The sequence below is a fragment of the Liolophura sinensis genome, chromosome 9 (assembly GCF_032854445.1).
Source record: "Liolophura sinensis isolate JHLJ2023 chromosome 9, CUHK_Ljap_v2, whole genome shotgun sequence".
Lineage (NCBI taxonomy): Eukaryota > Metazoa > Mollusca > Polyplacophora > Chitonida > Chitonidae > Liolophura > Liolophura sinensis.
In genome coordinates, this window is record NC_088303.1 from 26,442,295 (window position 1) to 26,586,473 (window position 144,179).

General features: G+C 39.8%; 1 pseudogene; it reads right to left on the reverse strand.

Moving 5' to 3' along the window:
• Window positions 1-4,236: 4,236 nt before the first annotated feature.
• LOC135475291 (cholecystokinin receptor type A-like) lies at window positions 4,237-87,953 on the reverse strand (annotated as a pseudogene).
• Between the last annotated feature and the right edge of the window lie 56,226 nt (window positions 87,954-144,179).

Here is a 144,179-nt window from a genome sequence, read left to right on the forward strand (position 1 = left end):
GTTCGCCACTCAAGAGTAGGCCCACATATTGCGTTTCAGACTGAAGAAGACATATGGCTTTACACTGTTGGATGGAGAGTGAGGGTTGAATACTTTACATTTTCACACAATTTGTGACAGAAGTTCAGCATTCTCTGACATTTAGGTCACACTTCTAATCTGTCCTGCCTATTATCCGATGCCTTGTGGAAATCACATTTCTGTGTAGACGTTCATAAATCTTCAATTTTCCTCACCTAATTATCCACAAGTCTGATACAGGAGGATACCTGCCGAACCGCAAACACCAAGGCCTGTACTGAGCTACTGGGACGTCACAAGCACGCTTACACTAAACCAGTCATTAGTAAGACTCCAGGGCCCCGTTTCACAAAGATGTTGTACATGTACGATATTGCACATATAGGACAATGGTACGGTAATAGTGACGTACAAAATATCGTACGACAAACTTCTGAATGGTGAAGTTCGTTGGCTCGGCCATCCCCGGATGACAACATCAACACCTTTCAAGCGCCAGCTCGTCACTACTTTCATCCATGACGTAAGTTTACATGTAGATCAGTTTTCCACAGAACATCGACGTTTAACCAGCGTCTTGTGTTCGGTCGTCTGAATGTCCATACTTGGTTAACGTTACTGAAACTCATCACAATCTGCAACAGCAACCATGTCAGATTTCTATCAAAGCAGTGGTCAGTCTGGCCCTCTCGTTGACAGAGGAAATCTGCACGGAAATGTGTTTTTTTTCCTGTTTCCTCCAAGTGTTAACCCTATATATTCCGAATCCATCCCGGTATGCATGTACATCTATACACGCCATTCTTCTACAAACAATCCTGTCCGTAAACAAAACCAGAAAACCATATGCAAAAATCTTCATGACATTCTTTTGCTTCTTACCTCTAGAAGTCCTAAGGGTTCAGAGCATGTCTCCGCCGATGTCGTGGTATTTTGATCCTAAAAGTAGGCCTTTTCTTTTCTCTAAGCATTCTTTCTTCGGAGCTTTCCTGTTTGTGAAGACACCACCCTTTATCATTCAGATCTTGGTGAAACTGAACATCTCACTGGAGACGTAATGCATAGTGAGGTTTCTGTCTCACTAACAATGTGTCTAATCTCTCGATATGATGGGCAGTTGTGAAGATTAAGATATCCCAGTCCCCAAGCTTTCTGTCTCGCGGGCGATTATGATGTCTTATAATGTATTACCATCAATTATAATCACCGGCAAGGCAAAAAGCAGATCTGGGAGAGTTTCATGCTCCGGGAAGCAGCATTCGTCAATCCAAAGTGGAAGTTGTTCATTCACTGTGTCCCAGAACATAGTTCCTATAAAAATGACCTTCTTCCCATTTGACTGTTCCTGTGCCATATGCATATTCATAGCCCATCTGTGCGCTTTAACTGTCCCGTGTAACATGAATCGTCATCATCTTGTTTGAGATCAAAGACAATACAAAAAAGAAAATGCCAAACAATAATTGTTGTACTGGCCCTGTGTTCTTGCAACGTCCGCGTATGAAAATGGATATAACGACATTTGTATGGAAATAGTTGTAACAATTGTATTGAAATGGATGTAACAATTGTATTGAAATAGATGTAACTATTGTATGGAAATAGATGTAACAATTGTATTGAAATAGATGTAACCAGTTATATGGAAATAGATGTAACCAGCTATATGGAAATAGATGTAATAATGTACGGATATATACAATTAGGATGCCCAAGGAGGTGACAACAATCATACTATCACTGCGTTCATGTACTTCTGGAAAAACAAATGTAAATAATAAAGATATGTACAGTGAAACTTGCTAACACCGACACACCGAAAACCCGAAATATTTTCAATACCGACCATGCCGCTTGTCAGCTTTTATCTCTGTTAGCAAACCGTGTTATTAAATCAACAATGTGTCACAGACCGAAGTGTAAGAAACGCTGTGTGGAAAAATCTTACTCATTAAGTTCTACTCATTCAGTCGTAATAGGCTTTCCCGGAACCGACACAGAGCTGGTCAATATAAGTTAAATGACGGACGATCTACAGTCAGCGATGTCAGCAGACGATGGCAGTTTTATCCTGCTAAGTATGAAACAAATTTCCCAGTTTGAAAAAAATTCCCCGGTGATAAAGAACACTGCGGAAATGACATTTCATGCATGTGTGTGCATATCTGTTACATGTGCTGCTACATGTTTATTCGCCTGTTGTTTTTCACGTGGTAGACTGCGTATTTGAAGGAATAAAATTTGAGAGACATGACACTTAATTCACCTTACTTAGTCATTAGTAACATCTGTTCATCCTATACGTGGAAGTCATGACACTCCAGTTTCCTCCACAAATAAACTTGCCAGGACATATAACCAGTGAAAGATTCCTGCTAAATAAATTAAATTATCAACAGTTATCAACATCAAGATATTCAGGACTACATATGCGGTTTTAAGTCAACATCCTACCTCATTTAAAAAATGAGTGATGAGCAAGGTCTTAAGCTTCGCTGCTTGAGTGCTAATACTGACATTGCCCACAACTTCTGATGTTGTACTTCTGATATATGACGATTTAAGATATGTCCTTCCAAAAGCACTGCTTCGTAAGTAAAGTCGCCCAAAAGACCTATTCACGCTGCCCTAGCTATATAGACTTCAAGTTATTCGTGTAAACTCATTAGTACAGCCAATTATATTCTGTATTCAACTCCATCATACCGAAATGCTGTTGATTTTCGCCCTCTCTCTGCCTTTCTAGACGCGTGAAGAGACACCTGTTTCCGGTCACTGTCAGCAGCTAAGGCCGTTAATATTTCCGCTATGACGGCAGGTGTCTTCACGTTCGTCGGGGTAGGCCGGAGTCGCTACTCGCCATGATCTCACTTCTGCCCTTTCCGCTTCTCGTCTAGCACAGTTAGCGGCCAGCATATCTTTTATCGCACCTCCACTGGCCCGAACGTTATGTAGCAAAGACTACTTAACCTGAACTGTTCGTCTCTGAAGTCGCTGATGTCAGATTGGTCATTAGGAAATAACCTTTACTGCCGATGGTAATTGTACAATACCGGTTTCTCAAGATTCTGTAAGATTTTCATGTTACAGTTGCGTGATACATAGTTTTTTTTTTTTTACATTTCGGTTGTCACTCATTGATTTAGCGCAATATTAGCCGTCGAATTAATGTCGTTTGCCGTATAGTTATGACAGGCCTATACTGTCGTTCAAGCATAGTCATTCATATGCCGAAGACACGTGAGACATCATATACCGTTAATCTCATCCTTGGCGACCAAAATGGCGCTGTCCAAAAATATATCCCACAGGCGTTTCACAAAAATATGCACTGAACAAAAAACGGCATATATTATATAACGTGTGATTTCTGCTGTACTTAAGAAAATTTCAATAAAAATTTAACTATAATAAAAGTCGGGCATATCGCGGGATGAGACTACAGTGCACGGTAAATGTAGGTACATGAATCTGAAAAACTTTGTCGCTTGTATAGCCACATGGCCACCTCAGAGCTCACTGACTTTATAACAACACAGAGCCATCGGAAAAAGGATGATCTGGTGATCTAAACTATGTCCAAAGCTTTCGAGATCGTTCCTCGAGGTAAGTTACGAGAGATCGCATTAACCAGCATTTTTATCATCAGAGTAGACGCTAATCCTGGTGAATTGAAAACCTGACGGCTTTGTCCTGTGTACAATAAGTTGGAGATCTGATCTATTGTCGATTTGATCGATTTGGATCAGCTGCTTAAGTTAGGCCGGGTATCGCGGTTGGCCATGTTTCCAGACTGGTTTCCATCGCTTCATCGCATTTACCAGGACCTCCGATCTTCTGGTTGTGCTGCCCCCAATGCACGCGTTAATGTTGTGCGCCACAGAAACAGGTTAATTTTTACTCCTGGAATAATTCTGACTTCTGATAATTCTGATAATGGCAGATGGTAACACCACAAATAACACAAACTGAAGGTACATTGATTCAGACAGAAACGTCGAAACCCGCCATTTTAAATCACGTGACCGTGTTGTCAGGCTTTTCCCTGCTGCTCTGCCCGAAGTAAAAACATTTACCTTTTTAAAGTAGTTGTTATTTGTTGTGTAAGACTTAACTGTATACATCCTTTTGGTTTCACTCAAGCATTCCGAGTCATTTCAAAGTACTTAGCAGTATAAATAACATAGCTTTATCTTAGATTACAATATCGTTTATTTGGATGTGTTAGTGACAATGGTACAGAAATATACTTTTTGTAGAATTCTTATAGCTTTTAACATATATACGTTGCAAATCAATTTTGTGACTTTTTACAGGCTTGTGTGAGTTTGTGCACGACCTGTATGAATTTGAACATTTGAACATATAAACCATTAATTGTGATTTTGTACAGCACACGTATTTTATACAGGGCAATGATGCATATATACAGGGCAATGACGCATTTATACAGGGCAATAACGTGACAATATTTGGATGTATTCCCAGTCAACACGTCGTTTGGCTCATACCGGCTATTACAACGGAAGGCCCTCTTGACGGTGAACATGCAAATAACTTCCTAACCACCCGCCGAAACGTCTCGTTCATGAAAGCATAGATGAATGGATTGATGACATTGTGGAGAAGGTGAAGGTAAAAGAGGAAGAGGTTGAAAGGGACAAGGCGCAGTGCCATCAGCCAGCCAGGCAGAAATACAATGATGAAGGCCAAGGTAACAATAAACAGGGTCAAGGCCGTTCTAAGATTGGCCACGAACGCTCTCTCGGAACGCCGAGAGTTCCGTTTTGTGCTCTCTTGTGTCGATGAGCGTCGTTTCCGTTGCGTTAGTTGCATAAACACAGACTCCCTGCGATTTGACGAATTTCCGTTACAATTGTACACAACGGAATTCGTCGAGCGAATTTTCTGTGTCTTTTTCCTTCGCTTTGTGACGGCTATGAAAATACAACCATATAGAATTCCTACAATAATGACAGCGATGACAAACAAAGAGGAATGGAAATACTGCAGAACGCTCTGAAAGCTTAAAGCAAATATAAGATCGTTACGGTCACAGAAATCCCTGTATATAATTTGAGACCCCTCCACCATCACTGTGTAATTTTCTACGAAAGTCGTCTCGTTGGAATCCGCAAGGAGGAGCTTGAAGTTCGCGTCGACCTCCGTCACGTTAAGGGCACTAGAAATGGCCTCGGGTTTACGCTCATACACTCCGTAAAACAGGGAAATAACTAAACCCAACAGAACAGCCCATAGCGCTAACACAATCACAACAATCTTGGCTCGTCGTAAATTCATGAAGTGCAGGAAAGGACGGCATATACACAAGTAACGATCCACAGCAATGGCCACCATCATGAAAATGGAATACGGAACAGTGCCCGTGATCAGAAAGTGATAGGCTTTGCACACGGCGTCCGGCATACCTTTGAACTCCACAAGTTCCATGTAGACCGTGAACGGAATGATCACCATTGTCGTCAGCAAATCTGTGCCCGCCAAAGTTAGGATAAACACAGTAGACGTCAAGTTCTGGCGGAGCATTTTGAGAAACCGTACAAGACAAAAATATTTCCAAAGGTTCCCACTACAGAGAAGATAATCAGCATGGCCATCAGCAAGTACAAGTGCGTGTTTCCGTCTTTCGCAGGCTCGTCTGTTGAAGGCGGGCTTCCATTCACTGTTGTTACCTCCATGGCAGAAGAGGTAGAATTCAAAAACCATGGTTCCATGTTGACGTCGGACGCCATGTCATTTACTTGCTACAACATTCAGCATTCAGTGATCTGAAACAAAGGAAAATAATTTAAATATAGATCATTATAATTCAAAAGTATTGTTGGTGTTAATGATATGAAACGACACACGTAGCGCACATATCGATATAAATTACAATCGTATACACTAACCTAGGGCTATCCACAAAAGAGGTTATAGCGCCTCCAAAACTGCTGAGTATCCGGCCTTTATTAAGATTGTTTTTGAGTCAGTACTGAGTAAGTATACATTGTTACTGGGTCGAAACCAATATCCACCCTGAATACAAAGGACTACTGCCCACTAACAAACACCGTTACAATGTGGACCGTTTGACCGTGTATGCATTCCAGTCGTTTCACAATTTACACGCACGCCAGCAATTTAATGGGTCATTTAAATCCACAGGCAAATCATTGGCTTAGTGGCCCTTGGTATTGTACATCCTTCCAGGGGGAATTGCCATCAACACCTGAGGTTATTATTTGGTCGTGCACGCGAGGACACCGTTACGCTGGTCGCCACGACCTAAACCGCTTTACCATTAAGAGCGCTGTAGGCTATGTAACATGGAAACCGGAAACGTTCACAACAGGCAGATATTATAGCCACTAAAATTTATGCACGACAGATCACAGAATTATGTTCTACACGATGAAATCTACCGTCTAAAGTGGTTTTCATAAAACTCATTTTTGCTGTAAATTTTTAAAAAATTCATATGTGCTTATCATCCTAACTCACCCCTTAGCTTCCAAGAATGCATTTCCGACACTAAAATGCACAACGTACAAAGAATTGAGTAAAATGTTAAAAAAAAACAAAAACACGTATTGTTGGAAATGTAATTAAATTGTTGTGATAGTATCGCGTGCAAAAATTCGAATGATTCAAGTTTGTAATTATTTGAGAAATCCTCCACGACTTCCCCATCAATTCCCAACACGCAGTGTGGTAATCTACATGCCACTGTGTTCTCAAACAGGAGAGATGAGGTTGTGGGTAGCTCGGGGAAGGGGGGGGGGGCTGTTGTTGTTGGGGAATTGGGTGGGGGTAGGGGGCTGTATAACACCTCTGTCAGGCTGAGATCGGGCAAAGTCATCCAACTTCGATTTGACTTTAAAACCGGGAAAAGTCGCCACGAAGACAAATTATTCTGACACGGCATCACTCTAATTTCATCATTCTGACACCGCGCACACTTTACTGTAAGATAATAGCCTGTTACGCACAGTACTTCACCAAAACGCATCGTTCTGACACTTCTCTATTAAGAGCAAGAAGAGCATCATACCCATCAAGAACAACACCAACAACGCTATCTTCCTATAGCGCTAATAGCCGCAGCTAAAAACAGGATTTTGCGAAACACACATTTGATTTAGTAGTTCAACCTGGGCGTTGTTGACACCGCAATATCAGGGCCTGTAACGCTGTGCCTGGAAGACTCATGTTGCTTTTTCATTCCTTGTTTTTTGCTTGCATGTTGACTGTGTTACAATTTGGCTAATCTGGGCAAACACAGCTTTTCATAGCATCAAAGAAACTTTGATGATTAATTTTTGCCTGAACTCTTCTGGGAAGCAAACATGGAGATAAAAGGCTTGCGGATATGCCACTAACAATCTTCAAGACAATCTTCTTTAAATATTCGTGCACAGAAATGAGCCCTAAAAGCACACCACGGGAAGAAAGTTTGTATCTTTAAGATTTCAAACGTGCATAATCAAAGACAAAAATGGATAAATATGACCACTCACTGCTGAAAATATCTAGCAACAAAATCCACGATGCATGCCGTTTGGTTGGCAAAAAATTCCGCGGTTGTGGTGTATTCCATTAATATTATAATACTCCACTGACATTAATGCCATGACTTTATAATAATCTCCCAATGATATCATGACCGGCCCGGATAGCACAGTTGGTAGAGCGTCCGCTTCGGGACCGGTAAATCCAGGATCAATTCTTGATCGAGTCACACCTAAGACATTAAAAGAGGAAGTTGTAACTTCCTCGCTTGGCGTTCGGCATGAAGGGGATAGTGCAACGACTGGTTGACCCGTATCAGTATAATGGCTCGGGCGGGGCGGCTTACTTACCTTCGGTAAGTCGTCTCAGTAATGCAGCACTATATAAAAGAGCGGTGGAAATCCGTCCTGCAACAAGGAGGCACATTTCATGTACATGCACCCTAAGGATTCCTTCGTCGTCATATGACTGAAAAATTGTTGAGTACGACATTAAACCCCAAGCACTCACTCACTCCTAATGATATAACACTGCAATTCTGTGGCAGTATTGAAATATAAAATGCTGCTAAGGTGTCGCAACACTGTACTGGTTCTGTAATACTACAGTACAGATGTTACAACACCGTAATGTTGTTATAATACTGCATTGGTGTTATATTGCTGCACGAATTATATTCTGAAGTTGTTATAGTACTTTAAAGTTGCTATAATACTCTGAAGTTGTTATGATACTCTGAAGTTGTTATAATACTCTGAAGTTGTTATAATACTCTGAAGTTGTTATAATACTCTGAAATTGTTATAATACTCTAAAGTTGTTATAATACTACGGTTATTCTGTAATATTGCAATAATGTTGTAACATTGCTCTGATTTTTACAAAGAGAATGAAATGAGTTTTGTTTGTGGAAAGCAATATGTGTACGACAGAATTTTCTATGTCACTGAACAGATTAGGTGACTAAAGGACTAAAAATAATTTACTAGAGCTACAGTTGGCTAATTAAGTAACCGATTGGTCAGTAGATTGATTGACCGAATGACTGATTAATTGATTACCATTATTGGATGGATTACAACATGCAGCTGTTTCCAGGCTGTACGTTTGTTTTAGCGTTTCTGTTAGACAAGAGAGTAGCAACCTCATGATTCAGTGCCACTGTTTGTACGATAACGATTGTTCAGCAGCCTTTATAAATGACACCCAAACCGGCCCTTAAATCTTAACGACATTGTGACATAATCGGCCTTATTCGCTCCGACATTTGAGCAAATTGCGACAGCTTGTCAAGTTAAAATCACACGGCGGACATTTTGGCAACAGAAACACTGGCTGTTTACGGTCTTTATTTACTGAGCGTGACAATCCATTACTTAAGTGTATCAGAAAGTGTCCGTCTTGTTTTCTGTGTGTATCGGTTTATTGCTGTTTGTGTGTGGCAAAAAGTGCTCTCGGCAATCGTTGGCTGACAGATGCAGCTTGTACGGATACCGCCAAGTGGTCTGTTTGCGCGTACGAAACAACAGATGGTGATTTGACCCCGAGGTATTTGTTCGTCGCGAAAGCTTGTTATTTGTACCTGTTCATCTGTGACTGCAGAACGATATCAATGACTAGAAACCATACGAACATGTGTCAATCACCGGCCAAACACATGTTCTGTAAGGTTAGACAAAAAAAAAACCCTCACAAAACGTGGCAAAACAATATTCTCTGGCACTGTAGCACCTTCACGTTAAGGATTCTAGCCGGCTACAGTGTTATAACACAATCGACCCATCTGACCCATCTCTTCTTCAATGAAAATCAAAAGGGTCCCTTTTGATCATTTTAAAACCTTTACTATACCTATGCTAAGATAATAAATCGAATGTATGCTTTTATTTTGAGCGAGATAATATAGTTCTCAACCATTATGATGCAAGATATATAGGGTTACACCACCTGACTGTGCGTAACAATGTAGGCCCATACAAAGCAGCTAAATTTCACGCACATATTATGTACTGAATGGTGCGGTTATAAAAATAATACTGACACCCGAATACAAAGGTAATGAGAAAACAATGGGCTTATACTTCCCTTTTTTGGAATGGTGGATCTCGCCCAAATCTGCGCCTACAGAACCCAGCTTAAATGTGCTTAAAAGAGCATGTTTTTCACAATGACGTCAGCGGTTAATATTTCGGAAATAAACATCACTGGTAAACAGACAGATCCAGTGATTGTTAAATTTGGTTTTGTGCTCAGTTGTGTGAGGCAAATACTAGTAACATTCCTCTTGGGTCTAGCTTCACACAAGTGCGTCAGCTTAACCTAACGACGGATTCATTTCTTATTTTCATACTTTTTATTGAAGAAGAGAGGAAATGGATTTTGAAACTATTATACTTCTATAGCGTAACTTCGCCTAATTATGTCTGGGAATGTTTCTAAGAAAGTTTCAATAAAATGACAGGTGGAATTTAAAAAAAAAACAACTATCAATTGTTTGCTGAGCAGTTGGGGTACGGGAGATTACGCCTAAATAAAGCTTGATACTGTCACAGAAGTGATTACGACAAATATTTATGTAGCCTTGTTTTTGAGAAACTTCACCACATTAGATACGAATACCACTGATTTCAGCTGACTCCCCGTAATTTACGAATCATACTCTCGGTAAGTGGAATCGAACTGCCGCCAATAGGATTGAGATACCGGCAAGTATCATTTTCATGTTCCTTTTGAAAGCAACGCCCAATTGGATTTCCAGGTTTTAATGCACAATGAGGTGCCACGTAGAAGTAATTTTTGTATATCTGTCTTTTTGCATTTGAGCATTTGCTAAAAGTAAGACAGTATCATTTTTGTTTTCGTTGGGAAGAAGAAGATAGTGCTGGTACACGAACAGTCTCATTGTTTGCTGAAACGAAGAAAACACCATTTCGAGTCTGCTAATGGAAGAGAGGGCCATTTTGGTATTTTCTGGGAAAAAGAGTGAGTCAGTTCGTGATTGCTATCTCTAGTAGGCCTACCATCTGGGTGTTTGTTGGGTGGAAGATTTTTTTGTATATATATATATATATATATATATATATATATATATATATATATATATATATATATATATATATATATATATATATAGGCAAACGAATTTGTCAGAAATATGGTGTGTGGTTGTGAGGAGAGGGGTTGGGTGGAAGGTGTTGGAAGCTTTTAAACACAACAACCCTGATAAGAGTAACTCAGTATAATAAGTAGGGGGGTAATTATTGCCTACAGTGGGTAAAATCCACGAGTTAGGAAGTTGGCAACAGGCTTGAATACCTTATTATGATGTTTTATGGGGCTCAACACGAGAGTCTGGGGATCGCTGATATTCCTTATCCTCCACCCATTTTACTCCTAGTCTTGGTTACTCATGGCCACCATTCCGTGCTTCTCCGCAACAATAACCGAATCTGCGCGGAAAATCGCTGATGACCTTTAAAATAATTTTTCTAGACTGGCTAGAAACCTATCCATTACTTCTTATCAGATAAAACATATTCATCAATGTATAAAGGAACGGGGGCTACGAGACACCAATAAGTTTAATTGTCTACAATATGTCAATTTACGACGCTAGTCTACAAAATAATTAACGATCTTTGTGAAATGTGTCCGACTGAACAATTTTGGGATTGATTGATTGCTAAACTCATATGTGAAAAAACACAAAGACATAACATTTAACGTACTGAACAAAGGAATGGCTGGTTTAGTTACTAAGTAATGAATTTACTGACTGACACACATTTTTTGTCTGACGTCTGGCTTAAATATACATTTAGAATATATTTAGAAAAATATGCACGTATTTTACACAATTTTATTCTGATATTAACATGTCTGTCATACACTCAGTGTTCTCCCATCGAAACAAATAAGATCATAAAAGCTCAAAAATTAAATTCAAAATGCAAAGTATTAACTCACACTCCCAAATGTACACATGGACGGTCGTTTTTGCTTGTACCACATGTGAATTTGTGAAATATATGAATACAAACACCATCAATTTGGTTTACGCATCATGATAACAGAAAAAAAAGTGGTTACACAGTTAAAGAATACCGTCACTACATGTGTTACGTATCATGCTAACAGAACAGAGGGTAGTCACACGGTCTGAGTACACCGTCACTGCATGGGTTGGGTATCACGAAAACAAAGCAGAAGGTAGTTATACGGCCTGAGTATACCGCCACTGCCTGGGTTGAGTATCACGATAACAGAACAGAGGGTACTCACACAGTCTGAGCACACCGTCGCTGCATGGGTTGGGTATCACGATAACAAAGCAGAAGGTAGTTATACGGCCTGAGTATACCGCCACTGAATGGGTTGGGTATCACGATAACAGAGCAGAGGGTAGTTAGCATCATGATAATAGAACAGAGGGATTGAGTATACTATGATGGTATAGGCATATTTGATGAATGAATGAATGAATCAGTCCTTTGGGGTAAACGTGGTACTTAACAGTTTTTGAGTCATATGACGACGAGGAGTCATTGGGTGTATGTACATTTACTTCTTCTGGCCGCTAACCTGCTACCGCCACAGAAATATCATGCCGATGATCAGTCGGGTTTGATCCCGGGTCTCCCGACTTCGAGGTGGACGTTCTAACCGTTAGGCCTCCTAAGCAGTCTTATTTGATGAATGAGACAAAATATATTACATGTGTATATGTCCTTGGTCCTGCCATAGGGAGACAGAGTCATCATAAAAATTCGAACAGAATTGAAATAAGAACGAATTAAGCTGTACACTGACGCTTGCTACTGTTTCATTGACTTTCCTTACCAACTAGAAGTTGAGATGTACGATCAAATCGGCTTTGTTTTTCTCTAATATCTTCAAGACAGTTTTATCGTATAGCAGATGAAAAGCCAATACACTATATAATGCTTGCTTTTGTGTCTTGGGCTGCAATTTTAGAAAGGATTAGACGTACTCACCTTGTATTCGCCAGTCAGTTTTGACCGTTAGTCACAGGTATTCCCTCGCTATAGTTCTATCAGGTATTCGGGGTCCCCCAAACTGAACGGCTCCACAAGCGTACTCTTCTTCTGCCATACGTGTATCTCAGGACCGTATCTACAAGAAGCCAAACAAGTCACATCATAACCTGAAACTAGGCTTCATTCGCCTCGTCGTCCGTTTGCGCATGACCTCAGTGTGTATAGAGTTCGAACTGTATTTGCCAGTTAATACGAATCCGGAAGGTTGACTTCCTGTCCACGAGTCTCTCTAAAGAATTGTAGCGAATCGACACGCCCGCTGAAGCGGTGCATGTTGACGACCTCCCTGCCAGTCAAGCGGGGAATTAAAGAGCCTACATCACTTCCTGAATCCCCTGCCGCGTCCACGGGCAGGCAGTCCCCTCCTTGGACCACGGACCAGAACTGACAGACTAGCTTACACGGTGTGCATCCCGCCGGCTATACCTGTACTAGTTACAGTGACGAACTGCTTGTCAGGCAACCTGCTTTATACAGCCAATGGTATCCTTGTACGACACACGTAACAGTTAGACTAATGATTTGCTGGACATTAGCCTATAGGTTTACTCTTCACGGCTGTGAAAATGACGCAAATAGATGTGTGGAGAAGTTTACATGCCAAGGGAGGTAAGATTTGTGCAAATGAGCTCATTTCAATTTTCGAACCTTCGCATTAATGATTTCAAGAAACAGCCATGAAAGTCATCATGTAAAGATACCATCAAACTGGTAGTGGTAGGTTTGCGCCCACGTGGAGATATTAATGTAGACACTATTAAACCAATCGTAGTACAGCGGCGCAATGATCCAGGAGCCTCCTGCCAAGTCCAGATCGTGCAGACTTCCTCTTTGGCCGTACGTGGGATGGTCTTCCAACAACGTGCTGATGGTCGTGGGTTTCTCGCTCTACCCGTTTTTTTTCTGTCTATAATTCTGACCCCGTCATATAAGTGAAATATTCTTGAGCACGGCATAAAACACCACTCAAATAGATATATAAATGGTAAAAATTGCCAAATAGGTAAGAAATTACACAAGTATAAATGGGTTATGCTGGGTATAACAAGGCTCTGAGTGCTTTTTCTATTTTGCCGTCTTTACTTCCATATGGATTATAGGCATTGTACATCGTAGTCCACAAAAATACTGTGTGGGCTAATCCATTTACGACGTTATTAAGGCTATGGTGTTCACAATGTTGTGTGGATTATGGTCTTCACAACGCTACACAGACAATAGTGTCCGCATTGTTGTGTGGAGTATGGTCTCCACAACGCTATTTGGACAATAGGGTGCTTATCGTTATGTGGATTATGGTCTCCACAACGCTACATGGACAATAGTGTCCACATTGTTATGCAGATTATGATCTCAACAACACTTAATTGACAACAGTGTCCGCATTGTTGTGTGGATTATGGTCTCCACAACGCTTTATGGACAATAGGGTGCTCGTTGTTATGCGGATTATGGTCTCCACAACGCTACATTGACAATAGTGTCCGCATTGTTATGTGGAATATGGTCTCCACACCGCTATATGGACAATAGTCTCCGCATTGTTGTGTGTATTATGGTATCTGTCACTTTATATCGACTACAGTGTTCACGATGTTGTGTGGATTATGGTCCAAAGTGGACCTTGCTTGTCGAGTCGTTATTTGGGATGTCCCGAAACCATGTCTAACCATTTGGCTTTTAAAAGAGAGGTTTGTCAGACTCATGTATGAAGAGAAGTCTGATGGCGTCCCCCGTTCTCAGACTGGTTATAGCTCTACTTATAAACCTCACTGCCCTCATATCGATAGAGTATATTTCTGAATACACTGATTCAAATAAAAAAACAAACATAAAAAACGATATTGTTATCCAGGTCTGAATTTAAATAGTTACACCAGTACCAAACATTTAAAAGAATGGTTAAATGGCCAGAGTCGATATATTCTGGGCGGCTTACCTAACAAATTTTAACAAATTTGTAGTGTTTTAAATCTGTTTTACATTTCCACTTTTGTCTGGTGTGACGCCAAGCCAGAACACATAACGTCATATCTTCTTAACGTATAGAGCCACATATGTGTTATGCTTTCGAACGGTTTTGACGTCATTCAAGCATAGATTATTTATTCGACATCATATCTGTATGCTCCAACGTCACATAAGGAATATCAACATGTTACATCAGGCAAATTTAAAAGAAAGTGCCAAAGTTTTGTTTTTTTCGGGACACTTCTGCTGGTTACATGAGCCCGTTGATATTCTTTACTATCTATGTATTCCAGCCTCAAAACTATGTCCCAAACCTTCAGCAACCTGCGGATGGTCGTGGGTTTCCCCCGGGCTCTGCCCGGTTTCCACCCACCATAATGCTGGCCGCCGTCGTATAAGTGAAATATTCTTGAGTAGGGCGTAAAACACCAATCAAAAAAAAATCTGAAGGTTTTGTCTCAAGCAGACAAGCAGATTTATTCTAACATATTTAAACCATGTGCAAAATAACAGAAATAAGAAAAATTTAAGTACATAATCTATAGTGTCTGCATGGTAGTATTATCCAATCAATGCCTCAGCACTCTTCATTTTCACTCTACAAGCACTCACTCACTCACTCTTGGCAACGAAATAGCTCTAAAGCGGGTTGTGTAACATCATTATAACAAGCGCCTATTACCTGTAGATGCAACAAATGCCACATCACTTAACCAACCCATTATTGTCATCGGACGTTATTTGGTCCAACTCCCTCAGGTTCACTTACGGTTTTTTTCTAGCACGGTAATGACAAGCAAACTGATCCCTTTATCTTGAGCACGTGTCACGCGACAGCGTCAGTACCCCAGGTAACGATGTCACTAGTGTATCAAATAATTATTTACCTGGTACATTGATTTGACCTATTAATCGCAATGCTAAAAGGGAATGGTCCTTAATTATCTTAAGTTACAAATTGCAATTTTCTCAGCCAAATGAATGAATGCAGTGTACTGATGTGCTATAAATACGACAGTGTATGGGCAGTTTGATGTAGCGAATAGCACCAGCTACAGCAGAGTGCCACGAATATCAGAGAATACATCACGGTTGAAAAGTACTAAAGCACCAAAGAGAAAAATTTTAAGAACTTCAGGCAGAAAATGATCAAATACCAGAAGATATGTCAGCTCGATAAATCAAACTGCAGAATATGTAGTCAGACTGATATATCAAACAGCAGAATGTGTAGTCAGATCGATATATCAGACAGCAGAATCTGTAGTCACACTGATATATCAAACAGCAGAATATGAAGTCACACTGATATATCAAACAGCAGGATCTGTAGCCAGACTGATATGTCAAACAGCAGAATATGGAGTCACACTGATATAGCTAATAGCAGGATCTGTAGTCAGACTGATATAGCAAATAACATGATCTGTAGTCAAACTGATTTAGGAAATAGCATGATCTGTAGTCAAACTGACATAGCAGATAACAGAACATACCACAGTATTGGAACATGAAAGCCAATCGACAGGTTCAGAACATCTGGAACATTTCGTCTCTTAATGTGGGAATTCAAAAAAGTTGTCGGAAGTGTGTCACACAAAATAAAAGAAATATCTAAATATCTAGAAATATCTACATGCCAAATACAATATTGACATGGAACCAAAGCTGATTGCAATCAAACATCAAGTCAGCCGCCTTTGTCCCAGGAGTAGCTTCCACTATCACGTGTTTTCGCATGTACGGGCCTTGTGCCTACATATACCGCTGGTGTAATGTGGAAATAACGTTTATCATTGTTCTCTTATTAGTGAATGTCATTTGATAAAACAGATGGTCAGTTCTACTGCCAGGTGTGTGCCAGGTGTACATTACGTTAAACTCACCTTCAACAGGTGTTTAAAGGTTTCACCGCAGATATTTCCTCTACATAGATCTGTTCCACTTCGTCTGAATAATATTACAACAAACTTTTGGTTCTGCTTTAGGTTGTTGACAACAGGCCGGAAATACATCTGCTAAAAATCATCATCATAAATCATAATAATAATAACTCCATGTATTTGTGCGAGAACTTTATGAAAGCGACAAAGTCGCCATCATTGTATCTTGGACAATTTACAATGCCCAGGTTTTCAATGTTGTGCAAGATATTTCACGACGACTGTATCCAGTTTTGGGTATATGGTTACAACGCATGTTATTCCTGGAGCTTCAGAACTGTTTCAAACCATCGACTATAATTCACTTACACACTGTCTGTTTCCATCTTTTTCCATGATCCGGAATTTGATAACGTTCATCACGTTGATATATCGCGCTGCCGAATTTCACGCAGATATTACCCATCAGAAATTCGAGTAATTCTATAAACCATTCAACAGCCTAAGAATGGTAACCTGAATAGGGTTTCGTACTAAAAATGCCTTGGCTGACATTTATGAAAAGACGGCCTGTCTTTTGAAACACCAAAACAATCACCTTACTCAGGCGTTGAAGTAAATCTTGATAAGGGATTGTGGTGTAGAAAGTTGAGAAGTCCAAGAAAGATTCCATCAATCTAAAGGCATTTGATGGAATAATCCTTACCCTTTAGCATGTTGCTACCCAGGTAAGAGTAATTTACAGTGTAAAAATTTAAGCTATCCTGTAAGCTATGTTGAAACTATAATTTTTAAGAATGTACATCCAGCTGAAGCCTGATTGTTTCACTGTCGCACAACAGTTCTTTATCTAATCCATTAGATACAAGTTTGGTTGTATAGTTTCATTACCCCACAATACATCGAGCATTTACTTGAGGATGTATGCACTTTTGGATTCCAGTAAAGTTGTGGTATATTGGTGTGAAGGGCAGGTACAGATGATCTCCCGGCTCCAGAATTTAGGTCGTTTTAGCAGACTTTGACTTAGCGGTAGTTGCATAACAATATAATATTGTTAGGAACGTTGTCCGCAGGAACAACGACGTATTTTCTCTGACGGTCATCAAGTGCCTTTTTGCACGGTAGGGTCCTTCAGGACTTGTATGCCCGTCACAAGAGCATTAGTATTGGTATGGTGGATTGTACACACAACCGTTTTCTTTACTATCGCTCAAGCCAAGTGTCAAGAGCTGAATGTAATTCTACATTGTACCTTGTCCCGTATTTGTCATCTGTCTATAAGTCGAACCCCTCATAAGCAGATTTCGAAGACTTGTTTACAAGGACAATAGAAGTCTGACGGCATCTCAAAATCTTCCGCTGCTCTCTTGTAATTAAATATTTCAAAAAACAACTGGCTTAGTATATTGACAGGAAATTCACGGCCGCTCTCCATGCTGAAATAATTCAGCGCTACATTGCAAACCTCTGCATCAACTGGTATTCGTGGTATCTTGACTAAGCCAAGACCACTGTCAAGGTATTTTAATTTTAAGAGCAGTCTGGAATTTGGACTGTTCTGACTGATTAATCAGATCGAAAACATACATCTTGACATACACGGACCACATGGGGAGCTACAGAAAGTGTAGAAGTGAATGTGACTTCTGTAACCACTTTACTTCATGTTTGAATGGAAAATGCGCAGAGTGTGCATGATATAAGTTGTTTTAGACAAACCTATACCATGTTAGAGATGCATATTATATTGCCAATGCCAATAACAATGTATTTTAAGCCATAAGGAAATAATGAAGCAAGCCCCTACACCTAAAGAAGTTCATGGTTCCAATGTTTATTATTTGAATACTGAATTGTTCTCAACTATTGGTCCGAGGCTGAAAAAATTAGCAGTTGTTTTTACGTGATTGATTTTCTATGGCTATTTACCCTTACATGTAATTTTTCGGGTTGCCTTTCCAACATACTGTTGATCATATTTTTTCCCATGAAATCAAATAAATGAAATTTGATGACGTACAACTAAGATTAACATAAGACTGAACACAGTATGAGTTACCTGTCAGAGACGAATAAAATAAAATTATTAGCGGTCAAACAGTTCTTTTGTGCACACTTCTTTATAGTAAATTTGGAACATTGGGAAGTATGTGTTAAACAGTCGCTTAGTTGGATTTGTAAGGTTTTGATTTGAATCCCTTGGTTTGACGTATGTTGTAAAGCAGGAATTTTAATGGAAATTGGTCTTAGTTGTGGAATCTTTTAGTGCCTCCCCCTGTGAATCAGCACCACAATTCAAAGCAGATCATCGGTTTGCGTCATTAGAACAGAACCGATATATCTGTGAAGGCCTAGTGTATAGGGGCCAAAGGATCAGACACCGACGCACTGGGTATGACATAAGGAGCATTGAACGTGTTGAACATTAAAATAAAATATGAAATATATATGTATATACATGTGCGTGCTTTTGTGTCTATCCCACACACAGGTTAAAAAATAGACCTTGAGATATCGCAGTTCAAAGTATACCTTAATGGCGCCAACCCTATTTTGCCTTTAAATCACATACATGTAGCCACTTCATGTTTCCGATTTCTTCAACATGGTGTATAACATGGTCTAGTAAGAATCCCAGATTAAAAGTATATTTGTTGAGTTACTTAACTCATGAGAAAACATAGCTGTGGCCGTTTCCACACCTCATTCCGAGCACATGAGAAAAGATGGATGTGGCCGTTTCCACACCTCATTCCGAGCACATGAGAAAACATGGCTGTGGCCGTTTCCACACCTCATCCCGAAATATCCAACGTTATATTATTGTCTTTTCTTTCAAGTAACATGTATGCAAGCATCTTGTGGGCATCATTGTGTACACGACATGAACGAGAACTCACCCCACTCCGCAGTCGTGCTAATAAAGAAACAAAGAACGTGTTGAACTGTAAGTAACTTTTGACGTCATTGTGCAGAAGACGTTTAACGGCTTTCTGTTCAAGCCAACAACAGGTGGGACGAGAAAGCGTGTGATGGGAGCAGAAAACTCGTCCTGCTCCAGTTCCATTGCCGTTAATGATAAAAGCGATGTAAAGTGCGGCATAAGACATCGAACAAATAAGTCAATATTTATGAGGTCTCAATATAGTATGTGATCCATTTGACCAAGAGAAGAGGTACAGATCTGAGATCTACTGTCACACATACATATGTATATATATAATTTTTCTTAAAGGATCAGACAGAAAGATACTTCAAGAGAAAGTAGGATGCTCAAATCTTCCAAAAACTGTCATACTGCACTTGTCTCTTGTGATTTCACCAAATAAGATGTAAAATAAAATGTAGTGAGTATATGGCTTGTGTGAATCGAGGCAGCCATCTTGAGAATTTTATGCAATCTAACACTTTGTTACATAATTGCGATGCCTAGGGTGCTTCGTAGCCTTTACCTATTCACTCTACGGATTTATTTATTTATTTATTTACTTATTTGATTGGTGTTTTACGCCGTACTCAAGAATGTTTCACCCATACGACGGTGGCCAGAATTATGGTGGGAGGAAATTGGACAGAGCCTGGAAGGAACCCATGACCATCGACATGATGCGGCGGGAGAGGAAGTCAAAGCGACTGCATTGGTGAGAGGCTCCTGGATCTTTGCGCCTTGCTTGCACGCTAACCACCTCGACCACGTTTGCTATTTACAAACGCCTCACTAAGCGCTAAAATGAACGACGTACGTATTTGTGTATTTTGAACGGCTTGGCTAAGTAGGTGAGATAAATACGGTGTGGGCCGAGACAATGTGCTGCTGTCCAACATAATTTTTGATGATGCCTTTACATATTTCACGAGCTGGTTTCACGTCTGTGGTGGTCAGTAAATGACACGAACCTGCACCAGAGTACTCTATTAGAAATAGCCCTTCGGTTGCACGCGAGTAAGTCTCAAAATGATATCTTATGCAATAGCTTAGTGTTATCAGCTGTCACTTCATGGAGTATTCCTCTCCGGCCGCACGTGGCAAGATCTGTTAGCAGATGGTGGGTTTCCCTCGGGCTATAAGCGGTTTCCTCCCACCATAATTCTGGCCGTGTTCATGTAAGTGAAATATTCGTGAGTACGGCTTGAAACACCAATCAAATAAATAAATAAATAAATAAATAAATAAATAAAAAAATAAATATCACGGTCAGTGAAAAATTCCTTAGGGATGCCGAAGATTTATGTCCGCACTAACGAGGTCAGCAAGAAGGTTGATGTTAGAAGCCACCACTTTGGATGAAATGGGAAGAGTTAATTGGTACAGTTCTTGCCCCATAAGAACTAACTGTATGAAAGTTGACCAGCAGGTAGAATCCTTCCAGAGTGGCGGTGCATTCTATCGTACATTACCGAATCTCGCGGCGAACTCTCGCGGCGAATCCTCAGATACTCAGCGGGTGACCCTGTAACCTGTGACCCTGTAACCTGTGACCCTGTAATCTTGGAGAAAATTTCTATCATTTGACGCCGGCGTACTGAAAGATTTCTTCACGATGATAAATGTATACTGATTTACAAGTCACAACTTTCATTGTTTCAGGAAATTAATTCTTTTGGATGTCCTACTTAACTGAATTGTAAAAAAATAACTAAGCTGAGTCAATAGTGTAGTTTGACTTTCTTTCGAAAAACCTTCAAAAGCAATGAACACAAATGTAACAACGGCATCCACTCGGATTGCATTCGAACTTTGCAAACCGCCATTTTTAGATCACGTGAGTCCGTTTCTAGAGTAAATTTAGCTGCTCTTCCCGAAATGAGGATAATCCTTTTTTTCAAAATATAGTGATGTACATGTACATCTTCTTGGTTTCATTTCATATGTGTCACAATATTCAAGACGATGCCCTACGGCCGAACAGAATCGCTCAGTAAAGTTTGGCTTGCTGTCGTTGCGCCAGGTACATTTGTGTTAAGTGTGACGTTATGGTCTTCATTATTCACGAATACCACGTTGATCTTAATTATTCACGAGTACCACGTTATGGACTTCATTATTTACCAGTACCACGTTATGGTCCTCATTATTCACGAGTACCACGTTATGATCTTCATTATTCACGAGTACCACGTTTTGGTCTTCATTATTCACGAGTAGCAAGGTGGTATGGAATCAGAATTATTAGAATATGGTAGCGCTCAGTTTTGTCAGGTTGAGGACTGCACAATCGAAAAGACTCGAGTACCAGGGCAGTGAATGACAGAATTCAGAGCCCTGTTTTACACAGCGGTGTACGACGATTTTTTTTTATCGTACATTTGTCGCACGATATTTTGCACGTGATTATTAACGTACCATTGTTCTATATGGTCGATTATATCGTAAAAGTACGACATCTTTGTAAAACACGGCCCTGATCTGCGGTTCTGAAAGCTAAGCTTGGACGAATGAAAGCAATCTCAGATCTATCTTCAGCCCTGTATAGACACCGTGCACCCTTCGATAAGAATCTGAACAAAGCGTAAAGGATTTCCTTTGAATAGGTCCAGAGATATGACTATTACAACAAATACGCAAGTTGAGCAGATTATTGTGCAAACGGATGTAAGTGTAGATCTGAAAAGACCGAAGGGTTCATGTTACAATAAAACTGTCTGCGAATTCTTCATGGGTTTCCTTTGAATAGTTTCAGAGATACACGGTCACAAAATAACAGGCACGGAGTTACGCAAGTGAAGCTAGCTATTATGCAAATTAATGGAGTCATAGACATAAAGAGCCCAAAAGTCTCATGTGGAAATCAAAATTTGATGATATCAGGGAAAAGTGCATGAATTTCCTTTGAACAAAAGATATGTCCGTGACGAAGATGATGATGGACAGACGGAAACGGCCATGACGAAATCGTTTGGAATTTCTGAAACATTTAATATCGTCCTGAAAATTCTGTTTTGTAAGATCTTCATCGGCACGAACGTTTATAATAATCATAGACGTCTTCCTCTTAGAATCTATACAGAAAAACCCAGAGGTTCAACAGCGATCTGAACTTTGGATAATCTTCACTTGGAATTTAATTGTCACATTTAGAGGCCAGATGCGGCTCAGAGTGAGAAAGATTTGTTTGGTATCAGGCAAAAGGCGGTTGTTTAGGTCACTCCAGGTACAGTTTGGAGTACCTGAAGTACTTCAATAAAAAATCAAGTAAATGATCATTCAGGGGTAAAAAGTGACTTCATTCTGGGTTCAAACGGATTTAAATCGGTGTTCCAAACTGGGGAGAAGACAAGTGCCGGTTGTTAACCGCCCAACACTTTAGACAAAGATATTGTAGCCTACCGCGCTTTTTATCAATAGTTCTATGGATATTATACAACTGAACATTCACGGAATCTGATTCATGAACTACAACGTTGCGTATAACAATGTTATAACGCGGAATGCTCAACACGAAACTACTCCCCTCCAATAATACAGACTGATGTACACTTCCTCGAGGTCCGTCAGCTAAGTTAATTGAGATTGTGATCTCATCAGAGTAAAGAACTGAACTTTACGGCACTTCGTAATTCCAGTTGAAGTAGCGCAATACCCGAACAGGACATGTTACCTGAAAAAATCCTCTGTCATCCAGAGGGAACTTAGGGGCGATTTATCTAATCAATTACGGTCGGAGCCAGAAAATGATTTTACGGCCTCAGGAAATTGTCTTTTAAGAGCCTTATTTAATTAAATAGATTGTTTCAGAAACCACGAGATAAAACATGCCATAAAGTGCATTTCATCTGGACCAAATATGTTTTTCAGTGAAAGAGCAAGAGCAAGTAAAGAGTGGAAACTTTAAAATGTGACTATATGGAAGCGGTCTATAAAAATATTTCATTTTAACCAAAGATCGAATAAAACACCATTCTGGTCTAAATTAATGTACATTATTCATGAATATCCCTTATGTGTCGGTTCTTTAGAGAGATACGTTTCAAAAAAACCCACAGACCAAACAACGGATCTTTTACGGGGTTTTGCAGTTGTTTTCGTTAATGGAAAAGTTCTTTCAAACTTCGCAACTGCATCCAATATGTGCTAAATTGTCTTGGACAAAAATAGGCTTGAACGGAACCAGGATCGACGTTGTTTGACAGAGGAGGAGGAGGATAGTCTAACTTGATGAAATTTTACTCTGTAATAACATTTTATATGTGTTATATGTTATATTATAATATAATATTTTTCTGTATAGATAAACAGTTCCTTTTTGACGGCAAATTTTCAGTCTATTACGTAGTAAAAGTACATCACCTTACATTTTTTTGCAAGCAAAGGACACTGCATGTAGACAAGGGGAACGAACATCAGCATGATGGAATGAATGATCGAATGCTTGGGGTTTAACCATGTACTCATCATGATGGAAAGTTACAGTTTATGCGTAATTTCAGTATACTGTAATTCTAAAGCAGTTACTTGATTTTGGACTGCAATTTTTGTAGATTTACTCTATGTACTTTTTTGGCGGGGGGAGCGGGGTGGCAGAGGGGGAGTATTTACTGTACTTTTATTTGTCGTAAAATACTTTACTTACAAAAACTGGTTTAGGGAGTATAAGACGTATTTTCATGGTGAGTGTGGAAGTTGATAGCGGGCGAGCCGGCAGATTGAGTCCGACTCAATCAACCATGACAACGAATCTATTATGCAGAGCTTTAAAGTTTTATGGAATTTTTGAGGAAACGAGCGGTTGTTTGTGTTTTCTTCTAAACCGCTTCAATGCCTTACACAGCCCCGATACTAATTACGCCTATTTTTAGCTCACCGTGAGCTGCCACGTCACGCTATGACCCTCATTTGATAATAGATCGCTTGCTTCCAGGCGGGCGTGTGTCAGATATTGAAAGAATATGGTGCAAAAAAAAAAAAACTGTGATTAAAGTTCATTGGCAGTTACTATTGCGAAAGCAAGTGGTAAGTAGCAGCTGAGAGGAAATATTTTACTAAGAACAAGCTGAGAGTTTGTCTGGGTTGATTTCCCAAATTGATTGAGATGTGAGTTGTATGGAATCCCGATATGGTCATCTTGGTGCTATAGCTTCGTGCCAACGAAGGGCGATGGAAAGATGGTACGATGGTACGATGATGGTCATATCCGGCTTCCATGCAATTGTGATTTCTCCTTTATAGCCATATTAGCGAAGTTTATTTTACAACTACAAAGTCAACGTTGATGTGAACCGGTCCTAACAGCACAGTTGGAAGACGGCCTGCCCTGGTATATCCAGGTTCAATCCTGGTTCGAGTCACACCTAAGGCCTTAAAAGAAGAAGTTGTAACTTTTGCTTGGCGTTCAGCATGAAGGGGATAGTGCAACGACTGTTTGACTCGCATCAGTATAATGGCTTGGGCGGGTCCGCTTACTTGCCTTCGGTGAGGCGTCTCGGTGGAGCAGTACAAGATAAAAGTGCGGTGGAAATCCATCCTGCAACAAGGAGGCACATTACATACTTTCTTAAGATTCCTTCGTCCTCATATGACTGAAAAATTGTTACATACGACATTAAACCCCAAGCACTCACTCAACGTTGATGTGTAGTTAAATGTTATTGCGCAGTTTCCTCCAGTGGCGCCCCACCCACTCCCTTACCATACCACACCCTTTGATTATTATTTAACACCATGCCGTACTGTAGAATTTTTTGATTATGATAGCGGTAAGTTTTACGGGATGAGAAAACAGGAGTGCCCGGGTTATACTAAACCTTCGGCAAGTCAGTGACAAACTTTTCCACCTATTATGTATGGACTCGCATGTTATAATGGTGGAAAACAAATGCCCTTCTTGGGTTTTTATTGAACTCTGTCCGGTTTCTTAACGCTTGCCGCCGTCTTATAAGTGAAATATTCTTGCGTACAGCGTAAAACTCCAATCAAATAAATAAATTCAACAAATTAACAAAAGTCCCTCAACAAACTTCAGGGGACGCAGATTGCGTAAGCGTCCCCATGGGCGGTGTCGATCACTTACTGTCATCAAGGCCAAACGAACAATGAGAGCGACGGAAGTTCGAAATTTAGTGTCAAAGGTAGGCTTAAGACCCGTACCCCGTGCGCCCTAGCGATTGAAAGGTATTGTTCTGTAGTGAGAGGACCGCTTCCATATCGGTGGCCTAAAGATAAGATTAAAGCGTCTGTCTTGTAGTCGGGAGATCCACAATCAATTCCGGGTTGGGTCTTATCAAGACTTTAAAAAGTGTACTTTTTGCTGCCTCGCTTGGCGTTCAGCACTGAGAGGTCCGACCAAGCAGACTGGTCGGCACGGTGTCAGTATAATATGACTGGGTGGGGTGTCATGTCTGGTGTCTTCGGTGTGATACTTGAGTGGCGGCATGGACTCACCTGCCACAATTAGACAGAGTATATGTGCACACACTTAATTACTCCTCCTCGTCATTTGACGGGAAAATTGTGAAGCACAACGTTAAACCTCAAGCATTCATTCATTCATTCATTCATTCATTCTATTGTGAGATTAAACTTCTGCTATGACAATATGCATATTAATGACCTATGATAGGGTGTTCAACCCGGAAATATATCCTTCTTTGTATAAAAAGGATGAATATCCACTTTGGAACATTTCTGGCTTTTAGCTTTGTACATGTGCAAGTGCTTAGGACTATACAATATGACTTCCCTGTAAAATTAATAGCAAGTTTTGAACCACATGGATATAACCACCCGTTTGGGGCATATGAGGGTATTCAAAATAAGAACACATGCTGGAAAAACATGCATAGCACCAGAAGTCCATTACCTAGAAGCATGCAACTTCCCTATACTAGTCACCACACGGCACAGTACAGTTCGCGCCACCTGGTGGAGAAATGTGCCAGCCTCTTGGGAGGAAATTGTGAACTGAATCATGTGAAATCTAATTGTATATGGCTGCTACAAGAACTGGCCACACCTTGAAACCAAAACTCCGCATTTAGAAACTACGATTTCGCTGATAATTGTTGCTATGCAGCTAAGAACCCAATGACTATTTTTATATTTCCAAGCAACTATAAAACAATTACTATTAAAGACATTGTTGTCCTTTTACCAAACACTCCGTTGTAGTAATTTTTAATGTCTATTTCAACACAACCGCGTTTGAAACCCATCATGCATCAGCCGTTTCTCAAACGTTTGCTGAACAATAGAGAGAAAGAAAAATACATGGCTGTGCAGATACGTCAATTAATGTGTTCGAGATCGAAGGAAAGTGTAGACGAGCTATAGGGAAGTTGCATACTTCTAGGTAATGGATTTCTGATAGCACCAATGTATGAAACAGAGGGGCAGTATATATAAGAAAGTCCGACGAATTTAACCATTATACAGGCGTTTTATGAAACGCACAAGGGGTGTTCTTGATTGATGTGTAAGTTAACATTATCGGCATAAATAAGAGCTATATGTCTAATACTAAAACACCCGTTCTCACCCACCACATCTCATCCCTTCACGTTCCGCGAATGGAAAAATGTTGGTGTCACTTTTCACAAAATGACTGGCCGAAAACAGTTTTGTGTCAAATTTGGTATAATGCCATCAAATACTGTATTACAGAGCCCTCGCGTCCAATGATCTTGGGCTAGTTTGTTCATCAAATATAGCGCAAACATCAGCATGTAACTCTTTCGAGCGTTAGCTGACTGGTGAGGGTTTTACTTCCAGGAACTATTATTTAGCAAGATAATTTGTTGACGCAAGCCATGGGTTACTTGGACCAACGTCAGCATTAAATGGTGCATTTTAAGGAATGGCCTCATAAGAGGTATCAAAATATCTATCCGCCTGGACGCTTCCCTTTTGCGCAAAGAAAACTCACACCCATACATCTACAGTGTCCCCCGATTGTATCCCAATATTAAGCCCACAAGTAAGCCTTAATGCATGCTTATTTATATACAGACAACGACCAGCCACTAGTCTGACATTGGTATCGAGAGACAGGGCGACCAGTAATCACGTATATTTCACGTAAACAAGGAAGGAGTAGGGTCAAACGTAGCGGATATATCTGTGGTCGGTTGTACATATAGGTTAGTAGAACTTAACAAGTGCTGTATACCAGTGGCTGCTACATGAAGGTACATGGAATGCTAAGCTGAGAGCGGAGTCCTGGGAGAATATCCTGTTAGAAGACCACTGTGAACCATTAACGTTCGTTAGGGGGTAGCCAGCGACAGCCCATCGGCATAAGACTGGGCCAGGTCGCCTGTCAGTGTCGGAGGTCCCATCCAGGAGACAGCCTCACGCTGCTTGAGAGAGGCCAACACCTCTCCCATGAGACTCCTTCGGCACATTCCGTCAAAAGACATCACTGAGAATGATAAGAGCGCGGGGTTAACTGCCGCTCTCCGGACACATGCCAATTACTGGAGAATCGATAGAGAGGCCTGTTGACTTGATGACATGTAACATGTTAACAAACAGGGACAGCGATGAAATTTCTTCGCTGGACAATAGCCGCGGTCAAGCATATTTGTAATATATAATTTTCACGCAAAAAATCTTTCCAATGTTACTTCTGCGTTTTACATTTTGTGAAGGCGCATGTGAATAACGGTAGCTTTACAGACACATCTTCAGGAAGGGGAACATATGTATCTTCAACATGACTTTCTGAAAATGACTGACATGCACGAGTAGGCCTATGACTATATCACAACAACAACAACTCTGGAGAACAGGCCATACTGTGAAAAGCAAACGGTGGATGCCGAAGACATTTGCGCTTTATAATCTGGACCACAGGCGTTTTCTGTGTATATCTCTGGTTAGTTAATTTAATTTCTCCCCTGTTCCACTGTCACCATTTTGTATTGTAAGACGCCAGCTTTCAACCGCTGGCTGGCATGTCTTTTCTTTCCTCCGTGAACGGAGAGCGTTCCCCTGACGTTTCTGACAAGGCAGTGTCAGCCATTCTAAGACGAAGAATAACCAGACTCCGGAAACGACGGCAACCACAAACAGCAATGTTACATTTCTGTATTAACGGGCCTAAGAAATCGAAAGATAATTATGAGCCATTAAACTATAGCCTTTTAAGCCCCCTATTCCCCGAGGTAGTAATCGATAATGTTTTTGACAAAATGTTTTAATGTTTGCCGTAATTGAACCGAAGATGGCTTGTCTTGGGAACATGGAAGAAATTGTCCAAATTCATACCGTAGTGAACGTTTATTTTGCAATAATCGCATAGGCGTTTGAAGTTTGACCAGATTAGAACAGTAATTCTTGGGAAAAGGCGATAGAAAAAAACAAACGTCAACTATCGTCAAAACTAAAGAAGACACGCTCGATATTCAGATCCATTCATTTTTGAGACACAATACTTGTTACTCTGTCCCCAATGGCAGAATACACAATACATGTAGCTCAGTCCCCACTGACCGAATACAAAATATATGTAGCCCAGTCAGCAGTGACCAAATATGCTTACACAATACGTGTAGCCCAGTCGCCTACGGCCGAATACACAATACATGTAACCCAGTCCCCAAATGGCCGAATACACGATGCATGCAGCTCAGTCCCCAATGGCCGAATACACGATACATGCAGCTCAGTCCCAAATGGCCGAATACACGATACACGTATGTCAGTTCTCATTCATCGAATACGTAGTACATGTACACTTGTGTCCAGCGGTGGAATACAACATGCATGTAGCTCTATCTCCAAAAACAAAAACACAAAAAACAACAACAACAACAAAAAAAATGTCGGCACGCTTAGTTAAATACGTCATCATGCCTATTAATATGAGCAAGGAGTGTACAAACACCACACTCACCTGTTTTTTTTTTAATTTCTTATGTAATAAAAGAGTCGTTGCCTTCTTCATACCGTACTTACTTTTTATGAAATTCGCAAAGCAGTGTTGATAGAGTATGACTTGGCTATTCAAAGCCTGCTGTTATATTAGCAGGGCCCAAACTGCATATGAGATATGATTTGGCGAAACACATTGTAATGCCCCTAACTGTAAACACAATATGTTGATCATGAGCTAAAACTAACCAAGTGAACATGACGTCAAACAGAATATGTCGTCTGCATCACGCCTCCACTGACGCAAAGCAGGTGAATCCCAGGATCAGACGTTCAAGATATGAACATTCTCATGCAGTTTAATCATATATGTTCATTTCATTCTGTTTCCGCATAGATGCATTATGAACCAGTTATTGAATTTAGATTAGTTCCAAACATTGTTCTGTAAACATTAACCTTAAAGAAGAACATGTTAGAGGTTCTTCTATCTGGTAATTTACCTCGAAAATAGAAATCAAATACACGACTATTGGTAATTTCATCGAGTGATCACAGATCTTCTGCCTCTACCATGGGTTGGTGAAACAAGAAACAGAGATGTTCTGTGTCTCTTTCATCAGGTCTAGAAGAGATCCTTACCACTGGATTGGGGATTTGATAAATTTCTTTTTCAGCTTTTAATTTAGAAAGTTTGCTGCAAATCAAGAAAAAAGTATCAATACTCGACCTGTTTAATGAAAAGAATCGAACTTTGAAAATATCTCTCCGTTGATAACTTCTAAAAATATTCTTATTTGTAAAAGTAGCAAATTTATGTGTGACAAGAGGAGTCGATTTTTGAAGAAATTGAGTGCTTTTTTTCTCTGTTCACGTTTAGTATCACCATATACATTTACATATCATTAGATAGTACAAGAATTGAAGAAATAAAGGAAATATTATGAATCAAATATTCGCCGTTCTATGCTCGTTTGTTCGTCTGGTCGAATTGTAATCTTAGGACTTTTCATACAACCCCTGCCATATTGATTCGTTTGTTTGTGGTTTGATTGTGGTTTAACGATGCTTTCAACATCATTTCGGTCATATCGCGACGGTGACTCCTTCTAGCAGACCGGATCCAATGTCGACATCCAATAGATCCAATGTTCTATGGTTGTAAACTATTGTAGCGCCTGACCGCGGCGTACCGCTTCCCTATACTTTATTTTAATGTTATTGTATGTTAGATGTGATGACAGCACAGCATTTTGTGTATTTCTACGCCAGTAACGTCTAATAAATTGCAATTAACATCACTACATTTTTTACCTGATTCTGCTTTAGCCATGGTGCTAGGAGGCGTGCAAACTATACTACTGAATAATGCCAATAGTGCTACTATTTAAGTACATAAATACTTCAGAATAAAACCCTGACTGAGGTAAATTGACAAGAGGCTTTATCTCACCGGTTACATGTGGCCATTTGCCAGATATCACACAGTCGTCGCTGCTCTGCTTTGACTCTCTGTGCTATACTTAATAATTATATTAAAGTTCGAACACATTAAACTTGGAACAAAACTCTTAATATATGGCCTAGGGCCACCTTGGCAAAAATTGCAGCCATGTCGTGATATAGTTCACAGGCTATTATAGCACAACCTCCAGGAACTGCTGGCTAAATCTGACACTGGTGTACAGGTCTACTTGAATGTTTGCGGCTGAGGAAGACATGGCGCCTGACATAATCCTCTCATTATTTGCAGGACGGGGTAAACACCGGGTGGGGAGGGCAAACCGCCACGCTACTTACATCTGTATTTGCAGCATTCTTTCACTGAAGTATGTCAAGTGATCACTTGAGCTTCAGCAGGGATGCAATGTGGCTAATGATCCCATGCATTCGGCCTGGTGGATATCGTCATTTGCCGCGAGTGAGAAGCCGTTGATATCTCACATGGCGTACTAACCAAACTTGACAGAGCACAGAGAACAGCCAATTCTCGGCGAGAAATGCCGAGTGCTTATTCGGCAGCCGTCTTTTTTTTCTCGAGTGCCAATCCATCATACAATAAAATCGTCAATTGGCTGTAAGAGCCTTCTCCTGAACGCTTGTTTGGACAGTGCTTACAGATCAGACTGACACTTGCCAGAGCTCAGACAATAACTGTGGCAGCCCCGGACTCCTGGCAATGCCGGTGGCATGCACAGCTCCCGTTTAAAGAGATCCCGTGGTGTCTAGCTAAAGCTCCATCCAGGAATTAATACATTAATGTTAAGATAGGGCCCTAGGTAGGGCCTACATGGGAGTAATGGCAGGATTTTTCGGAGAATTTCAAGGTGGGACGTATTACGTCATTTCATTGACGCCGGACATCCCACTGCAGCATCAACACTGCCACGTCACAGAGGGTTGACCAAACCAACATGATCGCGTTGCGCAGCGAAAGATTTGTTACGTATAAGCCTTATGTCACACTAGCGCCACTTTGTGTGAGAGGAAAAATCTGCATTCTGCAAATACCTCGTTCCTCTGCGCACGTTTTGTAATTCGTTTGTTATATCTATTTTGTGAGGACGTGTGAAAGCCAGATTGGAATGTAAACTCTCGTACACCAGCCATCCACCAACACGGAGGTTCCGGGTCACTAATTTCAAGGCCAAATCCCAAAACGACGTCTAACACAAACCACCAAAGTAAGTACATGAGGTACCAAAATAGGATGGAATAATGCAAAGAGAAGTCGTCAACAGTTATCAGTGATGTGGACTGCTTATGTTTGAATCCATTCTCATTTCGTACTCTGTATAAACTTGTTTTTTTAGTTCTTGGGTGGTTTTTGTTGAACGTTGTTTTGGAAATTGGTCTGGCAATTATTGACATGGAACGTCCATTTTAGGTCCCTTTTCTACACCAGACATGGTTACTATTGTGGTTGACCAGATATGCCGCTTCGCCTCTTCATAATGAGGCACACGTATTCCATAAACAAAATACTCACGTTGTTTTGAGAAAATGCACACAGAATAGCCAATAACGGTTTTTAACAGAGTGGTTGGATTTCCACGAAACAAAGTTGATAAGACTAGGTACTAATTCTCATACTGGCATTTAAGAAATATTGACAAATGCTATATGTATTCCACCGTCGAACTGAACACTGTGACAGCGACGTCAGAGTCCAGGGCTAACAATCCCCGAAGAGCTGTCTGCTAATGGAGTGTTCCATGCGTTACTTGATGAAGTGTTCGATGTGTTATCAGCAGTAAACGAGATACACAAATGTCAAAGAGGCAAGGTTTTCAAAATTCATGCCCGAAAACTCTCTTATCAAAATTTTATATTAATTGTATTTTTCAGTCAAGAGTGAGTGGCCTGAAGGCAAATATTAGATTGCTGATAATGAACTGCTTGGAGTTTAATATTTTTGTTTTTGCGTTTTTAGTTCTGTCAAAATATATAATGAATTTTGTGCAGTGAAGTTCTTAAATTTTCGCGTCCACACACGAGGCTTTGTCATCATCAAACCACTGAACTGAAAAATATGATTACACGCAATTAAAATATCTATATAAATAAAATATGATACTGTGAAAGAAATATCTCGATGTCAATAATAGCGTGATGAATAATTTTATAAAACTTAAAACATTGCATCAAAATTTGTGGATTTCAAAATCCTATGAGATTTAGCTTGTGAAAAGCCTATCTAATCCGTATTTTCTCTTCAGGGTTTTTTCACTTGAACCTTTTAAATAAGCGTGATTTCAAATATACATGGTGCCCACGAGAATACCGAGGCGTTACTTCATGCTTCATGTGGAGCGAGAGCTGTCGCTGCTATCCTGTGCTACATTACAAATCTAAATAGGCTCAGGGATTGAGGCTTCCACAAAATACGATATAGTTTTGTTCAAAACAGTAACATGTGGGAGCTAATGATATAAATGCAGTACATTGGTTATTTATGAAACTTCTTTCAGATTGTTTTTTTACCATCCTGACTAACCCACACCTGATGAAGAACCAATCTCAGTCTAACTTAGTGCACCCAATCCAATCTGGATTGATGTCTTGCTGTGGGTATTCTGGATTGCTAGACCGCTTTTGCCTCCAATGGCAACGCAGTGATTTATCAACCGTATCGAGCGTGAATAAAGCCTAGGCTTTGGCAGCGTGTTTACGACGAAATGTAACTGCATGAGAACTGATTTATGATGCTATTTACCTGTCAAATAGACAACCAGATCTTATGACAATTTGCCAGTTTTACAGAACTCCAAAGTTTTTGAAGAACTTCAGTGCAGTAGGCCTAAGGCTTTTGCTTCCTTCGCACATGACCCACACAATTGATGTAATTATAGGCCAGCTAATGTTTGATGGCTGTTAACTGTCAGAACAATCAGACAACATGCAAACGTCAGACATTAATTTGGCTTAAAACAGGACCACACATTTTCAAAGCGGTCAAGACGCGCCATTTCTATAAATGTAGAGGTAGGACTATAGTTTTGAATAAATTTATCGCACCATAGCTTTCCGTACTCGAAATTCAAAGTCGGAGGTACATTTTTCTATGTATAGAAACTTTTGAACTTGCGACTATTTATACCTTGACTATGGGAGCAATTTCCTTAACATTGTAATTTCTACTACCCATAAACGCAATAACACAAAAAGGCACTGTAACACTAGCAAACCCATGTGTCAAAATGGAATGGTGGTCGATTCAGTGAAGGCTCTATATGACAGAATGGACAGCCAATCTGAAGGTTACAACACTATCTTGAAAATCACCAAAATTTACTCTGTTCCACATTTTGTTAGAAAAAAAAAAACAAATTAATCCGGCCAATTAAATAAAAATGTTGATATAATAAGATAAACATGTGATCAAAACGATTACACATGTATCTTCTGAAGCCACCTGGAATTACATGTATAATGGGGCTCTTGTCGTTATCGTATTGATAAGACATCAGGATTCTATTCCTAGACAGGTAATTTTCTTTTTATTAATAAGACCAGATTCACCAATTTTTCTTGTAATAGGCTGTCGAATGAGCGATAGTCACCATTCATTTTAGAAAAGTATTGCGCTTTGTCAGTTGAACAATTATATGCGGAATAAGGCGATCTCGGTTTGAAAGCCTGAGGACTTTTGATTACACGCTTAACGCGGACTACTTGTTGAGACAAAATGGTTCTTTAGTAGTGTAATATCACCGTTCACACAAAGGTGTTAACATGCATAGTATTTTAGAGTGCTGGTCATAAGGTCTCCGGGATGTTCTTTTAATATAACACTAAGTTTAGGGAACGATCCACTCTGGTAAAATAAAATATCGATGTGAAATGTATTTATGTCATCCAGTGGCGATATTGAACCTTAGCTGGTGTTTTGACACACCAAGCTCTTCGCTACACAAGGGGTTTCTTTATAAGGCTTCATGTCTCTTTTCTACTGAAGCAACATAAAAGACCAGCCAAGTCAGTGAATAGACCTAACACCTCAGGGGAATGATTCTGCGCTTCCCCTCTTAATAATAAAATATAGTCCTGAGGCCACTTCCACAAAGATGTCGCACTTGTACGATAGCGCACATATAGGGCAATGGTACGTTTATAGTGATGTATAAGATATGGTACGACAAATGTACGATAAATAAATGTTGTACGCCGCTTTGTGAACCTTTATGTATCTGATACATGGAGTTTCAGTCGCACACCAGATGGTCATTGTGTGTAGGGATGGTTGTTAGTGCTATGTTATCTCAAACCACGGTGTTCTGCAAACACAGAGCTCCCTCAGGGAACGAAGACAGCAAACAGCTTCCAAAGCCTAGAGCGTACCATTAACGACAAAACAACGATGTCTAAAACTCGTTGTTCTCAATGGAAGAAACCCGAACATTTTGCCAGTGGGAGACATACTACTGATGGGCACAGACATCGAAGACTTTGTTTAACCTTTGTAACCCCAGGTGGTTTTAGCTTTTGTCTTGAAATCTTTGAGATCTAAGACCTCCAAGACCAAAGTGAGATAAACAAAGGAAAGTTTTGCAAGTTAATTTGAAAAGGGCAGCTTTAAGCTGCCTAAAGGATGAATATCGTAAGGCAACAGACACGAGCATAACATTTAAACAGCAGTCTTCGTGTTTTGATTGCATTGACAAAATCATATGCACAAAATATTCACAGACGAACAACCTGCTCACTGATTTCTGAAATAGTGGACAAACATCAACTAATAAATCAGTGTACTACGATGTACCTTACCTGCTCATCATGATTTAACGCCAGTGGGAATAAATCACATTTTTCTGCCAAAAACAAGACAAAAAAGACAAAAAAGTGTTATGGACCTAATAATTTCAGAAAATAGTATCACTGCATATCTAAAGATATGTATTTACTTATTTGATTGGTTCATGGACACTGTTAGATAGCTTCAAGATATCGAGTGGCACTCCCTGCTTTCTCGTCAAACAATTAACCCCGTTAAAACAGGTTTTATCGAAAAGTTTCATGCACTATTAGAGCTACCCTGCATTTCTCCCATATTGCTGTTTCTGACTCAACGAGCTATCCAGTGGGTAAAAGAGTTCTGATTCCAGATTAAAGATTGGTTTAGTTACATTTTTAGTTACTAAGGATTGGTGTGGAAGTTCAGTTCAGCATCAGTTGTTCTGAAACCGGTAAATTAGTACGAGTCACCGAACGTACAGTCTTCAAAAACACTGTCTCTGAAGACATCAAAGGTATCTGGACAGTATTTCAAACTGATACCATTCCAAGATACCCCGGTATCAGTGGTATTGCCTTATCAGTTATAATCAACTCAGCCAACTTTTGTGCGTGCCTGTCGAGTTTGACATGAAAACTCACTATATTTCAGTGCCTGACTATATCAGTAACCTCATATAACTGAGGCCAAATATCGTCTCATGCCATTAAAATTGCTTTGATTATAAAGGTTGGCCCCGTATGCCTTTCTTCCTTTCGGGTAGATTTAATGAGGATGCCAAGGAATATTTCAATAAAAACTGTAGAGGTGAAAAGGCATCTGTCATTTCGTCATAAATTTCTAAACTAAAAATAATCCGCCGTTTCTGTTGTACATGTCCCGCATCAAGGTTTCTGTGAAAAAACGTCGCAAAGAGTTGAGACAGTAGAGAATACTTCTGCATTTTTGCTGAAGCATCCATAAAATCCCTCACATCAGAGCTGTCAGTAAAGTCCGTGGTATTCAAACCGCAAGTATATTTCATTGCACATCAGTGTCTTTCTTAACATGGAGCAGTAAAACAACGAAAGTGTGTTGAAAAGTATCGACGTATGTGGCATCACGTTGGCTCAAAAGCCTACCACAGAATTCAAACATTTTATTCAGCCATAGCAAAATCTAAATGAACAAAACATTAAAGATATTTTTGGGTGTATTTTTTAACGACGTTTCCAGTGTGGCTTACTTATTTTGGCGGTATACTTTCACTTTAAGAAATTTTACATAACGATTTAATTTCAGTTTCAGCCCAACAGCTTGCTCTTGATGACGTGGACAGTCTTTAACCCTAGACCAGCCAAAACACACACAATGCTGAATGGCACTGGCTTGCTTCAATGAGAATGCATAGTCAGAAGCTGAATCCGGATTACACCTTCCACTGGGCATTTATACACTAAAAAAAATAATCTGTTAATTTTTACAGAAAGTCTGTTGCTTGAGTGATGCTAGAATGTGTTGTGCTATTATAATATAATATGTCATATTCAACATAATATCCTGTTGGTCTAATAGACATGATAGAACCTTTGTGTTTAATTAATAGAATATGTGTGTTATACTGAACAGAGCAATCTGCTGCAGCAGTGGAATAGATTCTAGCATCACTCAGACAACAGACATTCTGTTAAAATTAACAGGTTAATTTTTTGAGTGTGTAGAGCCCCAACCAACAGCTAGTGGCACACCCTGGTTGTATTAGTCAAAATTGCTTTTTGTCGTGATGAATTTTTGACAGCATTGCCGAAGGTAACGAAGTGAGCTAAATACACTCTAAGCCGCTCCGTTGGCTATCACCCTGTGCATCATGAAAAAAAAAACACAAAACAAAAAAAAAACAAAAAAAAAAAAAACAACAAAAGAACAAAACGAAAAAAAAAACGTAACAACAATCTGTTCGTTAGGGTGATGTTCTGGTCATCTTCTACCACGTTAACCTCTCGTCACTATCTGACGTAATTCTCAAAGGCCTTCCAGGACAGCGCCTCGGTATGAAGTCGCTTTGCCCGAGGCTAGCAAAAATCACACTTGTGAAATTAAGCTGACTCCGGGGCAATTGCTTAATTAACTGCAGAAGAGCACAGGTGGTACAGTGGGACAACTGGGTTCTCTGTGGAAACTACGGGCCGGATTTCACCATGAGATAAAGCCTTTAAATTGTTTGTGACGATACTAGCCGCAAGCCGATTGCAGATTAGAATCTCTCTCTTTCTCTCTCTGCATATATATCTACGCGCTTGTGGTGTATGACCTTTTGAGTCTGTTACTAATTAGGCCTTAGTAATTATATTACGGCAATGAAGGTTGCATTACTAGCTAGATCGTGTAGATAGCTTTTAATGTGTGTTTTATTGTCAAAATCCATTTTTCCTTTCACAAACCAATGTTTCTGGATGTGTTTTGCTGAGGACTTCCAGCACTAAGTCTGAGAATACAAGCGTACGAGTCCGGACACCTGACACGAGACCCTCGCCGATACATAATATCAGAAAACCTGACATGACCATCGGTGTAATCATTATATCCAGACACTTCACATGGCACCCTAGCCCAACAATAATATCCGGATACCTGGGATAACACCCTAGCTCAACAATAATATCCAGACACCTTACATGGCACCCTAGCTCAACGATAATTCCCAGATACCTTACATGCCACTCTACCTCAACGACAATATCCGTACACCTGGCATGACACCTAGTCCAACAATAATAACCGAACACCAGACATAACAACCTAATTCAACGACAATATCCGGACACTAGGCATGACACCCTAACTCAAAGATAATATCCGAACACGTGGCATGACACCCTAGCTCAGCAATAATATCTGGACACCCTGCGTGACATCCTAACTCAACGCTAATATACGAACACCTGGTATGACACCCTAACTGAACGATAATGTCTTGGTACGTGGATCAGCCATAATAGCTTATATAATAAACTGGACACCTGACATAATATATTTTGAAGCTCGGTAATGATGGTCAGAAATTCTTACAATATTCCAATTCAAGCGTTAAATACCACATTACTATACCAGTAGTTATACAGAAACGGAACATTCGGAGGCGAATTCAGTCACAAATGAAAATCTGTATGAATATCTGTATTGAAAAAAGGTAGTAACTTGAAAAGAGAAGCAGCATTCAGTTTCTCTGATGTTATGGGAAACTGGTAAGTCCAAGTTCTAAATAACGCAGTAGCGTCCTTTGGTATTATCGCTGGCTCGACACGTTTCCTTTATCTACTTTATCACAGTCTTGTCATCTTCGTCCATTGTCTCTACGCTCAATGATTTATTGAGAGCTCTTGTTAATCGACCTTGTGCATTTTTAATGCTGATATCACCCCAAAAGTCTGGGCATTTTATGCCCGGGTGTGAACTAAACAGGATCCTCCTACAGCTCCGTGTTTGTGCTTAGTCTGGAGACAGATTGTGGTCTATGGCAACCAGAGTCTGATCCCAGAAAGCGTGGGATCTTTTGAACATCGACGTGAGCGGAAATCAAGTGTCTTTAGACATTCAAATAGGCTACAAGTGTTCGACAGCCCAAAACAGTGATCAGTAAATCTCTACACGTTTTCTTCCCGGTAAATTCACCTTGCGTTGTGCATTTATCAAGTTCGTTTCTTCATAACTAGGCGTCATGGAATTTTTAAAAGCAGCTGTGAATAAATAACAAAAGATAGCTTATATAGAAATAGAACTGTTTGGAAAAATGTTGCTAATATAAAAGTAAAATGAAATTGAACGGAACATTAACTTCACTGACAGTCTCAGGTATGACACGGATACTGCAGTATGCCGTGCTCACCAAAGCCTGTCATGTCACCCTACAAACAGAGGTGAGTAAAGAGGAAGGGGGCATGGCAACTTCACTGACAGTCTCAGGTATGACACGGATATGCCGTGCTCACCAAAGCTTGTCATATCGCCCTATAAACAGAGGTGAGTAAAGAGGAAGGGGGCATGGCAACTTCACTGATAGTCATAGGTATGACACGGCTCTGCCGTGCTCACCACAGCTTGTCATGTCTTCTTATACAGAGAATTGAGTAAAGAGGAAGGAGGCATGACAACTTCGCTGACAGTCTCAGTTATGACATGGATATGCCGTGCTCACCAAAGCTTGTCATGTCGCCCTATAAGCAGAGGTGAGTAAAGAGGCAGGGGGCATGGCAACTTCACTGATAGTCACAGGTATGACACGGATCTGCCGAGCTCACCACAGCTTGTCTTGTCTCCTAATACATACAGTTAAGTAAACAAGAAGAAAGCATTGCAACTTCACTGCGTTTTAGGCAAGACAGGGATCTGGATGGAGCATTGTAACAGACCGACGTCTTCACCACTCGGCCATTACATTGCCTTTCTCTAAAGCGGAAAGATATGAGAAGTTTCGTTTGTTAGACTTTCGATAGGGTACCTGACAACCGTACGGAGACTATGACGTTTAACGGATGGCTAGCATTGTCATTAGATGATAAGTATCCCTTGGTCAGACAGAGACACTCACATTCGGTTGTCTCTACACCCGACAGGTATTCGTCAGGGTGATAACAATTAACTACATCTTCTCTTCGCCCAGTTGTTTCCAAGACATAGATTCATAGATTGAAGACCGAAAGTTGTCAGAACGGATGGCAATGCTATAATATGGGTGAGTACCATAACCAACTTGATCTACTCCATCTACATATATATAATACAATCTCTCAGGGATAAGAAGTATACCATCTTTCTTAAGATGTGGGCGTGGCCCAACAGAAAACAGATGCATACTTGTCGATAAGATTACCCACAGAAGTGAGCTAATTACAGAAAATACTCAGACAGATTCATAGGTTACCGTCCCCTGAGGTCGCCATGGTTAATGGAGAAGGGGAATCGTCATCTACAGACTGTGCAGACAATGCTTAAATACAAAGGACGCTCTGAGCCAGCATTAACAACAGTCCACCAGTTATATGGCAAGTGTCTCTTGGGTAAGTGTTTCCGGCATAATTTTGCCAACTGCTTTCTCGTTTGTTGAATATTGTCGTTTTCTAGCCAGTGGGGACTTGGTTTAAGACTATGGTTTGTATGCGGAAACTAGACTCGTCCTTTGTTTATGGAAATCAAACTCTTTCCTTTCCCAGGCCCATGGTGTGATTGTATGAATCGATAGTCAATGTACTGTTTTTTTTTCTTTTTACAGACTCCATTTGTGTGAAATCCATCGGGTTATGTTTATAGATGAACCGATGTAACGTACTGCTCTTAAATTATCCACAGATCGTGAATGTTTTATTTATGGTAGAAAATAAAAAAAATCTTGCAAATGGACTTATGACAGAACTACGGACGCGATCTAAGTGCTTCAGCAAATCTAATTTTTATTTTCACGCAAAAGTTATCTTTTTGTCTCTATTAACAAGGCTAGTACCAACCAATATTTGATAACAAATTTCTGCAACAGCAATTAATATTTAAAGGCTAAATTGTTTTGAAATGTCAAGCTTTCAACCAGTTTTAACTGACCCTATACAGGCGTAATTATGTTATGCCATTCATACTTTATCAGATCATGGCAGTAGACATGGATTACAACACCACAACTGAGGTGAAACTGGTACAAATATAAACTGAAGTTATTTGTCTCGAAAAAAATGTTGAGATAGTTCGCAGGTATAAAATTGTCGCGTGGGCTGAGCGTTTGGTTCGCATGTATGTATATAATGGTGGTGTGGGTTCAGTGATTTGGTCGTGGGCGTGTATAAAAAATGTCAGGCGAATTCAGCGGTTAGTTACTGAACATGTACACAAATGTCACGTGGAATCAGGAATTAGCCAGTCAGCATGTACACAAATGTCATGCGGATTCAGCGATTAGCCAGTCAACATGTACACAAGTGTCATGCGGATTTAGGAATTAACCAGTCAGCATGTACACAAATGTCATGCGGAGTCAGGAATTAGCCAGTCAGCATGTACACAAATGTCATGCGGATTCAGCGATTAGCCAGTCAGCATGTACACAAGTGTCATGCGGAATCAGGAATTAACCAGTGAGCATGTACACAAATGTCATGCGAAATCAGGAATTAGCCAGTGAGCATGTACACAAATGTCATGCGGATTCAGCGATTAGCCAGTCAGCATGTACACAAGTGTCATGCGAAATCAGGAATTAGCCAGTGAGCATGTACACAAATGTCATGCGGATTCAGCGATTAGCTAATGAGCATGTACACAAATGTCATGCGGATTCAGTGATTAGTTAGTGAGCATGCAGACAAATGTCATACGGATTCAGCGATTAGCTAGAGAGCATTTACACAAATGGGATGCGGGTTCAGTGATTAGTTAGTGAGCATTTACACAAATGTCATGCGGATTCAGTGATCAGCTAGTGAGCCTGTACACAAATGTCAGGCGGATCCAGCGATTAGCTAGTGAGTATGTACACAAATATCATGCGGATTCAGTGATAAGTTAGTGTGCATGTAAACAAATATCATGCGGATTGAGCAATTAGTCACTGAGCTTGTACACAAATGTCACGCGGATTCATCAATTATCTAGTGCGCACGTATATAAATGTCATGAGGATTCAGCAAGTAGTTCGAGAGCATGTACACTTGTCATGCGGATTCAGGGAGTAGTTAATGAGCATGTACACAAATGTCATGCGGATTCAGGGTTGAAATAGTGCACATCTACAAGGGGGTCTTGCAGGTCTGACGATTAGGTTGTGTGCATGTAGACAAATGTCGGTCTTGGTCAGCGTTTAGTTAGCGCGCATGCACACAGTTGTCGTGTGGATTCATCCGAAAAATAGTGCGCATGTACACCATTGTCACGCGGGTTGGTGATTAGGTAGTAGGCATGTACGCAAGTGACATGCGGGTCTAACGATAGGCAATGTCCATGTAGACAAATGCCGTACTGGTTCAGTGCGCATGTACACTAATTTCATGCTGGTTAAGCGATTAGTTAGAGCGCAAATGTTGCGCTTGCAGACAGGAGCTCCCTACTTGTCGAATCCTTATTTGTGGAACGAATTTCATCCTTTCAGGAAAAATTCCCATAAATATCATCAACCTTACCATATTTTGCGTTCATGAAAACAGCATAGGTGATTTGTCACAGAGGTGGTTAGCGTCAATTCAAAACCATTTTAGAGACCGTTAATCTAAGTTCAAAAAGACGATTTCTTTTTAAACAAATTAGAATAGCTGTCTATTTTTTGACATACACCCTACATACCAGCATAGCTAAAATTCATTTCCAGATTATTTCAAACAGGAAACAGCTCATAAAAATGCCTGTAATGTAGTAAATTCACATCACTGATATCACTTTTAAATTCTCTAGAGCGCTGGAAAACGTTGATTTATTTTAAATATTATTTCAAGTTTTTATGAGACATTTAATTATTATCACAGGTAATAAAAATTCTAAACTACTGAAAAAAATGAGAATCTTTTCTTGTTCAATAAAATGAAACCAGATAAAGTAGTTTTTACATACAAACAATTATCCAAACATACGAGGCATGATATTCATTCGTGTTCATGTCTATGACACACTGACTGCACAGTGTAAGACAGCGGTAGAACGGTATCCAAAGACTACCAATCTATGTAAAATGTCTGTACAGTGTAAGACAGTCGTAAAAAGGTATCCAAAGACAACCAATCTGTATAGAATGTGTGTACAATGTCAGACAGCCGTAAAAGGTATCCAAAGTTAACCAGTCTATGTAAAAAGTCTGTGCAATGCCAGACAGTTCTTGAGAAACGTACTCCAATAAGGTTTTGTGAAATGTCTATTCAGGGTCAGGTATTTCATGAAAGTGTCAACCAGTTCATCTACATACAGAGCCAGTCATTTGATGAGAAACTTGTTCAACATCATTCGGTTTACGTGAAAAGTCTACAAACAGTGAGGCAGCTTATGAGAAATGTCATAAGGTTATGAATGGTGTCAGGAAGAATCGGTCGAAATCCTGGGCACAAGCTACTGATGAGTTCTCTAATCTAATAGAAAATAGACACTAATGCTTTAATTCATATCTGTTCCATGTAGGTTTGAGGGTAAACATGCTTATGTGTCCACCAGACTGTAATGATGCTCAAGCTGTATGAAAGAGAAAGCTAAATCTGAATGGTTGAGTTAATGCAGCTAGGGCATTCTCCGCACCTGCGCTACAGGCATTGTCTGTAGGTAGGGCATGTACATTGTGGCCTGCTATGAGGGCATGCAACCTACTGTGCGATGTCAACAAGCACAGAGGTAATCGCATCGCAGACATAGCTTTACAGGTGAAATTATCAACTGGATCGATTAATCCAACGTTTCGTCGATATACGCATATTACTTAAAATTCAAAGCATGTCCTCACCCTTGAAAGCGCTACACTTCTCCTTATTCTGTGTGGTGAACGACCCGGGCTGTACGTTACTGTGTTGAACTATTTTTTTAGAAATGTTAATAATTAATGAATTTATGTGGCAATGTTTCATTCCAGACAGTCGCTGAAACAATGGTTCAAAGAGAACTTAACAAATGCGTAACCAAGATCGCTCTCAATGGCCCTACACACAGTTGACTATACCTCGATACTCTCTTCATTGGCGAAATTGCTTGAATGTTTATGTGGCTTACACAAAAAGCTCACCAAACCCATAAATTCTTTTATGATATGAAATGAATAAAGTAATATTATTTGAAACTTCTGCGCATAAGCAGGGTTTTTAAAAAAAACTTTTACCTCTGTTTTTTTCTTTTGTTTTGTAAAAGGAATTTTTCTCTATGAATAAAGTAATGCGGATTAAGGATAGATTTGCTTTGGGGACTACCTTTATGGATTGGTGAAAGGCTGTTCTGCCCGAATTGCCAGAATCCTTCGAAGAAATGTCTTAAACAAAAGATGGTAAAATGTGAAGTCGCATTAATGACCATAACTGTCACACTGAACTGCCGGTTATTGGTAGATATGTCGACGAGGTTTAAGACCACACAAATACATAAGACCACACTCAAAGGTAAAAGTCTCTTACTAAATCTTCATAGCTAAGGAAACGTCCAAGTGAAAACTGGCTGTCGCCGCCTGTAGGAAAGATTTTTGTCTCGCCTGAGGCATATTTATCACCCTGTTTTAAACCCTTTCTTCTACTTGCAGACTCAAGCCTCTTAGTTCATCTCTCCACGGGAGCTTTGTTCCATTGAGACGTTGTTAAGACTGATGGCGTCTTAAGGAACAGATGACCGGGAAGCATATCTTAACCCTGTAGTGTTACCAAAGCCCATGTAATTGACAATTATTCCACCATGCATACACTGACTTAATTCTGATTGACTGCCCTGTGTTGTAGGTAGTACCCACGACTCAACAGTGACCCACTAGACAAACTACCAAGTCTGACACGGGCACACAGAGTATGACATGGGCCAGGAAATTCCAAGATGACCCGGTCGGCAAAAACAGAGCCTAAAAACAGCTTAGCCATTATCTTAATGACTCGGCCATTCCACCGCCTGTTCCACAAATTCTATCATTAATTAGTGGCGTTTACAAGGATAAAAAAGGTAGTCAAGTGAGTTCAACCCAAACCGGGATTACGTTCAAAATCACGACCACAGTTAAAAATCTGCGAACATAATGGTTATATTCGATGATAAATGATGTATGTCAAAATGTTTCAAGTGAAGTAGAAGACATATGAAATGCATTGTGTCATGCGTTGCACAAGTTATTAAGCTGTATATGTGCTCTGTGCACAAATATACTTGTTCTCTATATATTTAGTTCGAACAATTCACAAGCCAAAAATGCGTAAATTTTGAACACACAAAGTGATGACAAACTAATGATTTCTGGGCAGTTATTTGCACAATGATGCATTAGGGACGTATATAAGACAATATGGTAGAGGGGAAACTGTCATGCTGTATTCTATATCAATCTTGATTATAACCTTTCATTGCAACAGCAAACTAGGATTCTCTTGCAGGAAAAGGTATCGTGTTAACCCCGATTTCAACTCATTGATTTTTCACAGGGTTGCATAACATTGGGGAAATATGTGGATTACAACTGAGTATTTGAGTGTGAAAGGAAATCAATGTCAGACAGTGCACAGCTAGAGCGAACAATCACAAGGTACAATGCATTCTGCTTATGGTTGTCAATGTCACTGTCTTCCAGAGATTGTACCACGTGGATCCTAATACCACGCCATGCCTGTTTTATGATTGTATTGACCATGTGTTGAAGTTTTGTTAAAGTACCTTGCTACTAAATGGTCTTCCTTCTAATAGTTTCGAATAAAATAAACTTACTCGCTTACGACTGGTTTCATTGAGGCTGACGATAAGATAATAGAAACTACTGGATCCTGAACATGCAGGGGCTACTTTCACAAACATGTCGTACTTGCACGATATCGCACATATATGCCAATGGTACGTTAATAGTAACGTACAAAATATCGTTCGACAAATGTACGATAAAAATGTCGTATGGTACATCCCGAGTGCCAGGCATCTCATCTCATCATTTGCTCAAAACAAGACTGTCCTTTTATAAACTTCTCTACCACAGGTTGCACAATTTACCATTGCTCAATGGAAGATTTGAAATACCCCGAAACAACCTGTAATTGGAGAGATGAAGTTTTACATATAATGTGAAAACCAGTATAACATTATTTTTAAGCCCCATTCTTAGCTAAACAGTTACATTGAATGCGATGATTTAATAAGTACACATACTACAATTTTGGTATTATTATGCTTGTTCCGACCATCTGTTATCCGAGCTTTTGTGGCAATATGCAGACGACAGCGCATGCAAAGCAATTTAGGCGATCTTGTATGAAGTTTTATTTATTTGATTGGTGTTTTACGCCGTACTTAAGAATATTTCATTTATACGACGGGAAGAAACCGGGCAGAGCCCAGTGCAAATCCACGACCATCCCCAGGTATCTGGCAGACCTTCCCACATACGACCAGGGAGGAAGCCAGCATAAACTGAACTTGAACTCACAGCGGCCGCCTTGGTCAGAGGCTTCTGGGTCATTGCGCCGGCCTGGCGGGCTAACCACCTCGACCACAGGGGCTCCCATTCTACTTTAGCTCGCTCTTGTGTTAGATTGTTGGGAAAGCTCGACAGTTAATTGCCGCAGTTGTCATATGGTTTACTACGGACCCTGAAATTTCCTCCAACCATAAAACCGCCCGCCGTCATATTATTGTAAAATTATTGATTACATCGTTTAACACCAATAAATAAATAAATAAATAAATAAATAAACAAACAAACAAACAAACAAACAAACAAACAACAAATAAATATTATGCAGACAAAAATACTTTGCACTAGTTAAAGTGACAGGTCCATTTTTTTCAAGCGACCAGATCAGAAGTTTCCTACAGCACGGAAAAAAAGATTTTCTCTACTCTGTACATAGTCATTTCTTGTCCTACTCATCTGTCTTCAAGTTCGAGAAGTTCGTTCTTTCAGGTTTGAGATGCGAACAATATGCGCTAGCTACATGGGCGAAGTATATACGGGACTCACTGTATTTCTTCAGAAACTAAGATTAATGTCACGGTTGGTAAAGAAAGCTTAACTTTTAATTTTACAGAATGTAAAATGAAGTGCACATCAAATGTCGGCAATAATAAAAGGAGTGAAGTTATAGTCTTTTTACTTGCCATACTTGGAAAGTGAACACCGCTTTAGGCAAATCTTCAGGATGTGTTTAAATTTGTTCGATTTTCGCCCGGTTTCCTCCCACCATAACGCTGGCAGCCCTCGTAGAAGTGAAATATTCCTGAGTACGGCGTGAAACACGAATCAAATAAATAAATAAATAAGAGAAATCCACTGCACCACCCATATGAGATCCTGTAAAGTTTTAACTGTAAGCCATCACCTGGCGACCACGAGCATCATGTGGCTATATAGACAGTTACAACTCTTTAGAAGAGAACGTTTGTCGGAAATCGGCAGTGCCGTGACGAGAGACTAACAGTAATGGGATAATCGAGATGATTGTCGATAGTCACGACAGTGGAGTCTCATCTTCAGATCAATCATCAGTGAGGTGGAGAATTGTGGCTAGTGTAAGGGGTAAAATAACGGTGAGTTATCGTGGTTATACGACACGAGCTTCACATCTACTGCACAATGTGCCCACAGAATCAACGTGGGTATATGGCATGAGCTTCACAGCTACCGCACAATGTGCCCACAGAGCTAGCTTGGTTACAAGACATGGCCTTCACAGCTATAGCACAATGTGCCTACTCTATCATTAGCGACTGGAGACTAGGCTCGGAGATACCCAAGCGTCTCATTTTTACGCTGATCTCCGGTGAAGAAACAAGCAGACAACACTGCAATGGCTGAATGGTTCCGGGATGGGTCGAGTGAAAACATGCCAGCGACTGTAAAATGTTTTGACGCTCAGCATAGGGGAAAGGCCAATCACTGAGAGTGATGCCAGTCTAATGTGATCAAGCACTGGTGCCAGCCTAATGTAACTAAGCAGTGGTGCCAGCACAATATGACCAAGAACTGGTGCCAGCCTAATGTAACTAAGCAGTGGTGCCAGCACAATGTGAATAAGCACTGGTGCCAGCACAATGTGATCAAGCACTGGTGCCAGCCTAATGTAACCAAGCAGTGGTGCCAGCACAATATGACCAAGCACTGGTGCCAGCACAATGTGACCAAGTACTGGTACCAGCACAATGTGACCAAGCACTGGTGCCAGCGCAATGTGACCAATGTGTTTGAAGGGGTGCGGCATCGTGTCTTGTCCCCTCGTTATGGTATTCCAAAGATGCAATCCAAAAATATGTCGGCTTTTCAGACTGACCTAATACAAGGAGTCATCATCATGAAACGACCGAAATAATACTAGGAAAGCAAAGATGTAAAAATGCTGTCGTCTGACGTGGGCGATAAAGACCATTTCCATTGCATGTGTCAATAAACTCACCACTGTAAGGTTGGTACCTTGAGAGATAAACCTGGGACAGTTTTAACTGGTATTCTGGTATTAACTGGTATAGCAAAGTGAAACTGATACAAAATAAATTATATATTTATGCATTTTACTGATTGTTTCTTAACACATCGGCCATATGCCTAATAGGCGGAGAAGTAAGAAGAACAACGCAGGTAAATGTACACTGGGTGCAATTTAATTTCCTCGGTCCAAATATCAAATATTGAATCACAAGCAATTATCGAAATTACGCAATGTCCATAGATCCTATCGATAATTTTAATTTTCCGACCAGGTGCGTCGAGGGAACAACTAGCAAATGTAAGGAAAACTGAGACTATCACCAGAATTGGATATAGAAAGACATGTACGGCATGAATAAAGTGATGTTGGCGCTTGTATGTTAGTGTTGATATTCTGTCCTTGTATAACCCTAGTTTTGCCTGCCACACATTAATGTTGACCTCTCTGGAATTTCTAGGGCATTTCAAAACACTTCAAAAAGCTCCAATTCACGTTTGGAAATTTTTTTTGTTTTCGTTGTTTTTCTAAGTAAATGTATGAAGTGTTTTGATGATCTCAACCAATATAAAATGAAAATGCCTCTTTGCAGACAAAGAGTAAGAGTGTTGGGCCTTACTGATTCTGTCAATCTTTCATTCTGAACACAAGAAAACGGAGCTGGTTCTGGCACGGACTGATAAAGTTGTCTGTGTTCATAGAGTAACGCTAATAAAGTGAATTGTCGCTTGGATCAAGCGATACAGATTCATTTTTGCCTTGGTAAATCTGTCGCACTGCCCTCGACAAACACTTTTATTTGGGTTGCATTTCCGGTGGGCTTTTGCCAGGCTTATACAATTTTACAGGTTTCAAAGCGCGCACTGCCGGAAATTGCGTCCCAGAATTGACTTCCTGATGATAACGGTCCTGGATAGGTTTGTAACATTGAGAAGCGTGTTTCTACTTGGTCTGGATGCTATCAAGCGATCTATAGGAGCATGATACACTACACAACGGCCAATCGACAAACAAAGTCTCGTATAAACACGCTCCAGTGACTGATCAACGCGAGACTCATCCAAATGTTTCCCGTGTTTCCATACTGTTTAAGTCCAGTTTGGCGATAAATTGTTCGTGCTGAGACGAATCAAATATTTGAAGAACAAAGCCCTTTTGACACGTCATAGATTTGTGTGTTAAGGGTTAATTTGATTAACCCTTGAGAATCCGGCAGACGCGACAAGGGGGAGATGTTTTATGCCTCCATCTCTATCCCCTTCAGGCAGATATCAGCTCCGATTTCACAACGTCGCCATTTAGAGACTTTATCCGCTACACGGGAGAAGAGTCTAACGAGTACATTTCACAGTCGAGTGTTTTTGATCTCTAAAGACGACCGCGACGTCCAAATTAAATCTTTCCTCGGCGTTAGGTTTTTGCCTTATAGGATACTTTCTAAGCAGTGTTCTTGTTCGCCATAGAGAATGAACGCTGGTGGATTAATTATTGGGCCACCAGGTATTGGCGGTCAAATATTGTTAGAGTAAACAGGGACGTGAGTTAAGACGGACACAAGGCCCGATTCTGGTTTGGTAACGCAGTCGAGACGACCTCAAGCACTGGCCTAGAGGAGCGTAACAACTGGCGATGACTGTTTGTCCGTGCTCATGTTCCCCACGTCTTAGCGATTGACTCTTACAGCCCCCAGGGTCCCTGTTCAAGAGTATAAACATGTAGACTTAAGCTGGGAGCTTAAGATTCAACTCAACTCGACTGTTTCGCCGGGTCCTAAACCCTCTTGTATGCGAAATGACGACCCATCTGAACTGCATTGTACTCCAGTCGTTACGTGTATGCCGGCCCAAGTTAAAATCGCACGGCCATCAGAGCCTGCGGCCAACTCTGTACGAAAAATTGAGTTGAGTTTGCGTTTTAGGCTCACGTGAATGCTGGGCGTAAGAGCTGTATACATGTTGTTGGCATTATACAGCGCTTGTGTAATTCTAATTTACCTGGTAAAAGACTTCTTCTTTTAGAAAAAGAGAGCGAAAATTCATGTAAAAGAAAAAACTTTTATGCAGATGATAGAAACCTATAACACAATATTGACGTTGTGATATGCTATCACAGATCACAGGCGGAAACTGCAACTCATCTAGTCAATATACACCGCTACAACTTCACTTTGGGACTAATAACAACGGTTAATACCAAAGTTGTCAGGGGTCCTCAACAAACTCACAGCAAACGCAGCGCCGCCATTCCCTGTGGGATATGTGAGAATGTCATTTTGAGATCCTTACTGATCAATCGCTGCCCTGGTGTCAATTACATCCGCCCACAGCTGTAAATAATCCTACAGGGGCCCAACATATAAAGTATACGTTCTGAATGTGTACCGCTAAAACAAGACTTGTATATACGAGCAAGACACGTCCAACCAACTTTATACACGATGGATGCAAAGTGTGACTTTAATTCCAGGAAACCAGGCATTTAGGTTTCCCCACAACACTCTCCGAAAAAAAACCCAGCAGATTGGACTATTATTAGCCATATCAAAAAAGCAGCTGATACGTGTCTTTCAAAGATCTTATTAAATAAGGTTTGATTTAACAATGCGACAAACGCATCAGCTCACAGACTGAAAGTAAGTCTTTCAAATGTAAATAGCACAAATGTGTTGCTTGGATCACAGATTATGTGGTGTTCTTTTACTCTATGCCCTGTTTTATCCATTTATCATAAAATGGTGATTGCAAAATGCCGCTGATAGTGGACAGCCCGCGTCACTTACTGGATTTCCTCTAGCATAATTGGATCCCGCATCCCATAAAAACAGTGGCAATACCAAAATAGTGATAAGGCCGTTATTATTCTGTCGTCTGTAGAAGCATGGAAATGTTCGTTGACATGGAGGATCATCTCGCTCAATGTAACGTATATATGCATATGAAGAAATGTACGCGGCGAAGACGACTGGGTGTAAGAAAAACAGCTGTGCATATCTGCAAACTTGATGAAGTCTAATCGTCTGGAGACAAAGCAAAAAATCATGGACGAGTAAACTCTGTAAAAAGATTACATGGCATGCCACACGGAAAAGTAGGAATGCATTATTCGCCAAATGTGATAACTAGATTGTAGATGTGGATGGGGAATATGAACTAGGGTAGAATTTCCGCATGCTTCACCCGTACATGACGCTTTTGCCTAATTATTGTCTATAAATACTTTCAAAATTGACTTTCTAATTCATGGACTACATTTTAAGCAGGGACGACAGGGAGTGTGGTATGTCATGCAGGTGTCAGCTGGGGCAGATATCACATGAGAAGATAACACAAAGCATATGGAGAATGCCAAAGGATTACCCAGTATTGTTACAGTAATCATTACCACACCCCAGTCAGGGGTTAAAGTTCATTTTGGAATCTTGCGTATTAGTTCACAGAAAATCGCAAAGTTAACAAACATGACAATTTCTGATTGGCACATGCAACTTTGTGTAATGCGTCTACAGCTCTAAAGGTCAGTAGTTGCTGGACTGTACGGCTTTGTTTTCTCGATTCCGCGAACATCATGTTTTCGTCTGTCCACGACATGGTTCGCAAGATCGTCTTTTAGTTTCTTTCGTCGTAAAGATTTATCTGAGTGCAGACTTTCAAGTTGCCATGTGTATGAAACACCTTTCAGCAGAGTTAATAAAAAACAAATACAGTCTGAAGCTACAAAAATCGCGATTTGAGCTTAAAATATTTCATGAGACAATACAGATAATATTGAGTTTAAGATTATTTTATTTTATCAGCTATGTAACTCTAATGGATTTCATGAGACAATACAGATAATATTGAGTTTAAGATTATTTTATTTTATCAGCTTTGTAACTCTAATGGATGAGTATGATTTGACTCGACGTTAGTATTACCGATTGTTTCGGACGAAGTTATCGATGAAATGTTATTTTAAAAAATCAATTAATAAAAGAAATATAACAAATGAAATAAGTACAATAGATAACACAGCTAGGAGTGACGAAATCGCAGTCATTGCTATTGAATGACAAAAATCCCATAGGTCAGTGGATGCGGACTTTATTACTGTAATGGCCCGTTATCACGGATTTTACATTATCCTATTCTCCTAACTTTAATCTGATTAAGGGTCCATTAGAAAATGACATCCTGGAATCAGAATGAACTTCTATTTCAGTACATGGAACTGATGTAATGATTCTTTTCTGTCGGCTTCGCGTTATTGGCCAGACGTTTGATTTTTTTTTATTAAGGTATCATTGAAATGATAGCATTCCATTCCATTTGATGCATACAACCACACTCCTTTTTATATAAATGAACGTCGGGTTTTGGCGTAAGTCATAGGAAAGGTATATACAGAAAATGATTTGCAGAACCGGTATACAATGGCTCACGAGGCTATTTATCATTTAAGAAATAAAGAATAATATTAGCGTCATATGGAAAACAAATTAATTGTCATAAAATATTGATGATGAATGACTTGCTAGGTCAGTAGTGATCTCCAAAGCGATGAGACTATAAATTCCTATTCTGCCGCAAAGCGCTGAGGGTCGGAACATTCCTTCATTCGCACGCAATATTTACACATCGCAGGTATGGCCAGCAAGCAACTAAAGTGAATTATTGAGGCGGTTGTTTCTATTTTAGATTTAATATCCTTCTGTGATACCTTTAGACACCTGTGTTACTTGGACTTGGAGACATATTTATCAGTTTGGGACAAGAAGTGCTTGAGATGTACGCCGGCGGTTCTCGGCGCAATGTATCAAAAGTTGCGTAAACATGACCGTCTGGCGTACGTCCCAGGCTGTCAGTGGCCCATCCAGATAAAGCCAATAGCAACGTCAAGAAACAAGACCACGTCGTAAATTTCTCTGAAACCGTGACCGCGATTAATCCGTGGACAGAAGACTGCTTCATTTACAATGCCCAATTCGATCACTTTAACCTGTCGTTCCGATTAGAAACTACCAAAGCCTCAGAACCCTCCGTCACAAGATCCTTAAAACCCGTCTGTTGTAAGGGTTATCGACTTTATTTGGCTGTTAAATGAAACCATATTCCTTGCAGGGCATGCACCATTCTCGCCTTAAATAACGGCCACCCGCTAGCAAAGCAGAAATCTTGAACAACGCCGAGGTCAGGAATGATGAGACAGGAAGTGAAGTCAGAAAACACAAACAATCTGTCCTGAAGTTTGTTTTCAATAATACTTTATACACATACATTCTCTTTATCTAAAGTATGTACAACATGACATTATCGATCACCTGAAACAATTTTATTGATGAACGACGATTAAAAAATTCCGCCCGAGGACACAAGTGATGAGCCTAAGCCAAAATAAGCCTATCCGCATCCGCCCCCCCCCCCCCCCAGGCTCCAAAGGTCAAGCTTGTCTAGTGGTGGCAGTGATATAAAGCGATAGTAGAGATGCACAATATGCACAGTGACTTAACATAAATCTGGTCACAAGGGTAAACATATCAATGGCATGATCTCACCAGTGCAATCAGGGAATGGCCTGCCTCTTATATTTCTATATTTTTTAGTAAATTCCTAGTCGCCCTACTTTGAAAAAAAAAAGCGAATAGGTAAGAGCGAAAGCAATAAACTGACAGAAAGAGTTTGAAAATAATGTCAGATGACCTAAATTGCTCTCATACTGTACTATGTACCATCATATCTTGGATGCAAACTGTCAGATATATTGGAAAACGTTAAGGCTGATTTACTGGCTCCTCCAGCTTATATTAACCCGTGATAATGGGACAAGATGTGCTGCCTATCTGGGAGGATATACTCCAGCAGACTAGAAAACCTGGGATCCAGAAACCCTTGTGGCAAAGATAACATTGATAATCGTTTATACAGACAAGTCACGTTGGACGGGGCCATAAATCTCGGCAAACTGGAAATGTAACAAGAAACTCGAAATCGTCCTAACCACTTAGAAATAATAATATCCATTTAATGCAAATAAAGGCTAGAAACATTCTCAATAACCAGACTCCATTTTCGGGTACCAGGTCGCTTTCATACGTCCATCGGTAAGCAAATATACCGTTATTTACTACAGAGATAACCTATCAGTTTCCCATGGCACTATTAGGCCAAAAGTTAATTTGTTCAACAGGAATATCCTTGAACGTTTAGCAACATTGATTTGTTCAGACGACAACTGACTTGTAATCCAGCCTCCAAGGTATGGAACATTACACATCGCTGATATTTAATGTATGTGTATAAGACGGTTAATGTGTGTGTGTGCGTGATTTCAGACATGGATACAATCCTGCACGTGACACAACTGATGAAGCCACGAACTTAATTAAGACAGAAATATAGGAGATAAACAGTACAAATGTCAACCTCTGTCCCGAGTGATCAGTGATTGAATATCGTGGAACTGTGTTCAGGAGTCATTCCTACACAAACCAATAGCATACTCCACATGCAAACAGCCAATTGTTCAATTTGTTTTACAAACCATTACTTACGATATTATACCAAAGGTACATGTAAATCTTTGTATCGGCAAAATATCGGCTAGAAAAGTTTTTCCCTAACCTACCTAAAGTTACTAATCCGTTTATAAAACACACGTGTGAAAAGAGAGCTCAAGAGAAGGATGGGCACATTGCCATGCCAGACGAGACAGTGAAATTAACATCTTCTGGGATTTCTCTCCTCTACGCTTAATTAAATCAACAAGAGAAAGCATTTTGTCGGAACACAGGGAATTCGGCTAGACAAAAAAATACATCTTCAGAATCTTTTCAGCTTTTTCCACTAGTATGTTCCATGAACAAGATCGGATCCAGTAAGCGTTCTAATTCAATCATAATGTGTATTTTATCGTCTGTTTATGTATATTGGTTCCGTGGAAGAAGATGCTTTAGGCGACCTTACGTGATGATGAAGATTCTTGCACTGGCTTTTAATTTTTTTCACTTTATTTCGCTATTTTCAATATTCTCTATTCTGCACGTTGAAGTCGGAAATCATATTAGCATCAGTGGTATTTTATGTTGGATATCGACGCCTTTATAGGCTGCTTTTTCATGTGGTTTGGCTTGTGAGATTTGACATAGAAAGTTCCGTTGTTCTATGAGTTGTACTGTGGGTTTCCTTGGTAGTGAATAGGAAGAATTATCTCAAGTTGTCTGTGAGCAACATCTTTATAACTAAACGAGTATAGGTAGTAGAGAAACGCTGAGAAAATGACGATTCTTGAAAAATAATGGGTGGGGCGCGGAGTACCGAGCCGATTATTTTTTAAAGAATCGTCATTTGCAAGGCGTTTCTCTTACTTAAACGTCAGAGTCCAGTTTTATGCAGCTGCCGATTATTTTTCAAGACTCAACAGTTATTGTTCTTTTATCCTCTGGAAGGAATTCCCTTTCCAAAATGCATTCACTTTATAACCCTGGCAGTACCAGGACTTCTCTGCATGTTGCAAGGAAACACTTAGTTCGTGTCGTTATATATAAAGAACATGTGCAGACATACAGACATCCATTCACTTCAATACTTCAGCATACACTGGTTGTGTAAGATTATGGACGGTGACTCGGTTTATATCTGAAATGAACGAAGCTTACATATAAAATGGCGAAATCTGATAGTAGATTACACAGTTCTGTGATATTGCCATATCAAGGCCTCGAGATATCCAAAATAGTCGTAACCAGAATGCCACAAATTATATCCACCATTTCATCGTAGTACAAACTCTGTTTTGCTGTTCATATCTTTGCCTAAGAAAACTGATGACGCCACTCTACCTTTGCTCAAAATGGCAACATTTGGTGCATTTGAAATAAAGGCGAAGAACGACACTGTCAGAAAATACATTTCGCATTGATAAGAAACGAATGGACCCTTCATATATAACATGCTTATGTTAGACAAAGGATTGACGTCACAACAAACGTTTAAAGTCGTCTAAAAGGAGAAGGTTAAAAGGCCTTCCTGGATAGCTCAGTGGGATATTTTTAGAGTTCTGTGTTTGAGGGTTTGAATCTCGCTCTACCGCACACCAATCGGATGGTGCAAGTTGTCACTCAAACCACTAACTCGCAAGTGTCGATTCTTGAAAATATTCGACCCCGCATACAATAGCGTGACGTCACAACAGACGTTCAACTAAACCGAAATGTGTGGCGGAAGAAATGAGCAAGAGTACTTGGTTCCTGACGTGAATGTTAAAGGGAAATACATGCGACTTCGTTCATAAATGAAGTGTTCTTTACATGTCAAAAAAACCAAAACCAAAACGGCTTCCTCTCTCGCAGGCTTTACGACAGGAGGGATAGATTTTACATTGTGAATTACCCTTACTTGGATAGCAATATATCGAAGGATCCTGCACATGGCGTGTACATGTCCCGCCTTGTAGCATTTGTTAGATCCTGTGTGTCAATCAACGTCACAAGTAATTACTGCAAAAACTAATGTGTCAAGGTTATTCCACCACAGGCATTCACTCCCAGTTTCTTAAGTTTTACAATGCGTATAATTCTCTTGTAGGTAAATATGAACAGAGGGTCCAGAATCTCTTATGCTCTGCTTCATGATTGTGTCTAATTCCGCGTAACACAGGCACAGGCCCGGATAGCACAATTGGTAGAGCGTCCGTTTGGGGAGCGGTAGATCCAGGGTCAATCTTGGGTCGAGCGAAACCTAAGATTTTAAAAGACTTTGGTGTTCAGCATGAAGGGGATAATGCAACGACTGGTTGACCCATCTCAGTATAATGGCTCGGGTGGGGCGGCTTATTTGCCTTCGGTGAGTCGTCTCAGTGAAGCAGTACCAGATAAAAGAGAGGTGGAAAACCGTCCTGCGACAAGGAGGCACATTACACGTGCGAACGCTCTAGGGATTACTTCGTCGTCATATGACTGAAAAATTGTTGAGTACGACGTTAAACCCCAAGCGTAACCCGGGGATAGGGGCGCCATATTCATCGTGTTGAAGTAGATCGCCACGTTGAATATTTGGACAGGTGCAATTTGAAAACTGTTGACTGCTTCTCTTTGCATAGTTCGGTCCTAATTTTGTACTCTATACGCTTTTTTAGTGCTTTGGTGGCTTGTGTTATACGTCGTTTTGTGGGCTGGCCTTGCCATTATTGACCTGAGATATCCTTAGTGGTTGACGGCTTTTATTCGAATATCTGTTTCCACGGATAGAATCAAAGTCTGACCAGGTGAGGTGGGAGTAGGACATTAACTGAATGATTCAGCAAAGCCTCTCGCAGATACTCAAAAGATTAAGGGAAACTATTCACAAAGACGCAAAAAGATGTATTTATTTATTTATTTGATTGGTGTTTTACGCCGTACTCAAGAATATTTCACTTATACGACGGCGGCCAGCATTATGGTGGGTGGAAACCGGGCAGAGCCCGTGGGAAACCCACGACTATCCGCAGGTTGCTGGAGACCTTCCCACGCACGACCGGAGAGGAAGCCAGCATGAACGCAAAAAAAATTCTTTCGAGTACATGAAGGTCATGTTATTAAACAGGATTTTTAATAAAGGGTATTTTGATAATAAAGGATTTTGATAAAGGATTCGCTTTTAATGTTTGATTTCAGTAGTCAGAATACGTCGAATACTTGATTTTAAAAATAACAGCTAAAAAGCAAAGCTATTATCATAGGACACACAATGCTTCTGACATTTGCATTAAAGGTGTTGATTCACACCCATGGCGATTATGGAAAAGTTGACTTATAATAGATGGAAAACAAACACAGTAAAACCAATCAATACTGACTAAGCAAGCCTTACCTTTAAGGATCTCGATGGAGACAAGAATCAACCAAAATACAAATATTATTCAAGGAATTCTATCTTGCCCGCGAAGAACGGTTCATCCCTTAATAGTCACGGACACAGTGAAGGCGTTTTGGGCTACAGTACTGTGTGCCTTGCCTGTATTAAATGAGGACGTATTACGAGAGACTGTATAATACAGAGTAAAGGTTGCGGGAATATGCATACTAACATGTGGGTCGATTGGGGAAAGTCATTGTCCTCGCTAGTTTCGTTCACGGCATGTTATTTGCATTGATCTCACAACACAGGAGGAGTGATTATAGTCTCGTCCAGCTCCGGCAGACGTACTGATATTATTACTAGGCACCAAACGAACTCGTATCGTGCAAGATAGCCACCTATTTGCAGATGGACATTTGTTACGCTACAAGCAACATCACTGTTAGTAGTAAGTATAAAATCATCATTAAACACACATGGTTATATTCCAAAGTGTCCCGCAACTGGACTGCTGGTATAGTTTATATTAATGTACGTAAAGACGTATAGAATAGGGAGTAAAACCACAGTGTGATAGCCTGTAAATGGTCACATGTAACCCGTGAAGTACGGCCTAATGTCTATTTACCCGACGATTTTATTCTAACTCTTGACGTAAATTCTGAAACGGTAGCATAATACACGATCCTATATAAGCATGGCTTAAGCAGCAATTCATCAGACGTCAGTTTTTTTTACGTACGTTCAGTATACATGATAGACAAATTTACTGTTTGGTAAAGACCATGTAGGCGTCGTCGTATAAGTAAAATATTCTTGAGTAAGGCGTAAAACACCAATCAAGCAAATAAATAAATAAGATTTATTTACTCAAGAATATTTCACTTATACGACGGCGGCCAGCATTATGGTGGGTGGAAGCCGGGCAGAGCCCGGGGGGAAATAAATAAATAACACAATGTAGGCCCATTAGCTTTCAGCGAATTTAAAGCCCCAGTATGCGCACTCTCCTATGTAGGTCCAACGGGTCCGAATCGGTATGCCTATTCTTTCTTTCTTTCTTTGAGCTGCTTTTCTATGCTCAAAACAGATAAATTCTGCGAAAATCTTGCCGGTGTAAAAGCAGTTTCACCAGGTACCAAATGTCGTCGCAACCCTATACACTACCATTATAAACACAATTTGGGGCACCAAACCCCTAGAGTGAAATATTCTTGAGTACGGCGTAAAACACCAATCAAAAAAAAAAAAAAAAAAAAAACCCGAAAACCCCTAGACACGACAGATACCCACGCCGCTCGGCGGTTAAGGGTGGATTACCGTCCAGAGAAAATAACTGGTGCAGTCAACTCAACATACGGAAGTGTCTGCTTCATTAACCTACAACTTGAGAGAACCAAGGTTCAGTAACAAGGTCTGTCTTGCCAAACCTTTTCGCAATATCGGAACTGGTAGGTAAGGTAACTGCGTATGTCTGTAACGTGGTGCATATATGACGACTTTCAGAGGAAACTTTTCAGCCAGGAGAAAGTTTTCCTCTACTACATCTCTTAATTGCCTTATAAGGACTGGTACTATACTTGGAGGGGCCTCCGTGGCCGAGGAGATTACCACGCCAGCGCGGCGTAAGGACCCAGGAGCCTCTCACCAATGGGGTCTCTGTGTGTTAAAGTCCAGCTCATGCTTACTTCCTTTTCGGCACTACGTGAGAAGGTCTGGCCTTCAGGCGTGGATTTCGCCCACACTGCTCGGTTTCCTGCAACCACAATGCTGGTCGACGTCGAGAAATATTCCTGAGTACGGTGTAAAATACCAATCAAGTCAAATCAAACTATATTGAGATCATGCCACCAGATTTTTATAATAGAGGACACAAAATGATCACTAACTTCACTATTAGAAAAGAAAGTATACAAGTATTCCCCAGACAAAAAGATTGCATTGCTTAAAGTTTTTGTCATCGACCGGAATAAATATGCTATTAACGAAATTGTATGCAAAGACTGTTCATTAGGAGCCGGATATGAGCATACATCTCTGAGAGACTGCGAACGGATCGTTGTTAACAGACGCTAGTAATCTATGAGATGTTAATAATTGATAACATAAATGCTACATCTCTCTGATGCTCTATCGTGACAGTAAAGTTTACATAATTAATTGGTGAGAATTACAACAGAAGTCCTGGCAGAAGAATGTTATAAGATTTGCGAAAATGGGCTAAAGATACATTGTGGCCATCGCGTGGTGTTAAGTATACTAAGCAAAAGAATTTGTTCACAAAATGTTTTCTTCGCAAGTACGTTTTCGCTCTAGAAATCTTCCCAATGAATTCATTTACAAATATTATTCTCTTTTGCGAATGCTTCCTTTTCACAACATGACGATCGTTTTGGAAGCTTTGTTATTTTGGGATAGATTGACCCATGCATGTCATATTGAAAAGCTCACATTTCAAATCTTCTGTCTTTGTTTTACAAATTTTCATTGGCACGACTTATATCCTCTTGTCACTTTGTTGTTGCCAGAGGTTACCAGATTGAATTTCAAGGTTCTTTTTGAAAGGATCGATGGTTATTATTTTTTCTATGAATGCTCCTGCTTTTGACATTGACGTTGAAAGCTACAGCGTTCTCTAGGTAGTGTCGTTAGTTGCCGAGATATATGGAGACCGGTGATTGGAAACCCTGCAGGCCATGAGACAAAAAGTGTCAGAATTCGTCAGACGGGGTTACATAATATTGAACAAAAAGTCACTTTTGTCTGAGTGTATGCAGAGATTTAGCTCTCCTTTCAGAATTCGATAAATGACACATACGTTTTGGGCGAAAAGAAAGCATTGCGTGTTTCTACGTCAAGCAGAACTACCGCCACTTAATAATCTGGACAAGGCTAGACATACGCCTTACAGGATACGATGCTCGTCTCAAAGGATCACGGGTTTATCTCTCACAATAACACATAAACTTCAAACAGTAAGACATATTCCGTGGCATTACACGTAAATCTCACAATATCAGACATACATGACAGGATTACCCGTAAATTTCATAATATCAGACATACATGACAGGATGACACGTAAGTTTCACAATGTCAGACATATATGACAGGATTACACGTAAATTTGACAATATCAGACATACATGACAGGATACACGTAAATTTCACAATTGCAGACATGCATGACAGGATTTACACGTAAGTTCCACAATGTCATACATACATGGCAGGATTACACGTAAATCTCAGAATATGAGACATACAGGGTTGGATAACACGCTTTTCTCATAATATCAAACATACATTGAAGGACGATAAGTAAATCTCACCATATTAGAATACATCGCGGCATTACACGTAGATCTCACAATATCAGAAATACATGTACGCATACAGATGATGAGCATGTCTCATAATATCAGACGACAGGATGACACAATACCGTACATACCTGAAAAGATTACCGGTGAATCTCAAAATATCAGATATAAATTGCAAGATTACAAGTAAATCTCTGACAATATCAGACATACATGACCGACTGACAATTACACCCTTGATTGCAGGGTGACTGAATATATCTTCGCGAAACCATGATTCGACGCACAACTAATAGGACCAGATTCATATTTACAGGACGAGAAACAAGCTTTACAGGACAAGAAACAAACTTTACAGCAGGAGAAACAGATTTTACCGGATCAGAAGCACCTTTCACAGTAGCAGAAACACGTTTTAATGGGACAAATAACACATTTTACAAGTACAGAAGCACATTTGAAAAATCCGAAGACATTTTACTGCATTAGAAGCACATTTAAAAAAATCCAGAGCACATTTTACTGCATTAGAAGCACATTTTAAAAAATCTGAAGCACATTTTACTGCATTAAAAGCACGTTTTAAAAAATCTGAAGCACATTTTACTGCATTAGAAGCACGTTAAAAAAATCCAAAGCACATTTTACTGCATTAGAAGGCACGTTTAAAAAAATCCGAAGCACATTTCACTGCATTAGAAGCACATTTTTAAAAAATCTGAAGCACATTTCACTGCAGTAGAAGCACGTTCAAAAAATCCAAAGCACATTTTACTGCATTAGAAGCACGTTTAAAAAATCCGAAGCACATTTCACTGCATTAGAAGCACGTTTAAAAAAATACGAAGCACATTTTACTGCATTAGAAGGACGTTTTAAAAAATCTGAAGCACATTTTACTGCATGAGTAGCACATTCCAAAACCTCCCGAAGTACATTTGCAGGACCAACACCAGATTTTATCGCTTCGGCGATCAGGCACTAAGATGTTTGAATGATATTGGTTTTATCCGTTCAGCTCCCTAAATTATTCTGGTGAGGTAATTCCTTTTTTTAGATAGAATGGCTGTAATCACAAATAGTGTTTCTTTGACGTGCCAAATTAGCTGCAGACCAAGAGCTCTTTGAAGTGGCTATTTCCTTGTTTATAAAACCAACACGGGAGTCGACCACAATCAGCCAGAGTATTCCTCATCGCGTATAACCTCAGAGCAATCACGTGACCACACAATCTTGTTTGACGGCTATCTTTGCTGTTTGTTTAATCAAAGAACATCTGTTTCATCTGAATAAACACACCAGCCACCGACAGGCTCATCATGAAAACAATCCAGCTGCAAGACCGATGTCAAAAATTTAACCTCCGCCCATTTATGACAAGCTATGAATATGTCTAATCACTTAGGGACAATGTGCCTCCAGAGTGTGACAGTCAGAGTAAAACATTCTACTTAACTACCCACTCAAAGGGGACGCCTATACATCAGCGCAATCCAAAGTCTGTGGTATGAAAAAGGGCGTCTGGGAAACGATTGACAATACGGTTTCTTGGGCATGGACGTTGGCTCAGTGCTATGTTAGAAGACTAACTGTGTGCTCTGATGATGGGGGGGGGGGGGGGGAACTATTAAGAAGCCACTGCGTTATCAAGAGCACAGGCAACATGGTTAGGATCATTTGAACACCTATGGCGGGGTTTGAAACGCACACAAGCATATGACTATCCAAGTCACGAGGTCCTCCCAAAATTCTCTTCACCGAATGATGTGGCACATGGCCCGATATGTCCTTTTTGATGGATGCTGCGTGCTCATAGTCTTGGCTTGAACGGCATCAGTTTTCTGGCTGCCAGTTAACACCCGTTTTATGACTCGCTAACCTCTACATTCCCTCTCCACAGTTCCCTCAACTCCCGTGTATTTATACTTTACCTAAGACAGAATTAATATTACACCAAGGATGGCCCATGGTCTAGCTACTGTGAGGCGAAGTGGATGTATCCAGCACAAGTGTAGCCTCATTCAATCACCCTGACATTGGTATGCTGTCTAAAGCTCCGCATTATAATTAGCAATCAACACTAGGCAGATGTGCAACATTTCGGTTCAACCGCACCTTTATTACGTATTAGTATGTCATGTCCGGTTATATACATGCATATTACTGTCCAGCTTATAGTGAATTGGGCCAGGGAATACGTTAATCTACGGCCTGTCTTTCATTTTGCCAGTTTTTGGCATGAAATTCATGTGAATCTAAATGAAACTTTGAAGCGAGATTTGCAGGTTATCAGATAGACTCTAAACTTTCTGATCTAAATCTCCAAGAAAATTTACGTTTAGAGGCAGGATTTCCCATTATTTTAACGGTATCCCCGGTTTGCTCTTCCACCACACAATTGTGGTTCCAGTTTTTGACACAACCACCACACAATTGTGGTTCCAGTTTTTGACACAACCGCCATTGTTAAAGTGGCAAAACAAGCGAAGAGACAGGGTTCAGCATTTGACTTGTCTTAAGACTGCGGCAGGGCAAATATAGCCTCTGCTGTTTAAGGGCGGCCATATATAACACATTAATGTCAGAGTTAGACAGCTCGTAGTGTCATAATCAGACAGCTAGTGATGTCATAATCAGACAGATAGTGATGTCATAATCAGACAGATAGTGATGTCATAGTCAGACAGCCAGTGGTGTCATAATCAGACAGATAGTGATGTCATAATCAGACAGATAGTGATGTCATAATCAGACAGATAGTGATGTCATAATCAGACAGATAGTGATGTCATAATCAGACAGATAGTGATGTCATAATCAGACAGATAGTGATGTCATAGTCAGACAGCCAGTGGTGTCATAATCAGACAGATAGTGATGTCATAATCAGACAGATAGTGATGTCATAATCAGACAGATAGTGATGTCATAGTCAGACAGCCCGTGGTGTCATGAGCATCAGTTAGAGTGCAACCTCTTCGTGATTTGGACCCGAGAGGTTTCGAAAGCGTAGTAAGTTGATTGTTTTATGTTAACTAGAGCGAGGAAAATAGGAACTACTTTTTTCAGTGTGTGTGTATCGTGGATATTGCCTACATATTGTTTCTTTATTTTTCCAAAGTGATAAATATTTCAGCAACATGACGATAATCACAGCATCGATTATTTATAACGTCAGTTACATGACGATGGTCACAGTAACGATGATTTGATGGACAGAGGAATCCGGAAAGAGCGTATGAAGTTACTAACAAACCGTGTGATTCACTTCGTGGACTATACAGTGACCAAGACCTCATACTCTCATTTCTAAAATTAAAGTCGTGTCATAACTAGGTCATCGCTCGTAGTTTATTTGATTTTTAAGTACTTCACAAATTCGATCAATTTTTGCGAGGGATACATTTATAATGTTGGATAAAACCAAGGCTCAAAACTGGACCACAGATGTTTGCCTGTCTTAACAAAATCCATACGAGATCAATGGGTAATGGTTCGATATGAATAGAGTGTGTTTGATGGAAAGTATACAAGCACATTTGCTTCATGGAAAATTGGCCTCGTCGATCCTCAAATATAATATCCATTAATCATTGATGTGATAAAATCCAACAGCCGCAGTTAATGGAAACTCGGTGATCGGCAGCAAACCGGATTTACGGCGTGTCTCTCATATATCACACAGACTACACAACATGGGCTGGCGAAGGAGAGCGGTCTCGTGGGATCGCTCGTCAACGCCTCAGCGAAAATGCCGGCACACTGGACACGGACCAAGGGTAGAGAGTAAATCCGACGTCCAGTTCGTTTCCGCCTTTCCGTGATAGCGTTAACAAGGTCATTAGGATGCTGATGTACTTCCTTGTATCTGGTCGCCAGCGATCAAGCAATATAACATAATTATTACCTTTCAAGCTTCCCACATAGATAACGACTGGACCAGAAATGCCTCTGTGGGAACTCCTTTTATCTCAACAATACCATGATCTAAGTCTGAAAGTGTTGTACCCATCTTGTTCCAAAGTTGTCGGTATGTCCATAGGCGTGCACAGAGCTTGGCTCTGGGCTAAGGAACAAGCACGCTGATTAGCCCATAACTTTCAAACACTATGGGGGCCTCCGTGGCTCAGTCGGTTAGCGCGCTAGCGCAGCGTAATGACCCAGGAGCCTCTCACCACTGCCGTGTGTTCAAGTCCAGCTCATGCTGGCTTCCTCTCCGGCCGTAAGTGGGAAGGTCTGCCAAAACCTGCGGATGGTCGTGGGTTTCCCCCGGGCTGTGCCCGGTTTCCACCCACCATAATGCTGACCGCCGTCGTATAAGTGAAATATTCTTGAGTACGGCGTAAAACACCAATCAAAAAAAAAAATCAAACATTATGTCATCGAAGAATTGATGATTATGGGCTAATGATCAGACAAATTTTGTTTTTATCATTTCAATCAGTGAGTGATCAACAGACCGATCAATTTGTTAACTATGGTAAAGTATAATTTCGCTTTTATTCATTTATAGATCGCTCATTTTTTTTGATTAATGGATTCCTTTGCCAGATCTCTTTGCTGTAGAATTTCATATTTATGGCCTTTCTTCACATGAAACTTACCTCACTAGGACGCCAGGCAAATTTACCGGATATGATGCCCCCACCCAGTCACACTGCACTCCTAACTGCCCTACGTCCTTGGCTGGAAGCTAGTCAAAGAAAACATACCAAAGCCGATTTCAAAATCCTACATATTACTCAACTAGGGATTGTGCCCTGTCCTTATAAGGCAACCGGGTTGAATATGTGACTACAAGCTATACTAGGACCTGGTCACTTCAAGTATCCTTCAGTGTAAGAGATTCTGCCTAGGCAGCAGTTCCACTTCACAGGAGTGGTGCTGATTGGCTTTTGAAAGACTTCGGGATGAATTATTTGATCCCTGCATTGAATCAGTGAGCATTTAAGTTTGACCGATTTCACCCAGGAATTCTTAAGTGTTATTCAGTGTAATATATGTTCAAATATAGTACTATGTTGGCTATGGCTCTAAAATTGCACTTCGCCGTACCTGATTATGGCAAAAGTATCTTCTGAAAGTTTGTAACGATCTCAACATGCTATAAGTGGTTTGGGTGGTGTTTTTTATCGCGAATATTGTTTACTGGTCCTGGAGATATATACCTGACGTCAGGTTTTCTAAGACACTGTAATGTATCTGCCTGGATTTCTGACCCGACTATTGTGTACCGTACATAAAAACATGGGAGCATTTGAGAAGTAAACTTTGTGAAGCGGATAAAAGCATAACAGCGCCACTGTTTTAATTTGGCTTGGCAGTTCGATATAATGATCGGCTGAGTTTTATTTTGCTGTGAGTGAGTGAGTGAGTGAGTGAGTGAGTGAGTGAGTGCTTCGGGTTTAACGTCGTACTTAACAATTTTTCAGTCATTTGATCACGAAGGAATCCATAAAATCCATGTTATGTGCCTCCTTGTTGCAGGGTGGATTTCCATCGCCCTTTAATCTAGTGCTGCTTCACTGAGACGTCTTACCGAAGGCAAGTAAGCTGCCCCGCCCGAGCCATTATGCTGATACGGGTGAACCAGTCATTGTTATTTTGCTGTGTACTCGTGTATAAACTAATTAGAAAAACATTCCACCTGACTTTCCTCACTTACTTACTGATTAGTAGTGCAGTGTCCAAAACTGCTCTCAACCCCTTTCGCTGCCTCTTCCACACACAAGTGCATAGTTCAAAATAGTTCTATTTAATATGCCCATATGGCCTTCTAATCTACATTGTGATATTGTCTGATGGACAACGATTAGGGGGTCGTGAGTAGGCCCGGGCTGAGAGCTCAAAACTTAATCTTCCTTAACGATGTGTTTGCAATGCGATGTGTCATTACAGCCGAAACGTTTTTCCCCATATTTTACAGGACATGCTCCTTACAGCGCATACGTTGCTCTCTACCTTCACTTTACATCACTGTCACCAATAGCAAATTTTGTACAGAAATCTTGAACTATGCCAAGGTCAGTGGGGTCATGGTGAAGAAGCAGGAAGAGATGTCAGAAAACATTAGCCTTTGTTCATAATAATACAGCCTTTGGTTATAATAATACAATATACACATGCATTCTGCTTATCTAAACTTAAAAGTGTGTACAACCTGATTCAAACCAACCCCGGAATAAATAGTTCCGCGTGAGCCCACCAGTGATGAGGCAGAACACAGCCTAAAAAAGCCTTCGTGCGCTGCACCGGCTCAAAGGTCAAGCTTGCCTAGTGGTGGCAGTAATGTAAAGTGAACGTAGAGAGCGACGCATGCGCTGTAAGGAGTATGTCTACAGGATACATATTTAGTGTGATACTCGATGATCAATTCGGACTTGCCTTCGTCCTTATCTGATTTGGATTATTTCTGTTGTTCCTTCACCTTTGCTGTACTCCATCAGTACGCACAAAATAAGAATAAAGTGTATATAAGCTTTACATGTGTCGAAAGCCATACAGAAGGATGTAAGCTTTACACCAATGATTTGGCTGTGAATCCTACATTGCTCGTTATGAGCGTTTCTAAGTACTATGTAATAGCTCCTGTTTATGTTCAGTGATCCACAGACAAGCCAGACTAATGAACTGACTGACTGATTGATTTACTACTGGTAAAAGGGAAACATTCTTTAATTTTATACTCTATGTACTTTCTTAGTTCTCTGGGGGTTTGTGTGGAACGCCGTTTTGGGTAGTGGTCTTGCGGTTATTGACTGGGAACATCCATTTTAGTTGACGGCTGGTATGTGAATGTCCGTTTTGACGCCTACATCCTGAATGATTCACAACTAAGCAATCTCTGTGTCTTTCCCATGAAAGCTGAGGAGATGCCACCGAGTGGAAAGTCTATAGTTTTTCACTATGAAAAATGTTGTTTATTACAACTACCCGAGGTAGAACAATGAAAGGTAGGAAATGATTGCTGGGTGATGTCATATGGAATATTGAAACAGTCCTTCGTGTGACACTTGTGAGAGAAGACCTCTGAATTAAGAGGGAGCCGTGGTGTGGAAAGAGCGATAAGCTACGAGGATTGTTCTCACGATGAACTTCTTCCCTGATAGAAGACATCAACTGTCAAAAGTTAAATGTTTAATTGAACCTCATTTCATTAACAAAGTTCATAAAACTTGAAGCAGTCAGCATAATCAGTCTCAAACGCCTGACATTTGTGAGTGCGAATGTTGGGGTTGGCGTTTGATGAATACACGCTGGAGAGAAGCCGAATGGTAAGCGAGCGTGAGTTCAGGCGGGCAGATGATATCCGCTGATTTAAAGCGATTGTTTCAGGTGAAAGATAAATCGCCTTGTGGAGAATAAGACATCTCAGTCTAGAGAATAACAAATGAGTGTCTGGTGGAGATCGATACCCGATAGCTTCGAGCACGAGGGCTTTGTCCGCAGATAACTGATTAGCTATGTAACACTCGATGGACTAAATCTGGAGAATGAGCCCTGCCGCAATCGCTGATTGACGTGTCCATTTACACTGGCTGTTTAGTAAAACCACTTGAAATTCATTGATTGATTGTTGAGTTTATATTCAAATTAGGTAAATAATTCAGTACAGTTACCTTTATACAAAAGAACTCACTGACTCATTTTCAAAATGTTTCACCGAAGCTTCAATGCATTCACTATACGGGTGGCCGAGGTGGTTAGCACGCCAGCGCAGTGCAATGACCCAGTAGCCTCTCACCAATGAGGTAGCTGTGAACATGCAGTCTGAACTGTAGGTCTAGAAGGTTTTTGCTTATTATAAAAAATCCCTTCATTTTCTTTAAAGGAAAGACATATATCATCAGTGATAGACATTTTCATTTTCAACGCTATGGAAAATGTTTGAAATAAATCAAGACTAAATAACACATTACAGCTGTCAACTATAGTATGTGTCGTCGTCATGATTAATAGAGAGGAGTGATTTCTTGGATGCTGTAGATAACCTCCGTAAATTGTTCCCATTTCTAACCGCCTTACATCATCATCCTGTCGATGTTAAGAAGAAACATATCAGCTTCGCCAATTTCCGCCTGAAACGGGTCGTTTTCGGCAGTTTTCGCTTGATTGGTTTTGTTTTGTGTAATTTCCGTTGATTTATTGCGCAATAACCCGTTCCCTAATCCTGCGCGATGCTATTTGTGTATTCAAGTAGAAAATCTTCCAAGCCGGGGAAAGACTTGGAAAATGATGCAATTTTCTTGAATAACTGTGACTGTTTTGAAATCATAAGAGACCCCGTTAAGTGTTTTTACTTTACTTTGTCAGCTTATGAAATGTGTGCAGACTATAGAAAAAATGTCTCTGTAATCACAGAATCCTTGATGTGGATTGTGTCATAAAGGCAGGCTATGGGTATATAGATCAGGACCAAGGCTGTTCTCTATAAACTATGCATGGCTCAAGACATAGGCCTGCACCCTCCAACCACAAACGTCCGCTTACAAGCATGTAAAGTTTTGATGATAAAATAAATAATGCAATGTGGACCTGCTATAAGTGTATACGACTACTCCAATACCTCGACTTGTTCCCATATGAAACAGCAACTTTTAGTGCTATTTATGTATATTTTTTATTTGACTTTGGAGACGAAACCACGTTGGTTGTGTTGGCCATTTTCATTGCTTTACAAAAAGTATAATTGTATCAGTCTACACAGAATAATGCCTCCAGAATAGGCGTGAACACATACTTTGTAAACATGTGGAAAGGCTGAAGAATTACGGTAGTTATTATCGATCAGCGCGTTGACCATGTAAATCGGAAGACTGGGGTCAAAACCGGGTGTACATGTTTTATGTTTTCTGAGTAATGGCAGAACAGATTATGTTAGTGTCATAAAATTATGGGTAACACAATACCCCTTTACGCCGATAAAGGTATTGTACTGTACTCGTTTGCAGAAAAGAGATCGGATCTACAATCAGTGGTAAGCCCTGCAACTTATTCTACAATTGATTGTGGAAGTAAGTCACGCCGCTTGCTGAAAGGAGTACGTGTAAATGGAAAATGAACCAGTCAATAACTTTTCTTGCTTTCAGGAGCTAAAAACAAGACAAACGTTAAAAATTCATGTAACATCTTTTTGGGACAATTAAATTGCACATCTTTGCAAACCGACTAACAGTTTACCTAAGGCAAGTATATGTATTTAACGTTAATTTTCGGGCGATTTTAAATATTTCTAGCTGAGTCAACCGGATTGTGATTTTTGATTACTTGAATTGCGACAATTACGACTATATCCCTTTGTGCAAGTGGCCCCGGGAATTATAGAACAAAAAATCAGATATATATCTATATATATATAGTTTATGGCAATACCGTAATCTGTACCACCATCACTCACGAAACTGTCTTCAAGTTAACAGATTAATTCATAGATAGTGTACATAGTAAACTAAAGAGGGGAATATCCAAAAGGACATCGAGCCTCTCATCACAAATAGTTTGGGCCAATGGTCTAGATGACCACCTGATATATGCCGAACTCGTCCTGTTGCTTTGATGGTACAGTGCGGCGACACGACTCGATTTACTTCGGAAACCAGTCGCTTAGAAACCACTGACAGCCCTTACATTACATACTGCCGTGTCAGCTAGTTTCTACAGCTCAGCGAATGCGACTTAGGGTAGAATGGTTTTCTGGACATGTAGGCTTTCTCCCAATCGCCAGTGCTTCATGTCACAAACAGTGAAACATCCGTCAATTACTTGATCGCGGTTCAGACTGAAAAACGAGGAAATAATGGTCAAGAAAATTGGGCTACAAAAGCGCTCCACTGTTTATCGGCCTATTGGATTTCATCGAATGTTCCACTACAGTGGCATCCGGGAGGAATGCAAGACGAGGATGTCGTTAATCCACCAACCAGTTCGAATGGCAATTTCGGTAAAGATAAGACAAGCCAACAATAACTCGACTCCACCATGCTGTGTCGAAATCAGATACTTCCCCTTCAATTTAAGGCAATTGGCAAATTAAAGCCAGTTTGAAGATCTGTTGATAATTTCTGAGATCTATCCAGCAGTTTTGGTTTCATTAAATCCCTTGTTCTACAACAGACAGGGCACAACGGTATCCACCTACCTTAATTCTTCTTAAATTTGGGACAGATATTAGAAGTGTTGAAAGATTACATTTCATTACTAGCCTTTTGGAAAAGTAAAGATATGAGTATGTTGTTCATTAGATGGTCTAACCATGTGAGAAAAAAGCAACTCAATACTTCAGCTAGAAATACATATATATTGGCAAAAATGAGCAGACCAGGTGTCCCAAATTATTAGGGTAGGTACAGGTTATGAGCGTAGAAGAGACGCTAGCCTATATTTCACACGGTGGTATGAAAACAGGGTGTTCAAGAATAAGTAGTGCAAGTGTACGACAGCCATGTCAAGGAGTTCACGTGGTCGAATCCTGTCAGCTTTATGTCTAAGTATTTAACATGAGGTAGAGAGGAACGGTGGGGTGAAGGACGGAATCACTGTCGAGCGTATCATGATACTTCCCGTGCTCCACACAGTTGCCTTTTCCGCACGTAAACAACTAAACACCGGCTTAAACAGAAAATAAAACAAAAGAAGGGGCTATACGTCGGAATACATTGACCATAAGAGCATAAAAATTATGTACATATGCACACGATTTGGCCACATTTCACCATAAAAGAAAAAGACGGTAAATTCACAAAGATAGATGGTGTAGATCTATACAAGTACAAATACAAGTATCGGCTGTACAAATACAAGTACCGGCTGTACAAATACAAGTACCGGCTGTACAAATACAAGTATCGGCTGTACAAATACAAGTACCGGCTGTACAAATACAAGTATCGGCTGTACAAATACAAGTACCGACTGTACAAATGCAAGTACCGACTGTACAAATACAAGTACCGACTGTACAAATACAAGTGTCGGCTGTACAAATACAAGTACCGACAGTACAAATACAAGTACCGACTGTACAAATACAAGTATCGGCTGTACAAATACAAGTACCGACAGTACAAATACAAGTACCGACTGTACAAATACAAGTATCGGCTGAATAATTGTGGAAGTGACTTATCATCGATGTGCATACACTCACCTTATCCATATAGCTATACATATTGTTATTGTGTAATTAATTGGCACTGGCACCTTTACAGCAATCCGGTTGAACTTCTACAACACCTTGCCCACGTAACTACGCGAGTGCTTGTAAATGAGCTGTCAGAGGAGAGGTGTTCACAGTAAAATATTGAGTAGCCCAAGTTGCCAGCACATTTTAGTGTAAAATATAAATTTGCTGTTACAGTGTATTTAGGTGGAATTGTAGGCATTCCCGATGGTATTGTCTTTCTAAAATATTACATTGGTTTCCAGAGCCCTTTTATTTCTACATCAGCTGCATCTCAGAAATGGGGAAAGGAACTTCAATGAATTGATGTTTATTTGATGACAAATACCGCCACTGCATTGCTTTCCCCACCAAGTTGTAGAAACACTTAATGACGAAATGTGCATATAAGTAGAAAGATGAACTTTACTTTTAAACTCTTTTAAAACATCTTTCCGTGCAGTTCGAGCCGTAAAACAAATATAAAAGTAGAATACACACAGTTATGGCAATAAAGAAGACAAAGCAATCTCCCCACAGGGGCCGTAAGTTTCTGTATAGAGCTGGTAACAGATGTATTTTCAGGCGGCCAGGGCATTTTCTCTGAAGTGCATTTGCCCCCAGACACTTTTTGTTCTTTTTCCAGTGATCGACCTGTCCAGTGCTGACAAATCAGCAACTGTTCACTAAACTGTAAGGCTATTACTGACAATTTTAACTCTGTGCCTCCTAAACTAACTTTGACCTTGAGAATGGCTGCGAGCAAACACTTCTGCTGGCGCCCATTGATTTCACTGGGTAGGCTACTAAATGTCCCCACAAATTACGATTGAAGGGAAAACTTTCACTTAGCTACTGAATATGAGAGGAGCGGAACTCCAACAGGATTTACGGACGCCGACTTGCACGTAACAGAAAAAGGCTGTGTGAACAATAAAATACGTCAAATGACTACCACTTCTCTAATTCTCTGTGTGTACACAAGTACAACTTGGATCCCACTGGAAGGAGCAAGGCGACTACGAAGGGGTAGGATGAAAATATAAAATAAAAGAAGACAGATACGTCAGTGGGCGTGTTATCCAAGTTCAACACGGAAAAGTACTCAGGAGGCCATTACGCAGCCACGGCTGACCAATGAAATGAGTTAGCTATCGCCTAACAAGCAAAGATACCTACAAGTTTTATAAGTCTTGTTTTTAAGAATGTCTTTTTAAATTAAGGACTCCTGGCATATATTCTACTTTAGATATTTTGACAGCCACAAGCTTACGCCTATATAGATGTACTAAAAATATCATCGTGTCTATTAGTTCTAAATGCAATGGACGAGGAGTAAGTTTGTGGTGATTTTCCTGAAATCCGTCTTCATGTGATCAACGAGCAGTATGTACACTATCACAGACACCCAGTTTTCGCGGGTGTATAACTATATCATTCAATCTTGCATGCATTGTATAATTTGCTCCTGTTCACCCGCACCGATGTCACATTTTTACTCTCCCGTGTTTTGTGATCCGACTACTACTGACTGGTCGTAACACAACAGAACTGCTCTGATGTCTAAGTCTAAGATGGAGAAGACTTGTCAGACATTAATACTAAAATAGAAACTGGTCTCCTCGGTATACAACGGGAAACCTTTCCAAACTAAAGTAATTCGGGCCAAAGTTTGTCGTCTGTTGTTCGCTGCTGCTTTTGCGATGACGTTTTGTGAGACAACTGGCAACGTGTTACCCATGTGTTGCAAGAGAACCATGGTCATTTCAGCTTGAAACTGAAAGGCCATTGCCCAGAGAAAGTCTTGTTTTCACCTACCTCAAAAACACAATCTATGCACAAGGTGGTCGTGTGGTTGATTGATTTATTGATTGTGACATTTGTCAGTGTCTACTAGGTAAAATATGAAATCATTATGTGTCATTATTTGAATGAAATGATTGTTTTGACAAGATAATAAGGGTCGATGCAGTCTCTATGGCAGCTCAGAACGATCTGTATTCCACGCACAATAACAGTTATTGTTGTTCTTGCATTAACCATGCGGTAATGAAAAAAACGTCATATGGGGTTTTAACTGAACGCTTCAAATGATACCGTAATCGATTTACACACTTGCATCAGTATAAAACATTTAAAATATTCTCCTTCTTCGATTTCTGAGAGATACAATCACACAAAAGGAACACTGAGACATGGACAGGCGCTTAACAATGAATGCTTAATGCATGGATTTGAGCTCTGAATATCAATGACATATACACGACTTCTAAACTAAGAGCAAATGGTATCTTGGTTACAACACAACATGTGTTACATACCGGTATAAGAAATGATAATGTATACTCAGATCTACAAGTATACCGAAAAAGGGTGATAGACTAGAAGTTCGCTAATGTCCAGGTTGTTTAAAATGTTTATTAATACGAACCGCTGTTTATTTGGATGCAGGAAAACCATCAGCGTGTGGCAATGGAGCACAGAAGGAATTTATGTTCAACACAGCGGATATAACAGCCCCACAGCGTCTTCATATATCAGATCCTTCACAAGATGTCATACAGGGTATACCAACTGTATTAAGACTATTAAAACCATAAACTCTTTAATTTATTCCTAGTAGAGGAGAAAAATATGCAGTTGCTATAAAAGTGGATCCGTTGTTTGTGTTATAAATGAATGAACTAGGTAGGTACTAAAGAGTGAAAAGTTTTTCACTAGTAATGCTGGTGTCATTTATCTAACACAGTGCTGGCTCTGCTTTGGTTTTACTTTCCCAAATATTCCAAAGCCGTCCTTGGAATATTGCTCCTTATGTAAGTCTTCTTTGGTATTACTTACAGACGTAAGTCTTCTTGGGTGTTACTTACGTAGGTGTACATAGGTGTTCCTATGTAAGGGTTTCTTTAGTATTACTTACGTAAGTCCACGCACGTGTGACTTATGTAAGTGTCCTTTGGTGTTACATTCGAAAGTCTTATTTGTTACTTATGCGTGATTGGTGTTACTTATGTAAGTCTAATTTGGCGTCACTTTTATAAGTGTACTTTAGTGTTACTTACGTCAGTCTAGAATACAACAACGCCAAAATAGTTTATGTTAATTTTCCTGTAGCAAATGCATCGAACAAAGATGAAGTTTAATCTAAAATAACCTGCTAATAAACGCAGAACAGCTAGGTTTCAGCATTTTCTTTCAAAAGTCATACGTGAAATGCCTAGTAGGTCGTCTACCTCTTCCGCACGCCGGCTTGTTAAAAGAAAGAAAATCAGTTTCCTGCTCTTTTCACACTCAGGCTTGTTAAGACATAGGGAAAACAGTTTCCTACTTTTACCAGACGCGAGCGTGTCAAGACAACGGAAAACAGTTTCCTACCTTTTCCACACTCGGACATGTTAAGACAAGGGAAAACAGTTTCCTACTTTTACCAGAACCGGGCATGTTACACTGTCACAATTTTAGGGTCAGCTGGACCCAATTTTTTGAGGATTACAGGCAAACTGAGCCTGAAATATACGATCGGAAAATAAGGGTCGAATTGTTTGACGCTAACAATAAGGGTCATTTTTCTAAACAAGACCGATTTTTAGGGTTGAAACTGGACACTGACCCTTAATATTTGGGATAAGTGATCCTAATATTTGGAGTTGGTCATGCCTATACCCTGAATATCAGGGTCACATCTAACCTAAGTTTTTCTGGTAGTTTTGACCCTTTTCTCTTAACAGTGTAAGACAAAGGAAAATAGTATCCTACCTTTTCCACCTACGGACTTGTTAAAACAATGCAATAGAGTTTCCTACTTTTTCCACACTCGGGTATGTTAAGACAAGGGAAAACAGTTTTATACTTTTACCGGACCCGGGCATGTTAAGACAAGGGAAAACAGTATCTTTTCCACCCGCCGGCCTGTTAAGAGAAAGGAAACCAGTTTCCCGCCCTTTCCACACGCAGGCTTGTTAAGACAAGGGAAAAGAGTTTCCTACTTTTTCCACAAGATAAGGGAAAGTCAACATTAAAGAGATGATAGCCCCATTCCAGATACCAGTCGGTAATAGAGCTGAACTGCTAGGTTAGCACGTGTATAAATCACATAGTGGCTATGACAGCTATATGAGGCTGAGATAGGTATAATATTACACCAGACGCTATTTTACTACACTGGCCTAAGAATAGGTTTACCGGATACCTTCAGGACTGAGCAGTGCACAACCAATTAATTTCAGTATACAAATCTCAAACTCTCATCAGTACGTGCGTCCATTTTTCAAATAAGAAAAAATCACAAAAGGTAGCATTCTCTTCAAGGTAACATCAAGGTCAATCGTGTTTTGCAAATTACGTTTTCTTAACAAGATATGACACATTTATGGGCGAACTGAGACATGTGCTGTCTCACGAATGCGGAGTCGGATTTTAACCTTCCTTCCCACTTCTAAAACCTAACCCCAACCATGAAAAACTAATGTTTTATGTAATATTATTTATCACCCACACACAATCCAGACCGTACCTCTTACATCGAGGTTGAAGCTTGGGCCCCCATACGCTTACGTGTATTCAGTAGTATAGTAATCTAATAAGATCTGTCTCTGGACGTCCCGTTTCAATTCCGATTTTGAATATGAATAACAAAAATATGAATAACAGTCAGATGGAAACATTAGATTAGTCATCATTATTCACACCTGGCTGGCAGTATTTTCAGCCATATTGTGGCGACCAGAACAGAGTGTGTTGCTACTTCCTTGTGTGGGGCTTTGCGTTATTTCACCCTTTGCAAGATATGGGGACGGTGAATGAATAAATAAATAGAGAATACAAATATATGAAAAAAGCAAAACTATACCTAGAGTCGACAGTGTGGTGCCTCTTGTCACGTAGGATTAAGAAGCCACTCGACAAAAATAAACCTGATACCGGCCTTACTATAATAGCATTACGCACCATAACTCATAACTTCGTAAAGGTTACGTATAGCAGAGCAATACTCCAGGCAGCCAAGCGTACAGAGTTTTTCTATGACATTTCAATTACAAAGGCTCACACATATGACTGACAGAGCTCTTTGAGTAGGACTTTCCTCTGAAATAACAGATAAATCGACACACAAGATTACATACATGCCGACGTGACACATAGGCCTATATATATACACATACATAACACATAAAGACGCCTTATGATGGAGAGGTGAGAGGGTATCAGACGTTACAATGAAGCCCCTATGAGAGAGGACTCTTTAAGCCTTCCAAAAGTTGGTTTTCATCAATCTAGTTTCATATAAATCAATGATTAGGAATGTCCTTTAAGTTTCGATGAAGTGAATATGGGCACACAAACATGCGAAAAACACGAAAACGTCTATAAACAGACGCGGGTATTAACTTATCAGGTTTTTAATACAGCCTTTGTACGACAGCTAGGTTTGTAATAAAATTATTATAGTTACAACGATGCATGAAGAGAGGCTTTATCTGCCTTTTAAGGGAGGCCTCAAGCCGATTGCTCAGCCTACAAGCTACATGACTTGACAGAATGATAGTCTATCCATGAACAGAACCCAATTCGTATTAGCAGCATGGCCGACATAAAAAAAAATGACAAGTCAGTCCAATATCCACACAGTGCGAGTCTGCTGTTCTAAATCTATATCTATGAATGTACTTTCAATTTTGTGATTCCTGTCACATAAATTTTAGAGAAAATCGATAAAAGTATAATAAACTAGTGCGAAATGGTGCCAGACTGCGGATGCTAATCAATCAATTGTGGAAATCTCGCGTCAGCTAACGTGATCCTTGCCGAGAAGCTGAAGCACGTCATTACTGGATAGAGACTGTATGCCATAGGGTATAGAATTCACAAGTCAGGTAGCTGGAAAACTGTTTCGAGACTCAACAATGGTTTTTTTTCTCGTGAGACTGGCGCTGAAGCTAAATATGATCGAAACCTTTAAGACGTAGTTCTAGAGAGAAAAGTACCCTTCCCATCCAAACTAGAGGGACTGGAGATAAAATAGTGCAGAAAATATGGGCTGATTTTGAAACTGCAAGCATCGTGCCGCGAAAGAATGAAAAGCGAAACTGTTCGCCTAAAGGCACTGTCAAATGCAAGTTAACTTCATGATGCCTCGAGGAATGCTGTAGGGCAGACACGTAGAATGGCACCGAAATGGCAGAGAAGATGAATAAAACGGATAATTTATAATAGATTTCTCAAGACTTCGAAGAGCACAGAGTTGCCCCGCAATCCGGCCTGACCTACTATGGCAAAAGCGGAAGTGGCATGTTTGCCCGTTGACCCGTTCATGACCCTATACTATGACATGACCTCGTGCTTGTGACCGTTACCAGCAAAATTGTCTAAATTTTTCGTGAAGTATGCCAATCTATTGTTAGCTCCCAACAGATAGTAGTTATACAAACCATCCCAAGATCCGGAAGACCGCTACATTAATATTAGATTTCGGCGTGTTAACAAGGGGCCACTTCTACAGAAGCGAACACCGTGATGGACATCAATTAACGTATCACTGCCAGAAATCTTTGTCCAGGGATACAAAGACTTCTCGGGGACGAGGAGTTGTACAGTCGCACTGGAGCAAACTGATGGTAAATTTTAGCAAATGTGATTCCTAGGCAACTATGAAATAAAATATGGCCGCGAACGCCACGAGCACATTCAACAGTAGAAATAAATAACGACTTACGTCACTGGGCTGACCAAACCGTCACCAATAGCTGTTGTTTTACTGCATACTCACCAATATCTAAAGTTTTTTTTAATTTTTAAATTTTTGATTCAAATATGATCAGACTATTTTCCGTGATATGTGTGCTATTCCGTGATATGTCTGCTAATTTATTGCAATCAACATCACTGCATTTTTTACCATGGTGTTAGGGGCGTGTAAATTGCTACTATTTATGCATTTACATGAACAGTTAGAATATAAGCCTGCCTGAGATAAATTGACCAGAGGCCGTATTTCTTATGTCGTCGCCGGTCTATTTATTTATTTATTTATTTATTTGATTGATGTTTTGTGCCGTACTCAAGAATATTTCGCTTATACGGCGGCCGCCATCATTTTGGTAGGAGGAAACCTACGACCATCCGCAGGTTGATGTCAAACTTTTTCACATACGGCCGGAGAGGAAGCCAGCGTGAGCTGGACTTGAACTAACGGCGACCGCATTGGTGAGAGGCTCCTGGGTCATTACGCTGCGCAAGCGCGCTAACCAATTGACCCTCGGAGAGCCCCCACATCGTGGTCGCTGCTCTGGTTTTACTCTTTACGCTGTGCGTTTTTACAAACATTATAGAGTTATGAGACATCTACACCGGGCTAGATGGGTATCTAGGACGACAACATCAAGACTTAATCCATCCGTAAAGTGGTTTGTGCTTCCTTGACATTCAATTATCACCATTATACCACTTATGTATAATGTCCCAGATAAACCCGTCCTGTTCATCTGGTACAACTTGTGTCAGATAAGAAATAGGAGGGTTGTCATTCAAGCCATATTTTGGCGAACCTTTGTTGAAGTGATTTTGGTAAGGGTCTAACATATTGCTATGGTAGTCTGAGATGGCACGGCGTGAAGCCAAAGTAGTCGGTCAGACTGGGCAAAAACTGACCCCGAGAATCAAAGAAGTCTTCCATATTAATCTGCACATCTGCCACTTCAAACTACTACAAGAAAAAACAGATCTCCATATGTTAACTATGTTTCTTTTTTAGGCACAGTTTCAAAGTAGGACCGAGCGCTCGTCTCAAGGCCCGTGTTTAATATCCTTTTTCCAAGCATACTTGTTCATTAGGTACCGTAGATTTGTATTACGGATGCTTTGATAGAGTTTTACAAGGAAAACTTTAACAATATAAACAGTGGGTTGTGGAGGTCGTATGAAGATTGCACTCACTTTTGTACACGATACCGGTGATCTAACTCCATGCATATGTACAGTGGTAAGTAACAAAGTGTTACATTCAGGTTTGAAATTTCCAAGATACGTCACAAAACCCTATTTAACCCTTAATCAATCAAACAAAACATTATTGACAACCGGTTTGGAACTACAGAGACATAGGAAATGTGCCTGTTCACCAATCTATTTTTGATGGTTCGAAATAAATATTTTTTACATCAACTACAGAATATTTACCTTTTATAAACAAAAACGAAACACAAGTCAATACCATACTTAAATTAGGATTAGGAGGTATCAAACTGTTTCAAAAGAAAGAAGAGGCTTGCAGTAGATTCATCATTGTGTAATACAAGTGTATGGTTACATAAATCAGAGCTATAATCAACCTATAAACGATAACGCAGAACATCTCTCAAAACGGACTTCACTTATTCATCTCATTGAATTAAACATGGTTGTCGTAGATACACAACTGACTATTACTACAGAAATCAATGAACAAACAGAGGGCACAAAGACGTAGACGATAAATGTCTCCATCATGTGAACTGATTCTAAAGCCTGCCTCGACAGATGAATTAAATAATAGAGGATCGAAACAATAAATATGTTGAGTACTTTGACTAAAGTGCACTTCCGAAGTCGAAATGCCATGCTATTTATGGGCTTGATAATATATTTCGTCCAGCACATACAATTTTCCTCGATAACACACATTCTGAAGAACACTATCCACAAAAACTCCTATTAAATGGAGATGTAATTGGAATCTGATTTCAGGTCCTTCATGTATAACGAACTGAATTACAATGAACACATGTAATCATCTGAATCTATGTCACCTATATAGATGATATTTGGTGGGTTATAGTATTACGAACTAGAACAAAGTGGAAAGTGTCGAGCACAGACTCAAGATTATCATCGGACACCGCTTATTGGATGGGTATATATCAGTACGATTCAGTGAATTGAGAGCCCTACTACAGAATTATGACTTCAAACTGAGAACTATTGTCGGTGTTTTGTCTGATAAAATATCCAATATATAGTAAAGATGTTTCTGTAGGAGTTTAGTCTTACTTGTACACGTCTACATCCCCTGGAAAGTGGACGGGTGTATCTTCATAAGAACAACAGCGGAAGGTGTACCTACATTAGTACTGGGGGCCTCCGTGGCTCAGTTGGTTAGCACGCTAGTGCAACGTAATGACCACGGAGCCTCTCACGAATGCGGTTGCATTCACCAATCAAATAAATAAATAAATACATTAGTACTGAACCGTTTCACTGACCTATAATGGTTAAAGTGTCCACAACGAAGTCGGGAGACAACTCAGATCAAACCCGAGTCGGGTCATAACAAAGACTTTAAAAATGGTACTAGTTGCTGACTCGTTTGGCGCTTAGTATTGAGGGGTAAGAGCAAGGAAACATGAGTGGCTGTCCCGGTGTCAGTATAATGTAACTGGATGGGTGGTCATGCCTGGTGTCTTCGGCACTTTGGCGCCATGGACTCGCCCTGCCACAAGACGACACAGTATATGTGCACACACGTAATGATTCCTCGTCGTCATATGACGTTAAACCCCACGCATACATACATTAGTACCGTAGTGTAAGGTGTACCTACACCATTATGTAAGTGGAGTTGTACGCTTATAAGTGTGGTAATGGAAGTTGTAAGCACATAAGTACGGTTATGAAAGGAATACCTACGTCAACCTGTAACTTGTGTCTACTTGAATACCCACATCAACACGGTGATGGAAGGTGTACCTACATGAGTACGTCAATGGAATGTGTAAGTACACCTAGTAGGCTACGATAACAGTACGTGTAACCATACAGCAATAGAAGGTGTACCTTACATCAGTGCCGTAATAGAAAATGTATCTATATCAATGAGGTGATGAACTTACACCAATAGGACAACTTACATTGTACAGTATAATTGGGGTAAGGTGTACCTTCAGTACGGTATTGTAAGGTATCCCTTCACTAATACGGTATGGTGTACCTTCAGTACGGTGTTGTAAGGTATCCCTTCACCAATACAGTATGGTATACCTTGAGTACGGTATTGTAAGGTATCCCTTCACCAATACGATGTGGTTTACGCCCACGAATAGGGTAATGCAAGGTGTATCAAAATGGTAGTGGATAGTGTAGGTACACCAATACTGTAATAGAGGCTAGATTTTTTCACGAGACATTATTTCTGAGCAGCTTCGATCAACACACTGAGTAACTGATTGTCAAAAAGACTTTTCTTTTTTTATCTAATCCAGATTAAATCCACAATTCCCCAAAATGAATTAGGAACAGTTTAACCATCTTCGATTTATGTATAGCATATGAATATGAATTTAATACACAGCATTCATTGAACGCAGCTGAGACACTAAGGACGTTTACATTACATACCTACAAATAATGATTTATGATTGGTGAATATCTGTCATGTAGGGGCCTAAGACCTGACACATGAGAGTAAAGCTATGGGGTGATACCATCAGTCTGATCTGTTTGAAAGACGATTCCGGATCGACAATGCTTGGCGTATTGCGCTGAAAACTGATTTCTGTTCTATTCCCATATTATAAAACCTCGCTCTCCTTGGTAGCGAAATACAGATAAAACATGGTAAAGCTATTACCTCGAAAAGAGACGTATTTTTCAGTTTAAAAAACGACGCAATGCTTTCTCACACTTTGAAGCAAATGATTTATTTTACACTCATTTACACAGGCTCGGTTAACTCGGCGCTTGCTGACTGAGCTCACGTTATGGTCTTAGTTCTTAGAGTAATAAAACAGAGCTGGGAGTGCTGTTAAGAACCCGGGCTATTTATCACGGGCCCTTTAACTCACTGACACAAGATGTTTCAATACAGATAGTAATTCTGATTACATTTTACGTTCCAATGCCCCAACTCTACACGCTATACATAACCACACATCTCTTTATCAGATTAGCAAACGTGTTAGGGTTACCAATGTAGGCGCTCCTACAAGAAGTTATGTGGCTAAGTTAGGATTAAGGATAAATGATTGGCTAACCTCTCACACTGACTGCTTCTTTCAGGAAAAAATATGAAGTAGATGATTCGCCTCCATGTTTGAACTGAGGGAAACACTGGCAGATTCACTCCATGCTTGACTGAGAAATAATAACAGCCACATTTCCTTGATACGGATACAGTTTACAGGGAGCTGAGGCTATGACGCTGTGAACAATTTTAAGAGAGCTGTCAAGGCAACAGGATGTTGTATGATTGGGAGGTTGCTTTGCCAGATTTGAAAGACTACCGTACAACTGCTTTCAGTGGCGTTTAGAAATTGGTGAGGAAGCACACTAACAAGATGTTCTTTAGACTGAAATTGACTTGAGACCTGGGATCAAATTCCGGGTCGGGTCATACCAAAACCATTGAAAATGGTGTTTGCTGCTGCTTCACTTGACACTAAGGTTAAAGCACAGAAACGGGAATGGTTAGCCAAGTGTCAGTATAATGTGACTGGGCGGAGGTGTCATGACTGCTGTCGTCGGCATGATACTTCAGTGGCGGCAGCAGTTTTGTGGCGCCCTGCCACAAGAAGACACAAACCTAATGACTGAATCCTTAACGTCATATGAAAGATTGTTATGTACGACGTAAAACCCCAAACATACGTGCATACATACGTACGTACGTAAATTCATCCACTTATAACGCTGTTCGTATCTATTTCGAAACGTAGTGTTAATAAACCAAAAAGTCTCATATCAATAAGAAACGCCCTGATAGTGAAAACCGTGCATTTGGCATGAGTGCCCCCAAAAGTAAGAAACATCTTGATAGCGACAACCGTGCACTTGGCATGAGTGTCTCCAAAAGTAAGAAACATCTTGACAATGACAGCCATGGTCTTGGCGTTAATGTTCCCAAAAGTAAGAAACATCTTAAAATTGTAACAACCGCCCATTTGGTATGAGTGTCTCCAAAAGTAAGAAACATCATGATAGTGAAAACCGTGCACTTGACATGACTATCCCCAAAGTAAGAAACATCTCGATAGCGACAACTGCGCACTTGGCACGAGTGTCCCCAAAAGTAAAAAACATCTTGATAGCGACAACTGCGCACTTGGCACGAGTGTCCCCAAAAGTAAGAAACATCTTGATAGCGACAACCGCGCACTTGGCACGAGTGTCCCCAAAAGTAAGAAACATCTTGATAGCGACAACTGTGCACTTGGCACGAGTGTCCCCAAAAGTAAGAAACATCTTGATAGCGACAACTGCGCACTTGGCAAGAGCATCCCCAAAAGTAAGAAACATCTGAATTGCGATTACATTAACGAATATGAATTTTATAAAAAATTTTTTTTAGTATAACCTCTTTAAGTATGCCATTTTCTCATTGAGCTATAATGTACAGTGCATATGCCATTTCAAAAATCAGAAAGTTTGAAGCTGGTATACTTCTCGGGTTTGTTCAAGCACATAAACACCACAGTATAAGTGAAATAGTTTGGTGAAGGCGTTAACCCCGAAATAAATAAATAAAGAAAGAAAGAAATAAAGAAATCACTATCATCAGCTGGGTGCCATAAATTTTGACCACTTGTTCTATCTTGGTGTTTCACACATTTTTTCACATTGGTCTTTTCCCTGATGTCTTTGTGAGAGATGTAGGTATAGACAACTGTTGATTAAATTAAATGATTCAGCGTTGTTTGAAATATCCAGCCATAGCAGAAATCACGGTAAAAAAAAATAAGGATGACAAGTTCTGTAGCGATCAAATGCCATATTTATATTTGCTCTACTGACTTCTGTTGACCTATGCTGTGTTGGGGATTAATTTGTATTCTTGTCACGGTGCGTGGGCGTTGTCGTTGCTCATGTCAGTAAGTAAATGTCACCTGTACACAGACCCCTTGTATTATACTTTGAACATTCGATATATTTCAATCGCCATTTAGACAAAAAATTAGTCACTCCAACATCACGCTATTCATTTGTACTGAAGGTGTGTGTGTTATAGCGGCCTATAAAATGCGCATGTCGATTGTAATATTTTGGAAATAATTACTAATATAGTATAAACGTAACGCTGTACATCGTCAAGATACCACAAAAACGGAGATGTTGTTTATGTCTTGCTGAATCGACCATAAGATCACCGGAGTATTCGATATAAAGCACCAACACAACATGGCTGATATTCTTTCGAGAAGCGTTAAAGGCCAATCATTCATCCATTTGTTATAAACAATTTTATATTTATATATTTTTGTTTTACGCTTTTATGAGCGTAAAAGATGGTACCCACAACATCCATAACGTGTAGCTTATAACGGTGGGATCGATGTTAGCCGACCCATGTTTTCCAGACATAATAAGAATTTCAGTCTTAAATAACGTTTTACCTTCCCCCAACAACTCCCAGGCCGTACACTCTAAATCACATGCTGAGCGTTAAGACTCATGTTTTTTGCCAGCCTTGTCGTCCAATCATAATTTAACATTCCATCTCTCTTTCATTCACAGTAAACACATAGACGATCTTCATTACGGCTTCATTATTTCAAAGCAATGATTTATCGATATCATTCGCCGTATTTACCAGAAGAAATTGGCATAGCATACGCTATGAAAACGTAGCGCCTTCCAAGTCTCGGGGCAGCACATTTTTTCTATTCCACGCTTCATAACACATGCCTGACCTAGTTTTTTTTAAACCCCATGGTGAATTTGGCTCGTCCTTTTTACTTGTATATGCTACAGCCTGGGAGTGGATAGAAACAGAAACTGAAGAATAGACAACTGTTGATTAAATTAATCGTGTACTAGGCTGTGAAAGTGTGAGAAAACATGCCACAGTTGCTTAAAAAAATCTCCGCAAACTGGATTGTCGCAAGAAGAGTTTGGTTAAAAAAGCTACATCTTATTTTACCTACCATGCTTAGTGATATAAATATCCAGGTAAACAAGTGTTACACCAGCACGGAACAAAAAGACGTAGACACACTATACGAGGATTTACCGGGTAAACACTGAGAAGACAACGTCGCACAAACTCAGGTAAAAACTTCTTGACAACAAAATATTGGCGTCGTTTTTTGTAATAGGATTACAAAAGAAGCTCAAATTCCTTAAAATCGAAAAAGTGTGTTGGAAAATCTGCTTAACGTTACAAAAATGTGAAAAAAAATTTCGACATATCCCATCATTTCCTCTCACATTTAATTTCTCTTAACATTGTGCGAATGTCGCATAGATGTTAAACTAAAAACTTTCTAATGAAATTCAGATTTATTAGAAAACTCACACAAGGTTTATGACGTCCAAACAAAAGTAAAAAACAGACGCGCACGGTATCGAACCACTCTACTGAATCGTGCAAGGGGCTATCAGAAAGGTGGATTTCAGTATTTTATCTTTACGGCGAACGTGACCTGTAGCTTATAGAACAGGGAAAATTGAGCCTGTAATATCTGGATAGATTAATTTGGTTCACAAAATTAATTCATCATAAATAATTCATGAAGACGGTTTGAGTTAGCTGTGGCCAAAAAAGTGAATTTTATCGGATAATCGCGGCTTTGTGCGTGCGCGTTAGTTAGGCGTGAGAGTGTAAAACCCAGCCTGAGTATACATCACAGAAAATCAGCCCTTACCTTAAAGTGAGACAGTTGAGTCGGGATAAAACTATGCTTTAACACTTCTGACAACACAGACCGATTGTCATGTTTCGTCCACACCACTTCTTGCGAACTCCGGCAAGAAAATTAATGTCGTTCTGAACTGAGAAAAGTCCGTGGCAACACCAATTCCTATCAAGAAAGTCAGAGAGCCTGTTCAATTTTCTCCAGTCCTTGTCAGGAAGCCCCAGCTCTAATGTAGTTAGGTAAGTCAGGTATAGGCGAGCCTCTATTATTATCTTCCGGGTTTGACGGTGAGGCGATTTAGCCTGGGGAGAAAAACTTAAAGAGTTCCAGCAAGGTTGTTAGCAAGCCGCTACGCATGCGTGGACACAGATAGAGTACAAGTATGTGTACATACATGTAAATTACACCAACTTTAGACGACTTGAACAAATCCCGCGCGCTCCACGGTATTAGCACTTGCCTGACAGAAGAAACCCTGCAAATCGTCCCATAGTCCTCTCACAGGTCCGTGCTGGGGAGTATTGATCAGTAGTGGAGAATTACCTATACAGCCCCGATGCTCCTTCAGACCACGTGACCCCCCTTACACCAATAATCTATCGTATATGCTTGTACAGAGATCGATAGTGACCCTGCGGGGTAACGGAGAGAAACTAGTCAGGCCCTAGGTCGCCTCCGCGGTCAGCTGTACGGCGTCTGATAGCAACTCTTTAACCTGACACGACTTTAGTGGCAGAAATGAAGGGAGCAATGCTGGTATAGCACTCAACAGGCCGTCTCCAGCTTTGTACCGTTCTGCACGCTTTGTCAGGTTCGTATCCAGTCCATTAGGCAAAAACATTGATTAATACAGGCATGTTTCAGATCAAATTCCTATTTAATACGAGATACTGCAAAGATCAAGCAAGAAAGGGCGCGATACTACATTACCGCTCTGAAGACGAAATTTACGACACTCCAAAGCCAAACAAGGACATCGTACAGTGTATCACTCTGTCCACAGTACGGCTCTGAAGACAAGATTTACACCACTGTATTAGCGTTCTACACTCGGTACATTTCCGTAGGCAAGATTTATACAGTTTTATTAGCACTCTACACACGGCACCTCTCTGAAGATAAGATTTACACCTCTTTATAAGCACTCTAAACACGGTACCTTTCTGTAGACAAAATTCACACCACACGGTACCGCTCTGAAGACAAGATTTACACCACGGTATTAGCGCTCTTCACACAGTACCTTTCTGTAGACAAGATTTACACCACACGATACCGCTCTGAGACAAGATTTACACTACGGTAGTGTCACTCAGCCCACAGTACGGCTTTGAAGATTTACACCGCAGTATTAACTCTCTCTACAACGGTACCCCGGCAGGCAAGATTTTCTCCACTGCACTATTACTGTACATACCTCCCTGAAAACAAGATTTACACTACGGCATTAACTCTATAAGCAAGGTGCGTATCTGAAGACAAGATTTACAGTACGGTTTTAACTCTCTATAAACAGTACCCCTGAAAACACGACTTACACCACGGTATTAATACTGTGCATACGATACCCGCAGGAAAACAAGATCTACACTACGGTAAAAACACTCTACACACGGTACCTCTCTGAAAACAAGATTTACATCACAGTATTAACTCAATACGCACGGTACCTCTCTGAAGACAAAATTTACACTACGGTATTAAATCTTCATACACGGTATCCATGAAGTCACGATTTACAGCACGGTAATTAATACTGTACATACGTTACCTCCATAAAACAAAATTTACACCACGGTATTGACCCTCTACACAGGGTACCTCTAACAGGATTTACACCACGGTATTGACTCTCTACACAGGGTACCTCACTGAAGACAAGATTTTCCCCACAGTCTTAACACTCCGCAGACGGCATCTCTCTGAAGACGAGATTTACACCACTTTAGAGCTGGTCGTGAATTTTTCGCCTGCCTTTTTATCGTTTTTACACACAAGGTGTGGATTCAAACCTTGTACAGAGAGTGAGCAGATTTCGCCGTGTTCATTGCTTGTCAGGCCTTGGTGACAGGAAACCGTCAACGACGCTGGTGTGTGCGTTTGTGCAGTCTTACGTTCGTTCAGAGTAGGAGAATCAAATCAATAAATATATTGATATATGTGATATAAATATATGTGATATATGTGATACCGCTTTGTCGACGAGATTTACACATTATCACATTATTATACGGAAAACATTTTTCGAAAACATATACAGTGAAAAAAAGCTGTCTTTAATTTCAATTAAAGAAAAAAATCCCAGACAAGTGAACTGTTGAAATCACCCCCCTCCCCCCCCCAAAATAAACACTTTTTTCATGTGAAATACCCGATGTTCTTGGCGCATATCAGCGGGCTTGGCGTACATAGACGGGGCTGTTGTTGGCGTATATTAGCGGGGTTGTTGTTGGCGTATATGGCATGTTTGTTCTTGGCGTATATTAGCAGGGTTGTTCTTTTCACATATATGAGCGGGGTTGTTCTTGGTGTATACTGACGGTTTGTTCGTGGCGTATATTAGCGGGGTTGTTCCTGGCTTATATTGACGGGGTAGGTCTTAGTGTATATTGGCAGGGTTGTTCAATCCCAGTTTTTTTGTAATTTTGTTACAGGTGTCTCGACCCTGTAAGATTAAAATACGGTAAAAAAAAATAGTTTCTTTCTGAAATATGAAAACAGAACACTAATATAATGTACCAGCTTCGTTCAGTATCAATTTAAAGGTCCATGGTGCAACGGTGGCCATGTGGGAAAACTTAAGGTACACATTTCACTAGTTGTGCTGTTGTGTCTCCGAACTGAAGAGTGTACTGAATGACAATATAGGTTGTATATATACTATACATTTCTGCACAGTTATATTGCCCCCAGTTTAAAATATATCGCGGGGGGGGGGGGGTGGGGGGGGGGGGGGAATTCTCGTGGCTCAGTTGGTTAGCGCGCTAGCGCAGCGTAATGACCCAGGAGCCTCTCACCAATGCGGTCGCTGTGAGTTCTTGCTGACTTCCTCTCCAGCCGTACTTAGAAAGGTTTCCCCCCACCATAATGCTGGCCGCCGTCCTATAAGTGAAATATTCTTGAGTACGGCGTAAAACACCAATGAAATAAATAAATATATCAGAAAGTTGCTTGTTTATAATGGCCCAGTCATACTACCCACACCTCTGGAGGTTAACAAGTTGATAAAATGCTGTAACTTCACTTCCAGCAACAACAGGTAAAAAATTGTTGTGAAGCAAGGTCGTGTTTTGATATGTTGTAGGGAAAATGCCAGCTGCATGTAGTGGTATGGCACGGAACTGCCCGAAATGGCACAGAACTGCCCGAAAGTTAGAAGATACCTATTGTGGGACTGAAGTAGCAATTTTAAAGTCATCTATTGGCTTCTTTAATTAACAGGTATCGATCATCAGCGCCTTAAAATGGATGATTGTTCAAGCAACAATTTATTAATTACTAATCACTTAATAGAAACACACAGAAGGTATTACTGCGTTTATTAGCATGCAGCCTGTAATACCGAAGCATAATAATAAACTGTATTCCACTAAGGACCTTGTCATGTAGCCCAGTATGTCAGCGCTGCACAGAGCACAAAATATCAGATGTACTTCACGCAAATTTCACGCACATCCAGTACTCTGAGGCGAGTACTAAAGAACACTGACAGACTACTCCATTATTTTCCGCCGCAAGCCCGGATCACACATCACTCCAATAATCACCCTTCTACCGTTTCCACCTCTTATCTCAACTCTATTTCTCGTCCCTAGGTTTAATATAGTGGTGTTAATATTGGCTGGCCTATACTTAATGAAACCATTGATTATCTCACTGTATCACCACTAAACTAGACCCGCAAGTACATTTGTGCTGGATTTTAACTGCTTCGGTTTCTGTTCAGTGAACGGCCTTATTTGTTGCTGCTACTAAATGTTGCCAAAACTTTATCCAATTCACTTTTTCCATGCCATCGCGTGACGTATGATTAAAGGCAACTCATACATCACCTCCTTAACAAATCACTCCCTCAACACATAGCCTCAACACTTCAACACATCTCCTCAGCACTTCTCCTCGTTAACACATCATGTCGTCAACAACCACCCCTCCTCCACATCACATTGTCACAATATCACCTCCTCAACATATTATCTCGTCCACACATTACCTTGTCAACACATGATCTCATGAACAAATCATCTCATCCACAAATCATCTCTTCAACACATCATCTCTTCAACACATCACCTCATCACCTAACAATTCAACCAATCACTTCGTCAACATATCACATTGTCAACACATCATCTCATAAATAAATCACCTCGTCAACACATCACATTAACACATCACCTCCTGAACAAATCACCTCATCAACACATCACAGTCAGCACATCACAATCAACATATCACCTCATCATTTCGTCAACATGTCACATAGTCAAAACATCACCTCATCAACATATCACCCTGTTCACACGTCGCCTCCTCAACACTTCACCTTGTCAATGCATAACCTTGTCAACACATCACCTCACCAACAATGCACTTCCATCAGCTGAGGAAAAACATACGCGATGAGAAGTAACTAGTTGTTTTGCTGAGTATTTTCGCCCACGTGACGCCTTTTTTTATGTGATTTTCTTGCTGATTTGTCTTCGCATCATGCGGCGTTTATACTTATTAAGAACAACCTTTCCTCTTTGAAATTCGAAGTTCGTGAAGATGGTAATTCCCAATAATAGTTCCCTGCTCTGGACCTGGGCCTAATGATACTTTTCGTCTGAAAACGTTTAACAACTCTTCCATAAAACCTTTACATATAGTATGGAGGGCTTTTTTTATGAAATGTTAGATGGTTTTGCGTTATTTACATTATCAATCTTTCAGTAAGCGGTCGTATCTTGTTTGTGTGATCATATTAAAGCTCTTACACAACAGACGGATTTTGTCACTGCCTGTTTGGACTAGTTTGTGTTTAACATAGTAATCGTAGTCTCTTTGACAGTGCTAGTTATAAAAGACTCGGTATAATGCGTCCTTTTTCCGGAAACTTGACACCGTCCGCCTATAAACAGAACAACGTATGGATATCACACTATCCTCCATAAGGGTAAAACTTCTGGTCACATAATCTTTTGGCTAAGGCAAGAATTGATTTTTTTATGTCAAAATATTTATGAAACTGAACACTTTTACACGTTTCTGAATTTCCGGCTTGGGCTTCCTTTCTGTCCAATTAGACCTGTTAGCCGCTGTTAGAGGATCTTGGTAACGTAAAACTAAAATCGAGAAAAAAGGTTTTTAGCCGCAGGTAGCCTGTACAGGGAGAAATAATTCAAAGGAATTTTGAACTCCTAGATACCACCACAGATACCACCACAGAAACCAACACAGATACCAGATACCACTACAGATATCACACAGATACCACCACAGATACAAGTTTTCATGGTAGCATTCACTTCATATTTTTCATTAACTTCACCAGGACGAATTAATAGTTATACCGAAATAACTTTTTTTATTTGTTCAGAAAATAAGACACTTAGAAAGGATGCCAGAATTCTCTGAAACATCCCATCTTTTTAATTAATTTTTTCTCTCTGTATTATCATCGAGCAGACTGTAGTCAACATTATATACCGGGAAAATGGCTACAGTTAAAAAACAGAGATTTTAAGAGAAAATCTTATTTTAACCATCGAGGGTGTTTTTGGCAAAATCTCGAGGCCTTGCTCAAGCTGTCAACATTACTTACTAATTTCACGCGGAGATATTAGCAATGCCCATAGTAACTCGTTGTTTCACTCCCCCGCTATATGCAACAGTAGGTTTCTCAAGCGTCATCTGTACAACATTGCACGGCAAGTTTTTACCCGTACGCGTGCACCGACGGTAAGATGACGTGAATGGCGAACGCACTGATCCATTCGTAGTACCTCACCGACAATCTAGGCTTCAAACACAGAATACTGATGGTATTAATACCACATCCAGCGGGTCTAAACAAGGCATTAGCTTCTTGTGTAAACTGCCTATAGGCAGTGTATCAAATAAAAATGGCACTGTGCAATGACAAGAAGGGTTTCATCAGGAGCTGCCTTGTTCAATGCCACCTCACAAAAAGGACAGTTATCCATCCATTGGCCAGTACTTACATCGGACTGCATGTTCAGGATGTGGTCCTAAAATACTTCCTAAAATATTTAATGTGATAGTTCTAATATTTGTTTACAGAACACTACATGTATCTATCTTTCTCTGTATTGTACATAATGTGAAATTCATGGTATAAATGCTTTAAATTTTTGTGATGATCGATCTGTATTTGATCACTCTAGTTCTACTCATAGATGAACATGTGTTAGCTAAGCTACAAACTATTTCAAAGATTCTACATTAACACGAAGAACTTTAATGGATGTCGAGTATTCTCACGCCATTTACAAAAACAAGCCTTAAATAATAGCCTTTAACTTTTTAGTGTGATCATATTAATAGAAATACAGCACGGATGTATATTTTTCTTAGGTATTTGATTTACTTGGGATTTGATGCAGAAATGTCAGTAGTATAAAAGGGTTGATGTCGGTTTTGGGAGGTGGAGTTGGGGAGGTGGAGGTGTGTCGTTGAATTCGCGCTCCCATGAGCGAGCGAGGCGCATGAGCGTGACGTCACACGCAGGGGCATGGGAAAAGAACTCCTTCAGAAAATAACTCCTTCAACAGGCGCGTGACAGGCGCGTGACATACACACGCACTAGTATCGTATAGTATAGTATAATATCGTATAGTATAACTATAGTAGAGTATAAATATAATATTGTAAAGCTATAAAATAGTAAAACTACAGTAGGGTAATAGTACGGTCGCGTAACACGGTGACTGGTCTGGGACGTGTGATGACTCGAAACCCCGCGTACAGTGTAAGCATAGTGAACAAGGCAGGGTAAGTCACACACTGTGGTAAAAGCCGAACGGTTTCAGCACTGGGTCATACACCGCAGCGCTTTGTATAAGTCACACATGGCGTTAAACAATCGTCTTATTTACGTTCTTCCCAATTTTCGATACTTGAGATCAACTCGTGAACTGCTTTCGAAGTGGCTCAGCGAGTGTTACATAACCGTATGCTTCCAAGTTAGAGGCTTTTTTTACCTTTATGTTGCCTAACACGTTTCTTTGGCAATATTCTCTTGGATTCGGTTTCGGGAGTATGTCCGGCACGGAAATTCTGCTGGCCACTCCGTTATTGCAATGGTGTCTTGCTCACAGGTTGGTAGTCACCAGCGTCTACCAAGTGATGAAGTACAGCCTTCCAAACATTTGCGGACGCCGTCAATCAAGCCCTGGGAGAAGGGGACGCCGACCCTTCCGAGGCTCTTATCGGGGAAACGATGAAGTTGTTGGGAAATTCTGGCTATGGCAAAACCATGACAAACCAAGACCGGCATGTGGATGTAAAAACCTGTGACCTGACGAAGACGCGCAACTTACTGGAGAATGGTACGGTGCCGTATCGTCGACCAAATCATTGACGATTTGAGCAGTGGTGAGCAGCAAGAGGACCATTTTTTACAACCTACTATTGTAAATAGGATGTATGGCGTACCAGTGTGCCAAACTGCGTATGTTGGGGTTTTATTATGAATCCATGTCTGACTGGCAGTACTGCGAGATGGACACGGACTCCGCGTACATGGTCTGGTCTAACCCGGACTGGTAATCCTTGGTTAACCCTGAGCTGCGGACGGTATACGAGGAGGAGCGGGGCAAATGGTTACCTCGACGCGACCACTAAGACTTTGATAAACGTACTCAGGGGCTCTTCAAAGTCAAGTGGACTGGTGACGCTATCGTCAGTTTGTGTTCGAAGACATACTATTGCTACGGCGGGGAGTCGAACATTAAAACAAGCTGCCCTGTAAATGCGTTAGCACTCGGAGGTGGAGGAGAACGTATACCTCTCCATGTTGCGGAACCACCAAAGCGGTAGTCGTGTGAACCGACTACCACGGGCTAATAGCATGTATTTCCTACACACGGGACAAAGACACTTTCACTTATTTTTACGGAAGCGCAAAGTACTGCCGGACAGTGTGAGCACCACCTACCTGGATATTTGACCGGCTATCCCCGACGGTTATATACCATGCAATATAATGTTGTCACGAAGGCTAAAATAAATACAAGTGAAAAAAACCCACTATATGCCAGTGTCATTTCCTCTTTATTCATTTTTATTTCATAACTTGTCGAACAGGAAAAAAAAACATGCAAAGAACGTTAGTACAGCCTACTGGCTGGTGGAGTGATAAAAAGGGGCTGGACCCCAAACTGTTATCGTATGTCGTGCACGACTTGTCCAGCGTATGTACAACAGCGTCCATGGGACGATCTCGAGTCCGCTGGGTTAGGTGATACACGCAATATTGTCCACAATATTGGGTGTAGTGGCATGTAAATCCTCGGCACCGATGTGGGGAAGATCCTCCGGCCCCATGAACCAGTCGTGCGGTAAATTCATGAGCTGCTTCAGACGCGGGCTGAAACTAAGCCCCAGTTGTTTCTGAAACCACAGGCTGTATTTCCGCTGCACATCATCTAAATCGAAAGTCAAATCACCGGCGTGAGCCTTGAGCAAAGGGATGTGTGTGCAGGTCAACAAGTCGGTCAGGCCCTTGACGAGGTCTTTGGGTGAAGTGTAATAGCCTGCTGGCAATGCTAACTTACGCTTAGCGCAGTGCGGGTCCTCTTTGGAGTCTAAGACATACCACACTCCGTCTTGCTGCACGTTGAACCAGGTACGGGGGTACTGTATTTGTACCAACCCACATTCCCAGATGTCTCCAGAAGGTGGCCAACTTGTTGTTTGTCAGCTTCATGTTAATTTCATGGATTTTTGTGTTATAAATGTGGACCGAATATCACTGAGTTACCTGACGGTAAAGAAGCTGGCTGATGTAGATCCTTGGAATTTGGAATTTCGATTTAAGTGCACCAACATAGTGCAAAATATCAGCGCAAATTGCTGATGCTGATTTGTGGGTGTCCCTATCGTTTCCCCCGATGTGGAGGATAACTAGGTCAGGTTATGTCTCCTGAAGGAGACTTTCCAATTTCCCAGAGTATCTAAGTGTCCCAACTCTAGCTCCCCCCAATGCCAAAGAACCGAATGCCCTGGCTTGTTCTAAAGTGGATTCTAGAGTTTGGGATCGAATTTCGAAGGATACTATTCTCCAGGTTATGAACGTAACTACTGCCGATAATTAAAATTTTCATCCTTGTTTTTTTCCTGTGAAAACAAATAGAGAAAACAAATATATAAGATCGTTGTTGTATTTTTGAATAGCGAAGCGGTTTTGTTTACAAGATCATGTATATCTTAAGCAAGAAGATATTTGATCAAACTGATACTTAGGGGCAAATTAGTGGTATAGCTACCAATCAAAAATTAATAGAGGGTCTCCCTTCGTATGATTATATACACATTTGTATATAAATAGAAAAATCAACTAATAAGAATAGATAAATAACAACAAACAAGCGCGCAGATTAGTAAATGGAGAAATATTATTAATCACTACAGTCATCAACTTTTATGGTTACATTGTAATCGTGTGCTATGTTTTTGCAGATCGGTTTCATAGACGTTTTATCGACCCTCAGAATCAAGGTATCGCCGTTGTTAGCATATGTGTTTGGTAATTTCGGAAAAATTCTGCTAATTTCAGAGCAGAAACGGACCTCAGAAGCAAGGTATCGCCGTTGTTGATCAATAGTGTTTTATTAGATTCGGCTTTCGTAAGCCGTCGATTTTATGTATTCTTATAATAAGGAGAATATTTATGCTCTCGGATTTGGTTTGGGGTTGAGGATAGTCTGAAGGTCAAGCTCACATTTGTAGATTTTTAGTCATTCTGCAAATCGTGTTCGTTTTACTGTGTCTAATACATTGTAGCAATAGTGCTCTATGGTTTCATCATGTTCTTGATAGGCTGGGCAAGTTAGGGAAGAATTTTGGATTATAGTTGCTAGGTGTGCCTTGAGCCCTGTTTTCCCTAGTCTCAGGCGTGATATGTTTTTGTCATCCTGGTTATTCAATAATTGGAACGAATTTAATTTTGTAATCGTTCCGTCCAAAATTTTATAATGCCAACATCCGCGGGATTCTTTATTCCCTTTCTCTTTCCACTGATTGTTAATTTGGGTATTGATCAATGTATATATTTCAGTTTGGCGCAGGGGGACGTCTATATCTTGTTGATATTTCTGTACGCTCGATTTTGCTGCCTGATCTGCAATTTCATTTCCTCGAATATTAACGTGCGCTGAAACTCATGCTAGAATCAGTTCGATTTTTTGTTTCTGTATTTTGTTAGTTAGCTAGCTTAATTCTTGTAGGAGGTTTGGTCTGCTTTCAAATATGCAGTTTTGGATGGAAATTAATCCGCTGAGGGAGTCGGTTCGTATGGCTACTCGGTTTGGTTTGTTCTCAAGAATCCATTGTAGTGCCATTGAAATTGTAACTAATTCACTGGTATTGGCAGAGAGGTAGTTGGGTAGTTTATAGTTTTTAACTATGTTTAGGTCTGGTTTTCCGTCAGTATACATTTTTAGATGATTGTTGCAGTTTCTGTGGAAGTATTCTAAGGCTTGAGCTTTGATATATACTGGGTTACCCAGTTTTGAAATTTGATCGTGGAATGCAGTGTCTACTTGGGGAGTATGCAATAATCACGGGGCTGTTGTTGATATGCGTTTTCCCGTGGCTTTGGCAAGGCAATGTCATATTTGCAAAGTAGTGTGTTGATTTCATATCCTATTGGCGCTGAGTGTTTTGTCTATTTTTTTTCCAGATATTCATATTCAGAAAATGGGAAGATTATATTGTAACAAGAATGTGTATTACCGTAAGCGCTTATTTTAGGCTCACTATTTATCCCGTCAGCGCGGATGTCAACCAGATTTAGACGCCAAAACCGCGCAGTCACCCACTGGTCAGTTTTGGCGGGGAAAGGAGCTCACCCATTGGTCAATTTTGGCGCGAAATGGAGCTGAAGGAGGTGCTCAACCCAACTTTACAAGCGAACGTATTCGCTCTCCTGTCGCTCATTGGTCCGTCACACGCCTGGCTCGCTCATGGGTTGCTCACACATTGGTCAGTATTGGCGCGAAATGGAGCTAAGGGAGCTGCTCTATCGCACGACGTCCCGCGTGACGTCACGCGCCTCATTGATCAGTTTTGGCGCTAAAATGGAGCTCACCCATTGGTCAGTTTTGGCGCGAAATGGAACTGAAGGAGTTGCTCTCGCGCGTGACTCATGGGAGCGCGGACTCAACGGCACGCCTCTACCTCCCCAACTCTACCGCCCCAGTCCGACATCAACTGCCCCTTTTATACTACTAATGTCTCGTCCGGATGACTGCATGTGAAAAACTTTGTCGTGACGTGTGCTTCTTCCCGAAAGCTGACACCGTCTGGTTACAACACATCGTATGTTTATCAAACTGTCCTTCGTTTGAGGGAAAGTATTTATCACGTGTAAGATCAATTCTGCATGCTTTGAAAACGTCATTGAAACTGAATACTGTTCTACCACAGGGTATCAATTGTCATCTTTTCATTCGTCCCCTTTCTTCGTCTCCGGTCAGGTCTAATCCATAATCCAAGATATTGTAAAACCTGAAACCTGATGGGAAAACCCATGTGGTTATCGTTGTAGCTTTGTTTTTCTATACAGTTTTGCTTTAATAGACAAAGCATCTAATAAATTTGTAAGCATACAGTAATGATTTCAAGAGCCTCATTTATTTATTTATTTAGAAATTCGGTCGAATGGCTGGCAGCATCAAAGGACTCACTCATAATAACCGTGTCACCCCAGGTTTTTCTTTAGCCAGTTGAAATAAGAAGATAAATGTAACTAACAACACCTTACTATTACTGTCAGTGTTACACAGTGATTCGCCACTGAGATATTAACACTGATCAAACCTTTGTTCTCTATCCCTTTATTTATAAACAATTCCCCAGCCAGAAATTCACATCCTTGTACCATATCGGGTGTGTTCGCGTAACGACAGCATTGTAAGGTGATCTGGCACCAAAGAAACGAAGCAGATTCAGATAGTGAAGTGAGATCGTATCATATTAACATGATACATTTTAATTGTGACTTACCTGAGGAATTCTTATTTTGATGCTTATCACTGTCATGAGAAAGTTGACAAGTGCTACCTCAACTTTAAATCTGATCTACAAAACTCATTCATTTCAATTCTAGCCCGTGAAGCTCACGTTTTACGTCACACCAGGTTGCTCCGTATGAAAACTCCTTGAATTCAAGGCACAACTATCGATCTCGTGATCTAAATCAAATCAGTCAAAGAAACTTATTCTCTAAGATGAAGTTTGGATGCGGAATTTTATATTCATCGTTGGTCAGAATCTCACAGAGGTGATGTGAACAATCAAACCAGATGATGCTTTAAATTTACATACTATAAGTACTTATAGATATGTATTGATACAAAGATCTGTAAAAAATCTTCTGTAAACCCGAAACCATGTCTTTATGGCTATATAGAGTTACGTATGTTATCCACATTGTCCTCCAGTCAGGGGAATTATACGATCACGTATGTATACGACAAAGCTTAATTCTATACGTCTGAAAAAATTAAGAACATTAATTGCTAAAACTTTTCCCCTCCCTTTCCCCTCCTTTTCGTCCTTTGCCATCACATCTACATGTAGTCCGTGTTCCAAGAGATGGAAAACCTGAATTGAGAGGAAAATATGTGCTCATTCTCGCAGATTGAATTCACACAAGACAAAAATGGATAAGAAAATAATGTTATCAACAAAATGGGATTATCGCGTTAAGATTAACCGGAATACTTCTGGAAATTAATTAAAACCTTCTCACAACAATGTTGCCAAAGGACATTTCATCAGGTCTAAGAGACAATACATTTTGTGAAATTGTTTTTCAATTATAAGAAAAAAGATCACTAAACCGATAAAGTGTTAGCTGGTTTTTTATTGTTGTATTTTTATTTTCTCGTGTTTGTTTGTTTTTTTTTTGTTTTTTTTAGAAAATCGGGGATCTGATAGCAACAACGGATATAAATCATGTGTTAAATCAACAGGGCTATATGGAAACAGACAATACAGGCAAGACATAATCCAGCAGCACGCATTACCCACTGGTTCAAACAATTTTTTCTCTTATCTTTTCTTTATAAATTACCATCCAAGCACAGCTTTATTATAGCCACAGTGCTATCTTAAAGGATTAAAAGGTTATATTACTAAGAATACATATGCCTGAATGACACTCCATGTGAAACGTTCCAGCGTAAAGTGTCAACTTCCCGAAACCCAGCACCATCTGATAAGAATCGCTTTTATTTGGGAGACGCCGTTGGTCATGTAAATTGTCGTTCAAGACCCGAATTGATTTGATACTTTCTTACAACGTTCCCGATGTAGAAGTTTTAGCAAATATAGGATTTTCCATAAAATTCCCCTTGGGCTTCCTGTTCGGAGAGCTTCCCGAAATTAATACGAGAAGAAATGTTCTTATCATTGCTAAGTTATACATGGCAAAAAATATAACGGCTTACGCACTGAATCCAAGAAGCTTTTCCTATGATAGAGGTGAGCACAGGTTATGTAGATATTTTCCAGTGGGATAAACAGATACAGGCCTATGTCAGATTTATAAGAAGATTTCTGTAAAAATGAACCAGCACTTTTGAAGAAATGGTTGTTTTATTTTTCCATTTAAATTCCGTTTTTCTGGTTATGTGTAATTTGAGACCGATTTCCTCTGGTAGGACAAAAATGTCAGGAGGCTTATCTTCATACGAGAAAAGGAGTTGAACATCAAATACTGTGGTAATAAACAAAAAAAAAGTAAAGAAAACGCCGTGCAATGTTCTGGTAGAAGTAGAGATTAAAAACATAAAATGGATGAAAAGATAGTCTTCCATCTCAACTTTATCCAGTCCTGCTAAATATCTCATCCTAATTAATCTCCAGTGCATTCTACATAATTCCAATCTGCCACATTGTGTAAATTGTTAAGAATGACGCTAAACCCTAAGAACTCTCTCACTAACTCACTCACTCAATCACTCCTTGAGTCGTCATCTATAGTGCCGGCATATCTGTTGATATAAATCGATATGTTAATAAAAGATTGTGAAGAAAATACAAGGTGAGACATACAAACAGAGATTCAAAAGTGTACATGTCACTCACTGTTTATGTTTATCTGTGTCTGTTGATAGCCAAATATTGTTTTGAAAATGGTCACGCGCTATACATATAAGCTTTGGTTTGCAACTCACGGTCTCCGTGACCTAGTGGTTAGCGTGCCAGCACGGCGCAATAACCCCAAAGCCTCTCACCAACCAGGTCGCTGTGACCTCAAGTAGAGCTCATGCTTGGTTCATCTCCCGCCGTTCATGGGAAGGTCAGCTCACCTGCGCACGGTTGTGAGTTGTGAGTCCCCTTGGACTCGGTCCGTTTTCTTCCCGTGGAAACGCTGATCGCCATCGTATATATGAAATATTCTTGAGCACGGTGTTAAACAGGAATCAAATGAATAAATAATACACATAGTGCATGCTGAAGGATGGGATGTCGGGAATTGTCATTATTACCAGTCGAGAGCTGAAAATTCTTGATATCCCATCCCCAGCATGCGCTATATGCTTTATTCTACCGAACAAACAGCTACTTGCTCAATCCATGCTTTAAATCGCTGAATTTATACATCGATAGCGGAGATAGCCATCGTCTGGTTGCTTACATAGCAAACATGCAGACGGCAAAGACGCACACAAAGGGAGGTAACTGCAGTGGAACACACGCACGTGATTTTTACACGAGATCTTTGGTTATTGCCTCGTGAGCGTTGGATGATGCTTCGTGAGCGTGACGTTGCTTTGCTTGAGCGCGAGATCGTTGTACATCATGTTTTGCGGAATATAAAGTTTGCGGACTTTGCACTGGCCAATAGAAACCAAGAATAACTTGATGACGTATAATAAATTGATTTGTAACTCAGTAGGCTACACTATTTGATAATAACGTATGTGAACCATATGGACAGCTCAACCCCCAAAAAAGACGATAATTATAACAATTACATAATAATGTATACATGACTTTCATTATTTCATAATCTACTCTGTAGTGGGATTTAGTACATACTTCACTTTGTATTGATTTTTACAACTTACCCTGGCCATGTTTTTCTCACAGGATAGAAACCTAACACAAAAAATTATGCTCATTATAACGGGCGCGCCGGACGCAATTTGAAAGTTGTACAGTCATCGTTCAACTAACCCAAAACACAAAAGCTGAGGCCCCAGAAATTTGGGATGTTACACAGCTGGAGATGCCCTGAAATTGTTTTATGTCGTTTTTATTATTTTTATTTGTTGGTCACCATTAAATTGATTCAACTGTACTTTTCATTTAGTTTATTCATTTTCATTTTGTTTTTTACTTTTTTTATTTTGATGTTTCCGACGCCACTGTCATAAGACGGTGGATACAACCATTATTTCAGAACGTACATTTCGGGGAATTGGATTCATGCGGTTATAGACGGACCGAATGTAACCATTTCACAGGAGACTGGGCTTATATGCATGGTCGATCTCAAAATGTGGTCACTATTCGCTGAGTGACCGCAAATAGATTATTCAAACAAATCATTCAAAACAGGTGTGTATATAGGCGTTGGCTGACACTCACTTAACAAATACTGAACAGGGTCAATACGAATACGTCAAGGAACAATGAATACTCTCAGGCTGTACAAACAGTCTTGGCGCATACATGATATCTCTTTGTATTAAAAGCATGGTCTTTGTTCTGAATATAATTCTCCGTGCATCTTGCTCGTGATTGGTGGAGCTAATGGCCGGGATCAGCAAATGTGACACACTGACTGCATTTTTATCAAAAGCATGGAAATGAAAAGAGACCAATATAAAAGATAAAGATATGAGTCTGACAAGGGATTTCCTCTGCTGTCATGCATCCCAGGGACAATTTAATTAGAGATCGACTCGTGGTCCATCTGTATACAACATCGGAGAGACTAGTTCCTGATAATGCTGATGTTTATCTGTTGTAAAAATACGACAACAATTACCTAAACAACTTTAATTGTAGTACCCGATTTCCTCCCACCGTAATGCGGACCTCTGTCATAAAAGTGATTCTTTAATACGGCGTAAAACATCAGTCAAGTAAACAAATAAATTTATTGTACCAAAAAAGCGTGATTAAATATCCAAGGCATAAAGTACACAGAGGATAGGTTGTTCTGATACAACTTGAACGGAGGATATGTTGTTTTGGCACAAAGCAAATGTAGGACGGGTCTAAATGGCACAACCTAAATGGAAGAGAGGCCGTTATGGCGCAAGGTGGATGGAGGACAGACCGTTATGACACAAAGTGGATGGAGGACAGGCATTTATGGCATAAAATGAATGGAGGACAGGCCGTTATGACACAAAGTGAATGGATGATATGCAGTTATGATGCAAAGTGAATGGAGGACAGACCGTTGTGGCACAAAGTGAATGGGCGACAACCGGTTATGGCACAACGTGGATGGCGGACAGGCCGTTATGGCACAAAGTGAATAGATGACATGCAGTTATGATGCAAAGTGAATGGAAGACAGACCGATATGGCACAAAGTGAATGGAGGAGAGGCCGTTATGACACAGAGTGAATGGAGGAGAGGTCGTTATGGCACAAAGTGAATAAGCGACAGATCGTTATGGCACAAAGTGAATGTAGGACAAGCCATTGTGACACAAAGTAAATGGATGACAGACCGTTATGACAAAGTGAACAGAGGACGTCCGTTATGGCACAAAGTGAATGTATGACAGGCCGCTATGATAAAAAGTGAATGGATGACAGGCCGTTATGGCACAAAGTGAATGGATGACAGGCCTCTATGGCATAAAGTGAATGAATGACAAGCCGTTGTGGCACAAGGTGGATGGAGGACAGGCTGTTATGGTACAAAATGAATAGATGACATGCGGTTATGATGCAAAGTGAATGGAAGACAGCGCACGGACAGTATGTTCTGTCGAGTAAATCCATGCCGCTAAAGTGCTGCCGTCACTGAAGTATCATGCCGAAGACACCAAACATGACACCCCATCCAGTGACATTAATCTCACACTGGGCCAACCCCTTCCGTTTCCATGCTCTGATTTCTCGGTGCTTAGCGCCAAGCGAGGTAGCAACAAGTACCAGTCTTCTTGTTGCGCGGTCGCGAAAGAATATCTGAAAAGCTACAAGTTAATCCTATGCTCAAGGCCGAGAAACTCACGATGCCTAGTTTATCGCCCTGTTCTCTTTCTTCCCAGCATGTCTTAAAATATCGCATCAAAGATGATTTTATCAGATGTCTCAGAAGCTGTAAATAACCTACTGGTCGTGTGTTAAGCCATCTTAGATACGTTGCTGAAGTAGCAGCCGTCTGGGTTTATTTGGCATTTTATCATTTATACAGACTTTCGTGATATCGTCCAAGTACATTATCTCAAAAACACGAGAATTCCAGATTAGCCCATATTCGTTCATTCTCGACTCCTTCATTCTTGCGTCGTAAAACTTCGGAATGTCGAGAAGTAAAAAACAAAAAGGCCACAAGGAGCAAGCGTTCCGGCAATAATGTTTTATATTTTCTGGCTGGTTTTACTAATATCACATTCTCAAGTTCTCAACTCCCGCAATTTTTCAAAAACCGGTGAATGGACAACACAAGAAATTAGATTAGCAACATGAAAACATAATCCCTATATTTGTTATTAGCAATCTACAAGGCTCCAAAGATGGAAAAAAGCACAAAAGAAAGGCGGCTCTCTTAGGTCTGGCATATTGTAAACATATAATTATGAGAAGTCAGACTGAATTAGAAGTTAGAATGAGAAGTCAGAATGAGGAGACATAATGAGGAGACAGAATGAGAAGGCAGAATGAGGATGCAGAATGAGAAGGCAGAATGAGGTGTCAGAATGAGAAGTCGCAAGGAGAAGGCAGAATGAGAAGACAGATTGAGAAGTTTCCGGCTGCCTCCAGCTGCGATATTGTAAACCTATAATTATGAGGAGGCAGAATGAGAAGTCAAAATGAGAAGTCAGAATGAGAAAGTTCCCGCTACCCTTTGTCCACACATCCTACACAGCGCCATTGGAAGATAAAATGTGGTAGTATCATCACGAGATACGGTATATAAAATTGCGTTTCTTTTGACACCGGTCTATAAAGCTTTCATAAAACCGCATGCATCATTCAGACAAGACCACACAAGTGGGCCAGTTTGTTTTTCGCTCACTAGTTCATATCTGTTTCCGTGAGGTTTTGCAACATTGATATATGCTTGAAAATAACAGTAGACCTAGATGCATTTTATGATGTGTTTGTACAGTTACAGATACGTTTGTGAAAAATGAATATGTGCAACACTCTAAACATGGAGAATCATGTGTAAGTCACTGTACCTGAATCAGCAAGCTCCGAGCATTCAAGGGCTGATAATCGTCCTCTGAGACAACCCCACCCAAGACCCTGATAGGACTAGACAGATGAAATATTTTACAACCTTGACAAATAGCTTCTTTTTCTGACGTACATCCGCCCCTAGTTCCTGAAAAACCCAGAAATTTATAGCTCTAGAATGAAACTGTGAAACCAGTCCTTAAAAATGATACCACCCAAGATTTTTTTTTTTTTTTTTTTTTTTTTTTTTTGATTGGTGTTTTACGCCGTACTCAAGAATATTTCACTTATACGACGGCGGCCAGCATTATGGTGGGTGGAAACCGGGCACAGCCCGGGGGAAACCCACGACCATCCGCAGGTTGCTGGCAGACCTTCCCACTTGCGGCCGGAGAGGAAGCCAGCATGAGCTGGACTTGAACTCACAGCGACCGCATTGGTGAGAGGCTCCTGGGTCATTACGCTGCGCTAGCGCGCTAACCGACTGAGCCACGGAGGCCCCCTACCACCCAAGAAGCAAAAATAGTAAAACTTACTGGGAACTACATTCGTTTGTGTATTTTGGCCAAGGACAAGACTGGTTGTGTCCTTCAGGCAAAGATGACGGTGCCCATTTACAGTGTAATTGTGTTTTTCTGTTAAGTGAACAATTTCTAAAAATCTAAAAAGTCACGAATACGATCAGCAGGAAAGTTAAAACTGCCTACAAGTCCGATCGTTTGTGAATATTCTTGAATGTTACTCATTTTCACAGTTTGAGCTTAATTAGAGATTCGGTTGGTTGACATTTCCGCTGGTTTACATCTTGAGTTTGTTTATTTCCGCTTGTTTACAGCTTAACTTTGGTTTACTATTTGAGCAGGGAGTTACGTGTCTGAGCGCAGGTAAGTTTAGAAAAAAAAACTGCTAACGTCACCCATGGTTACCCTGCTTGCTTGTGTTTTTTAATAGTTCCGTTTGTACCTGAATATGCGCTGGACAGCAGAGTGCGCGAGTTAACGTGAGGGTTTGCCGTACTGCTAATATTGTAAGCATTACTTTGTCACTAAGTTATACACTTTTTTACACCTTTGGTAATTAACATTAACACCTGTTTTCCCTATTGCCAGAGATGTTAAAATATTGCTCCTTCAACAACCAACAAAACTGCAACCAACAAAACTGTGATAGTTACAGCACAAAAAGAAGACCCCATGATGGTGATTGTAATTAACTTCTTTCGTAATTGCAGTTGTTTGTTTTTCTCTAACTAAGGGTTGTCAGGAGGTTAGACCTCATAAGCTCCCAGGGACAATTATGTTAACTGTATACTCCCATGTTAAACAAGAAAAGATCACCTAAAAACGATTATAATGTGTTTCAATGCATCTACAGACTGAGAAGAGGTGGGAATTCAAGTTTCAACACTATGTACAAAGCATTTGCTGTGAAAGCACGTTATACTTCCGCTTGTCGATTCTTTATGTATACATTAAAAAGGCCTTCGTCTGAATCTATTTACTATGCAGCCTCAGACCACTGAAACGCCCTAATGTACACAAGGTTTGACAGCAAATTACTAGACTAAGACAAGCCACTAGCCAAATACCTCCCACAATGTCATACAATGATCAAGCTGAGACCATTTCAGTCTTATATAGCAATGAAAAGAAATCTCTGCAGAAAAATGCGAAAGCCTAGATCCTTTATTTCACACACAACTATTTCAAATTTTCTTGACATCGTGTCCTAGGCCCATGGAAATACGTTCATCATTTTCACGAGTATAGTGGTACATTCCAAAAAACACAAGCGCAAAACGTTTTAGTTTTTTTGTTGTTTTTTTTTTTGATGTTGTCAGATGAGGTTTCACACCTACCGCAGACACCGAGTAAGGCCTTTAGTACGTGGTTTATCGACAGCACCAGGCTTCACATCTCAAGCATATGCATAGACTAGACATGTGGGAATCGGATAGGATTTAAAGCCGGAAGTTTGTAATACAACATTTAAACATGGAGAGTAACGCCAAAGAAGTGACGAAAGGTGATAGTTGGCAAATGATCACACATAACGGGCAAAATCCAGCCCCTTCTCAGTTTTCCTCAGTCTGGAAAAAGCCAGATATTGCCAAGTTCTCCTCTCACCCAGCGAGGTTTTCACCAAGATCACCTTGGAAGCCATGGAAAAACTGTTCATTGGATAGCAATGCGCATGCATCTGATGTAATCCTGTAAAATGGGGTGAGTGAATGGGGGATATGCAAATCCCATGTCCAAGGAAGGGTCTGAACTTGCACCTCAGGACCAGTGACTGTTTAGTGTAGCATAAATTTTATCAACGCGATTAAATATTTTCGTTGGACTTACATGCGTTTATACCCTCGATCTAAAGAATTTTTCACTTATACTGCTTCTGCTTTGTTTGCTAGCAAGATCAAACCACCGCTCCTTTACATGTGTCTAACAAACCTCCTGGTGTGCGGCTACAGTGGAAACAGGGAGGGATGAGCACGAACACATCATTCGTGAAAAACCTTTTACCAACAGCGAGATGGACACGTTATACAACTGAGCCAGCGATGGTAGCTTGCGTAGTCACGGTAACCGACCATTGTTGAATTTGTAATGTTGAGTGATATCAACTTCACACACTTTCCCTAAATAGTCACAGCCATCTTTCCAATCTTTCTTACAGGAACTGTAAAGAAGAATTCCCCAAGCGTCACAGAGGCTTTTATAAGCGAGATGTCTAAATAAGGTCGGTCTTGCCTCCCTAACCTTGCCAATTTACAGCTGGCCTCATTGTCTTGTGAAGTTAAGTACCTGAAAACAAAAACAGTGATTGTGACGATAATTGAAATGTCAGTCTTTTTTACCCAGTGTTTCCGCTTCAAAGGTTTTCTTACTCAGCGAGGGTTCTGATACTATCAACAAGGATATTGTAAATTATATGTTTCAGAAGAACTGTGAATTCCTTCCATCATTCCACACTCGTCCATCGGGAACACTGGAGATTATATCTTCTTTGATTTCGTTCGAATTTGTGTCTCCCATTAAGTTCTTTTCCAGATGGTTAATACAGAAACAAATGAAAGTGTTGACGATTTAAGTCAGTAATGGGTGTTTACCTGACTGAAGAATGTTTTCCTGGATGGTACCTCATCTTGGCTGAAAAGTAGTTTAGGTCATGGCAACTCATAAGACAACACAAAAGATAAGACATGCAATGCGTCTGGCCCATCAGAAAATTTTAACTCTTGTAAAACCCAATTTACCATGCATGTAAGCAGCATTTATAAAGAATAATGATACCTTGGCCCAGCTAATGGTACATCAGTGTAAGTTTGGCAGCTGCAAGTGTATAAATTAGAAAAACTGAGGATATCACATAGCAAATCAAAATCTTGTTCTTCCAGTGAGTCGAAGAGCTAACTAAATATAAAGTAAATGACGTAGGTGTTCAGACCTTTTTGAATAAATGAATATACTTGATGGGAAAGATGTCAATATGGCGGACTAAACCGAAGTGGTTGTTACATATAACTATAAAACTTCCACCTTGTTCTTCTTATCCTAGACTACTTGTACATCTGCCTTTTATTCAGTGACATACATATACTTCTGTTGCTTTACTGCTGTCTACCCAAATAGTTCTAACACTTTTACGACCGCCCAGATGTCTTCCTTATACCGTATGGCGTAAGTAGGGTAACATCTTTTCCCATAGCACTCCAGCCAATTAGTGTTATGGTTTAGAAGCAATTGATCACTAATTCCTCAATGACATTATATTGCAGAAACAAGGCCTCAGCAGATGAGTACATACCGGGGCAGCATCTGTGACGAACACACCTAACCTGCCTTTGTGCTCCTCACATTCCCCCGAGTCCGGATTATTCGGAACATCGTTAAAACAAAACGCTTATCAGACCGGATGTCATCATCCAAAACATCGTAAATACAGATGTTCAGTTTCCCCCGTGGACTGACATCAGCTGAGCCTCGTAAACTAATTAGATAACTTTGTAATGTCATACTGAACCTTTGCATGTGAACACATGTAGACACTCGCTTGTACGGAGATGTGGTCTCTTTGAAGACCCCCAACACGATTGCTTCTCCAATTAGCTACTGTTTACCAGTGTATTTCTCAAGGATTTGACGTGTCATGTGCGCTGGTGAACCCCATCCATAATCCTGAATGATGTGAGATTACCGACATATTCATAAGATCAATCAAATAAAAAAAAAACTAGACGAAAAAGGAGATGAATAAATGGCTTACAGGTTTGCTACATGTAGGTGGATGTAATGTAAAACAGCATAGCTTCCATGGCTTACAGCTTTGCTACATGTAGGTGGATGTAATGTAAAACAGTATAGCTTCCATTGAAACCGCTTAATGTTTGTGGTATTTTGTTACCTGTAACGACATAATGGGCCATTCCTCAGTGGTACATACCCGCATATGACGGTACATTTTATGGTTCTATTCATGCCCACCTTCCGCTTCTTGCTGCAGGTTGACGTGTGGGAAAGTTCACTCCGGTGTCCTCCACTCATAAAACTTATTGCTATCGTATAAGTGAAAAAATCATGAATATGTCATTAAACAATACTCAACTGGTGTTGACAGCCCAGCCCGCTCATTGATTTAGTCAATTTTCTGTTACATATGTTATCTTTTATTTTTTTGATGAACTTTTTCATCATGTGCGATATACCACAGAGCGTTAACGGTAAGGTCCTAGACACGTAAGTGAGGTAACAGTATATTTCTTCACATCGATTTGACTAACCGACCGGAATTATGCGAGCCGTCCTAAAACAAATCAATAAGCCTGCAGGGTCCATTAAGAACATCATAATGTCATCGACCCTAACTAGAGTACGGAAGTGGTTTAATCGTGTCAATAATTGCGCAGTGATGTGTTCATAGAGCGGTTTATCTGCTGTGCACAGACGTGTAGATCGCTAAGTACATCATACCACGTGCTTGGCTGCATGGGATAATCTTTAGTGCCCTAATTAGACAGCGGAATGAAGTTAATTAGCAATGTATCATTATGTCACATCAACTGACTGAACAAATGATTGGAAATGTAAATGATTTTCATGCATGAATGAAGAAGTGAGTGATTATCAAATCCCGAGAAAGAAGACTGAAGAAAGGATTTGCTGCTTTGACGGATTCTTGAATGATGATTGGTTGATTCAGTCATTCTCTAACTCCAAATCGTTATTTATTTATTTATTTGATTGATGTTTTACGCCGTACTCAAGAGTATTTCGCTTATGGTATTGTGGTAAGAGGAAACTGGGCAGAACCCTGGGAAAACCCAGCAGGTTGCTGAAGGACTTTCCCACGTACGACCGGACAGGAAGCCAGCATGAGCTGGCGTGCTAACCACTTCTGCCACGGAGGCCCCTATATATTGTAATTTGCCCGACTTGAGACTTTAATGGCAGAATACTTACGATAGATATGTAAGTTTTTCATACATATAAATTTATTTATTCATGTTTTAATATGTTTTTTATTTGCTTGGTCTTCAATACCGTATTCTGAAGGATATGTCACTTATAATACATGGGATGGGTTTGTGGGTGCGTAAAGCCGGATAGGCTAGGTACATGTCAAATGGAGGTCTTTTTCTTCTTCGCCTTTTAATTTAAGAGTCACGGCAATACCAGTGGTCCAAAATAGAATAGCATTTAAACACATATCTCATAAAAGGTGAAAAGAGGTTTCCATGCCAACAGCCTGACGTTTGTTATCAGAATTTAACAAAAACACTCAACAAAGGACAAACAATCGTTATGAGTTCATAAGGGAATGAAACGTTTCCATGCCAACATTATGCTGTTTGCTATCACAACTTTACAGAAACGCTCAAGAAAAGACAAAGATTCGTTAGCAGTTCACACATTTGAGATATTGACATTAGGCGGGATGGAAGCTTTCAAAAAATCAATGTTCAACAGCCAAAATAACATGCAGTAAAATCTGTGCGTGAATAGAAAAAAAACACAACCAATCCCGTGATTACAGCCGAAAATAATGACGGACTTTAACTGATGAATCGATGTAGAAAAAATTACCCAAAATCTACGAAATAAACTTCCTTTAATTTACTCTGAGCATCAGATGAAACGGATTTTGCCCAGGGTTAAGTAGTTACCATGGTAATGACAACCTGCGCTTGCGCTGAAGAATGAACTGCAAACCGGAAGGAAACGACAAGAATGGTGCCATCCAACAAGGTGTCCGCCTCAAATGCAGCCAGGGAAAAACACGTCCAAATGGCAATGAAAACGGAAATTACACAGTTGTTATCGATGTCTGTTTTTTATGTCAAGTCTTCACTTTGTTGATTTGAACTAAAGATAAATCTATCGTATTGAAAAAAGATTGATTGCATGAAAACAAGTTTATTGTTTTTTTGGTGGGGGTGGGGTGGGGGGGATTGCTGCCAATTATCGATTTCCTGCTGCATGTGTGCAAACTGACATGGCTGACTTTATGTGGCCAATTCATTGTAGCCAGAACACGTCCCATTAAACTGATGTTCAAAATCTTAAAGTACAATCCCACATGAACATACTGATCACCGACAAACTAAAGGGACTTGAAAAAGGGGGGCAATCATCAGGTTTCATACCTGTCGAAATCCTAGGTTAAGAGTGAAATGTCACTTCCGGCTTCTACAAATTCATTTAGGCGTTTAATTAATTTCATAGTACGCCTTGAACATACCATGCATCTCTCTAACACCACTGAAAACTGTTGACTGCTTCTCTCTGCATGATTCCTAATTTCATACTTTGTATACTTTTTTAGTTCTTTTGTGGTTTGTGCAATACGTCGATTTAGGAATTGGTCTTGTAATTATTGACCTGGAACGTCCATATTTGTTGACGGCTGGTATACGAATGTCTGTTTTTGACGCATAGATTTTCTTGTAACATCTATGTTGTTGTAAAACTTTTACAGCCCATACACTCATGATGTGGGTGGAAATTTGTACAAAAACACTTATTTTTTCATCAGAATATTAAGGTTAGAATGGTTTTATTTTACACTGGTTATAAACTTGCGCTAAATCCAACGCTTATAATGTTGACTGACATTTATACAGCAACATGAAATCTAAAGATTTTAAACCTTACATTAGGACATACTAACCTTAGGTGGAGTGCATGAAGGTTGGGTTGAGTTCATGAGGATTGGGTTGAGTACATGAAGGTTGGGTTGAGTGCATGAGGGTTGGGTTGAGTGCATGAGGGTTGGGTTGAGTGCATGAGGGTTGGGTTGAGTGCATGAGGGTTGGGTTGAGTGCATGAGTTGAATGAGGTTAATACAACAAAATGCCTGGCGTCAAATAAATAAATAGTTTACTCCAGATTTACATACCACAATGTCTCATGCAAAATCCACTTAGGCTGAAAAAAAATCACCGGCATCCTACCGCATTTCCCTGTATGATGAAGCTCGCCATTATTTTTATTAACGCCGTTGCAGTCAATGAAAATTCACTGACAAGCTTGTCTCTCACACGACTTTAGGTTTTGAGTTTTAGTCACATTTCTATCGATTTGAAAACGTAATTCTCTCGTTGTTTTCTTACAAGAGGGTTGAAAAAATATAGATACCCTTTCCTTTTCGTTATCACGGGGAGCAAGGACCCATACCACTGTATGAACAATATCGTCTAACGTGACAAGATACATCTTTCTGCTTAAACACACCTTAAATAGGATTGTCTGTGATTCTGAAAAATAAATATCCATATATCACTATGGTCTTCCAAAACTAGATAAAATATATCGATTCTGATAGCGTCTATTTTTCACCGTGACCTTAGCGACCGCACAGATATGCAAGCTTCGTGAAATCACGGTTGTGCATGTTCGCCGAAGTCTCTCCGCGGGGTGGTAAGGTCAAGGTCTCGTGGTCACAATCAGCCACCATAAAAGCACTGTTAATATTCTTACTTCATGTCAAGCAAAATTGTAATTTTACTATCAGAGGTCATATATGAATGCCTAACAGTCTGAAAAGAAATAAAATGCACAGAGAAAAGATGTGGCTTGATACGAGTCTACTCTCGGTAGAGTAGAGAACTGTAGCGATCTTGTATACGATTAAATATCTCTTAAAAGTGACACTAACACTGACACCTTTAGACCTGATGATAAACGAATCAGTGTTGATGGAGCGGGAACACCTGGCCATCCCTAAACGGTGCCAAACACTTTACGTTGTGAAACTGGAAGTCCGACGGTACAGTGACAACTGGAGTGGGAGAGCAGATTGGAAATCACTTAGAGGGAGGCGCTTTGCAAGGGAAAAAGCTAAGTTTCCGTTCAGACGTGTAGTATGTGTCAAACTCGATCATCACTCCATTAAGTTAGATTCGTCTCAGAGAAAACCTGCCAGTAATGACGGCTTTGGCGTCTGGGCTCATTTGGAACTCGGTCACGTTCTCTGCTAGCTGAATGTTTACAGGATAAAACCCCCAAAACAGTCCTCTCGGTTTTCTTAAGGTTTCAGGTGAATGACAGATGTTGTAATAGCGATATCCATCACAGCCCAGCAGCTCTCCAGTTTTCAAGCTATCACGGCTAGTATTTTTGCAGTTATTCGGTACAACGGAGACTGTAATTTTTCTAATTAAAGAAGAATGCTGTTTCTATTTTTTCATCTATTTTCACAGTTTGAACTCTAGAGATTTACACTTCAGTGTTGGCTCTAGTATTATGTTTTTTTTATCGCAGAGTGACATTCACCGGCGTCCTTCTAAAAAAGTTTTATGAAAGAGGAGAGTTCCGTCAAAATGTAATCGACTTCCAACACATTGACAGCAAACGCCAAATTGACAAATATTAACTTTGACAGCAAATTCAAGGGTGGTTTTTTTTTCACTTTTTTTGACCACCATCATCTCTATCTGAACTCGCTTATAAATAACGCAATGGTCACCTTGACTACGCTGTCACCCACAAGCCTACACACTGGACTGGTTCTTTGTCTCTTAGGTGGAGCTAAATATCTTCTGATATAGCAGGAGAAAAGGCGTGAATTCCTCTGGCATTCCCTTCTAACAGCAATTTAAAGTGCAACTATCCGCTAATGTAACATGCCTACTACATAAATCAAAATTTTCCTGTAGCATTCAGCAACAAAATGAACAAAATGAATGGCTGATGACGCCCGTAAAGCAATAGGTAAGAAGAATACATGTAGTAACTATGGCGGAGCGGAGCTTGCGTGGGCCCAACGGCGCAATGGCCCAAGAGCCTCCCACCAGTACGGTCGCTGTGAGTTCAAGTCTATCTCACGCTTGCTTCCTCTCTGGTGAGAAGGTTTGCCAGCAACTTGCAGATGGCCTTGGGTTTTCCGCGGGCTCTGCTCGGTTTCCTCCAACCATAATGCTGGCCGCCGTCTTATAAGTGAAATATTCTTGAGTACGGCGTAAAACACCAATAAATCAATAAATAAATAACTACGACGGAGCGAAATGACCCGATTCTGTCGCCCAATAGCGACTTATGTTGATCTGTCTCTTCATAGCGTTGTCGCCTAAAGGATTTTTATGACGTCACTAATACTGATGTAAATTTTTTTGTTTTTGGAAGGAAAATGCGGAAAGATTTTTGTCTTGAATTAATAATGATAAATGTTCGCCATGTATAATATGTAAACGTTATACAGGGAGTTTGGAATGTTACCTTGCCAAGACAGTGAAATTTATCACCATACCATTCGTCCCCAAAACCAAATGTGGATTACCTACCATTTGTATTTCAGTTTGTATAAAAATGAAATAACTCCTACAAATGATACAGAAAACGTCCATCTTTGTTGATATACGAATCTCTAGTTCGACGCATAGATATAGAAAAGAGGGGGAGTTAACATGACATAATTTGTATGTACCCAGTTAGCACTTATGAAAATACACGACAAAGTAGCTTCTCCAAACCTAGCCTCCTCCCCACTTCCCCGCACCACATAAAGTGTTTAAAGGAAATGACATGGTTAATTTTCCACAACATGAGAAACAAGGCTTGTGTTGTAGTTATACAAGTCCATACACAGCTTGGTCCATTTAACTACAAAACCTGTTGTAGACACCCATGTCTATTCTGGTGTTTACAACATTAACTGATGGTAGACCCGGAAGTCGAAATACCCCACATCAAAAATGCTCTCGTTCAAGGTCATCTTTAACATTGTTCAAGATGTGTCTTTGGCCGAGGAGAGGTTTTCGAATCACGCTCACTGGTCACTTTACCCATCACATTAATCACTTCTCCAGACCGATGATTAACGTTGTTAAGGCAGCCATGACAGATCTGCAGGAAATTTAAAACGAGGTGCTATCACATGACATTAATTCGGCCGATTTAATTAACCAGTAAATGATTCCATCTGAGCCAGTGCAATAGAAGAAAACTGATACTCGATCAACAGCCAATCACAAATTAGCTTACTTTTGGCGTTCCTTAAAAACCCAATGAAATCAGGTTTAACGAGGCTGATCAAGCGTCTCCAAGGATATCAACGATAGCTGGGGAGAAAAAAGTTTACATCAGGCGGTACTTGATTAAATGTTTTAGTGCCATTCTTTTTAGAGATCCTCAAATCATACATTTAAACGTTTTAAACAAAAATTTCTCCAACTGCCAAAGTTGTTTTTAATAACAACTAATGTAACTGGTTTATTTCCACTGGATTGCCAAATTAAAAAATAGGCATCACTTGTGAGATTTATTTTATCTCCTAATTAAGGCTTACTCTGTTTAATTGAAGATAATTAAACATTTCGCAGTCAACTCCTTTAATTAAATCTGTCTGTTTGAAGACATCCTTGTTTGTTTTACCCTGTCAAAGTGTTACACTGCTAACCATGGTGTTTGCACCAATCACGCCTCAAGGCTTTTATCTTTAAAGGCAATTAATTCTTAAAGGCAATTAATCTTCTCACCGTGGGAGCTGACCAAAATCTGCGATCATTCAGTCCGTCCTGCATTTATCGTCTTGAATAAGATGGCCACGTTGGATGTAAGAAGAGTTGCGAATCAAAGCGCAACTGAGATATATATACTTTGACTCTTGACAACTTACTTGCGTCTCTCTATACTTTCATAGTTCGTTCGTGATTCTCTCTTTACTTTCATAGTTCGTTCGTGGTTGGTGTTCAAACGTTGTTTTGGAAATTGGCGTCGTGCCATTAATGACCCTGAATGTGCATATTGGTTGACGGCTGGTAAACAAATGTCTGTTTATGCAAGTGTTGATGCCTAGTCAAGCACTTTTGTTTAACTTTATTTCAAAGTAAATGTCGCTTTTATGCAACGGTTTGACTCTAGACTATAGAGATGGCAGAACTGACGTTTACTTTAAGCATAGATTAAAATGCCTTGTAACTGTAAAAACAAATCGGTCCTATTTTCTGGCTTAGCATTATAGAAACGACGTCAAAGGCATCATGTTGCTTACGACAGAAAAGAACAAAACGAAATAGTCAATTCAACAGAAACATTAGTTTGTCTAGAAATGAACTGGGTGTATTAAGTCAAGATTTCATGTAAAATATATTTTTTAATTATCGACAAGAAATGATACAGCATGATAGCTTTTAGCCATAAATTAAGCTCCATTCCAACTATCAACAGTTGTAGAAAATCTGAAGATTATTAGCATTCCATGAATAGAGAATAGAGAGTTGGCCTCCAAATTTTAAGGTTTGTTTGAAAGTTAGCTGACCTTGCCAATAAGCTGTAGTAATATCACATGATGGTGAGATATCCCATGCCAAGTGTCTGTGTCAGATGTGGCAGTTTGCGAAGCAGTGAAGTTTGTTAGGTCATCGCCTGAGTTAGAATGTGTTTACAGTCTAGCTATTAATGCCTTCTATTATTGTTGAAAGACCATAACCCACCATTCCACGTTTAACATGTTCTTTCTTTTAGTTTTCTTTAAAATTTTCATAATCGCTACCCAGATTGTGTGTAGTCACTGACATATAACATAAGTTCTGCACACCGATATGTGGAACGTCCATATTATTTTAAGGAAAATGTACCACAGTAGGCCTTTTTGCGGCGGTCTTCGGCAAAAAATTATCCGTCTAGGTTCTTGAATGAGGTACTGTAATAAATGCACGGACACCGAAAGTGTCTTTTCTCAGAGGCGTTAGTCTGAACAAAGTGTGGAAGAAAGTTTTCCTTCTACAACAGTGCGGTGTAACATTTTACTGTAATATCTATTCTGTGAAGATGAAACACATCAAACTCTTAAAACAAATTACAAACTTATAAAAGCCTATAAAAATGGTACTTGTGAATGCCTAGATTGGCGCTCAGTATTGAGGGGTTGAAGAAAGGAAACAGGATCTGGTGTCAGTATAATGTGACTGGGTGAGGTGTCATGTCTGGTGTCTTTAGCATGATAGTTAAGTAATACACCTAATGACCCCTACTCGTCTTATGACTGACAAATGGTCAAGTACGGCGTTAAACCGACGCATACATACATCTAACGCGTATGTCATATATATTGTGTCTTCATTGATTTACTGAACACTCCAGCTGACATCATACCTTACTCTAGGGAACACGTGGTTGTGATATCATGATATCATGATGATCTGCGAGATTTAAACAATCCATGTATAACAAAGACTGTGAACGATATTTACGCACCTAAAGGAGCCACAGACTCTCCAGATGATCTGGATCTATATTTGTACAAAGACTAAAACGGTTTCCTCTCTCGCAGACACTACTGTAAGAGGGATGGTTTTCATTTTTGACATTGTAAATTATCCTTACTTTGACAGCAATATAACGAAATATCATGTATATGACGTGTACATATCTCACCTTGTAGCATTTGATAGATCCTGTGTGTTATATGATGATTTAAATCAACGTCACAAGTTAATACGGCAAACACTTGTGTGTCTAGGTTATTCCATCAAACGTCTTTACTCCAAGTTTACTAACTTTTACAATTTCTTGTAAATAAATATGGACATAGGGTCCAGAATCTGGCGCTCTGTTTTGTCTAATACCACTTAACCCGGGGCTAGTGACGGTATATTGTTGAATTAGATCGCCACGTTGAATATGTACGGTTGCAATCAAAGCGCAACATATTTTGTTATCGAGAACTGATATTCTTGTATGATACACGATTTGAATACTGATTTCACTCAGTCGCCTAGAACATACCTTGCGTCTTTCCAACATCATTGAAAACTGTTGACTGCTTCTCTTTGCATGATTCTGTTCTATTGTCGTTCGTTGTGTCCTTTCTTAGTTGTTCAGTGGTTTACGTTAAACGTCGTTTTGGGAATTGGTCTTGCGATTATCGACCTTGAAAGTTCTAAATGGTTGACTGTTGTTTTACGAATGTCTGTTTTCGATACATGGATTCACTGAGTTATGGAACGCTTCAACTGACAACATAGTCTACTCTGAGGAACACGCTGCTGTGATATCATGATGTCTTCACTGAGTTATGGAACGCTTCAACTGACAACATAGTCTACTCTGAGGAACACGCTGCTGTGATATCATGATGTCTTCACTGAGTTATGGAACGCTTCAACTTACAACATAGTTTACCCTGAGGAACACGCTGCTGTGATATCATGATGTCTTCACTGAGTTATGGAACACTTCAACTTACAACATAGATTACCCTGAGGAACACGCTGCTGTGATATGATGATGTCTTCACTGAGTTATGGAACGCTTCAACTGACAACATAGTTTACTCTGAGGAACACGCTGCTGTGATATCATGATGTCTTCACTGAGTTATGGAACGCTTCAACTGACAACATAGTTTACTCTGAGGAACACGCTGCTGTGATATCATGATGTCTTCACTGAGTTATGGAACACTTCAACTTACAACATAGATTACCCTGAGGAACACGCTGCTGTGATATGATGATGTCTTCACTGAGTTATGGAACACTTCAACTGACAACATAGTTTATTCTGAGGAACAGGCTGCTGTGATATGATGATGTCTTCACTGAGTTATGGAACACTTCAACTGACAACATAGTTTACTCTGAGGAACAGGCTGCTGTGATATCATTATGTCTTCACTGAGTTATTGAACACTTCAACTGACAACATAGTTTACTCTGAGGAACAGGCTGCTGTGATATGATGATGTCTTCACTGAGTTATGGAACACTTCAACTGACAACATAGCTTACTCTGAGGAGCACTTGGTTGTGATATCATGTCTTCATTGAGTGAAGGCTTTAATTCAAAACGCCAACATTTGATTGATAACACACTGGAGCTTGATCCACTTGCCTAACAAGTTCATGGTTTATGTCAATTTTATTTTATTTTTGGGTTCTTCTAACTCATATACTGGAATTTTCAAGGTATCTCTCTGCAATCATTGTTAATGAAAAAGTTCAAATTCACAAAATGAATTCAAAGATTTTGGCATTGTTTTCATAAACACTTAAATCCAAATCTGCAAAACAGGAAGGAAAGCACGTGTGCGTCATGTCATTTGTTTTCGTGGCCACTCTGGTAAACAAGAAAATGTTACCATGGGAACAGGTGATGTGGTACCGGCTGTGCAGCAGTCTGCAGGTAAGTGGCAAGTTCAGCAGGCACTAACTAAGCCCTACTGCTTCTGGTTAACACCGCTCTATCATCTTTGAAGGCTTTGAAAACATGTGCAGCAGATGTGTCAATGGGCTAGTCATGATACATGGTCCGCTGTCAGTGGTAATAGCCAAATCATACAAAACAAGTTCTCACTACGTTCTTAAACTGGGTGTAGACTGGGCTCATACTGCATGATGCGAACGGAGTGGGCGTTGTAGCAATTTTTTACTAAAAAATTTCTTGCGGCCATCCAATTCTGCAATTAGAAGGAGTGACAACATATTTAAAACGAGATGGACGTACTACGAACGGAATTGTCATACTTCGATCCTACTAGAGCCGTGTTACGACGTGGTGCAGTCCGGCATCAACTGCTGTACGTGATCACCCGTTTGTACCTCGTTCATCTCTTTCGCAGACAGCCCCAACTCATTCCACCTGGCTGACATGAGGTGTTGATGTGCATCGTATTTTAGACATCGTTTGGACAAAGGTTACATGTTCTGCGCCGGCCACAGCCAGTTTTACGGTTTTTTTTTTAGAGCGCGCAGGACGTTTTGAGAACTATATAGGTGTGGCAATAGCATTATTATATGTATCATTAAATTTACTAAGGCACAGATTCCACTGCCTCTGCGCAATAGATAGATAAAACTTAAGAAGACTGGACTGATATCATTGTACTGACAAGCTGTTTAGAGCTTTTTGCTTACTTTTGGCTTACATGCTTAAAATGACTGGTGCGCACACTGTAGCGGCAGACATTGGTATAAACCGTCTGATGAAGCAGAGCTACAATCTAGTCAACTCCCACCATATTTACTTACAAGAGCGAAGGCCTTTGATTGAATACCCCTAACCTACTACTTTTGGTAGTAATAAGCTGATGTCCAGTACTAAGTATAATTAACATTGCCAAAATTCAAACTATTCCTGTTGTCGCAAAGACGGCGTTGACAGACAACCCTTGTGGTGTTCTCTACTGATACAAGTCTAAGTAAAATCTATCATCGGAAGGTCTTAAATCCTCTGACAGTGAATATTTTTTCAGCGCCATTGGGATATGCTAGACTGGATAATAAGTATTTTGACAATTTATTTCCACGTATTATGACGGGGTTCTGGCATTTCATATAGTACCGCTTTAAGGCTGGATTCAATGATTTAGTACAGCCCATTGCGGAGGTGTGTTGATCACGTGACAACACTCCCTGTTTCCAGGAATCTGACTGTCTGGTGAGAGATCATCTGCAATGAGGTGCTATAGTCAAGTACATCAAAGCATTTGGTTGTCGCTGCTAGGACATAAATCTGCACCATAAATACATATAATCTGTGAACTGGCGTCATGAAATCTGTCTCACTGTGGATGTGACCCAAGGGCGATCAGCTTCTGCATAACGCTTGTTGTCTTCCTCGCAGAGGCCGCAAACCTCTGCCACAGGGGCGTGCCATTTCCACAGTTTACACACATACGTTTATTTGACACCCCGAGCCGAGTGTGAACGACATGATCCGTCCAATAATGAACTTCGACCATACTAAATATCAACTTATAGACGTTTGGTGCCGCAGTTTGATTGAATTGCAGCATTAAAAGCTACATGGAAGAGGCTATTATCGTTCGCCCTCCTTTATTAGTTTTCAGTCTAATTCCTTTGGTAAATATCCACTCCAAGGGTGGGCCTTATTGACTCAAAGAATAAAGGGTCGTTTTTCTGAGCTAATGACTTTTTATTAGACATAATTGAGCTATATCAACAACCTAGGGTACAAACGGTTCCGAGTTCTAGGCTGTTGATCCTTACAAATTCGGCGGTGTGAGCAGAGGATTGCCCTTAAACACAGAATAATACAAGTCTCCCTCAATGTGCAGAAACACACTCTCCAGTACAAGGAGGCGTGTTTGATACCCTCTAAAGTCATATAGACCGTGTGCGTATGTTTCCGCTTACTATCACTGCTTCGTCACTCGTACAAAAATTGATAAAGGTGCATAACTAATTACTTTAAGTTATAAACAAGTTAAAAATAAAACGTTTGAAAGAATATCCTTTATGAAGAAAACAAGTGTCTGGTATCGTTAATTCCTGTCCATACTGTACAGTCTCCGGCTTAGTCTTGTAATAGAAAAAGTGTCATTCATGTAATGGTTGGAAGTTGTATTCGCGGGATAATTGACACTTACCAGCGAGAATAAAATAGCAGTTTTTTCTCTTCCCTGCAGAAACACCGGCACATGACACAATTCTTTTTTTTTCTTTTTTGACAGACCGTTTTGTGTCTAGTCATGCTATTTAAATGATTTGTAAATTTAAGATAGTCTATAGGAAGCTGAACAAAATGCTTCGGAAAAATGTCACTAACTTAATCGTTACTGTGTTTGACGTATTTAATCGATTCAAGCCTACAGTGTGAACCAGGTGGTTTATAAAGCAATAATGCGCCTTAGACTACGTCCTTCCGGTTTCAACCGAACGCAAGGGCGTAGTTATTCAGTGTGGGATATGAAACTAGAAAGCAATTTCCGGTTGTAATGGTGTGAGCGACAATATGATATTTTCAGACTGACGTGGATAAGTGCCGGCCTTTTATCAGCTTGTCAAGTCTAGATTTACCATTCACACAATACATCTAAACGTTCAGATTACTAGGCTTTGAATTTCTTTCGTTAAGGTTTGATCAGGAACTTTTACTGAATGCTAATTACCGTCCACCATTAGTCAATGCTAACGTAACAACAGTCCTAAAGTGATGCCGCTATGGTCCATATATATATATATATATATATATATATATATATATATATGGTCTCTTCAACAACTGTAGTAACATAACACATTACACATAATACACAAATAAGCATGAATTCCAAATGCAGTGAAAATAAACAGATAAAATGAGCAGTTTGAGATTTACCACTAAATAATACATTAGAATCTTTTTGTGTGTCTGATGAAAAGGCAGACCTCTAAACAAATACATACATTTTGTTCAGTCGATAAAGTACTACAGCCATAGAGGAGAGTTATAGCTGAGATGTCCGTATAACCAAGCAGTCTTTTATTATTTAACATGATATTCCTTTGAACAAAGTACCTTCTGCACTCTAGTAGATAATGGGTCCACCACAAATACATTTGGGAGAGTCAGAAATAAAATTGTTAAATAAGTCATCATTTACCGAGCTACATCCATTTCTTAGTCTACACATAATTATATCTGACTAGCGCGTGCCAACATAATACCATACTGGAGGCTATTTTAAATTCTTTATGATTTTTTGATTTGTCTGATTGAATATGGTAAAGTATTCTAGTCCCGCACACTTTTGGGAAAAAAGATTTACTAAAGCGGGCTGTTCTAAACTGAAAAGTTGTTAGTTGATCTGTTGATCTGATTTGATGCGAATTACGCTGATATCCTGGTGATGGTAGTTTGTTATCAAATACATTGCCAGTTGCATCATTAAGATAACTGATTCTATTTTCTCATTTAATTTGTCCCTTTCTAAGTTATTTCTGTCGTAATTGCTGTTGATATACATGGCTTGTCATTAGGATTTATTGTTACCGAACGATTTGGAATATTTTTCTGAGCTGAGTCTAAAAGGGCATTTGTTGTCAATAGGCACATTTTGTCAACATGGTCAACTGAGATTATTTCTTCCCAGTTTACCTGGAACAAAAAGTTACGATACACGTTCCAATTTGCTGCATTATACTGCCAAATTAATCCTTTATAATTTTGCATCTTCGGGATTGTAGATCTCAAACAGACAAAGAGAGAACAATGATCACTGCAAAAGTTTCATCTGGTTCCAGAATTTATTACCAATCCATTTTTATTATAACTGGATCTAGCAGGCTTCGTGGGTTCATTTATAAATTGAGCCACACCAAAGGTAACAATAGCCGACAATTGTTTATTAGCTGGATTCAGCAGATTTTCATTCAGGTCGCCTGTCAGTATTATGTTGTGATTGTGGCAAGTGCTAATGACAGATTCCAGATTATTTTTTAACACGTCCCAACACGTCCCAACACATCCCAACTTCTGTTCCTGGAGATCTATACATAAGGCCAAGTACTGTGGGCGGTTTATCGAACAATTCTAACCAGATCATTTCCAAGTCTTTATTCTCCAAATAGCAGTGGCGAGAAAAATATATGCTTTCCGACCTTAGACACAAACTCCACCCAAAGCTTGGTCACGATCACGTCTAAAAGGCTTCTAAATTCCAGGCATTAAAAGAGAACTATTTCGAATATGAGAAGTGAGATGCGTCTCGGTTAAAGCTAAAACATCAAAGTCACAGAGGTTAGCAAAAACCAAGTCTAACTTGTGTTTGAGTCCGCTTAGATTAAGGTGTACGACTGACAGATGGGTAAAGCATGGCGTTTTTGGAGGCCAGGATTTACTTCAACATCATCACAAAGTAACAATGCAATTTTCGTCAAGAAATAGCTATCGATGAAACTGTATGCGGTACTTCTGTGTGGTCTTATGATGTGTAAAGTTCGTACTAGGCACGGTTTCATATATTTTGCAAGCAAGTATGTAGGCACTATATTAAAGAAAAAAATGAATCTTGCAGATCTTAAAAGGACGCACTCGAAGAGACCCATTGCCGCACGGTGCTGCATTAATTCATTACCCGTTGTCAATATGTTCCAGCAAGTTGTAAGTATGTTCGGGTAGTAGCAGATTTAAGGCGGCCAAGTCTTCACTAAAGAATATAATTAACAATATTCCAGGATTGTTCAAACATATCAACAAAACTGAACCAAGGAGGTTGACAAATTCCATAGCTGACATAACATAAATTTTTTTTTTTTAAATTTCTGTTAAATGTAATATTTACGAAAGTGTAATGAACAGGTGTAAAGTATGTTTAAATGTGAGGAACATTTAGATAGCAGACAAAGGTGTACTTATGATATATAATAAATACTTAAGAAGGCAGTAAAATTGAGATCTATGTACGGAGACATCGTAATAGTCTTAAAATAAATATATATATATTTTTTTTTTGATTGGTGTTTTACGCCGTACTCAAGAATATTTCACTTATACGACGGCGGCCAGCATTATGGTGGGTGGAAACCGGGCACAGCCCGGGGGAAACCCACGACCATCCGCAGGTTGCTGGCAAACCTTCTCACGTACGGCCGCCAGCATGAGCTGGACTTGAACTCACAGCGACCGCATTGGTGAGAGACTCCTGGGTCATTACGCTGCGCTAGCGCTTTAACCGACTGAGCCACGGAGGCCCCAAAAAATAAATATATTAGATACATAAGTAAGATAAATAAACAAATAGGAAATACATATATTTTTCTGGTAAACTAGTAAGGTTACAGTTAATTAAAACAGGGAGAACTTGTGTTAAACCCAATTATGTACATTTATATATAATATACAGTGTATGTGATATTCAGTAAGTATCATAGGTTATGTACATAGTTCAAGCTGTGGGAGAAAGTCGGTCTGTTGTCATTGGCGCGCCAGTACCTGGTAGAAAGTGTCATGGGAGGCATATGAACTGATGACACAGTGGAATATCAACCTTGGATACCGGATGTAAATGGAGCAAACTAACACTAGTTTGTCTTTAACGTTGCGTGACACACAAGCTGCAATTTCCTTCTCTTGTCTAAGTGTGGTATGTTTTAGGCTTTCGTGTAGAAAATGATCGATGTCTTCAACAATAGATGATGTCACCAGATAAAGCCAGCACAATGTACCCTGGATGATCACAAATGAATGTACAGCTATACAATAAACTTTGAAGTGTAGTGGGACATGATAATAACAGCATAGATTAGGTCATGGGTTGAGGAAAAGCGTCGGCAAACACGCGTTTTGGAGCTGTGGTGACAGCATAAAGGAAGCCATTACAAACTTAAAGTGAAATACAACAACTGACTAATGTTTATGTCCACTGAAAGACTACCATTCAAAGTATCTTTAACCGGCATTAAGTGGTTTTTTAGATTTTTTTTTTCAACCCAGGAAAAGCTTATTGAAACTTTGTCTTAACATAGCTTCAGCACGTCTTCATTATCGAGGGCATGGTGATGTTACTTTATTCTAGCTCTCTAACGTCGACGGTATTTTCCGTATAACAGTCTAAACAGTAGGCTATGACAGATAACAGTTGTGGACTTCTGCGATGAAGGAACGAGTGACAAATATAGTTTTCTCTAAAATTGGACAAACTGGAAGAACATTTCTTCCACTACTTAAACTCTTGATACGGTAGGCATGCTATATCATTTACAAGGAACTCCAGTGAGCATGTTTCAAAAGCCTAGGTGCAGATGAACGGCGGGGTCGGTACTCCTGGTTCAGGCCGTAGCCTCTGGAGAGGTTGTGCTAGTGATTTTGACCCCAATTAAATGTTTACAAAATTACAATACGATTGTTGTACAACTAGATTCATGTTCAATAAATCTAAATACCATTGAGGCTGGTCAAGGCACTCGACTGGATACTATGCTTCAATTTTGTAGCCATGGCTACAGAGATGAAAGCAGTGCTGACCTACTTATCGCGGGCGTCGGAGAAAGCACCTCGGCTTGAACGCGTCGTTTCAATAATCTTACTGTTTTTATAAAACAAAGGGAAAAAACATCCTTTGAAAGCGAGAAAGACGAAGGGGCAAAATTTAAATTTTTCAGATGTAATAAAGTCAGAGAAAAAAATTATATCATAAGATATTTCATTAATTTCGAGAGTTGGCCGCAGAGATGAAGTTTGCACTGACTTTGATATCTGTTATTTAGAAACTGCTAACTAAACGCTAAAATGAACGACTGAAAATGTATTTGGTGAGATGAATGTGGTTTGGGTCAAGAAGATATGCTACTGGCTGACAAAATTTGTGATAACATCGTTGAATATTACACGGCTTGTAAATTAACTGATTTAACATCTGTGGTAGTTCTTAAATGATACAACCCGTCCAACCACACTATGTGAAATGGCCCTTCAGCTACACGTAAATAAATCGCTGCACACGATCTCAACATGATGTTTTATCAGTAATTCTGTGTTATGATATGTCACTTCATGGAGTGAATGGGTAAAGGCACGTCACAGCTTAGGCCGCAAAATCTGATAGCATTGTGTTTGATTGGATAAAATTCTCGACTCACACCAAACATTTGGCAGTATTGTCATTTTGCTTTACATGTTATTCGGTGAGATCTATTTAAAATAATTAAGTAATATGAAATAGGTAAAGTGTAAGACCGAACGTAGTGGGTAGGCCAATATGTACATCCATATTTACAGTAGCTGAAATAGTAAACAAAGAATCTGTCAAATATGTTTTGTGTTGTTGCATATGTTGCATTTCTCCATTCTTTAATTTGAATGCTTTTTAAACGCTGTGTGCCAGGAACAGTGAGTTTGCTCAGTTGGATGTTCCACCAGCCTCACACCCTCTTACAGCATGGATAATTTAATTGGGGCGATGGGGAAAAGATAATAATTTATTTATTTATTTATTTATTTATTTATTTATTTTATTGATGCTTTACGCAGTACTCAAGAATATTTCCCTTTATACGATGACGGCCAGCATTATGGCAGGAGGAAACCGAGCAGAACGCGGGGGAAACCCACGACCATCCACAGGTTGCCGGCAGTCAACCGGCAGAGAAAGAGGTCATTGAAATATGATGTTAGATTTCTGGTAAATGTATGATATGTATGATATAAACCTAGTGAAAACATAGACTCTTTGTGTGACAGAGCGACATAATTAGCTATGTGTACAGGACTGGTTTTATTATGGTAGTACATCTATTGGCATGACTATAGTTACTTACGGTCCAGTGTCCCCGCTTCCACTCGTCTCTGGCGGTCCCTCCCGAATTCATACATGCATTACGTAACACCTACGTCATCGCACAAATTGATACGTTTACTACACTTTGCTTTGAAATAAGAATTGGTTGTAGGCTGTGAATTCATACCGGTAACACCCATGTTAAGCTACCACCTCCTATCTAGATCAATGTGGATGGTTGTGTGGCTAATACATACTCTTTTCTGATTTGTAGCCTTATACATCAACAGTGATTACTGTCCATGTTTGAAGCTCTGACACGAATCTGTGATATTTTTAATTTCCACGTTAATATTCATTATTGGATTCAGACAACATACGTGAATCAAGCTGACGAATGTGCTGCAAAACTTGTGAAAGGCTTTCTAATAGACTGGATTGGTGGGTAACTGCTTGAAATAGGTAATTCACAATACAAAGTGACATGTAGGCTCTCTTGGGGAGTATGGCGAATGGTTTTCACGTGTACGACGGGTACATGAATCTAACTTACTACCTATAGGCCTCTCTTTGCTCGGCTCGGCTTTCGGCCTCGCCTCGCTACGTTCGGTATTATACTTTTTATAAAGCTTGAGTATCCTGCTTTCGATTGAAATATGTTTTACCCAGATGCTGTCTTGTCCTTCAAAATGCTGCCATTCTACTTCTTTCTGATTCTTTACCCAGAGTTCACCACGCACTACAGCATTTATCCTTGTAAACCTCTGACTGAAATGCCAAATATATATATATTTATTTTAAAACATGCAGTGTAACTCCGTTATAAATGGTATTATTTTAGTTACAGCAGCTACTTTCTGAAAGACTACATGCTGTGCATCTTAGTTTTGCATAGTTACCACTTTCATTATTTGCTTACGCTTTCTTGTATGACAGGCATTTTAAGCCAACGGACTACCATGATAAGTTTTCGGGGACTATAATCGGGAGATCGATTTCCAAAATAACGCTGAACAGATACCATCTAAAAATAGGAATCAATGCGCGTAACATATATTCCTATACGGGTCATCAACAAGATAAAACCAGAGCAGCGACGACACATGCAACGACGCAGAGCAGCGACTCAGCTGGCAGATGGTTACACGAAACCGGTGAAATATGGCCCCTTGTCAGTATATTTCAGATAGGGGTTTATGATAAATGTAGCAAATTAGACGCTCCCTAGAACCATGACTTAATCAGAATTAGGTTAAAAGGTGCAGCAATGTTAGTTGGAATTCATTAGACGTCATTAATGTATAATTACTCAGGATACTGTGTTGTCATCACATTTAACGTACATTAAAATTAAAACATGCGACGTTAAACCTACTGAGTACAGATTACAGAGATCGTAAGCTGGAATGTAGAAATATCAAACATCATTGGTGCTGACAAAAGTGTTACCTTTACAAATTATACGAAACTTTTCTAATTTCAAAAAATGCTTTCTGCTTGATGACAGTGTAGCAAGAATTATAAAAGATTTATAGAAAGGGTATTTCTGAGCTAATTTACAAACTATTGTCCATTATTATTTTAAAATAAACATGTCAACTTTATTTTTTTGATCCCTGTGTGACCAAACAATGATCTTATTGTTCCACCGTTATGTATTTTTTGTGAATTTATATTAAGTTTTTGACGCCTCGGTATCTTTGTTATAAAAGTGCAGGAATAGTGTATATATATATATATATATATATATATATATATATATATATATATATATATATATATATATATATATATATATATATATATATATATATATATATATATATATATATATATATATATATATATATATATATATATATATATACACATGCCTAGCCCGGAGGAAACTGGTGAGAGGCTTTGGTGAGAGGTGAGAGGCTTCTGGGTCATTGGTGAGAGGCTCCTAGTAGGGCGTCCGCTTCGGGAGCGGTAGATCCAGGATCAATCTTTCGTCGAGTCACACCTAAGAATCTTAGGTGCTGCAACAAGGAGACACATCACATACACCCTAAGGATTCCTTCGTCGACATATGACTGAAAAATTGTTGAAAATTCACCCAGACGCTTTTGTTCTGACAGGATTGTAGCACCAGATACCAGCCACACTGGATAACAACTATATATTTAGTGCACGGAAGTTTGCGTCTCTCGTTACCCCAGTTTCCAATCACGCGAGAATTGTCAATACGATATCAATGGCGGAAATATTCCTGGATTTGAATCATCCAGATGTCGCTAACATTTGGAGCACACTCTTTCCGTTCTGTCAGCTGAGATCATTGCACTCACCCGTCTGTCAAACATCCGTACCTATTCCAGACTATCCATCTGCAAAAGCCTTGGACGCTGTAGAAAGGTTCGCTATCCACTGTATCATCACCACAAAGCTCCCTGTCCACGGTAAACCGTATATCACAGCAAGGTTCTCTGTCCACCTTAAATTTAAGGTGCGTCACATCACAGCAAGGTTCTCTGTCCACCTTAAATTTAAGGTGCGTCACATCACAGCAAGGTTCTTTGTCCACAGTTAAGCCTACATCACAGGAAGTTTCTCTGTCCACGGCAAACATTGCATTACAGATGCGTTCGCTGTCCACGTGGTTAAACCCTCCATTCCAGGAAAGGTCTATGTCTACAGTGAAGTCTTTATCACAGAAACATTCAAAGTTACTCCTACTTCACCGGAAAGTACTCTGTCCACGGTAAACCCTACATCACGAGAAGGTTCTCTGTCCAAGGTAAAAACTACATTACAGATGAGTTCTCTATTCACGGTAAACGCTTTACCACAGAAAGGTAAAACCAGGTTCTTTGACCATGGTAAACTCACACCCCATAAAGCTTCTCTGTCCACGGTAAACATTGTATCACAGACGGGTTTCAAGTTTGAAGAAATCATTAAAATTTAAGTTAAATCACAGATTAGAAAGGGTATGCATTGTCTCATAAAACTTTTTTTCATTTACAGGGGGGGGGGGGGGAACAAAACACTAATAGAAATGATAAATAGTATGAATACTTTCCTACTTCTCTTCAAACCTTCAGGGGGGCAAATATAGATAGAGCGTCCAGAATCTCTGGCGCTCTAGATCTGCTTCGTAATTGTGTCTATGTCGCTTAACCGGGGCTAGAGGCTGTATACTCATCGCGCTGAATTAAGATCGTCATGTTGGATATATGACCACATGCAATCAAAGCACAACTGAAACACATGTTTTGATATTGAAAACTGATATTCTAGCATGGTACACGATTGGAATACTGATTACACTTTCCAACATCAGTGAAAACTATTTTCGTACTTTATATACTTTCTTAGTTCTTTGGTGGTTTGTGTTATACGTCCATTATTGAACTGGTATTGCGATTATTGAACTGGCACGTCCATATTAGTTGACGGCTGGTATACGAATGTCTGTTTCGACGCTTTGAGGTGTATATAAAATATATTGCTCTATTATCTTTCATTCTGGTTTACTTATAGTTTATAGAAGTGTGGTTTGTTGGTAATCTATCGTATATGCTGAAGGTGATATACATTTTCACTCGGTAATATATAAATATTATTTGGCATGCCATTACGCTTTCCTACCACCTTCACCATAATACAAATGATCTAACAGAGTAAATACATTCTGATACGATTTTATTCTTAGTGATTGATGTCTGATCTTGTGTTTTATCAGAATTTGAACTTCTTACAGAACCATGCAATGCTGTTATAGTTATAAGAAATAATTTCTAATTTACTCTACGGCATTCCCCAGGTTCATCGATGGCCACCAAACCAGCGCTGTTAATTTCATTGCAACCTGAAAAAATCCACAGAATATTTTAAAAATATTAGTAAAATAGATTAATTTGTATTGTATGAATTTTATCAGCCGAATAAAATAATTTCAAAACTCAGGAGTTTATGCGATGGTGTGCTGGGATACAGGGGTATCATTGACATCAGAGACATGGTTTGTTAGTTGTAAGGTCTATGCAGTCAGTATGTTCATGCCTCTATATGTAGGCCCTTATATGTAATTTTAGTAATGGAATTCAGCAGTTTATATGTGTTGAGTACCGAAAACCTGATGTGACGTCTCTGGTTCCAACATAGTCAGAAACGGTTATTGTAGACTGACATATACTTCATGTTAGTATTTTCTTTTCCCTTTAATGTGACTGACTACACAGCAAAAAAGGTTGGTGATATTAGGTTAAAATGTGGCAACTGGTCTTGATAATACGAAACTTTTCTGATGTCACTGATGTTTTTGTTTCTTTGCTTACTGAAAAATTTTCACGAATCATTTCTTTTCATATACACTTTGCGTGATGATGATGTAGCTAGAATTATTAACAAAAATTATAGAATGTATACTTTGGAGTTAATTTATCAACTATTTCACTGGTAATCCTCCCATTGTACGCCTTGTGTCAATTTGAGTATGAGTGATGAAGGACCGATAGTAAATGGAAACATATACACAAGGTCTATAAGTGAATATAAAACACGCCTCCTCGTACTGGAGAGCGTGTTTCTGCTCACTGAGAGTGAGTGAGTTGCATTATTCTGTGTTTGAGGACAACCGTCTGCCGAATCTGTGAGGGTCAACATCCTAGAACTCGGAACCGTTTGTACCCTAGGTTGTTGATATAGCTCCTTCACTTATGGTTAATAAAAAGTTCATTAGCTCAGATAAACGACCTGAAAACTAATAAAGGAGGGCGAACGATAATAGCCTCTTCCATGTTGCTTTTAATGCTGCAATACAATCAAATTGCGGAACCAATCGTCTATAAGCTGATATTTAGTATGGGCCAAGATCATTATTGTCCGGATCAAGCCGTCCAAGTTCGGAACGGGGTGTCAAATAAACGTATGTGTGTAAACTGCGGAAATGACTCTGTGGAAGAGGTTTGCGGCCTCTGGGAGGAAAACAACACGCGTTATGGGGAAGCTCTGGGTGACATTCACAGTGAGATAGTTTTCATTACGACAGGGTGACAGGTTATCGGGATTTATGGTGCAACATCCTTGCCGCGGCAACTAAATTGACTATAGCACCTCATTGTAGATGATTTCTCACCTGGCAGTCAGATTCCTGGAAACAGAGAGTGTTGTCACGTGATCGAAAGGGTTGAATTAAAGCATTGGGCCCTTGTCGAGTGTGGTCGGCTTTAAAACGCGACTACATGAGATGACCGAATACCTCGCCCAAATTTTTGGAAATATATTGACAATAACACTGTGTTTTATTTCAATCAGATTTTATTTCCATCACAGTATCAGAAACAATTCCGTCGTTTTTTTTTACCTATATAACAACGGGACGTGCGATCATTACGATTAAATAATGAAAGAAGTCCAGAAAATAGGATACATGGCACAACACTCTACAAACCTGCCGGGCAATTTAATTCTTGGAAGTGGGAAAATTTCTGTGCCGTTGTTTCTTTTACATGACATTGTTTACCCGATTCTTTTGAAGACCATTCGTCAACACCTCAGTTCTTCAATGAAAGAATAAAAGAGCATGGAGAACATAAACATCTGATATTTGGTTAGTACTGAATGGAACTCTGTAATGAATTGGTGACTTTTTTCGCAGGTTTAATACGAAATCACTTTTGCAGCCAGTAACATGTGGGATGATAGCCTCTGCACAACTGTTGCCGTTATCCAAATTGTTTACCAAAGTCTCTGTAGACAACATTAATTTATGGTCATCTCTGAACTTCAATGAAAGAATCACAGCCGAGCCTTTCGAATTGTTCTAAAAAAAAAAACGACAAAAGTACTTACTGTGCTTTACTTATCTTGTTTTATGAACGCTTAGTCAAACTTATCTTAGTTCAATGGTCATCTGTAAACCAGCCAAAGTATTATGAATGTTAAATGTAACATGTTGTCAGTGACAAGCTAAGTAAATAACGCCGTTTAAAGAGAGTAACTGATGTGAAGCTTCCCTCGGCTGAAGAGGCGGTGTTCCGGGTGGTCCTCTCATTGTTGATGGTGAACACCTCGCCGTCTAGCGCCTTAATTACTCTAATTAGGATACACTAGAACTCACTGCTATAAACTGACTCCCAGTTTCTTGTCCAATCTGTCATTATCCCTTCTCTGGTATTTTTATAGACCAATGCTACTTAAGCATTACACAGTGCTTTGCGGAGCCTGGGAGAGATGTGGTGGGGCTCATACCATGTTACATTGCAGGAACCAGTGTAGATACCTACATGTAGTACAGAATGGAGTCAGTATCTTATCCACTCCATTAACGTGTGTTACAGTCTTACAGTATTCATATACTCTGCAGCTCTTTCATTATGCGGTGAAATAACACTTTGTCTCTTGTATATCTTGTGGAATGATGTTAAGTGAAGAATACACTAATATCTCATCAGTTAACTGATATAGTGGGTCCTATCTGTGGATTATAGGAAGTGTATCGTCTGTATTCTACTGAAAACTGACAGATTAGTAATCCAAGTCCTCATTACGTTATTATCTAGCCGGATTGAGGAACAGCAACTTTCAGAGAGACATCTCAGTCGTTTTACTACATACTTCTACTCTATACGCGTACAGAGAACTAAACAACAAGTTTTGGTAATATGAGTCACGATCTTCGTTAGAACTCTTCAAATTTCCGCAGTCAACTTGAGATATGTCCCAAAATAAAAAATATTACTACTGTGTATTAGTGCCATCATACATTTGTTCAAACAATGTGTGTTTATGTATTCGTCTTTAGAGAACATCTTAAATATTCCTTCCATGTTGCAAACGTCGTATCCGTCGTCACTTCTATATGATAACTGTTCACAACAGAGATCATACATAACAGTAGGCATGGATTTCAGTTTCGCCATGAAGGGTTTATTTCGTGAACTATATTTAGTATCCTTGACACTTTATTACGGTAAATTACATTGATTTCAGCTTTTTAAAATTTTTTTAGTATCTTTGACTTCGCTCCGAAGTAGTATAAGAAATAAGACGACACTAAAGATATCTGTCTACAAGACTGGAAATGATGCCAATGGGACGGTTGCACCAAACAAAATATGAAAAACATCTTGTCTGTAAAAGGAGATAAGCATGATATAATTAAAGATAACATCATGCAGTGTAAAACCAGAGACGACAGTGTGATAGCTGACGAATGGTCACACATAACCGGAAAGTCTTGCCAGTTTACCTCAGTTATGGTTTTATTCTAAATTACACGTTCCCTAGCACAATGGGTTAAGCCGAAGGTAAAAAAAAATGTAGCGATGTTAATGGCAAATTATTATATGTCACTCGATTAGAATTATTCAAAATGCTGTGTTTTCATCACATTTAACATACAATAACATTAAAATAATTGAAAAGTAACCGGTGAAATACGGGATATTATCATTTTACCTCACTTAGGGGGTTATTCTAACTGTTCATGAAAATGCTTAGATAGTAGCAAATTACACTTCATTGTTTTCCCGATACATATCGTTCTCATTTGAACACACGACAAAGTTGTTACAACAGATGGTGTTATTACTGGTGCTAACGGACAGTTGTTGTCACCAGAATAGCGAACAAGCACTACTAGGTGTTAAGCGACAAAACCAACCAACGCGTTACTTATGTATGACAAAACAACGAAAAGCGATATATTCATTGCTATATATTATCAGATTTCATGTGCGTATGTATTTTTGTCAGAAACTTATGGTAAATGGCATTGCACTCGGAAAGGCAAAAAGAATTCCTTCACTGCCCCTTTATTTCATCCCTCTGGGACATGTCGGCAGCTTCTGTGTAATTGGCTAGAAAAGCTCCAGTACTGATGACTGGCCGTGAACCAAATCATCGTCCCCAAGGGCTGTATTCTTTCCCAAGACATATCTGTTAATGACCAAAGTGCTGGAGGTTTCTACTGTAAATAAAGGTTTTTTTCAAGTGTTCCTTCTCTAGCCTGGTACATTCATTTTAGACCATATTTACCCACTGCCATGGCCTGGAATCAAAGAGTCCGAAGTTTACAGGTGCACAAGAAGAGACTGAACACGTCTTCTGAATAAACAAAAATCTATATGTCTTTTCGGACCTTTGACATCGCTTTGAACTAGTGTAGTAGCCCCGACAGTATATGTGCATTACGTCCAGCTCGGAGAATAGCTCATTTGAGTACTAAATAACTCTTTATATATGGAGAAAGCTGCTCATATAAAGATTTTTTGAAAAACATACAAATGACTATTATAGCTTGGCTATAATGTGTTTGATATGTTGAAGATCAATGTATATTATTAACTTCCCTTTGTTAGAGTTATCTCCCCTTTTGTCGACAATCATCTATTAATTTCCTTGTATGAGAGTTATCTTCCCTTTCATATTAAAACCTGCGTTCAAAAATGTAGGTCAATTTGCACATGTGCCTTTGATTACCGCACGTGAAACTATAGAAAAGTATCAGCAGTTATCCTTCCCGCTGTTAAATTTCATCAGTCGCTTCTCATCACTCTGGGCCTCCGGTTTGAACAACTTCATGTAAGTTTCAATTACGGGTAATTACACAAATTTGGTCAGTGGCTTTAAGCAGTATGATGTCCCTAGTTTTAATAATCGGCCACTCTTATGTTAAGCGACTTAAACACTTTTCCCTTCCCTCCACTCCCTTCAAGGTTTGTCTCTTTCTGTTTTTCTGGAATGTGTCATACTATTAGAACTGGCCGGCAGCCACCTTTGTGGAATATTATGCTTTTATAAATATTACCCTGATACCTAATTAAAATTATAAACCTCAATTATCATTCACATGGAATTAACAATTGTTACTTTGTACTTAACAAGTAACAGTAACTGTGATTTCTTATGATGACATTAAATATGTCATTTTATTTTATATGACCTTTATCACATAAGCTGTCTTTGCTTATTTCTTCATATTCCACAAACTGAGCTCAATTTATGTAAGTTTTAATTATCGATAATTATAAAAATTTGGTCAGAGGCCTTAATCAGTATAGTGTCCCTGGTTTTAATAATAGGCCACTCTTATGTTAAGGGACTAGAAACTCTTGTAAAGGCAATGTTTCTTTTCTAAATTTGTACCTTGATGGCACTTCCATTCAGGCCAACTTTATGGCTTGTCAGAGGGCACTGTTAGGCCATTTCCCACAGCTCCATGCTGTATTCCTTCAATAAGGTTGTAATTCTTCATCCCTGGTGAAAGACATTGTGTCCTTTGCCGAATATATTCAGCATTATTTCAATGTCCTTATTGTTATTATAGGACAATTATTGCCACGCAATGCCTCACAATCAAGTAGGTACATTTTACCTCGTCTGTACAATTCGAAGGCAGCAGTCACCAATGTCACAATCAAATTCATCTTAAAAGAGAGAGATCTTACCTCAGTTGTACTTTGACAGCACCGTGGTTTGGGGGCTAATACCTATTTATTCTTAGCTGATGATGTTCACTTAAACCCAACGGGCATGATTAAATATGCAAAAAGTGTGCGCAAAGCACTTGGACGTTATAAGATGCGTGGTGATTATTGACATATCTACATGTTAATTTGTACTTAATTACATAACCACTTCAAGTTCCGGTATTTCAGTATTTTTGTTCATGTCCTGGCCCAGGCATTCATAGAATGATGATATGACTTTTCTTATCAAGGAGAGGTATGTATACTCGCGGGTTTGTCTGGTCCTAAAGTAGCTACAGGTTTGGCCAATTGTAATTTTAAACATTTTTGAACAGGTACTTAGTATGTGTACAGTAGTTCAGATTATGTGATGTTCTAATTTCCAAGAAGGTCGGGGGACAGTGGTGGTGGGGGGGGGATATGCAATCAACTTACTCTTGACCTAATTTTTTGCCATTATCGGTGATAAAGTGTCTATACCCCATTCTAAATATTTGTGTGAGTAATTTTAATTTTTAACTTTGAACTACGCAATTAATTCAATGTATGCATTCTATTGGCACAGGAATTCATATACTTTTCTAGTAATATGCCTAAACGTAAGCAACCTCCCAGAAGGCCAAAGCCTATATCTCAGGCTGTGGCCTTCAGGCTCCTGGGAAGAAAAGGAATCTCCAAGCTGCAACCGCCTTTCCACGGAAGCCATTGCAAAGGAAGACAGAAGTCCATCCACTGTGACCCAGACATCTGCCTCCCCTCTGGAAAGAGAACCTGACACTGTGTCATCTGTATCACGGGATGGTAATCAGAACCCGATCAGGACCATCTAGAATACTATTGGGTGAGATACCGAGTTCAAATCCTACATCAGACTTGATTAACCCTATTTTATCAAGTCCAGATTTTCTTAATCCTACCCCCATCCAATCATTTCCCACGAAACCTAGTGATTACATTACCGTTTACTGTTATTTCGGCATCATTTCCTTTGGCTTCAATATCAACTTTAAAATCCGACAAAAATTCGCTCTAATGAATATGATTGATTTTTCCACCTACTTAATCCTATTGATAATGAAGGTAATAACATCTAGGTGGTACAGGATTTATCTACCATGTTACCATCAGTCCTATGTCCCACAAGCATTTGTAAATATGTTTCTCCAATGGGTTCAGGCATTTGACATTTTTGTCACCATCTACACATCCAAATTTCCGGAACATATAGCAGGCCGCATAAAATATGGCAACACTATACGCCTTATCAACCCAACCTTGTGCTTTTCATCACCTCGTTATTATGAATGAGAACTTTAGAAAGCTCCGTTTCTTGCAACCTCTAGACTGGTTTAAGATTCATGATGAAATTCGGCGGCTAGCCCTTCTGACCATCAAGTAGCTCTAAAGCTAACCACAATAATTCACAACAGGCCTTTCGTGGGGAAAATAGTGATTTTGCACAGGGCTTGTGTTGGAAATACAGCAGAAGTGGAAATATGACAAATGCAGTTGCAGATATAAACACCAGTGTAAAAAATGCCAGGGAAATCACAGCTTTGTCCACTGTAAAGCACATCTCTCTCTAGGCTGCTCTTGATTAAAAAACTTCTCCAACTTTATATAATTCCCTTCCGATAAGATTTAAAGCCAAAAATCCTCCCTCTTTTCTTAAAACATACCCACGCCACTTAACTGAACATCTTGTTCAGGGTTTCACATATGGTTTTCGTTTAAGAACACACGGTAAGCCAGAATGCTCGACCAACAACAGAAACCATACACTAAACAACACTTTCATATAGTCGATACGAAAATATAACCTGAGCTGAGTTGCGAAGAATAGTTATTTCATTTTCTTCACACCATTTCCCTGATTTATTCATTTCACCTTTAGGTGTTATCCTCCAAAAATATCCCGGTAAATTTCGGCCTATCTTTTCCCGAAGGAAAATCTGTAAACAATTGTATTCCTCAACATTTGTCGACTGTTCAGTATGAAACTATGGAAGAAGCCATTAAATTAGTTCAAACGCACGGCAGGCATTGTCTTATGTCAAAAGCTGATGTTGAAGATGCATTTAGGTTTATTCCCATACTTTGATAAATGCCTGCCAATGGGTGCGTCATATATGTAAGTGTAAAATATCTAAGTCTCTCAGTCCTTGTTTACAATGGATCACGCAAGAACATTTCAAAGTATCGGGGACATGCCACCTACTTGTTGATTTCTTTCTCGTCGGCCCTGCAAAATCCAGAAAGTGTAGTTCAGACTTGCACAATTTTTACTTCCTTTCTAATTCCATGGGCATCTCAATAAAAGATTCAAAAACTGTTGAGTCCAAAACAGCTATACAGGCATATGATATTGAAATAGGCTCTAAGATCCTGGAGGCTCGGCTGCCTGAAGATAAGTTGTTAAAAGCAAGGAATCTACTACGTACCTAAAAAAAATCGACTTCTCTTTCAGAATCTCTCTTGGGATATCTAAATTTCTGTTGCTCCGTTATAGTTCCTGGTCGAGTTTTCCTTCGCCCAAGAAAATCTCACAAAGGGTGTTAATAACACCCCTCACCACATTCGCTTGAACAAGGCAGCTAGGGCTGACACCCTGGTATGGTTAGAATTCTTAGATCGTTTTAATGGTAAAACACCGCTTTTGTTTTCGGGCTGGCTCTCCTCAGATAATATCAATCTTTACGAAGATGCAGCAGGTTTACATGGAGGGTTTGCAGCAGTTTTAGGAAAACTTGGCTTTAAGGGCCTTGATTTAAAAGACACGAGAACTATAAAAGAAGTATTTCCCATAGTTTTAGCAATTGAGATGTGGGATGAAAGTTCTTTTCGTGACTGATAACGCTGGATTAGTTGTCATCTAAATGTTCTGTGGTTATGAAATTAGTTCGAAGACTTGTGATGGCTGCGTTACATAACAACATCTTGTTTTGTACAAAACACATTGATGGAAAATCAATTTTTATAGCTGATCACCTTTACTTCCAGGGACTGTGACAGGGGCATTTACAGACTGTGACAATTCTATGGCAGAATGTTGAGTCAGTCTGTTGCTTTCCAAAGATAACTATATCCAACATAACCTGTTTACCCCGTGACACTGTCAAAGCTAGCTTACTACACTGCACATTTGTTTTTAAACAATATTAGTGCAGCTACCCATTTACTCACACTTGTCCGCCATCTCCTTCGTGCACAAAGCTGAAGGGGTTAATGGCCAACGAATAAAGCTTTTAAAAGGCGTAAAGAATGTCAAACCAAGAGTTGATTCTGTTCCTGTACGATGTCCTGTCATCTCACTTCCAGCTGTCTCTTTTTCCCCTTTGTGTTTCTGCTAGCGTTTCACGCTTTATTAAGAATAGAAGAATTTACTGTGACATATGTAAGTGCCAAATACACTTTATTGCAGTATAGCCAAGTAACATTTAAAAGCAACATAACCAGTTTAACGAATGTAGATATATCAATGCAAGATGCATCTCCCAAAACAAATAAGCCTTTACGACCATACCAAATAAGCATATCCCAAATCAAACAAGCATCTCCTAAAACAAATAAGCCTTTACGGCCATACCAAATAAGCATATCCCAAATCAAATAAGCATCTCCTAAAGCAAATAAGCCTTTACGGCCATACCAAATAAACATATCCCAAATCAAATAAGCATCTCCTAAAACAAATAAGCCTTTACGGCCATACCAAATAAACATATCCCAAATCAAATAAGCATCTCCTAAAACAAATAAGCCTTTACGGCCATACCAAATAAGCATATCCCAAATCAAACAGGCATCTCCTAAAACAAATAAGCCTTTACGGCCACACCAAATAAGCATGTCCCAAATCAAACAAGCATCTCCCAAAACAAATAAGCCTTTACGGCCATACCAAATAAACATCTCCCAAATCAAACAGGCATCTCCTAAAACAAATAAGCCTTTACGGCCACACCAAATAAGCATGTCCCAAATCAAATAAACATCTCTCAAACCGAATAAGCATTTCCCAAACCAAACAAGTATCTCCTAAAACAAATAAGCCTTTACGGCCACACCAAATAAGCATATCCCAAATCAAACAAGCATCTCTCACACCGAATAAGCATTTCCCAATCCAAACAAGTATCTCCGAAACCAAAGAAGCTTCTCCAAAACCGAATAAGCATCTCTAAACAAGATGTTCACCTCTCATAGTAAAGCCAGACGATGGAATCTTTTGAAAAGAACCCGAAATGCATTATTTCACTAATATTACCCAAGTTTCTCAAAAAGTTGACATGAGGCCACAGATTTGATATAATATAACGGATTGAATAGTCCAAAACTGTACTAATGTTTTCTTCCGCTACATCCTCGAAAATAATATAAAAAGACTATATGCAGCATACAGGGGAAAATGAGAGTAGCAACAAAGGTTAGGGTTTTATTCTAACAGTTCATATAAATCGTTGGGCAGAAGCATCTAATACACCCCATGGCACATTGGATGAAGCAGAACCAGGTAAAAGGAAAACGTACTATTGTAAATTGCAAATTACTACACGTCACTCTAAAATTACTCTAAACACTGTATTGTCGTCAAATTTAATAAACTGTCACATGAAAACAATGATATAGGGATGAAGCTTAACGAGTTTACGCCTAAGTTTTCCGGCTGCCAGACGGTGGTATAGATGAGAACTGATAGGCTTTCTTGAACCTTGGCACCAAATGGCGACTTACAGTTCAAACATGCCAAAAAGGCAGTCTCTCTGAACAATTAAACATTTGTACGTCTTCCTTCAGAGTCGGAACCATCAGTAAAACTAGGCTGATTAATGGATGGCAAAATCATCAAAGTCTGTTAAGACCTCACTTCTCTTTGGAATGAGATAATGAACGACTTTATTCCGCGCGACGCTCAGATTGGTATGCCATACAGGTGGAATACGTGACAAAGGGTCGCCCGAGAGTCGACCGCGGCATATTGTTCTCAAGACGTCTACCTTAATTCTTCTGACTTTTGAGACACCTGGTCTGCTCTTTTCAGCCAGTATACACGCAATTGTAGCAGAAATATTTAGCTTCTTTTTGTCACGTCGTTAGTCCACCTATAATGAACAACATATTCAAATATTTACTAATATTTCTTCTAAAACTTAGAAGAATGAGAGTATACGAACTGTGGAATTTGGGAAATGTATGAATTCCTTGTCCAAGAGAAGGATTGAACCCCCGCACCTCATCTACCTCGTGGTTAAAATTCGCATACATTTACCACATCTTCTGAGCCACATTTCGATTCCTTTTCGTAAATTATGCCCTGCAATAGTGAATGGTATATAATGGAACATATTTTCTGATATTTTATAAAACGTATGGGCGTAATTACTGATTTGTTCTAATATTCCAAAAATGACGCTGTGCACAGTTGCCTTCCCTTAAAGCTATTTTTATATGCATCAATTACACGCACATTAAACAGATTTATTCAACAGTTTGAACCATTTTCTGGTTTACGTAATGTTATTATATGCAATTATTGCAGTCCTTCAACCCTACCTGTACGATTATGCAACTGATCCTGTTAACAGGTGTAGAAGAGACTTTGACCTAGAATAATAGGTAAGGGATTTATGACAGACTTGTGATTCATTTCTTAGACAATTAGGCATCGCTGTCATACTTGTCAGCAGAAATAATTACATTTCTGATTTACTCTATGACATTCACCAGAGTCACAGGTGGCAATCACAACACAGTTGTTAATCTTATTGCAGTAGGAAAAAAGAAAACAACGGACTATTAAAGTCACCCTTAATCTGGAAGCTAGGGTCGTGCTACTGGGCTATACCCACAGACTAGATACCCGGTAGGTAAAGTCTCAGAGGGAAGTGTGGATAATGGTTCTTTCCGTGGTAAAGATAAATGCAGGCTTTATATCCACTAATTTTATGTAGAGCACAAAAAAACGGTGGCGTGTCAACCTGAAAAATAAACTGCAGTGATTCACACCCTTACAACCGGAAGTTACCATCTCAGATTCACACCCTAACAACCGGAAGTTACCATCTCAGACTAATTAACTACGCCCATGCTCTTGGCTGAAACCGGAAGAATTTGGTTACGTGCGCAGTAATGTTTTATCATGGACCATTTTTGTTATCAGACACTGATTTATATTATTGGTGTGGATCGATCAGACGCCATGAGGATTAATG